At 40.3% G+C, this 144179-nt stretch overlaps 2 protein-coding genes across 5 annotated transcripts in view; one reads left to right on the top strand and one right to left on the bottom strand.

The window, feature by feature from the left end:
* Positions 1-43129: 43129 nt before the first annotated feature.
* Positions 43130-106025, top strand: znf217 (zinc finger protein 217). 3 transcript variants are annotated; one of them, XM_078418987.1, is made up of 6 exons: positions 43130-43238; positions 79480-81320; positions 88734-88859; positions 93535-95256; positions 100926-101048; positions 102047-106025. In XM_078418987.1, the coding sequence occupies exons 2-5, from the start codon at positions 79577-79579 to the stop codon at positions 101030-101032; spliced, it is 3699 nt and encodes a 1232-aa protein (XP_078275113.1). In that variant the 5' UTR covers positions 43130-43238; positions 79480-79576; the 3' UTR covers positions 101033-101048; positions 102047-106025. The 3 variants fall into 3 exon arrangements, with proteins under 3 accessions (XP_078275113.1, XP_078275112.1, XP_078275114.1); XM_078418986.1 differs by lacking the exon at positions 43130-43238 and adding an exon at positions 43243-43330; XM_078418988.1 differs by lacking the exon at positions 43130-43238 and adding an exon at positions 44332-44439.
* A 34527-nt stretch (positions 106026-140552) lies between these two features.
* tshz2 (teashirt zinc finger homeobox 2) overlaps positions 140553-144179 on the bottom strand; it is a 404252-nt gene continuing 400625 nt past the window's right edge. For both annotated transcript variants that reach the window (XM_078418984.1, XM_078418985.1), the window contains exon 3: positions 140553-144179. This exon is cut by the window's right edge and continues 6752 nt beyond it. The gene's annotated coding sequence lies outside the window, so the exon portion shown is untranslated.

Here is a 144179-nt window from a genome sequence, read left to right as displayed (position 1 = left end):
TTCGCAGGGTAATTGGCCTCCGTAATGTGTACGGAATGGATAAGAAAGTGGGATAACATAACGCCAGTGTAAACGGGTGTGATTGATGGTTGACGTGAACTCAGTGGGCCAAAGGACCTGTTTCCATGCAGTATCTCTAAACTAAACTAAACATGTTTTTGGTTCCATCAACAGCTGAATAGATTCACAGGAATGTGGTTCTCCAAGACTATTTCTACATCTTTTGTTTTCTGTGTACAATGCACTTTAGGAGTTGATTGGACTGGCTTGATGTAAACACTTTGAAAAACCAAGATCAACTTGGAAAATAATTAGTCATGAAACCTAGCAACTTTGTTCCTGAACCTTTTGTTCCCTTCTCTGTTCCATTATAATTGACTTCAATTTTTATCTGGTAATTATTTCGCCATGATATTGTTTAAAAAGCAGTAGAACCATGATTTGCATTTGCAAAACATCTATACCACAATAAATCTTCCCACACTTGTCATTATGCAGGAAATAGTACAGAGAAGATTCATCAGGTTCTTGCAAGGACTCAAGGGCCTGAACTATAAGGAGAGGTTGGGAAGGCTAGAGGTCCAAGATAGACACAAAGTGCTGGAGTAACTCAGTGGGTCAGGCAGCATCTCTGGAGAAAAAGGATGGGTTAAGTTTCGCGTCAGAAATTGAATCCAGACAAGTGCGAGGTAATGTGTTTTGTGTGTCAAATATAAATGGGACCTAAAGGAAGTACCAGGAGCCACACAAACGTTAATGTACTGAGGAGCTTTGGATGTAAGTTCATAGCTTCTTTAAAATGGAGACACCGTTGAATAAAGTAGCGAACAAGGCATTCGGCATGCTTGCCTTCATAGGCTGAGGCATTGAGTATAGGAATTGAGGTGACATCTTGCAGCTGTACAAAACATTGGTTAGCATGCACATGGAGTATTGTGTACAGTTCTGGTCATCACACTATAGGAAGGACGTGATAGTATTAGAACGACTGCAAAAACAATTTTCCTGGAGGTTACCTGGAATGGAGGGCATTATTTATAAGGAGAGATCTAACACATTGGGTTCATTCTCACTGGAATGTAGAAGGCTATAGGGTGACCTTACAGATTTCATAAGATTCTGAGCGGTGTAGATAGGATGAATGGTCAGTCTTTTTCTTGGGGTGGGGGAGTTTAAAAGTAGAGGACATAGGTTTAAGGTGACGGGGTAGAAATTTTGAGGAAATCTGAGGGTCAAGTGTTTTGACAGAGGATCGTTTGTATGGAATGAGCTACCACAGGAAGAGATAGTGGCAGATGCAATTATAACATCTAAAAGGCCGTTTGGCAACTATTTTTACAGGAAAGGAGGAATGTAGGAGTAGGGTTGGCACGGACTCAGTGGGCCAAAGGGCCTGTTTCCATACTACCTCTAAACTGAATTAATAAATTCTCCTCCTCAAGTTTAAACCCCTCCTTCGTCTTGCCTCCTCTGAACGTCTCTGTAACTTCCTCCAGCCCCTTAATAATCCAGGAACATTGTATGCTTCAATTACACCCAATTGTAAACTCTCCACTTCCCTGTATGTATGGAGCTCAGCACTATTGGTACCTTTACCTTCAAGAGGATAGGCAGGCTCTAAGTTAAAAGGTTCCCTCCCGAATGTCTTGCCTCACCTTTTTAATATACTTTTTAAAAATCTATCTCTGTGACTGAGAGTAACTGAGAAAAAACAGAATTTCTCCCACTTTGGCTTCAGGTTAGTTTAAGTCTGGTCATACTCCAGAGAAATGCTTTCAGATGTTGTACTCCTTAAAACACACTATATAAATACAAGCTGTGACTGTTGCTTTTGTTCTGCTGTTCCTGATTGGTCTTGAAATGCATGGTGGAAATTGCATGTGGATAGATTTAGGATGAGAGCAGGTTTTCTCTGAACTGTCATGCTCTTAGATTACATAGTCTGTTGCCAATTGCTACTTAAGAGTTTAAAAAAAGGCATCGCATGCTTGTTTCCCAATAAAGAGTCAGCATCTCCATCAAAGAGGGGAGGATGTGGGGGGAGGGAGAGAGCAAGACAGACTCCAGAGATGAATAAACTGATGAGTCAAACATAAAAAATATTACATTCTAAGCATCTGCTTAAAGGCTTTAACTTTTAAAGACTGCTTCTAGATATATATTAAATTAAGAAATGTTTGCATATAACCCAATTTGTTAGATGTACTGATGAACCATTTTTAAAAATTATTTATTTTTGAACTTATACTTATCTAACGAGGTGGCCAAGTAGTTAAGGTGAGGGACTGATAATCCATTGTGCTCTGCACATGTGGGTTGGAACCCATCTTCGTCGATAGTTTTAAGGGCAGCATGGTGGCAAAGCACTAGTGTTGCATCAGAGACTCGGGTTCGGGTTTGATCTTGACTACGGGCGCTGTCTGTTCAGAGTTTGTATGTTCCCCATGACCTGCGTGGGTTTTCCCCGGGAGCTCCGGTTACCTCCCACACCCCAAAGACGTACAGGTTTGCAGGTTAATTGGCTTGGTAATATTGTAAATTGTCCCTAGTGTGCGTAGATAGTGCTTATGTTTGTCAATGTGCAGGGATTACTAGTCAGCATGTCAACTTATTTACATCGGCGAAACCAAGCGCAGGCTCGGCGATCGCATCGCTGAACACCTGCGCTCAGTCCGCATTGACCAAACTGATCTCCCGGTGGCCGAGCACTTCAACTCCCCCTCCCATTCCCAGTCTGACCTTTCTGTCATGGGCCTCCTCCAGTGCCATAGTGAGGCCCACCGGAAATTGGAGGAACAGCACCTCATATTTCGCCTGGGCAGTTTGCAGCCCAGTGGTATTAACATCGACTTCTCCAACTTCAGATAGTTCCTCTGTCCCTCTCTTCCCCTCCTCCTTCCCAGATCTCCCTCTATCTTCCTGTCTCCACCTATATCCTTCCTTTGTCCCGCCCCCCTGACATCAGTCTGAAGAAGGGTCTCGACTCGAAAAGTCACCCATTCCTTCTCTCCCGAGATGCTGCCTGACCTGCTGAGTTACTCCAGCATTTTGTGAATAAATACCTTTGATTTGTACCAGCATCTGCAGTTATTTTCTTATACGTCAGCATGGACTCAGTGGGCCGAAGGGCCTGTTTCTGCACCAGATACCTAAACTAAGCTAAACAAAAAGAGTCTGAGGAAGGGTCTCGACCTGAAACATCACCCATTCCTTCTCTCCAGAGATGCAGCCTGCCCCGCTGAGTTCCTCCAGCATTTTGTGTCGATCTTAAACTAAACTCTCAGCAGACAAAATGTATAAGAAGGAACTGCAGATGCTGGTTTAAACTGAAGATAGACACAAAAAGCTGGAATAACTCAGCGTGACAGGCAGCATCTCTGGAGAGAAGCTCTGGAGAGGTGATGTTTCAGGTCGAGACCCTTCTTCAGACACTCTCTGCAGAAGTTGCTTCTCACAGAAGAAGAGGATTTTTTTTCTTTGCCATGGAGAAAACCTTTACAACAGGAGTTATTTAAATGCTGATGATGTGGGTGGAGCTTCCAGCATAATTTCAGTGAATTTATTGAATTGAATTGAATTGAATAAATTTTATTAGCCAAATATGTGTACATACAAGGAATTTGCCTTGGTGCTTTGCTCGCAAGTAACAACACGATATACAGTAGACAATTAAAAATAAAACATTATAATTTAAACATGTGAACAATGAAATAAAATACCACGACCTTGCCACGAGAAAGTGAGTAAAATAAAAATCACATGTGCACAAGTCACCAGTTAAATAACTATATCCATTGTACTACTTCCAATACGGTTAAACATATCACACAATTAAAACTTACATCAGTAGACGATTGTTCAGTGATGTTTGTCTCACAAAGTACTTGTGTTGCACAAGTTGAAAACTGAATAATATTTACAAATGGATGCTGGAAGAATTCTATGATTTGAATAATGACATTTTTATTATTGGGTGCAAGTGCACAGATGCTGTTCTCCCACAGACCAAAAATGGAACACAGAACAACACAATAATATCCTTAGAAAAGTGTAGCTTCTATAACTGTGATTTTGCCATTCAACAATAAAGCATTCAAAAATGTTTTTTTTTTTAAAGGATTCCTCAAGATTTCATCTTTTCAACTGGAAGATAACAATGTGAGACTTCAGTCTGAAGAAGGGTCTCGACCCGAAACGTCACCCATAGAGCTCAGAGGACCATCGGAACACAACTACCAGACTTGGAGGGCATCTACAACACACGATGCCTCAGAAAAGCCACCAGCATCCACAAAAACTCTTCACACCCCTGCAACAGTCTGTTCGAACTCCTTCCATCGGGCAGACGATACAAGGCCTTCTACGCCCGCACCTCCAGACTCAGGAACAGCTTCATCCCCAGGGCCATAGCTGCTATGAACCGGTCCTGCTGAGCCGGATGGTCACATCGCACAGTGATCCGGCACAGATCTACTTGCACTTTATACTGTCTTAAAACTGTTACAATTTGTTTCGTTGGGTTGCTGTTGTTTAAACTAACTAAATTATTGCATCGTATGGGAGGCGCATTCCCAATCTCATTGTACCCCTGTACAATGACAATAAAGATATATTGTATTGTATTCCTTCTCTCCTGAGATGCTGCCTGACCCGTTGAGTTACTCCAGCATTTTGTGTCTACCTTTGATTTGAACCTGCATCTGCGGTTATTTCATGCACATTAAGCACAGCATCACACGTTAAGGATCTACTGCCTCTCTATCCTGAATACATTCACCTCTTCTCTTGGTCGTAAGTCGGGTGGCCCTTCAGTGTTTGGGCCATAGGTAGTCTTGACTAGGTTGATGGATCTGCACATAATTTGTTAATGGGATTTCCTGTTCTCTTTCCACACCATCTGTTTTTCAGGTCATAGGTTTTCTTTTGGACCTTGATCTTCAGGCAGCCATGGTGCTATTTCCTTCTTTTCTTGTTTCCAATCCAGCAACATTTTTCCTTTTAGTTGGTCTTCCGCCTCTGAAAACACCCGTCCCCATCTTCATGCCCTCGGGGTGTGCAATTGGTCTTGCCATAACTTCTGATAACAAAAACTTCGAGTATAATCTTGTCGCGAGAGAGACAAGTGGGAGATAAGTAGAAGATCTCATGGCAATATTTCCTATCCTCACACTGGCACCCATTACGTTATGCTATCAGCTGAGTGAGGGAGTAATTAGGAGCACTACAAGGGAGAATCAAAAACCAACAGGCAGAAGGTGCCAATGACCAACACCTCTTACGTCTTCTTGGACACTTATCTCCATCAGCCGAAACAAACAACAACAGAAATATTGTCGGAATAAATTATTTGAAGTCCTCAAGAATCCCAGAGGGGGAATAGGAGGAGGTCATGATATAAGTAGCTCACAGAGGGAGAGAGACATGAATGTAATGAAGGGAAGGTTGGGTAGGAAGCATGGCGAACAAAAACAGCTCAAATATGAAAACAATAGGCTTGTATTCACTGGAGTTTAGAAGGATGAGAGACATATAAAATTATAAAAAGACTGGACAAGCTAGATGTAGGAAAAATGTTCCCAATGTTGGGGGAGTCTAGAACCAGGGGCCACAGTCATAGAATAAAGGGGAGGCCATTTAAAACTGAGGTGAGAAGGAACTTTTTCACCCAGTTGTGAATTTGTGGAATTCTCTGCCACAGAGGGCAGTGGAGGCCAAATCACTGGATGGATTTAAGAGAGTTAGATAGAGCTCTGGGGGCTAGTGGAATCAAGGGATATGGGGAGAAGTTGGGCACAGGTTACTGATTGTGGATGATCAGCCATGATCACAATGAATGGTGGTGCTGGCTCGAAGGACCGAATAGCCTCCTCCTGCATCTATTTTCTATGTTTCTATGTTTCTATGAAGAAAACAGATAGGTGATGTTTCGGGTTGGGAACCTTCTTCGTACTTCTATGACCTAGCACCTTCCCTTTTTCTCCAGAGATGCTGCCTGACCTGCTGAGGTACTCTGCCATTTTGTGTTTATCTTTGGTATAATTCAGCATCTGAAGTGCTTGTTTCTAGCTAAACAATTATTGTTTGCTTGGCTGTGGCTGGAATTTATAGAGAATGTATTGGTTATCTTACTGAACTCTTCTGAGAATAAAATACAATTCAGTTGTTCTCAATTATTTCAAAGACGATTAATGCAAACTCTCATCGAATTATTCCTTTGCATTTACTTCAAAAATCCAGTTACATTTGAAAAGTAATGAAACATTGATTGTTCAATATGAGCAAAAAAACATGTTTAGTTTAGTTTAGTTTAGAGATACAGCGCGGAAACAGGTCCTTCCGCACTGACCAGCGATCCCCACACATTAACACTATCCTACACCCACTAGGGACAATTTTTACATTTACCAAGCCAATTAACCTACAAACCTGTACGTCTTTGGAGTGTGGGAGGAAACCAAAGATCTCGGAGAAAACCCACGCATGTCACGGGGAGAACGTACAAACTCCGTACAGACAGCGCCCGTAGTCGGGATCGAACCTAGGTCTCCGGCACTGCATTCGCTGTAAGGCAGCAACTCTACCGCTGTGCCTCCGTGCCGCCCTATAGGTATGCTCTGCTATATACATAGCTAAATGACAGAGAAAGATATCACTATCTTATTGATGCTTTAAATTTGTGCAGAAATTCATGTCATTGTTTTTTCTGCCCTCTTTGCAGGGTCCCTGTGTGCTCCCTTTACATGGAGTCTAAGTTCTCTGTACCATTCCTAATGCTCCTTCTCCATTTTTGTGCAGTCAAGAGAGGCCAAAGTGGGGATGTTAATTTTCTTTGTTTATTTGGCAAACACTCCATTTTTTTCACGGCCTATCTTTCAATGTCTTCCCAGGAAAGAGCTCAGAATAGAATGGCTGCTTCAAGAATTTGGTGTTTTTGGCTTGTGAGAAACATGGGCTGCCCTCCAACACAGTTCACAACATCACCCCGAGCGAATTAAATGTAATTAGGTTCTCAATGCCGTGATCCTTAGTGTTTAACCCAGGAAGAGGAGGACACTGACATTCATTCAGTGAGGTACAGGTTTAATGAAAATCTTGCTTATTGCAGCATCACAAGCACATAGAATATAAATTATACATAAACTATACAAGACCGTGAAAGAAAAAAGACTATGCAAAAACCAGATAATAGTGCAAAACACAATTAGTAGAACATCCATGATAGTTCAAGAAGTGGTCCAAAGAAAAACATTGGAATAAATGAGTCTTGATAACAAAAGATGGATAATAATATTTTACCTGAAATGTTAACTGTTTGTTTATATACATGTATATAAAAATATATATAAGTATATATAAATATATATAAATATATACACATATATATATATATATGTGTGTGTGTGTGTGTGTGTGTGTGTGTGTGTGTGTGTGTGTGTGTGTGTGTGTGTGTATACATATATACACACCCACTGATTTTTTTGTTGTTGTGTTTATTATGAATTACTATGTTTACATACCTGTTGTGCTGCTGCAAGTAAGAAATTCATTGTTCTGTTTCGGGACATATGACAATAAAACACTTTTAACTCTTGACTCCTGAAAGAGTGGAGGTGGTTTAACAAATCAACAGTTGCACTTTATTGTGGCAAGTAGGTCAAAAATTAATGCGTTAATAGATATCTTTTGTTGGGAAATACACAGAAGGTAGCAAGACGGAAAGTGGACGGAGTGCAATCTGATTAGCTTAGCTTAATTTAGAGATACAGTGCAGAAACAGGCCCTTCAGCCCATCGAGTCCACACCGACCAGCGATCCCCGCACATTAACACTGTCCTACACACACTGGGGACAATTTTACATTTATATATTTATACCAAGCCAATTAACCTACAAAGCCGTCTTTGTAGGTTACGTCTTTGGAATGTAGGAGTAAACACTTTGGAATGTGGAAGATCTCAGAGAAAACCCACGCAGGTCATGGGGAGAACGTACAAACTCCGTACAGATAGCACCCGTAGTCAGGATAGAACCTGGGTCTCTGGCACTGTAAGACAGTAGCTCTACCGCTATACCATCATGCCGGCAATGAGGAGTAAATTAACAGAGATGATCATGCCTAAGATTGATACTATCAGCCATGCATTTGCAGGAACCTGTAAGAGATTATCGCTGAGGATAAAGATTCTACGTTTTTGAGCAAATCGTACAGCTACTTGGAGTTTCAGGTGCTGTGACATGATTTGGATCCACCACAAAGTGATTAAAGTTCGCAAAATGGCTGCAATTCAGCATCAATTGACACTTTTGTTCCGATTATTATAAGGTAGTTAGTCTGAAAAGTGAAACAATTCACACCTATAAAATACCAGTCCTCTTCTGTGGTTAGAACCAAGGTATGTTGCTTGAAACTGAGTCATATTTGCTTTCTGTTTTCTTTCATACCTAAAAATGTTCACCGCTGGTGCGAAGAGACAAACAGTGGAATATCAACTCACAAGCACACGGCTAAATAGAAAACGCATCCAAACAAAATCTTAGAAAAACAGACTCCTGGGGAGCTTGTCACCTGAGGTGTTGACTATAAAATGACCTTGATTATTATAATCATATGAGGCAAACAATGTTTCAAAATGTTGGCTAACATCAGTAATCTTTGTCAGCTTTATCCTGTTCAGCGAAAACTGAAATAATATTTTGTTAGTGATTTAGAAATTCATTTTTAAATTTTGGATATTTGCCCTCAATGCATCACACTTCAGCAAGAGTGTAAACTGGAATGGGAATAGTTTGTTTGCCTTCCAATCTCTCAGGGGATCTCAAACGACGAGTGCAGCACCTGCAAAATTGTGATTGTGCCTGTTTGGCACAGTGCATTTTCTCCATTAATCCAGGTTATTTTGATAACAATTTATATACAACATTGTCGGCATGCTGTCAGACTGATGGCATGATTGCCTCCATCTTACAAAAAGGTGAAATCATTAATAAATATAACTCTTAGGTTTGATTTCTGACTTTTGCTGAGTGAGCATAATAATAAACCACAAACTGTATTCCACTGCACTGAAATGTCCAAAATTCATCAACTGGAACATCATCAAATACTGTAAAAATATTATAATCCAACACCCATGGGACTTTGGTGGCGCTGGACTCGCTGATCTTCCAGCACTAAAGTTATTCATGTTATCCCCCTCGTCATGTAAGACAATAGACAATAGACAATAGACAATAGGTGCAGGAGGAGACCATTCGGCCCTACAAGCCAGCACCGCCATTCAATGTGATCATGGCTGGTCATTCTCAATCAGTACCCCGTTCCTGCCTTCTCCCCATACCCCCTGACTCCGCTATCCTTAAGAGCTCTATCTAGCTCTCTCTTGAATGCATTCAGAGAATTGGCCTCCACTGCCTTCTGAGGCAGAGAATTCCACAGATTCACAACTCTCTGACTGAAAACGTTTTTCCTCATCTCAGTTCTAAATGGCCTACCCCTTATTCTTAAACTGTGGCCCCTTGTTCTGGACTCCCCCAACATTGGGAACATGTTTCTTGCCTCTAACGTGTCCAACTCCTTAATAATCTTATACGTTTCGATATGTATCTGTACACTGTGACGGCTCGATTGTAATCATGTATTGTCTTCCCATTGACTGGTCAGCACGCAACAAAAGTTTTTCACTGTACCTCGATACAAGTGACAATACACTAAAATCAAAAACTCAAAACGATGCAGGTGGAAGTAGGGACAAAAGTGGCATTTCAGAGGCTTTTAGATAGGCACATGAAAATGCAAGGAATGGAGGGATACGGATTACATGCAGGGATTAGTTTAATTTGGCATTACGTTCGGCACAGGAATTGTTGACCAAACTGCCTGTTCCTTTCCTGTACTGTTCTATGTTCTATATACTACCTAAGCACACTTTTAGTTCACTATTTCTGCCTGTAACACAGTAGTCATAATAGATTTTCCCGTTAACCTGGTGAGCTTAAAGGGTGTGGGGAATAGAAACCAGTAAGTTACAACATTGTAAGTTTCAACTTGACTTGACCCAATCCCAACTATACCCTTGACCCCTAACCATTTACCCCAGTCACAGTCTAGATCTGCAGCTTACACTCTGGGCTAATGAGTGAGCCAGATGCCAAATCATTCGGATTTTCAAAACAACTGGATGCCAGAACAGAGTACTGTGTTTACATATCTCTTATGCTGCTGCAAGTAAGAAAGCCAGAAACACTGGTATTTGACTTGTGAAAGTTTCACTTTGAATCACAGAAAGAAATATCAAGACTTGGGACCAAGATCTTAATCAAGGAGATCTGTGGAATTATCTGTGGAATTCTCTGCCTCAGAAGGCAGTGGAGGCCAATTCTCTGAATGCATTCAAGAGAGAGCTAGATAGAGCTCTTAAGGATAGCGGAGTCAGGGGGTATGGAGAGAAGGCAGGAATGGGGTACTGATTGAGAATGATCAGCCATGATCACATTGAATGGCGGTGCTGGCTCGAAGGGCCGAATGGCCTACTCCTGCACCTATTGTCTATTGTCTATTGTCTATTGATAGTGTTAATGGAAGATTTTGAAGAAGATCACAGATTTAAGAAGGGAATTAGGTTCAGAGAGTCATACAGCAGGGAAACAGGCCCTTTGGCCCACCCTGTCATGCTGCCCAACTATACTGGTCTCATTTGCCCATGTTTGACCCCATATCCCTCTAAACCTATCCTACCCATGTACCTGTTCAAATATCTTTTAAATGTTGTTATAGTACCTGCCTCAACCACTTCCTCTGGCAGCTCGTTCCATTTACATATCAGCCTCTGAGTGAAAAAGTTGCAATCCAGGTTACTTTCAATTTTTTTTCCTTCTCGCCTTCCTTATACATGCTAGTTCTTGGTTCCCTAATGCTGAGTGTTTATTTACCCTATCTACCCCATAGCATTATAGATTTTTAGATAAGCCCCCACCCCATCTCCTGCATTCCAAGGAATAAAGTCGCAACCCACCCAGCCGCTCCCGACAACACAGTCCCATGACTACATGACTCTAATTCTGAAGGTTAAGACAAAAGCCATCAATGGCGGATCCATTGAAATCTAGCATAACCAATAGGCCAGGAGTGCATGACCTGGAAGAGATTGTCGAGACAGGGTGGTCAAGACTATAAAACGGAGGATTTGTTGACGTTGAAGGTAATGAAGGCCTAGGCACAAGAATAAGCATGGTGGTGATTAGTGTCTGGAGAAAAGATAATAGCAGCAGACCTTTTGAATGGGCTTAGGTGTAGAAGATGGGAGCCCAATGAGAAGAGTGAATAAATAGTAACATCTAGAGATAACGAAAGCAAGGATGAAGGATTCAACAGAGGATAAGCTGCGAAGAGTGGAAATAGGCATTTTTTGTGAGGGAGAAATGGGCTTCAAAAATCAGCCTTGAATCTAATAGATCTCTAAGTTTAGTGATGGGAATAGTAGCTGCATATATGACAGAAAATGATCTGCAGACCTTCCTCCATTATTTCTCTGCTGCATCCCCCACTTGAAAGTGAGGCCCAAAACATAATTGCCAACTCTCTGATTTCACCCATCGACTGGTAACCCTCTCAAAATTCCAAAAAACCTGATCTTCTGATGTTCTATCCACCTCGCTCACCTGATCTTCTGATGTTTCAGTTTCCACAACCTTGAGGTCCCCTGACATTCTTGGTTCCTCTCTCATATAACATATAACACATAACATATAACAACTACAGCATGGAAACAGGCCTGTCCGGCCCTACCAGTCCACGCTGACCATTCTCCTTGACCTAGTCTCATCTACCTGCACTCAGACCATAACCCTCTAATCCGCTCCTATCCATATACCTATCCAATTTACTCTTAAATAATAAAATCGAGCCAGCCTCCACCACTTCCACCGGAAGCCCATTCCATACAGCCACCACCCTCTGAGTAAAGAAGTTCCCCCTCATGTTACCCCTAAACCTTTGTCCCTCAATTCTGAAGCTATGTCCCCTTGTTGGAATCTTCCCCACTCTCAAAGGGAAAAGCCTACCCACGTCAACTCTGTCCGTCCCTCTCAAAATTTTAAAAACCTCTATCAAGTCCCCCCTCAACCTTCTACGCTCCAAAGAATAAAGACCCAACCTGTTCAACCTCTCTCTGTAGCCTAAGTGCTGAAACCCAGGCAACATTCTAGTAAATCTCCTCTGTACCCTCTCCATTTTGTCGACATCCTTCCTATAATTTGGCGACCAGAACTGCACACCATACTCCAGATTCGGCCTCACCAATGCCCTGTACAATTTTAACATTACATCCCAACTTCTATACTCGATGCTCTGATTTATAAAGGCAAGCTCACCAAACGCCTTCTTCACCACCCTATCCACATGAGATTCCACCTTCAGGGAACAATGCACAGTTACTCCCAGATCCCTCTGTTCCACTGCATTCCTCAATTCCCTACCATTTACCCTGTACGTCCTATTTTGATTTGTCCTACCAAAATGCAGCACCTCACACTTATCAGCATTAAACTCCATCTGCCATCTTTCAGCCCACCCTTCCAAAAGGCCCAAGTCTCTCTGTAGACTTTGAAAATCTACCTCACTATCAACTACTCCACCTATCTTAGTATCATCTGCATATTTACTAATCCAATTTGCCACACCATCATCCAGATCATTAATGTAAATGACAAACAACAGTGGACCCAACACAGATCCTTGGGGTACTCCACTAGACACTGGTCTCCAACCTGACATACAATTGTCAACCGTTACCCTCTGGTATCTCCCATTCAGCCATTGTTGAATCCATCTTGCAACCTCACTATTAATACCCAACGATTTAACCTTCTTAATCAACCTTCCATGTGGAACCTTGTCAAATGCCTTACTGAAGTCCATATAGACAACATCCACAGCCTTGCCCTTATCAATTTCCCTGGTAACCTCTTCAAAAAATTCAAGAAGATTAGTCAAACATGACCTTCCAGGCACAAATCCATGTTGACTGTTTCTAATCAGGCCTTGATTATCCAAATAATTATATATATTGTCCCTAAGTATCTTTTCCATTAATTTTCCCACCACAGACGTCAAACTCTCTTCAACTTCCATGGTGCTGATTTCTGACCCCGGTCTTCAATTAGACACAAAATGCTGGAGTAACTCAGCGGGACAGGCAGCATCTCTGGAAAGAATGAATGGGTGACGTTTCGGGTCTTGACCCAAAACCTCACTCATTCTTTCTATACAGAGATGCTGCCTGTCCCGCTGAGTTACTCCAACATTTTGTGTCTATCTTCAGTGTAAACCACCATCTGCCGTTCCTTCCTATCCGGTCTTCAATTCTTAGCCATTAACCTCCAACCATATCCCAGCCACCCAGCTAACTGTAAGCCTTCCGTTGACCTCCATCCTAATGCCAAATTGTTTGCCTCGTCCTTTTCTCAGGTAATAAGGTCATTAGTAATAGGAGCAGAATTAAGCCACTTGGTCTATCAAGTCTACTCCCCCATTCAATCACGGCTGATCTATCTCTCCCTCCTAACCCCATTCTTCTGTCTTCTCCCCATAACCCCTGACACCCGTACTAATCAAGAATATGTCTATCTCTGCCTTGAAAATAGCCATTGACTTGACCTCTACAGCCTTCTGTGGCAAAGAATTCCATAGATTCACCACCCTCCGACTAAAGGTCATTTCAGCTTCCCAATCTATCTGTCAGTCCCTGCCCGTGTCTCCCATTGTCAAAAAACCAATACCCCCACACTCCCAGCTAGGCACACTGTCTGTTAATCTATTTCAGGTCCTGAATCTTAACTCACGATACCATCACACTTCCTCCCTTGCCCCTTCCTCTGGATTCAACATATTTTCCACCATTAAAGTTGTTATGTGCTCACATTCACACCCAAATCCTGGGCCTCTGGGTCTAATGAAATTAGCAACAAAACACCATTGTTTGAGGTAAAATTTCCAGAACAATATACCTCCACTTAGAGCAGCAAGATACTGTGACCTTTAAGAGATAAGTTAGTTTCTGAACAACTCCAGTGGAGTGACAGAATAATGTTTGTTACACAGTATAATCATTCAGTCACCAAATGGCACACTCTCAAACTTAGCATAAGCGATCCAGCAGAAAGTGGGGTGATACACATTGCTATGCCTTTGTGACAAGTTTAATTACACATCATTAAGATTCTCACTTCAACACAATTTCTGAACTAGCAGGATCTGAAAGGAATTCCTGTTAGCTGACTGCTAAGGTTTTACGATTACTCATTACCGCAAGCAGTAGCAGAGAATGCTGACGTCCTACACCACTGCTGGAAGACGTAAAATCTTTTTGTTCCCTCCAAGAAATTATAAATCAATTGGTTTTAAAATACGATTACTGAAGTAGCAAAACATCTCTTTTTAACAGTACACTTTCTCTCCATGTTCAATGTGTGTGTATGTAGGTGTATATTTATTTGTGATATATAGGCGTGTATTGTGTGGGCGCTTCGATATTGAACCAGCATACAGAGGAAGTGCTGTTATCAAAAGTTCCTTTTATTTTTTTTCCATTTTCTCCTTTCCTGAATTTACTGGCATGAACTCTGACCGTGGGAGTTGTCACAGCTGAGAATAATTTGATTCTCACTCTGCTTTCTTGAACGGTATACTTCTGTAGCATAGATCTGTTCCTGTGTGTTATCTTTCTATTCTGACAAAAGATATCAACCTGAAATGTTAACCCTATGTTGTCCTCTTCACACATGGTGCCTGGCCTTTTGTGTTTTTTCCAGCATCAGCAGTACTTAAGCACTTCAGTGCAGTTTAGTTTAGTTTAGTTTAGTTTAGTTTAGTTTAGTTTAGTTTAGTTTAGTTTAGTTTAGTTTAGTTTAGTTTAGTTTAGTTTAGTTTAGTTTAGTTTAGAGATACAGCAGAGAAACAGGCCCTTCGGCCCACCAAGTCCTCACTGACCAGCGATCCCCATACACTAACACGCTAGAGCCAACTTACAATTCACAATTTTTACCAAAGCTAATTAACCTACAGACCTGTTGGTCCTTGAAGTGTTGTAGGAAACCAGAGTAACCAGAGAAAACCCAGAGAGAATAAACAAACTCCATGCACCCATAATCAGGATTGAACCGGGTCTCTGATGTTGTAAGGCAGTAACTCTACCACTGTGCCACCATACACTGAACTTTTTTTTGCTCTTACATAGGCTATTAAGTAGGCTGGGAATGGAGGTTTATGGATCACATGCAGGCAGAGGAGATTAATGTTAGTTGGCATCATGGTCAATGTGGACAATGTGGCCCTTTTCCTGTATTGTACTGTTCTATGGTCTATACATTAAATTTAATTGATTTTTTTGAAGCATAACTGTGGATAAAGGGAATGCAGTTTATTTGGCTTTTCTGAAGACAAAAATGTGGCATCAGCTCAGCATGGACCAAGGAATGGATTCGGAGCCAACTGGACTCAAAATTTCATTTCCACAGTGGGTTGAGAAATATGAACTGAATCTTTGAGGAATTGAAATTAGTGAGGCCAGTGTAATTGCTGTTGACAATAAATTCCCCAAATTCTGCAAGTGCAAAAAGGAAAATGCTTTATTCGGTTTTGTTTTGAACATTTCGGTGCAAAGGTTAATAGTTCTCTGACACTTCCTAATCGCACAAATTGCCATGGAATAGTCACATATGTTACTGTTAGCTGAAGGCAGTTCAAACACAAGCATGTAGTTCCAACTTTAGCAGAAGGGTTTAAAGCATGGGAGAGTGATCTGCCTAGTTAGGAAATCTCAAACATGAACACATTAATATAGAGAACGATTTTGGGGATTATTAGCAACACGAGCCAAAATCACGAGGTCTATTTGCAAATTAAACTATGTGGATAAAGCTTGATGTAATACCAAAATGGTGACCGACCCAAAATTTCCTGGGCTCACGTCACAGTGCAGAATTGGCAAAAGAAAATTATCTGTATTTATACCTGTTTTTATTCCATTGTCATTTAGCCTGCAAAATAGCAAATCTCCTCACATGGACATGATTTACAGTTCTCATCTGATTCTCATTCTGGCTGAATTACAATGACAAAGCTATTCAGTCTTTTGGTGTGGAAATGATTTTATGTATTTTAATTCCCACTGTTGTTACAGGATTGCCATATTGTTTTATAGACTCCATTGAGCTTCTGAAGGCAGAAACAAGGATACTGCAAATACTGGTTTACACAAAAAATAAACAAATTGCTGGAGTAACATAGTGGGTCAGGCAGCATCTCTGAAAAACAGGGATAGGTGACGTTTCGGGTCAGTGCCCATCTTCAGTCTGAAGAAGGATCCCAGAACAGAATGTCACCTATCCATGTTCTCCAGAGATGCTGTCTGACCTACTGATTTACTCCAGCTTCCTGTAAGCTTCTTCATAAGTTCACAAGTTCATAAGTGATAGGAGCAGAATTAGGCCATTCGGCCCATCACATCTACACCGCCATTCAATCATGGCTGATCTATCTTGCCCTCCTGACCCCATTCTCCTGCCTTCCCATAACCCCTGACACCCTTACTAATCAAAAATCTATCTATCTCCGCCTTAAATATATTCATTGTCTTGGCCTCAACAGCCTTCTGTGGCAATGAATTCCACAGATTCACCACCCTCTAATTAAAGAAATTCCCCCTCATCTACTTCCTAAAGGAACGTCCTATAATTCTGAGGCAATGACCTCTGGTCCTAAACTCTTCCACTAGTGGAAACATTCCCTCTACATCCACTCTATCCAGGCCTTTCACTATTCAGTAGGTTTCAATGAGGTCCCCCCCTCATCCTTCTAAACTCCAGCACATAGAGGTACAGTGCCATCAAACGCTCATCATGTGTTTACCTTTTCATTCATGGGATCATTCTTGTAAACCTCCTCTGGACCCTCTCCAGAGCCAGCACATCCTTCCTCAGATATGGGGCCCAAAATTGCTCACAATACTCCAAATGTGGCCTGACCAGCCAGCGCCTTATAGAGCCTCAGCATTACATCCCTGTTTTTGTATTCCAGTCGTCTCGGAATAAATGCTAGCATTTTGTTTGCCTTCCTTACTACTGATTTGAATGGCAAATGGACTTGCTGGGAATCCTGCACCAGCACTCCCAAGTGCCTTTGCACCTCTGATTCTCTCCCCATTTAGAAAATAGTCTTCTGAAGGCAATAGCTTTACTAAACACAATAAAAGTGAAGTGGCTTATTGATTGAATGCTCTTTTGATAGACAAAAAGTGCTGGAGTAACTCAGCGAGTCAGGCAAATTCTCGGGAGAAAAAGGATGGATGATGTTTTGGGTCAGGACCCTTCCTCAGGCCCTCTTTTGATCTTGATTTCCGTGTCTGATCCAGAGGAGAATTGGAAAATGGAGGAATCTTAAAGAATAAAGAGTGAAGAAGATTAGACTTTATTGCCTTCCATCACAGTGAGGAATGTGGGGAATCCGTTGTGGTACATGTTTATGTTAACTTTGATGTAGTTGTGTGTCTTGTTGCTTTTTCTGGTATGATAAATCGAGTTTCACTGTACCTTAAATAGGTATTATGACAATAAAATACCATCGAACCCTTGAATCTTAGACAATATGGTTGGACAATGGACCAAATGCATTGTTATCCAACCCACTAAGAGTGTTCAGTGGAAGAATATCATTTGAGGCATTGCAGGAAATGCAGGCCCTGACCACACATCAGCAAGGAAGCCATTGGTCACCAGTGCAATTTCAGCTTAGTTTAGAGATACATTTTGTAAACAGGCCCTCCAGCCCACCGAGTCTGCGCCGACCTGTGATCCCTACACACCAACACTATCCTACACACATTGGGGACAATTTACACTATACCAAGCCAATTAACCAACAAACCTCTTTGAAATGTGGGAGGAAACCAAAGATCTCGGCGAAAACCCACACGGTCACGGGGAGAACGTACAAACTCCGTACAGACAGTACCCATAGTCAGGTTCGAACCTGGGTCTCTGGTGCTGTAAGCACTGTAAGGCAGCAACTCTACCACTGCACCACTGTGCCGCCCCGCAGCACCACCACAATGGCAGGGAGAAGCCTGAAGCTACAATTAATTGCCTGCAAATTTTGTAGGAGGAAAAGATGCTGAAACCTGTAATTCGCGTTCCTCCAGTTACATTCAATTTGGAACTGGAGATCTCTGCAGGATTAGCCAAGAGAAGTGTGAACCTTTGTCATTGTGACAGGTGTCTCTTTCTACAACCGATGCCATTTTAATAAATCAGTAGCTTTATTTATAGTGTTCCTGCCTTTGAGTAAGCTGTGGTAAAATCCCCATCCAGATACTTAAGGTCATAGGGTCATAAGTGGTAGGAGAATTAGGCCATTCGGCCTATCAAGTCTACTCCGCCATTCAATCGTGGCTAATCTATCTCTCCCTACTAACCCCATTCTCCTGCCTTCTCCCAATAACCCCTGACACCTGTCACTTGAGTTAAGCTTCTGAGTCTTTAATCATGCATTGAGGGAGAGCTGCGCTGTTGAAAGGTCAAGTGTCAAAAGTCAAAGAGTCAAGAGTGTTGTATTGTCACATGTCCCGAAAGGGAACAATGAAATTCTTACTTGCAGCAGCACAATAGATATGTAAATATAGTACTCAGTGGACACCAGGATATTCTACAAAAAGAAGTTCAATATATAAAACAAAAAATATATATAATGCAAAGAGAAAATCAAAGCCCCGAGTCTCTAATGCAAACACGGCTGTCATAGTTCATGGTTTATAGTTCAGGGTTAAGTTTGAGTTTGTAGTGTTCAATAGCCTGATGATTTAGTTTAGTTTAGTTTAGTTTAGTTTAGAGATACAGAATGGAACCAGGCCCATCGGCCCACCGAGTCCGCACTGCCCAGCGTCCCCGCACATTAACACTATCCTATACACTACGGACAATTTACACCTATACCAAGCCAACTTTACCTACATACCTGTACGTCTTTGGAGTGTGGGAGGAAACCAAAGATCTCAGAGAAATCCCACGCGGTCACGGGGAGAACGTGCAAACTCCGTACAGACCGCACCCGTAGTTGGGTTCAAACCCGGGTCTCGGGCACTGCAAGCGCTGCGGGGGAACAACTCTACCGTTGCGTCACCGTGCTCTGTGTTGTTGGGAAAAGGGTGCTCATGAACCTGGACGTCACAGTTTTCAGGCTCCAATGCCTTCTTCCCAATGGCAGGTGTGAAATGAGAACATGGCCAGGGTGGAACAAAGGTCTGAATTAGGACCTGGCCAACATTTATCATTTGTACAGCACCATTAAACACATTACCTAGACTTACCACATTGTTGTCTGTGAGATTTTGACATCATTCTTTGTCTTACATACAACAGTGACCACACTTCGACAAGAACTTTATTGTTTCCATTGCATATGAGGCATTGTGAAGTTGTGAAAGGCATTATACAAAAACAAGTAGTGCTTTTCTTTCTTTTAAAACTCATTAATGTTGTTCCCTAATCTATCATACCAAGGCAGATCCTAATGTTCCAGTCCCCACATCTTGAAGATCTTTTTCTGCATTTTATTCTGACATGTCACATGTGAAGAAGAGGAAATATACAGGCATCAAAAAAAAGATTTTTACTTTATTTGGAAACAACTTGTTGAACGAACTTTGAAATCTTGATTAAAGCTGATTTTACAATTGACGTGCTAATGTAGGAAAGAATGCATCTGTCAAAAAGGTGGGGGCGTGGCTGTGTTCTGCAGCTGCGGCTCACCGGCAGTCTCTCCGTTTTTTTTTGTTGTGTTTTTTTGTCATTGTCGTTCTTAAATGTACGTTTTGTTTTATTATTAATTCTGTGTATGTGGGGGGGTGGTGGGGGGGTTGGGGGAAACCTTTTTTTCAATCTCCTCCTCAACGGAGATGCGACCTTTACCGTGTCGTATCTCCGTTCGCGCTACGGCCTAACATCGTGGAGTCGGCGGCCTCCAGCTGGGATCGACCTCGAAGACTCCGGTCGCAGGGCCTGGACTTACCATCTCGGAGGCTTCGGCCGTGGGCCCTGCAGACCGCAACATCGGGAGTTCGCAGGTCCCTGGCTGGCGACCGGCTTTTGGGAGCTCCAGCCGTAGCAGCTTCGACCGCCCCGAAGCACGAGGTACAATCAACCCGCCCGCAGGCCCTTCATCACCCTGCGTGGCTCGGCCGCAGCACTTTACATCGCCCGGTGGGGGCTCAGGACTCTCATCGCCCTGCGTGGCTCGGCCCTGGGACTTTACATCGCCCGGTGGGGGCTTCAAGGGGTTGGGAGCCTCGACTGCCTCGTGGCGCCACGGGAGAAGAATGAGGAGGAGATAAGACTTTGCCTTCCATCACAGTGAGGGTATGCCTAGAGCAATCACTGTGATGGCTGTTTTGTGTAAAAAATTGTATCTGTGTGTCTTGTGCTTTTTGATGTCTGCTGCCGGACCCTGACGTGAAAGGACGCTGGCGTTGAGTATTCGCCGCTTTTCCGTCAGGATAGTTTGTCTGTTTGTCTTTATGTTAAATGTATTTGTAAAGCGCTTTGAGCATGTGATAAGGCGCTATATAAAATAAATATATTATTATTATTATTATTATTATCATTATTTTCACAAGGACATAGTGTGACAAGTTTGCAAAATAAACTTATTAATCTGACATCAACTGTTGTCCTCTCTGTGGGCTTCTTGCTTAAGTATAGCTTAATTCTCATTTTTCCACGTGTGAATCTAGACCATAGGTCTCCATGGATGATTCACACTCATTGAACAAGTTGCTAAATCCGTGATCCACACAATATCCATGATGCACATTTCCTATTATGGTAAGTAGTAATCTCAGTCTTCGAGACCCCTGTCAATTTATTCCTACTCAGTGTGAGTACAGAGGGCAGTAAGTTTTGGGATCATACTCTTTCTGCTTCAGCGACATGCTGGCTTGGTCAACTAAATCTTTGGGGAGATGGACACAAGTAACACAGTGACCGAGATTGGCATTGGAGTAACTCAACGGGTCAGGTTGCATCTATGGAGAGAAGGAATGGCTGACGTTTCGAATCGAGACCCTTCAGACTGATGGAGAGAGTGAATGGGTGATGTTTCGGGTCGAGACCATTCTTCAAAGTAGGGGGTGGGGGAGAGGTGAACAACTTACCTCAGGTAGGGCACTGCCTGGTAGGTCCAATGTTGCCTGGGGAAGGTGTGATCTCAAGAGAAACAATGTGGAGAACAGTGGAACTGGTAAAAATGACTTGGGTGGAGGAAGGGGCCAAGGAGGGAGGGGGAGGGGAGAGGAGTATGCGACGAAGTTACTTAAAATTAGAAAATTCAATGTTCATGCCACTGGTTGTACACTATACAGGTGAATTGTGAGGTGCTGCTCCTCCAATTTACGTGTGGCCTCACTTCAGTGCAATAGGTCAGGACAAATAGGTCAGTTTGGGAATGAGAAGAGGAGATGAAATGGTTGGCAACCAGAAGACCCCCCCCCCCCCATAGCCCGGGCGGACCAAACATGAGTGTTCAGCGATACTGACTATTTGGTCTCGTTGATGTACAGGAGCCCACATCGGTAAACACCAGATGCAGTAGAGGCGAATAGAGGCAATACATGCAAACCTCTGTCGAACCTGGAAGGACTTTTGGGGTCCCTGGATGGAGTCGAGGGAGGAGGCAAAAGAACAGGTGTTGCATTTCCTGCAGTTGCAGGGGAATGTATCTGGGGATATGGTGGTATGGATGGGAAGGGATGAGTGAATCTTTGGCGAGCTGATAAAAGGCATTTGTCATTGAATTACTTTTTGTTTTCCAGACTTCTCTTTTGAAGGTGATGACTGATGCTCAAACTTTGTTCTCCCTATTCACGACGTTAACCACAATCTTCAGTGCAATTATATTCTTGTAACCTCTCATGTTCAGTCAATATTTTCCGTGTTTGACATGATGGTTATCAGATATAAGCTAACTTTGTGTTTCAGTACTTCATGCACTGCAGATGCAAGAGGAGGAAATGAGTTATCCTCAGTTTGCTGTCATTCCAGAAATCATGTCCTAAAACACTAGTCCAATTCATTATTTTCTTTCAACAACATTGTCAGTTATGGTTATGTGTTGTAGTACAAAGTGCCCAAGTTTAGATCAATGGCCTTCCAGAATTCAAAAATCATGATTATCAGCTACTCACGCAAGTACTTGGAGAATGAATGAATGAATGAATGAATGAATGAATGAATGAATGAATGAATGAATGAATGAATAAGTTTATTGGCCAAGTATGTGCATATACAAGGAATGTGCCTTGGTGCTCCGCTCATAAATGACAACACAGTTAACAATGAAGAATAAAGCATAACCACATCAAAACAATAAGGATACAACATTACGGTCTAAACATGTGGGTGAAAATAAACCAGAGCAAAAAAGAGACTACAGACTTTGAGTAGAACTACTACTCGTGGAAAAAAAGTTGTTTTTATGTCTGGCTGTGGCTGCTTTGACAGTCCAGAGTCGCCTTCCCGAGGGAAGTGCTTCAAAGATTTTGTGGCCTGGGTGAGAGAGGTCAGAGATGATCTTGCCCGCTCGCTTCCTGGCCCTTGCAGTGTACAGTTCGTCAATGGGGGGAAGGTTGCAGCCAACAACCTTCTCAGCTGATCGAACGATCCGTTGCAACCTCCGGATGTCGTGCTTGGTGGCCGAGCCAAACCAAACCATGATGGAGAAGGTGAGGACGGACTCAATGATAGCAGTATAGAATTGGACTTCTTTCAACAATAATGTGGAAACTTAAAACATAGAACACAAAACAGTACAGCACAGGAGCAGGACCTTCGGCCCACAATATCTGGACTGAACATGGTGCCAAGTTGAACTAGTCTCCACTGCCAGCTTTTGTTCCATATCCCTCCGTTCCCTGCACATACATGGTTCTCTTTAAAAGCCTCTTAAATGCCACTGGTCGTGCCTGCCTCCATGACCACCCTTTCGAAAGGAGATGAGGAGGAGTTTCTTTAGCAGAGGGTGGTGAATCTGTGGTGTTCATTGCCACATACTGCCAACCCTTTGCGTATTTTTAAAGTGGTGATTGGTATGTTCTTGATTAGTAAGGGTGCGAAAGGTTATGGGGAGAAGGCAGGAGAATGGTGTTGAGAGGGAAAGATAAATCAGCCATGATTGAATGGCAGAAAAGACTCGATGAGCTGAATGGCCTAATTCTGCTCCGATGACTTACAAACTTACAAACCACTGCTGATTGTGTGTTTCAGGCACATACCACCATCCATGTAAAAAATATTGCCCCATGTATCTCCTTTAATTTTTGCCCCTCTCACCTTAAAGCTATGCCTGTAGTGAGTCCAAAACGAGCGTTATTATCCAAAGGTCTTTATTCATAGCAAAAACCGTAACAAGCTGCGCACTTACTTTGGACACCACTACTTAACTGCTTACATAATCTAATCTAATCTTTTGAGTTTGGCGCCAGACACAACTATACCTCGCGCTCCCGCATCCCGTGACTCGTTAGCCCAACCGAGGGTTCGAGACCACCCCGCTAATCCGTATGTCCCTACATGCCCTCTATTTTCTGAAATCTCCCTGGGAAAAAAAGGTTCTGACTGTCTACCCTAATTATGCCAGTATTGTCAGCTCCTGATGAATATTTAGCATTTCAACTCAAGGATAATACCTAATCTCACAACTGTGCTGAAATATCTTCATAGTTTGGAGCCAACCCTTTTGACATGGTGCTAAAAACATGATGTTTGAACTAGAAGCAGACGTGCTATCATTAGATTGAGGCTGACATTTAGAATCACCAAAGCATTTTATGCATGCCTTTCAGATAATTACAATTAAACATACTTCTGTACATATGATAATTTTTCTGCATTTTGTTAACTATTTTTTTACGAAAATAGTTTTTGCTTTCCCATTATGTGAGGTCAAATGACGTGTCAGAAATATATACATGACTATTGTATTACATCAAAACCGTTTCAAATTCTCAATAATATAGACACAAAATGCTGGAATAACTCAGGCAGCATCTCTGGAGAGAAAGAATGGGATCTATCATGACATCGGATTCTTGGCATAGGGTAGAGGTAAACGGGCGGCACGGTGGCGCAGCGGTAGAGTTGCTGCCTTACAGCAAATGTAGCGCCGGAGACTCAGGTTCGATCCTGACTACGGGCGCCATCTGTATGGAGTTTGTACGTTCTCCCCATGACCTGCGTGGGTTTTCTCCGAGATCTTCGCTTTCCTCCCACACGCCAAAGACGTACAGGTATGTAGGTTAATTGGCTGGGCAAATGTAAAATACAATTGTCCCTGGTGGGTGTAGGATAGTGTTAGTGTGCGGGGATCGCTGGGCAGTGCGGACTCGGTGGGCCGAAGGGCCTGTTTATGCGCTGTATCTCTAAAAAAAACTCAGGCACTGTTGGTGTGTGACTTGGGTGGGGGAGAGATTGAGAGAGATGGAATTCCTCATTTCCCAATACAGATGCTGCCTGACCCACTGACTTTCTTCAGATGTTTGTTTTTTGCTCATTGATTATGAAAACGTGTGGATTAAATAGAAATAAATGGAATATAATAAAGTGGCAGTAGTTTACGACATGACACGATACGACATATGATAGAACTTTACTCATCCCCAGAGGGAAATTGGTCTACAGTGGGAACATGCATTTCTCTTATCTGTTCTATCTTTGTAGTGTTACTTAGTACTATAGAGCCAACTAAAGTTTAAGGAATTAATTTTGAGATGACTTCAATGCTACAAAAAGTGCTTCCGATATGGTATTTCATCAGTAACGTATGGTTATAAGTGCATTCCAAATTCTTATGTTGCTCAAGACCACAGCAGGATCAGATGGTGGCCTTTATTGTAGTCTGGCGAAAAATAATTCACTGGGTAGATTTTCTTCTGTTGCATTTGCAAGTAACCAGGTGGAAAGTATTATATGCCCGTTGAAACCTGGATTGATTTTCCGTTCCAGCAGAAACTCTTCACTTAATATGGCTTATATTTGTCAAATAGCAACAGTTATCGGTCCAAAAGCAAACGATCTGGCAACATTATTCACACATCAAGCGCAGAAGCCATAATGCCATTAAGTAAGATGACACAAAGTTAAAAACCTTAAGGTCCACCTTAAGGGCTGTGTCATATGATCACGGTGACCATTTCAGGTGATAGTGAAATGCTTGCATACCCTCAGCAGATTCTATTATTTTCAATATTAACCTTCCTCAATTTATTTTGCTGGTTAGGCAGGAATTGCAAGTGTTATCTCAGATGTTTATGTCTACCTTTTCTATAAGACTGTTTGAATTTGTACAATTAGGTGTCTATGCTTGCGTCATCAATCCGAATCAAAGCTAAACATCGTGACCAAGACCAGAGTGCATCATCCCCCCCATTCCATCTGCAGCCTTTGATGTATTTGTGTACATGCTAGTCTATCAGATCATTGCCAAGGCCAAGGCATCCTGTCTCATAGCCTTCCATTTTAAGCCTGCATTGTTACCTTTCATGGATCCAAGGATCTGATATGGATGTCAGGGGTTATGGGGAGAAGGCTGAAGAATAGGGTTAGGAGGGAGAGATAGATCTGCCACGATTGCATGGTAGAACAGACTTGATGGGCCAAATGGCCTAAATGTACTCCTATCACTTAGGAACCTATGAACTAAGGATCTATTCTTGGTCCAATACGCCTCCTCAATAATTAATTTTGGAGTCATCATCTGCAGATGTGGGGTCAGCTATTTATGTTGAAAATACTATTGTGGCACATCTTTCACTCCTAATACCTCAGATGTCTTTTTTTAAAAACGATAATTCTCTTTTGTTAAACATTGGGAAGAGTTTTAAGGACTGTTGTTGACCTCCACCACAAAATCTCTACTGCTGCCATTGAATTAGTTACTCTGTTTGGTCACCATCTCAGAATGAATAAGATCTATTTACATAAAGGTGAATTCTGTCACAATATTTTAAACCTGACAAAGACCATCCACTGCCAAAATCTGTAACTCATTCCAGACATCTGTGCCTTTCTCTCCTACAATACTGTTCGAGTTTGTACAGTTCAGTGTCTATACTTTTGCCAACAATCCGAATCAAAGTCACACTTCATGACCAAGTCCATGGGGCATGATCCCACCATTTCTTCCACGGTCATTCTGCACCCTTTGATGTGGTTAAGCTAATCATTTTCTTTGCATCCACACCAATCTATCAAATCAGGCAATTAACTTTGAAGGGCAACGGATAAAATTAAAATATTGTGTTGAGATCTTTTACATGGCTTTTTCCAACTCAAACATTTTACACCTCTTTCCCTCCAAGCTGCCCATCACAGGAGCTTTTATCTACCTGGGCCTTTAGGTCCTGGTTCTCCACCGTTGCCAGAGTGAAGCCACATCCAAACTGGAGGGACGGCACCTTAAATTGCCCTTGGGTAGCTCACAACCTAAAGGTATGAACATTGAATTCTCTGTCTATTGAATTCTCCAATTTTAGATAACCTCTACAAAACCTCCCCTTCCCTGAGTCCTGGCTGACCTTGCACCTATCTCTCCCTCTTCTGCCTCCCCACCTACATTCCTAAACAGTTCACACCTCCTCAATCCTCTAGCTACACAATTTGCAAGTCTCTAATCCTATCGTTTTTTACACCTCTTTTGTTGTGTGTGTGTGTGTGTGTGTGTGTGTGTGTGTGTGTGTGTGTGTGTGTGTGTGTGTGTGTGTGTGTGTGTGTGTGTGTGTGTGTGTGTGTGTGTGTGTGTGTGTGTGTGTGTGTGTGTGTGTGTGTGTGTGTGTGTGTGTGTGAGTGTGTGTGTGTGTGTTTGTGTTCATCTCTGGTCTCTGTCTAACAATTTGCCTAATTCTTAATTAGTACAGGTGTCAGATGTTATAGGGAGAAGGCAGGAGAACGGGGTTAGGAGGGAGAGATAGATCAGCCATGATTGAATGGCGGAGAAGACTTGATGGGCTGAATGGCCTAACCTATCCCTTATGACTTTTATGACCCTTGTGATCCTACCAGTTCCGTTTAGTTTAACCCCCTCATCTGTGTTCACCTACATGACCTGCTGTGCTTTGTCCTGCCCCTCCATTTTTTTAAACTTTCTCTCCGCCCTCCCCTGCAAACAACCTGAAGAAGTGTCTCGACCCGAAACATCACCTATACATGTTCTCCAGGGATGCTGCCTGACCCATTGAGTTACTCCAGCATTTTGTGTCTTTACATTGAAATCTAAGCTGAAAATTCTCCAGCTCCATTAAAACCCCCGGCCAAAAATGATCACGACCCCCAATGCCCCCCATCAGCTGCTGTTTTTTTTTAGTTTTGCGTCTTTAATTTCAGATTGTGCCTCTGAGAGGCACCCAGGGAAGCTGTTCTATATTAATTGCAAGCCATTGTTATCAAGAGCACAGATGCTCAGCAACAATGTTACATTTGATTGTTTCTATTTCCTGGTTTGCAACGAAGAAAATAAATGCCCGCAGAGACTGAAAACACATGTGCCAACTGAGCACTTTCAGAGTCCCTTTGTGCTACATGATCGTTAACCAGAGAAATGAACAAGCAGTGAATTGATTCTATCATTTCATTAGCAACAATTGAGAATATTACATTCACTTACCCTTGCTAGTATTATTAGTAGCCTGCATTATTAGTGGCATTGCTAGTTCACTAATACAACACATTGCTGAATGTACAAATGATTTACTCTTTCTATTTAGATTTGATATTTTTGGTCAAACTATTGTGGTGTTCTGTTAATGTTAACTATTGGCTAAATTATTTGAGAACTTTTAACACCTTACTTTAGAGGTGTAGCACCAAGTGAAATTGGAATTGTGCACAAATAATACAATAATACAAATCAAACTATTGAGATGAAAATAAAAACTTTTTTTTTGTTTTCAAGAGGTACGTTCTGATGTTAATTGGCTAATTCCATCTGTGAGTTTTTAACCAAATGCTTTTTTTTAACCACATTTGCACATGTACAATCTGATTGTTTTTGCTACTGAAATTTAAAATTGTGCATCAGATCTCAAGGGAAATTAATCAACTGTTTAAACCAACTGGACTTCTTTCTCTGAGATTAGGAATGTCGGAATTTCCATTATCAATCTATCATTATTAAACTTTAAAATACCTGGTTGATGTAAAAAAAAAAAAAGGACGAGAACCATAAAACTGAGGCAAAGTCCATTATAAAAATTGTGGAATATTTTTTGGACTACTACAATGAAACACAAAATACACCACCATGTACCATTGTGTAATAAAGCTTTCTAAAGAAAGCCTAGATGAACTAGGTTCATGGAAATTTGCTATTCTCCTGATACTAAATATTTATTATCCACAACAGATCTCTGCATAACATAATAATAACAGGCCAAGGGCATTATATGTGCCATTTAGACGCCCCTTGTGACTTTGTATGCATTGCGACAGGGGCCTAACTAAAAAGTAATGTTCAATCCCCGTTCCGTTTAGTTGATCACAGCCTTGATGGTGATACAAATGCGACAATTGATCTCAATTCTTTTCGTAATTAAGAAGAAAAATATTGTGCATTATCATTAGGTATGCATGCGCTAATGTGACTTGTGTTGATTGTGATATCCCATGCAATTGTCAGCCTACCAAATGAAATAGTTGACTTCAAGCTCACACCTAAACAAAAGCTACTTTAGCTAACTGGGAACTAAAGTCCTTGTATCTCAATAAGGATTTAAAGCTTTCCAGAAAAGAATAAGGCCGGGTTAAAATTGAGAGAGATTTTTTTAAAACTACTCAATAAATGTCAGCTTAAAAAGAATGGGGAAGCTACTCGTGTTCTGTTAGTTCCTTCAATTTAATATGCCTCACTGCTTGAAGAAAGGAAAGTCTGGACTTCAACAAATGGCTTTCTAGGTAAGTTTACAAGTTCAGCATCTGGAATAACGATTGATCTGTATAATTCATTGCAAAGCACAATGAGTTTTCAAAGCAATCCGTCCATTTGCCATCTTACCAACTTAATTTACCGTTTTCAAACTGAAAATAGTCTTTTTCCTTTTTACATCTGTTCTTTTTTCTTTACCTTCTTGCAGAATGTTACATGTAATTTAAGTACAATTTATGCTTTTGTTTGTTTGAATCCATGAGCTTGTCATGCTGCTGTGAGCAAAAAGTCCATTGTACCTGAACTTTTCACTGCATTTGTGCTTCTGAAAATAAATTCAACTGGACTTCACATTGGCCCTTAGATTCTGGGACGAGGAAAGATTTTATTTTCATATCATCAATGGAAGGGATTATACCAAGAATACACAGAATTTTACTTCTCTCCAACGTTATTAGGTGGTTGACCAGGGAAGTATTTAGTTTAGATAGACACAAAAACCTGCAGTAACTCAACGGGACAGGCAGTATCACTGGAGAGAAGGAATGGGTGACGTTTTGGGTCGAGACCCTTCTTCCGACTGAAAAGTTTGATAGTCTAGTTTAGTTTAGCTTAATTTAATTTAGTTTAGTTTATTTTATTTTAAAGATACAGTGCGGAAGCAGGCCCTTTGGCCACCAAGTCCGCACCGACCAGCAATCCCTGCACACCAACACTATCCTACACACACCAGGGACAATTTTTACATTTATACCAAGCCAATTAACCTACAAACCTGTACATCTTAGGAGTGTGGGAGGAAACCTAAGATCTCGGAGAAAATCCACGTAGGTCACGGGGAAAATGTGCAAACTCCATACAGACAGGCACCCGTTGTCAAGATCGAACCCAGGTCTCTGGTACAGAATGGCAGCAGCTCTACCGCAATGCCACTGTCCCACCCTGTTTAGTCACGTGAACATGTAATTAAATATATCATAATCTAGGGATATTTCTGGGTTTGCTTTGTACACCATTGCTAGGGTTTGCTTTTTAGTACTTAATTATTCATTTTCAAGATGATACGGTCATTGTTGAGACTGGCATTTATTGTCCACCAATAATTACCTCTGAGAAGCTATTTGTGAAGCGGCTTCTTAAATCACAGCAGACCTTCTGGTGAAGATTAGAAACATAGAAACATAAAAAACATAGAAAATAGGTGCAGGAGGAGGCCATTCGGCCCTTCAAGCCAGCACCGCCATTCATTGTGATCATGGCTGATCGTCCCCAATCTATACCCCGTGCCTGCCTTCTCCCCATATCCCTTGATTCCACTAGCCACTAGAGCTCTATCTAACTCTCTCTTAAATCCATCCAGTGATTTGGCTTCCACTGCCCTCTGAGGCAGAGAATTCCACAAATTCACAACTCTCTGGGTGAAAAAGTTTTTTTCTCACCTCAGTTTTAAATGGCCTCCCCTTTATTCTAAGACTGTGGCCCCCTGGTTCTGGACTCGCCCCAACATTGGGAACATTTTTCCTGCATCTAGCTTGTCCAGTCCTTTTATAATTTTATATGTTTCTATAAGATCCCCTCTCATCCTTCTAAACTCCAGTGAATACAAGCCTAGTCTTTTCAATCTTTCCTCATATGTCAGTCCCGCCATCCCAGGGATCAATTGATGGGCAGGATGTCTCAGGATCTGAGCAATGATGAATGAATTTCTAATAAAGTTCCAAATCTGAGGGAACCTTGTATTCCCATGTTTTTGCTGCCCTTCTCTTTCTTAGTGGTAGAATCAGTTGACTTGCAACATGGTATCTTCTTAGGTGAATTACCGTAGAAACAAGGAACAGCAGATGCTTGGTTACCAAAAAAGGGACACAAAGTGTTGGAATAACTCAGCGGGTCAGGTAGCATCTCTAGAGAACATGAATAGGTGATGTTTTGGGTTGGGACTCTTGTTCAGACTGGTTGCAATGAGGAAAAGAAAACTTTAAGAAAGGAGGAGAAGGGTAAAGCCTGGCAGGTAAAAGGTGGATGCAGGTGAGGAGGGTTTTTTTGATAGGCAGTTGGTTGGACAAAGGCGGGAGATGGAAAGACAGAAGGTGCGAGACAAAAAGATTGAAGAGTTACAAATTGTGAAGCCAGAGGTGAGAATGTAGGTGGAAGAGGAGGGGGAGGCGAGAAATAGGTGTGAGTCCAGGTGGGGCATTTTGAAATTGACATTCAAACTAAGGTGAAACAGTAGAAATGAATGACTACGTTGGATGTAAAAAATCTGCAATTTCTGAATAACAAAGTAATGGATTGCATCGTTTACATCGACAGAACGATTTATTTGTCTCATCTTTATTCATGAATCTTCAGTTCTATTAACACTGTGACATGATACCATGGCAATTCTTATGGATGTCGCAATTATGCTTGCAATGGAAACTAGTCTTATGGTCCCTTGGTCATGAAGGGAGAATCATACAAGGTTATGTGTAGTCTGGCCTTGTGCAATCTAACATAGGTCAGGGCCCTCCACAGTGGGCAGAAAATTACTCTCCACAGGCTAACTCATGGCCCACTGACCCCTCATCACCAAAGGGCTTCACATGGAGTTCAGTGACACAAAGTCAAAAACTTACATAGGGGTTAAATTTCATACCACAGCAAAACAAGCCTAATTTAGCTCTAAATTATATTTATTTAAACAAGCTTAAAATGACTCATTGGATTTTTTCACTATTTTGTATGACACTTCCTATCAACAGACTCTGGGTCACTTCTCAGACTAAAACTGTCAGAGTGGTAATCACAAAAGGAATAACATAGAGAGATGTTTTAATATGATACCAAATAAACCTAAAATAAAACCAAGAAATGTAGTGAATGTAGTTTACAAGCAGTGACATTGATTAATTCATTCAGTCAATCCTGATTGCATCTCTAATGGTACCAAAGTTCATGAAGTCCTTGTGATTTTGGAAGAATATTGATTGTGTGAGGTGCTACTATAGTGTAAATATCAAAGAATATTTACACACCTTTTCTGCGTTACCCTCATGCTAGTCGGTGCGGAATCAGTGGGCCGCAGGGTACTGTACCTCTGAACTAAACTCGACTAAATTACACAAAGATCCAGAAAATGTAATGGATGCATAGATATAAAAAGAAAAGTAAAGCAGCCAGTAGTTGACACTCCTCTCGGTCCAATCTACCATGGTTTACTTCTTTTTGAAAAGCAATCCATTCCCGAAGTGTTGACTCACCCATTGTCTCAATAGGTGGGGCAGGGGAAGACAATGGGGACCCAGCGTGGGGGGACACTGTCGTGAAGGACAATAGGGACCCGGCATGGGGGGACACCATCGTGAAGGACAATGGGGGACCTGGCATGGGCGGACCGTTGTGAGAGACGGTCGGAGAACAAAGGGGGATCCGGTGTGGGGACACACACACACACACACACACACACACACACACACACTCTGGTTTCGAATCCTCTGCTAGGGGATAAGTCCAGGGGATGGATTGTTTGTTTGTTTGTTTGTTTGTTTGTTTGTTCATTTGTTCCGGTAAAAGCGCTGTACACACAGCAGCCAGCCAACAGTCGCTTGTCTTTTTCTTTTTGTATTCACGTTTAATTTCAGTTTTTTGTGTACCTTGTGTGGTGTGACTGTCAGCAGACCAATTTCCCTCCGTGGATGAATAATGTTTTATCATATCGTATCGTTATCGTATCGTATCGTATCGTATCGTATCGTATCGTAGGTGTTGATTAGTATACTTCATGCTTTCCAGGGTACAAGTTACATATTTACAACATGTACAGCTATCAGAGAACTTATGAAATAGGTCAAAGGTAAAGCAGCTGACCTTCTTCAGTTTGATTGTGAAACAAATTTATTTTCCTTGTTCTTATGGGTGTTTGCCAAATCCCGTTAAATATTCAGGATTATTGATATGATGCTTTCTTTGCAATAGATGGTGTTGATTGCTTTTCTATGTAAGCTTAATGCATTCCAAATCTGAGTTACGTGAGACCTTCATAAATCCAAGTTCTGATGAAATTCAATGTGATTGTCAGAGTTAATCATTAAGACATAGTAGCAAAGAGACAGAGGAAATGTGTACTATATTAGAAAATGTGTGCTGTGTTAGATAATGAATAGAAATGTTTGGGGCGGTAGAGTTTTGTAAACAAAATGATTCCTATCTGGATTTCAGCCTAAACTATATCTGTAGGTAATGGCGATTTTAGGCAGTGGTGATATTTTATGTTCAGTTGAATTACTCGACTAATTTGCCAGTGGTGCAGCTTACTTTGTCATGATGCATTACCAAGATCGGGTGAAAGTTTTCCCCAATCCAATAAATATTGCAAACCTGTGTTGTCACAAAGACTTCATTCCTAAATGTAATTGTAACACTGATTGAAAACTACACTATGAAACAGTTATTGTAGCAGAACTGGCCGATAAATCAAAGTAAAATAAATTGCATCAAACCTTGTAAGTCATGAATACAATTTTAATTCTTTATGAGCTGTCTAAATGCAAAAAAATGCATGACCATGAGAATATGTATTATATTCTTATATTTTTAACAAGTGCACCTTAACAATAATAAATTCAGGAGAACAAGTGAATATATAACAAGTCGTCTCTGTATCACATACCACCAGTGATAGAAATTGTTATTTAAGCATAAATAAAATATCACTTAAAACTACTATTCGAAATCCTGTGGAGGTTCATCCAAGATTACTTTTGCTAGATTTGCGATCCTTTCCTTCAGCTCTTGCAACAGTTGAGTCTTTGGTTATATTTTCCCAAAGGTGCAAAGTCCTGGACATGAAACATTGTCTATCCGCTGACTGGTTAGCACGCAACAAAAGCTTTTCACTGTACCAAGGTACACGCGACAATAAACTAAACTAAAATATCCAAGTTCTGCACAGATGCTGCCTGAGTTACTCCAGCACTTTGGGTCTTTTTTATTTGTGAACCAGGAGCTGCAGTTTCTCGTGTCTACAAGCAATCTTTGATTTTATGTGAGCCCTTCTAGCAAATGTCGATAAGCAATTTTATTATGGGAAACGTCACTGCCTAATCTGCTTTTGCGTTTTGTTATTCACGCATGTATCCTTCCTGCAGGAATCCTCAAGGGCAAACGGAACGACTCTGACATCATGCTGCAATTGGCTAACTGAACACTGGACAGTGAGCCTTCCCTGTTCAAAGTCCAAGTAGCTCAGCTCCTCAGTGCAATAAAGCCATTGTATTGCACCAGGACCTAAGCTAATTCTGTCAGCTTATCGTGTTTGTTTAATCATACGGCCAAATAAGGATGGCAGTAGGAGGAGTAGGTTTCCCCAAATTAAATGTAATTTTTATGCAGTGCATTCAACAGCACAGTCACAGTTAGAAAATGTTGATATATATATTAGAACAAAGAACATAGAATAGTACAGCACAGGAAAGGGCCCTTCAGCCTACAATGTTTGTGCCAAACATGAATCCCAGTTAAACTGATCTCATCTGCCTGAACATGATCCATAACCTCTATAGTCACTGAACATCCATGTTTCACCTGAACACCATAATGGTTCCTTGAAGAACAATCTACTCCGTCACATTCCCCTCCTCTTTTCCATTAGATTTGCAAATGGCTTTCCTTCTGGATGACCTGATTGTCTCTGCATCCTTTATCCTTACAGGCAAGCTAATTCCAGATCATAATCACTCTTACAAGTATTCCTTCACATCCCCAATGCACTTTAACCCCTCACCTTGAATATGCTTTTCCTGAGCATTAATCCATCTATTAATGGAAATTGCTTCTTTTTGTTTACTCCGTCTAAGGCCTCTCACACTTGCACACCTCCAACAAATGTCTTCTTAGTTTAGTTTAGTTTAGTTTATTATTGTCAAGTGTACCAAGATAGAGTGAAAAGCTTTTGTTTGCATGCTATCCAGTAAAAAAAAACTACTTTCATTAATACAATCAAGCCATCCACAGTGCAAAGATAATAATAATATATTCCTTTATTTCTCCCACAACGGGGAAATCAGAATTAGAATAACCTTTATTGTCATCCAAAAAAACAAGTTTTTTGGACAAAATTCCATTACCCACAGTCCAACAATAAGAGCAATAAAAATATGCAATAACACACATAATCATAAACCAACACAAAACAAACAAAAAAAAGAAACATCCATCACAGTGAGTCTCCTCCAGTGATGAGACTGTGATGGAAGGCCAGAATGTCTTTTCTCTTCCCCTGCCGTCATCTCCCGTGGTCAGGCTGTTGAAGTTGCCACATTGGGACGGTCGGGGCTCCCGACATTGAAGCCCCCGCCGGGCGGAGAAAATCCCGTGGCCTGTTTCAGGCCGCACCGGACGGTGAAAGGTCCGCAGCGGGCCAGACCCATTTACAAAAGATAAAGAATACCACGTTTAGTGCAAAGATTTGGTGCACCATTGCCCAAAGGTGAACAACCTGAACCTTGGAACTGAAAGCCTTCATTTCTGGAATAATTTTCGTAAATTTATTTTCCATTGTTTTCAGGAACCTTGTATTCATCCTAAAGTATGGTGATCAAAATTGAACACAATACTCGACAACTCTGCTTAATAAGTGTCCAGAAAGATTCAGTATCACCTCCCTGCTTCTGTTCTCTCTGCTTCTGTTTATGAAACGTATGATCTTGTGTGCTTTATTAATGATATTTTCTCGTCCCTTCTTCTTAATTCTTCTTAAGCCCTTGGCTCCTCTAGGGAGCATAGGCCATTGACAAATGTTCTCCACCTCACTCGGTTGTTGGTGGTTCTTTAACAAGTCCTTCCACTTCCAATGATTTATCCAATTATGCACCCATGTCTCGCTGTTCCTCCACATCTTTTATTGCCAAATGCCTTTTTGCCTGCTTTAGATGGTCCTCAGACATCCTGAAAGAAATGTATGCTAATCTAAAAGGCTATCTGTATCCTCTTGAGGTTTATTCAGCTGGAAATAGTTAAAAAAGGATTCAGGTGAGGGTTATTTCAGAAGGAAAAGAGAAAGGAAAAGGAAATGGTGTATGGCCGTGTCAGGGATTGCAAAAACCCATATGTATCAGGAAGAGGTAAAGTGGACAATTTAAGATTGGAGAAGCAAATAGAGTCAGAGTAAAATAGTAACAGAAAATTGATGGCTCCTTTTTGTAACAAGATAGATAAGTCAAAAGCATAACTAGAAATAAACAAGCATGACCTGATAGCCGTCATGGAGACAGTCTGAAGAAGGGTCTCGACCCGAAACGTCACCCATTCCTTCCCCCTAGAGATGCTGCCTGTCCCGCTGAGTTATTCCAGCATTTTGTGTCTATCTTCGGTTTAAACCAGCATCTGCAGTTCCTTCCTACACAGCCATCATGGAGACATGGCTCCAAGGTGACCAAGGTTACCAAGCCAGGGAAATCAATATTCAGAGGTATACTATGGAAGGAAAAGAGAATTGAGGGCTACGGGGAGATGACACAGGAGATGCGGCCTCTCAAAGATCAGTCATTTTGAATGGTGGCAGACACAAGAGGCCGAGTGGTCTACCCGCTCCTATTTTCTAACGTTCATGTGCTAGGCAGAAGGAAGGAAGCACTTAAAGCAAACTTTGTCCATTAATGGATGAGACTAGTAATTAATAATGGGTAGTAGAGAAATGACAGAGATTTCAAATCATTATTTTGCCTTGGACTTCATGGTATTTGTAACAAGATAGATGAGTTGAAGACAATGGAAAAAAATGAGTGTGACCCATTCGACATTGGACAAAGCAAATAAAAAAGTTCTGGATGAAATCAATGGGTCAGGCAGCATCTGTGAAGTTGAATGGACAGACGATATTTCAGATTGGGACCCTTCTTCATATGGATAGGATTTATAGATCAATGGTAGGAAGGGTTTAGAGGCCTGTGGACCAAATGAAGGCAAATGGGACTAGCCTGATATTCCAACTTGGTCAGAATGGACAAGGTGGGTTGAAGGGCCTGCTTCCATGCTGTACAGCTCGATGACTCTATGACGAACAGTCTGAAGAAGGGTCCTGTCTTATCCTGCATCTGTCCTTATTCCAGTTTTTAACCATTCTGACCCCAACTCCTCTACTGCATATGTCGTGGTTTTAATAATCACCCACCATTAAAATTTGTTCAATACCCTCCATAAATCCATTTAGGTGTTACATACTACATTCCTTTGTCAGTCTTCCATTTTTCCTCATGAATAAAAGCCTCCAGTTTCAAAATCTATTGTTTACATCTTTATGTTTAGTAGTTTGGGGATACATTTGGTTGTAAATTCTCCTAAAATAAAAGCTGAAACTCTCCAGTAATTTTTCTAATGTTACACCATTCAGAACATTATTTTGCAGTTGTTTTTTTCTGGGTTTTGTTCAGTTCCTGTTATTGGATTGGAACCTATTTATAAAGTGATCATGATAAGAAGTGCAGTGGCTTTTACCAGTGACAGACTATTCCCATAAATGCTTGTCACAAAAGAATTTGTTTTTTTTTTGTGCAAGAAGGGACATAAAAGACAGCTGAAATAGCCAACTCTTTTTTGCTTACGTACGAATGTCTGCACATACATTTGTGGAAGTTTGTCTTCAGCCCCTGGTTTTCAGATAAATATATAGTCATGAAAGAACAAGAGAAACTGCATTTGCTTCTGTTATTTTCCCTTTGTAATGGAAAATGAGCTGAAAAACATTATGTAGTCTGTTGACATACATGAATAGATTGTTGGTAGTGATCATCGAAACCAGTTTACAAGGGGCTGCTTTAAATTGGTGAACAGAAACAGCTTTTCCAAATCCATAAACATACACATGTGTGCACTATAGACACAGCATCTGTAGTGCATCAACGTGTTTACATCTGCTACAGATGCGGCAGGAAAATAATTTCACACTAACATTGCAATAAAATGTAAGAAACTGTAGATGCTGGAATCTAGAACGAAAAATGAAAATACGGATGAAACTCAGAGGGTCAGGCAGCATCTGTGGAGGGAATGGACAGATGGCTTTTCGGGTCAGAATGAAGAAAGGTCCCAAACCAAAACATCAGCAGTCCGTTCTCTCCATAAATATTGCAGTAAATCCTTGCCAGGGGAAGCTGATGTGGTTGATGATAAAATTATATGTTTTGCCTAAACTATTTTAGGCTATTCCCAGCTACATTGACAGTATGGTTAGCCTAAAAGTACAGTAATACCAGACTTCACGTAATCCGCTAAAAAGTGCAAATCAGAATGAATGTTCCATATGCATGTTGGATGATTGTAAGTCTGAGTTGGTGGAATGCAGCATATTTATAAAGAATTTGCTACAATTTTGTTACATGAGGTGCAGAGAAGAAATAATGGATAGAAATTAGACTATGTAACATTGCTCTGCAATTGAAAATATACTTTACTGAAGTGAAGGGTAAAAATGGCCATGTCAAGGTCATTTGCAAATATAGTCTCAGGGAAAAATTTCCTCTGATTATTTTAGTCTAGTTTAGTTTACTGTCACGCGTACCGAGGTACAATGAAAAGCTTTTGTTGTATGAATAACAAAATACAACGGAAAGACTATACAGAGGAAAGAAGAAAAATTATTTGCCCAAGAAAATTCGAATCAATTTTTTATATCTAGAATTCCCCATATATTTTAAAGACAGCGATCACTAATTCAGAAAATTAAAGCTCAGAAATGTATATTGGATTTACACAGGCAATTGAAAAAGACACCAAACATACTTTACAGTGTACTGCAGTTTACTCTCCAGATTCTTAATTTGTTTTCATAATAACAGTTATTCTAGGAAAGTTCATGGCTATAATGGAAGATACATGCTCTAATAACATAATTCAAATTAGAATACGCAGTAGAGGGCAGAATTAGATGGTTATTTTGAATGATAAAGTCTGGCTGATAACTTGGCGGATACAACATACTTTTGGTGTTCAGATGACTGCATGAGCATTCTTTGTATTCTCAGAGAATCTGATACAATGCAAAAGCATGAATACGGTATAGTATGTCCTTTAATATTCTGTACTCTTAATATACTCACAAAGTATACACATATATTTCTTTCATTAGCAATTACATTGGCAAATGGTGCAAAGCAAATGCTGATAAACCATTGGACTCTCAAGATGTACCTTAATCTATCTCTATCACAGAATTGGCTGCCAATTTCTACAAACATACCTTCCTTCTTTTAAGCTTTAACTGCTCAATGGAGTTTATGTCAGATGAGAGGTTAAAATCCATTTTGTTTTCCAAGTGAATGTTGAACACTTGGCTAGTGCTGCCATACAACCCCTAATACTATTTAAAGTCACTTTTTAATACGTTTCTTAGTGGAATGCTAGTAGGTGAAAATCAACTTTAGGATCATCATTGCTAGGTGCAATAACGCAATTGTATCCTACCAGCAATAGTTGTAGAATTGTTATGAAAATTTCCCCTCTGTTGGTGCAGGTGCTGAAATTATAGTTAATTTCATTAATTTAACATCACTGCCTTTATCGCCTCTCAATCTGGGATTGTCTAATTTATTACAGTCAAGGTGCAGAGCTTGCAAGAGCCCTTGCCAGTATGACTCAGTTGCTGAGTCAATAAAGTAATTGAGTTGCAGTGCAAGCACAGTACCCTCAACCTTTGTATAAATGCTCCGAACACAATTGTAAACTCTAAGCAGTAACATCAGCACAGTCAAAGGAATGCTAGATAAATATGTAAGATAGAAAGGAATGCAAGGTGATTCTGATGAGGCTAGGTGCAAGATCATAAATGCCCGCATGGGTAAATTGGGTCAACAGTTCTATTTATTCCATGAAAATATCAATTAATTAATAAGCTCCTGGAAAGAAGCCTTTTACTACACTGTTTCTCTCCCTCACCCATGCACCTACTCTATCTGCCCATCACACAACACTCCTCCCACTGGTTTCCTTTCCACCCCAAAACTGCTCATCTCTCCCCTCCCTCTGTTGTTCCCACCTGCCACCAATCTTCCTTATTTAGTTTCAGTCTTCAACTTCCTTTCCAATCAGATTCCTGAATCTTGGTATTGGAATTTGTTTATTCTGGTCATGAATATGGCAATACAGTGAAAAACTTTGTTTGCCTTGCTATCCATTGCCTTGCTTATCTATCTATCCATCTATCTATCTATCTATCTATCTATCTATCTATCTATCTATCTATCTATCTATCTATCTATCTATCTATCTATCTATCTATCTATCTATCTATCTATCTATCTATCTATCTATCTATCTATCTATCTATCTATCTATCTATCTATCTATCTATCTATCTATCTATCTATCTATCTATCTATCTATCTATCTATCTATCTATCTATCTATCTATCTATCTATCTATCTATCTATCTATCTATCTATCTGTCTATCTGTCTATCTGTCTATCTGTCTATCTGTCTATCTGTCTATCTGTCTATCTGTCTATCTGTCTATCTGTCTATCTATCTGTCTGTCTATCTATCAACCAAACCATATCATAGATGGTTACTATCAAATCAATTTCCTCCGCTTATTTATAATGACTACTTCCCTCTCCATACTTAGTCCAGATGAAGGATCTTGACCCAAAATGTCTACTGTTCATTTCCCTCCACAGATGCTGCCAGTGTTTTAGCGGTTCATTGTTTTGAAACAATGAATGCTGGAGATGTAAACCTTGGATTGTTGATAATCTAAACTGGTTGAATTGCTGAATTCAGTATATTAATTCCAAATGTGCCGAAATAGAAGATTAAGTACTATTCCTCAGATTCCAGTGACTACCGACCGGTGGCACTAACGTCCAGGGTGATGAAGTCTTTGAGAGGTTGGTTATGGCTCATATCAACTCCCACCTCAACAAAACTCTGGACCCACTGCAATTTGCCTACCACCACAACAGGTCAATGAAGGATGCAATCTCACTGGCTCTCCCTTTTGTACTGGACCACTTGACAAGAATAACACATAGACTGCATAGACTACAGCTTGGCATTAAATACAATCATCCGTTTCAAACTGGCTATCAAGCTCACGGAACTGGGTCTCTGTGCATCCCTCTGCAACTGGATCCTCGACTTCATCAACAGACCACAACTGGTATGAATTGGCACTTCTTCCTCGATAACCATCAGCACTGGAGCACCTCAAGGCTGCGTGCTCAGCCCCCTGCTCTACTCACTCTCTACTCATGCCAGACACAATTCCAACTCCATCTTCAAATTCACCAACGACATCACCATTGTTGGATGAATTACAGATGACGATGAGTCAGAGTATAGGGGGAGATCAATCAAAAGACCAAATGGTGCCAGAACAACAACCTTGCTCTCAACATCAGTAGAACCAAGGAACTGATTGTTGACATCGGGAGAAGAAGGTCGAGGATCCACAAACCTGTTTTCATTGACGAGATGGTGGTGGAGAGAGTCAAAATCTCAACTTCCTGGGTATGCATATCTCTGAAGATCTGTCCTGAACCCAGCACATTGATGCAATCTGAAACCCATCAACACCTCTACTTCCTTAGAAGCTTGCAGAGATTCAGTATGTCAACGAATACTCACTTGAACATCTACAGGTGTACAGTAGAGAACATATTAAAACTGATTGCATCATGACCTGCTTCAGCAACTTGAACGCCCAGGAATGAAGCAGATTGCAAAAAGTGCTGAACACTTCCAAGTCCATCATGGGTACTGATCACCCCACCATCCAAAAGAGATCTACAGGAGTCTCTCCTGCAAAAAGCATCATCAGAAACCTACAGCGCCTGGTCACTCTCATTTCACCCCTTCCATTGGAAGAAGGTAATATATATATAAGAAAATAACTGCAGATGCTGGTACAAATCGATTTATTCACAAAATGCTGGAGTAACTCAGCAGGTCAGGCAGCATCTCGGGAGAGAAGGAATGGGTGACGTTTCGGGTCGAGACCCTTCTTCAGACTGATGTCGGGGGTGGGACAAAGGAAGGATATAGGTGGAGACAGGAAGATAGAGGGAGATCTGGGAAGGAGGAGGGGAAGGGAGGGACAGAGGAGCTATCTGAAGTTGGAGAAGTCGACGTTCATACCACCGGGCTGCAAACTGCCCAGGCGAAATATGAGGTGCTGCACCTCCAATTTCCGGCAATATATATATATATATATAAATGTATGTGCTGACTGAAATTTTTATTGTTTATTATGGTGTTTTACAGAGTACAATGTTTACATACCTGTTGTGCTGCAGCAAGTAAGAATTTCATTGTTCCATTTTGGGACATATGATATTCTTGGCTCTTTACTACATTGATGGAGCTCAAGACAGGGGGGGGGTCAGTTTGATTGGAATGGAGAAATAAAATAAAAAGCAATTGGCAGCTGGGGTGGAGGGGTCACACCTCTGAAGATATAACTGAAGATGTTCTGACAATATCATCAGTCTGCAATAGGTTTCCCAAGCATCAGCAAACCCATTTTAGTATGTCTTTCAGTTCCTTTAGAAATAACTTCCAAATTTCTGCTAGAAATCACCTGTACAGGAATGGCTGATAGATTTTCATAGTAACCCCTTTGCAGCTGTGAGGGAATTTTTTGAGAAACCAAATGTAAAAAAAAAACCTCACATCCCTAAAAGCCTCACAGATTTGTGAATAGACGTATGTAGAAGTATCCCCCAAATCTGTGTGGAAGAGCCAGTAAAATTGTGTTAAAAAGTTTGAACATAAAAGTCAAGATTCCAAAATAATCTACGGTGACACAGGGCTTTGTCATTTCGTTGTTCACGTGACTGTGGAGTCCAAAGTCTCAAACAAATCCCAGTGAAGAGGAAGGCAATATTTTTTATTTTTTTTTAAAGATTAAATCTCTGATCCAACTCATTTCCTGCATCATCAAGTTATTATTTTATTTCTTCTTGCTCACCCTTTTCTCCAAATCTTCATAAAACTGGGACAGTGCAGAGTAAAAGGACTGCGAGACACATATGTACACACACACATTTACAGACACAGAATAGATGGAAGGACGCGCGTGCACGCGGGATGGGTCGTCGGCGGCGCGCTGGATGGGTGAGGGAGCGCGCTCCCGGGGCCGGCGTGAACGCGCGCCAGGAGGGTGGGGGGGGGGGGGGGGGAGACACGTGAACCCAGGCGTTGAGTGAGTGAGTGAGAGAGGGCGGTGCGAGCAGCGCTGGAGTGGTAGAGGCAGAATATTACACGGCGCAGGGAGCAGCTAGTAACTGCAGCACTGGCAGCGCAAGGTAGGAGGGGAGGGGAGCGGAGTAAATAAATAATGAGATAGCTTGGAATAAAGGGCTTCAGGGAATGAGTCCAAACATCACAGGAGAACCAGGTCAGTCAATGCAGGGAGCGGTGTGTGTATTATTATTTGTTTTGTTCCTTTATCATATATATATATATATATATATATATATATATATATATATACATATATAGATGTATTTGTATTTGCCTTTACATGCTACAAAGTGGGGGTTAGTCCTCTTGTAAGTAGCTTTAATTCGAAAGATCCTCTTATAATAAAAATGACTTCATTCAGCCACTGTATCAACAAGATACATCAATAAGAACTCCAAACAGCCAAAAGTCAAGGGAGCCTCTCAACTTGCTCACGCAAAAAGAAAAATCTAGGGATTTTTTTTCTCTTTTCTTCTCTTATTTTAATATACAGATAACTTTTTTTTTGATAATAGGAATTGCGGGCTCCCTCCCTCCCTCCCAGTCGTATTGCTCGACCAAGCTGCGTTAATGCAAGTTTTAAAACGAGGAGAGTTTTATTAATGAACTGCGACTTGAAGGTCTGAGGGAGCCTTGTTAGTCATGATGAAAGTTCATTGATCGCTGTCAGTTTCTTTTTGTTTCGTTTGGATTCCGTTTGTGCCCTCAGTGGCGATGTTTTCTGAACGATACAGATTGTACAGCGATCAATAGAACAGATGGAACTGGGCAACTTTTAATAAAAAAAATTTGTATGGAGGGGGGAGGGGGTGAAAACCTCAACGTTTGTCCCATTATTAATTGGTTTCATAATCATATGGTGACCATTACTGTTAGCTGATCTGTTTTATGCATTGGGTAATTGGATTTTTTTTTTTTAAATTTTCGTTTTTTTTTTCAAAAGTCGATCAGAATTACGCCTCGTCTTATTTTATGAAACAGTTGATGTGAGAAGTGCAAGTCTTAACACTCTCGTGTTTTATTCTAATCAGCAAGTATCGGATCACATGGTCCAGGATTATATTGACTGTTGGTCGCCTACCTCTGGTGAAGATCTTTAAAGCAACTTTTAAGTGGCGCTTTAAAAAAAAAAGTATCTGTTGAATAGTATCTAAGAAATCGGTTGAAAATGGAAGGTTTTTCAGACTTTATCTGCTGGGAGCAGGCAGTGACTTGCTGACTAATACCATGACGGTATGGTTGGGGGTTGTGTTAGGAGAAAAGGTAGCAAACACAATGACATGACAATAGCCTGAATGCCTTCACGCCATGTTTAGACATGTGTGCTGAAAGTCGCTTTTGAACTGTACTGTAATCTTTTAACGTAATGACTAAAATGTATAGAAGTATTTGTAGTACTTTTATCCAGAGTAGAACTAATTAATGTAACTATTGCAAAATAGTTGCATAGCGTATTGCAGAAAAAAGCATCTCCATATTGCTTTTGTTGCACTCTTGGTTCCGTTTTAAAAGAACAAACCCTGCCTTTGAATCTTGGGCCTCTGGGAATAACTTTGGGGAGCGTTTTATTTTCACTTTAAAAAAAACTAACTTTTTATGATATGTATGATATGTTAAATAACACAACACTTTTGTACAGTGAATTGTAATGGCCATGTTTTCTTTCCACTAACTAATGGTACAAAGTAGCAGAAATTGTAGAGAATGGACATTTTATTTTCCCCCCCTTCCCCCAGAGACATTTCACATTCAAAACCAAGGGACAGTATTGTAGATTGGAGAAATAATTAATTACTTATTGATCAGAATCAGGTTTGCTGAGCAATTAATTGTTCACAGATCTGGGATAAAGGACACCTGAACTGAGGAAATGGAAAATTCCATAGAAGTTGCAAATTTTTTTTTTTTTGCCTTAGTCTTCATAACCTTGATTGGAACTTTCAGTCTTTTTAACAAATGTCATTGGGCACTAGATGGGTCTCTTTCAGGGTCTGAATGTTTTTTTAGAAAAAAAAGTCTCAAGGTTGATTTTTGTGTACTTTAAGAAATTGGCTTACCCTATGTGTATAATTGAAGTGTTTGTTTTAGGAACAGTGGTTTTAAATTTCAGTACTGTATTTGTTTGCTGGCAACACACATCCAGTATAGATAAAAGAATAATTGAAAAGCCTTTCAGAGCTATTTAATGAAACTTCAAATTTGGCAAATTAAAATAATATTTATTGTATATTTGTTCTGATTTAAAACTAGAATGTTCTAATGGGTCAGTTTGCATTCATTTTTAAAGTTAGAAAACAAATGAGAGGCTATTCCAGTGAAGCAATGCACTTATTTTTTGGTTCTCTTGAGATAAGCTTGGCTGCTTAATGCTTGCACACAAGTTTTGCATTGCTTGAACTTCAGCTTTTAATTTGCATCCTTTGGCATTGAGTTCTTTAAGAGAACCATGTCAATTTAAAATCTAATTGGAAACTAATCAAAGGAATCCACAAACTAATATTGGAACATATCAGATTGAAATAAATGTATTTGGATGCAACCAGCTGCATAGTTTTTTTTTAAAGTATCAGAATTATAGTCAGAAAAAGCACCAGGAAGTGAAAAGATCAGTCTTTATCTTGTGGGTTTAGTTAAATGTAACATAAAATTAGTAAACCTTTTGTCCCTAAAATGGTGCAGTTTTTTCCATTTCCCTTTTAAAATAACATTAGTTTCTGAATATCCCCATTCAGCATACATGAAGGAAGTTCTTGACCCCTTATTTTTTCAGTCTAATTTTAAAGCAGTGCTGCCACATACAGAATCAATAGGATTTTGTTAGGTGCAAATGGTTGTTACATCTCACCCTCCCTCAATCCCTGATAATGACTTACTTTTTCCAGTATGATTCATTGATCAAGGAAGTGCTATATTTGTTTATCCTGATGTAATGAATATCTTCATGGGAGGAATAATGATGGCAGCAACACTATTGTTGCAGAAGCCCTGTTTAAAAAAGGTTAACCTGGACCTCATATGATGGTGGAGAGTTGAAATGTCAGCTGCTTTTGGCAGTTCAGAATAAAATTCAGTTGCCACTTGTTTTTGTTTTGCCTTGTTCAAAGCTGTGCATGATGTGACAAGTCCTCATTTTGTTTGGATGCAGTATAGAATGGTCTAATCTCCATGTAAGCTATTGAAAACAAATATAGCAAATATCCATCTGCTTTGTTTTTATATCAGTTTCCTTTATGTTCAGTGTAAATATTTAAAAAACTCCAGCTTCTCAGACTTCCTGCTGAGAAGTAGTATTTTACAATCCAAAAGTCAAGGTTTCTAAAATAGTCTGAGTCATAAAGTAAAATGCCCCTTGAGTCCATCCAGTAAGCAAAGGGTATTTTGTGCTATATCTTTGCACAGATTTAATCTAGATTTTGTTAATAAATTAGTGGTGTTGTTTGCAATGTCTTCTAACAAATTCTTTGATATAAAAGGCCTTAAAAAAAATCATAGGTGAGGCTTGAAATAGAGTGTGGAATGTATGGAATTAGTATACTGTGCCTGTTAAAAGTACAACCCTTCATTGTAAGGGGATAGATAGTTCACTTTCTTTATATAAAAAGGGAAAGTATGGTGCAGAACGCAGTAATTGAAAATTGATACTTTTTGGGCATCCTTGCTCTTCAAAAATCCAAGATGTCACATTTTTATTTATTAAACAACAAAGAAATTGAAATATTTAGTCCAGTAGGCTTTTTTTTAGTGGGTTGCTTTGTAAGTTGAAGTGGTTACTAGTCTAGTGGCTCTTTCCCACCCTTCCTTTCAGAGCTGTTTTTGATATACAAGCAGCCTCCTGTGTTGTGCCGTTAAATTAAAAGCCACATCTGTCCTTCACATTAGGCATGTCAGCCTGCCTGTTGGGCTTGTGGATTATGACCTTGGTGACTTCATACACTTATTGAAAATGTGGATGTGTCTTTGCTGGTTTTAGACAGCATTGATGTTTGCATTACACATACATCCTGTACTGTGTAAAGTTTTGGGTTTAAATAATTCCCTAAATTAGAGCCTATCATTGTCTTTTCAACAGCCTTGGTTTGTCATGTTTTGTAGCAGCATATCTTTTTTTTTGTGAAAACTTAGGAGGTTGATTGCTATACATGTTATTGCTTTGTCCTAGTTCACCTTGCACTGTTCCAGTCAATCTTATTTTTAATTTTTAATTGTCCCATTTGGTGTTTTGGCTGCCAACAGATTGAAACTAGCTGATAAATGTTCAGTGGTCTGTGCTGTAAAACATGGAAGGATTGGTGGCTTATATTTATTTCTGGGTAACTGCTGTGACTTTAACCTGTAAATGTGTAAATAATACAATAAGACTTTTATATCTTGTACATGAAGTAACCCCACCCATGTACTTTATTTGATGAAATGACTGTTATGCAAATTGCATACAGGTTGGACAAGAAAGGGCCCATTAAGCAAATGGCTTAAAATATCATTTTGAAATTTCTAATGTGGAAGTGGATCATAAATGCTCAATGTTGTGACTTAAAATAATGTTTTAAGATAGTTTTTGCAGCCAACATCCAACAATTCAAAAAGTATTCCTCTTTTCTAAATGTGTAGCACAACATGTCTTGTGGATTATCTATGTAAATGCAAATATGAGTGAATCACTGTGAGACAAAATGGTAAGTTAGTTTTTTCCCAATTCAGCTTTAACATTTTAAGAATTGTAACATTCAAAATTGTATGCCAAAAAGCAGAAGTAGTTGTAGACAATGTTTCCAATAGATAATTTTCTAAAATTATTATATAGTTGAGCAATACAAAACCAGGAAAAAAAATCCAACCCCATTTGGGTTTTTCAGAGTATTCCACTGCCTTTCAACTAAATTTTGAGTCTTTTCTGAATTAAATTATCTCAGCCAAGGTGTCATTAAGCATACTTAAATTGGCATCCACATCAACAGTCTCAGACTTAAAGCTATTTACAAATATGTTTAATTACAGTTTTAATAGCAATAAGAAATGTAGTTCAGCATTCTCATTTATCCACCCAGTTTTAATTTCCTCTGGGTTTGAACTGATTTGAAAAACATTTTTGTATTAAATATTCAAAAGTTGAAGTTTGCATCAGTTTTGGTGAACCTTTTTATAAATGACATTCATCTAATTGGGACTGTTTTATCATGCAGTCAGAATGAGAATTGGCATTATTATTTAACTAAACTACTCAGAAAAACCCTTTATGAATTCCATTGTAGTGTGTAGATGTGCTTACAATGCAATCCTCTTGATCACTTATCAGCTCAAGGAAGCTTCATTTGAGGCTTTCAAGAGCTGGCATTTAGATGCTAACAGAATGTGGCCTGCTAATAAACCATTTGTGATTGCATTTATAGTTCCCATTAGTTGTCTTTTTCGATATGGCAGTTATTGAGGAAGGACTTTGCACACGATACTACAAATACTTTTGTGTGTTTTTTGCTGAGTGCCAGCACTTTTTTTTCAGTTGTTGAGATATAAGCAGTGAAATGCAGATGTAACCACAGTAGCAGTGGTGTCAGGAAACATTCTTAAAACAAATCAGCATTAATTGCCACTGAGCTAGCAATCGCTACAGTATTTAAATACCTATTTTGCAGCATCTCAGATCTGTTTGCGTCATAAATAAACAAGACTGATACTTCCCCTGATTCCTTGATACCTACTTCCTCTTCTGTTGTCTGTCCTTTTGATCTTTTCATCAGATATTGTCGACTATAATGCTTTTTGCACTTCCAGTGCAGCATTTAGTTATCCTGGGTTGCATTGTCTTATAGCCTTTAATTTGAATCTGAGACAACTTAAAAAGAATGCAACATCCATTATTCTTTTTCTTGTAGGTTATAAGCTTCAGTTAAAGTGATACTTTGGAGGCAGTGATGGCTTTGGTAATACTGTTTTACTTGGGCATGTTTCCCTGAAAATGAAAGTGTTATTTGGATTCGCTATTAGCTTTATGAAAATACTTCCAAATATTCCTGAGGGATTTTGCAAGTCTTCAAACTTTTATGTTCTTATTTTTACAGTTCTAAGTAAGTTGCAACAAATTATTATTTTTTGTTTATCCAATTCTCTTGGACTTCTTTCTCTCTCCCCATCCTGAAAATATTTAGTCTATACTCAATTTGGGCAAGATTCTGTAAACATCATTCACAGTAAAATCTCTTAAATAATCATTCTTTTCTTTGTCATACTATTTGCTCATTCAGTCAGTCCTGACCATTTCCTGTCCACCAACCATATAAAGTGCCAAAACAAATAGCTAGATTGTAACCTGTAGTTGTAATTTTGACTGATTCCTTCTATATTCATCCAAGGATACTGCTGGCATAGCAACTGAGAAATTAGTTAAGGATGACACATTGTGAATTGAATGCAAGATTTCCATATTTTTAAATTGCTCATGAATGTTTGACGAGGGGTCTGTGGTTGGGAGATTTGGTGATGTGAAAGGGAAGGAAATTCAGTGACATCGAATCTGTGGTATTTTTAAAAGTAACAATTAAAAAAAAAAAAGCAGACATTTTCATTCAAATGTTAATTTTGTTGAATTTTAATTATTATACTAAATAGAATTTGCAAAGTTCATTTTCATTTACTGTATTTTGTTCATTGCAATCCACACCAGCGTTGAAATGTCTTCATTGTACACACAAAACTGAAAGTCAGCAGAATCACAGATGGAGATTTAATCTAGTAAATGAGAAGGTGAAATTGTTTGAAATTATAACCTAAATATTAAAAGCAGTTTTTTTTTTCTACCTTGAGTAGCTACTTCCACTTTTGCAAATCTGAAACATGGCATGGTTGAATTAAAGTTTTTTTTCTCTTTGCCTCTTAAAGGTGTAATTGCACTTTAAGCGTGGCACTTGGGAAGCAAAAATGCTTAGAAGCCCCTTCCATCCTTTCAAAAAGCTGACGGGAAGAAAATAAATTAGTGAAGAGTTTGTCATTAAGGGGATAGCTGGTTTGTCGTATCTCATCAGATCAGACAGTATCCAAACTAGCTACTAAGTTCTTGGTGAGTTCTGCTAGCTTCCATCTCAGAGGATTGTGTGAATGCTGTATTAGCATTGAAATGCTGTAGTATATTGGTTACATAGAAGACATTATTCAAATGTAAAGTTCACTGATTCATGGGAAAAAATTGAAACCTGCTGTGTTACTTCTGATCAGGCTCTTATCAAATTGGAAGGCTTTTATAATGTGTTGGTTGGAATATAGCAGCTGGATCTGATGTAATGCAAATAGACTGTGGTTAAACTATTAACTAGACAGTGTGATTTCTTTCCATCCCACCCGTCTAGGAGCCATTTTAGGTGCTTACTGCTTGGGCATGAAGTATATTTGCTGTTCAGTTGTCCTTGTGAGTATGTGGAATATGATCCAGTATAATGTATTGTGTTCATGAGTATAATGTATTGTGTTCCATTTAATATCTTGATCACCTTGATACCGAGTTGGGAGTAAACAGACTCCAGTTAGTATTCCTGGGGATTCATTACTTAGAATAACAAGAGTGCTACTGATTATTGATGCAGATGTGGTCATAATAGTATTTATTACACTTTTTGATAAAGTGATTAATATCTCATGTTTTTGTTTTTTTCCAACAAAGAACATAAGACACAAGTATTTGTTTTTATGTGGTATCGGTGTAAAGAAGACATTAAATTCTGTGTAGAACTCAATTACACTTTATAGTTTTAATCTTGCCTTATTCTGTGTAAAGTCATTTTGATATGACCATTTATTTACAGGAATGTTGAATTTCTATTATTTTGGGGCATGGGGAAGAGGTACAGCATGGCATGAAGCTTGAATCTGCATGGATCATTGCTTTTCTATTTGAACCAGTATAAAGGTATCTTGGATAGGCTTGGTGCATGTACACACTAAGACAATGTCTATCAGCGAATTGAAGGTGAAGCTGAGCAATGTTAATTTAAAACTCCAGTGAGTACATGGTTCTAATAATGGATAGGGAGAAAACTATGTGGGTGTATGTGATGCAGCTTGTGGTATGGTCAGTTCGCACCCAGAGAATCGCTAGGTTTGATTTCAGTTTTGTGAGCAATTTAATTGACTTCTGCAGCAAAAACACACTAATTTGGACTTGGCAAACCTAAACTATTGGATAAGAACAATAGGGGAAGGAAGTTGGGCAGGTTTTACTTCTGATCTGAAAGTGGTGTCTGGAATTTAGGTTTGAATTCAGCTGACACTCCTTATAATTGGATAGCCGTCTGACACTTCTAACCATCAAATGCAGGTGACCATTGAGTTTTAAAGTCTTCTGGGTTCTGGAAATTTGCTCTTACAGAATTCAGAAATCACTGCCCAAAAATATATGGTGTGGAACATAATTAATTCTGTCAAAAATTGTGATTTGGAGAAAGTAAACAAATCAACACAATTTATTTTGCATTCGACTCCGACTTCTTCCTGCATGCATAGATGATCTGGCCTCGCGTTACAGTTCATCGCGATATGGACGGTTTTCTAAAATGTGGCCTCCTCCCATCCCCTGCAACACAGGGGTTTTGCCTGTGCTATGCCAAGCTGCCAGAGGGCAATTAGCCTTATTGACAATTTCCCATTGCCCTTTGTGAAGGCTCTGTGAGAGCTGAGAAAATTGGGCAAGTTGGTGGAAAGGAAGGCTGGGTTTGTAGCTTGAATTTAATGTGCAAACTTAAATGGTGGGTGACTGCTTATCCATTTGGGATGGTTGAGGTGTATGGGGACTAAGTTTAACTATGTAGAATATGAAAGATACAGTGCAAAGTTTAGAATATTTTGCGATCATTTGAAGCACAAACACCATGTCTACTCCTGACCGCCACAGGTGAAGTATTTCACTCTTTGTTTTTCGTTGGTGTTACATTTACTTATTTTAAAAAAATTGCACATACCTGGAATAACAGAGCCAAATTGTATTTTTATTTTTCCTTCACTCTAGCATCCTTTTTCATATTGCCTGCAGCTCTTTCTGATATTTTTAATTTATTTTTAAAGTGGCTATCTTCCATTTTATTGAGATTTTTATTAGCATCTGCATGCCGTGAGATTTTTGAACTATCTCTGTTGCATCTTTCTTAACCTTTCTCAAAACTAGGGGAGATTTGAAATCAGTAGAGGTGTTCCATTACCATCTATTTGCATGTATTCATAACTGAACTTGTATCACACCTGGCTTATATCCTTGAGCACCATATTAGATTGATGTACATGTTATCTACTCCAGGTGGTGGCAGATTCAGCTTTTGGTGCACAAAACATCCTAAGTTACCTCCGGGGTTGTTTTCAAATCAAACTCGATACTGAGCCACATGGTGCAGTTCATGACAAAATGGCTGGAGAAGTAAGTTTTAAGAAGTGCAAATTGAAGTTCATAGTTTTGGCAGCTCAAGGCATGGCTGATAAAATATTGGAGCTGTTTAGTTTGGGCATTATCAAGAGGCTGGAATTATAGGAATGTGGAGATTAAGGCAGAGGGAAGTGTAATATCGTGGAAGGGTTAGGAATTGATTCTGAAAGTTTGAATCAGGACTTGGTACAGATCACTGCTCAGGATGAACTCGATTGGGTATGGGTTAGGATACAGGAAGCAGATTATTTTTATTTGACCTTCAGTTCCATGAGGTGGAATGAAGGGGGGTGGTTAGGAGAGCTGCAGAGGTAACAAGGGCAAAGGTGAGCCTATCATGACCAGAACAGAGGCAGAAAGTGGCTGAGCAGTTTTAAAGAGATGGATGATGATCTTGGCATGGACGTGAGATTTAAAGCTTATCTTGGGTTAAAAGTGACATCAAGTTTGCAGAATTCAATAGGGGCAGTGCATAGTGGCAGGCAAGGGGAATGGATTAGTGTCCTAAAAGAGTTTGCTGTGGGCATTGGTTTTTCAATATTTTACTTGATCATTGCAGTGTCAGAGAAACAATTCAACTGTTTAGAGAATAGCTAAAAGGGCCAGGAGAGATGGTTTCCCCAGCGCTTATGGAAGCTCTTATTTGCTGAAAAGCTTTATGGATGAAAATAGCAGACAAGAAAAGATATGCTGTGACACCTGAGTGGGAAGGGACGATAAAAATCAAAAACGTTGCTAAGTTCTGTTTCTTTATTTGACTTTAGATTTTTGGAATAGTGTTGATGTATATCAAGGTTGCAAATATTGATTGCAAACATGTATCGTAGGAAGGTATGGCAAATCACATGCAAATAGTCCTGTTTTTGAAAATTAAAAGGTGTTTATTTAGAGAATGGCATTGATGCATATCCTTAAATCTATCTGAGTATAGGTGGCAATTAAAAGTATTAATAGTCTGTTATCAAAAATCAAGTATTCAAAATAATCTGTTATCGAAAGTCAAAAGCTATTCACATGTACTTTGTGTTCAGTGAATCTAGTCAGCTGTTTGTAGCCTACCCCAAGTACTGTACCTGTATTGGGACCACCCTTTTAACTTGCAAGGAAGTGCACTTGAGATGTATGAAGTGATACATTTATTTCTTTGTCATCTCACCTGCAGTCCAAGTAATTGAAGTGTTGTGCAAACCTGGTAAATGACAAGCAGATGCTTAATCAGCAGTTGTCTGACTTTTGACTTTTTAAAACTTGGTTCTGGATGATAGTCTCGTTTGCAAGTCTACACATCAGGAAAGAAAAAACAAATTGGATTTGTATAGTACATGTTGCAACCTAGCAGTCCCAAAGTGACTTGAGGCAATCAGGATACACTTATATTGATGTAGGGGTACCTCCAGAACCTTGCACATAGCTGTATGTCAAAGGCCAGGTAATCCATGTTAGTACCATTGATCAAGTATTGGCTGGGTTGTGCCTCTTAAAAATGGTGGCAAGGGATCTTTTGCATTCACCTAAGAGTGCAAATATGGCCTTAGTTTCATGTTTTATCCGAAGGAAGGTACCAACAATCATATTTCCACTGTTTAAAAACTAATTAATGAACTTAGATGTTTGTACTCTTATTTAATGTGAAGATGAGCAAAGCCAGTTAGATAAGTGATGTGTCATGCGTTCTATAACAATGTACTAATTTTTACTAGCATTTCTATATCTATAAATGTACATTAAACTTTGAGGTTCTGATGCTGTTTTTGGGTTTAATCCACAGCCTGCCATTTTTTGAACGTTGTTTAAGCCAGTGATTTGTCATTGTGAAGCTTTGGGGGGGGGGGGGGGGATTTGTGACCTCAAAAGTGTTAGCACAGTCAGCAGGAAGAATATGCTGTGTTTATGCATTTCCAGCATATTAAAGCATTTCCAGTTTATTGTTACAAACATTACAGCAGAAGTGATTTGAGAATGCATCGCCCTTTGCTTGGAATGTGGAATACGAGGAAGCTGGAGATGCATGCTGCACATCTGCTAAAGCACAGCTGTTGTTAAAAGTCAGTTCTGCTTTGTTTGGGTTTTGGTCAGTTAGTCCGTATGGCTTCTAGTTTCAAGACCAAACAAAACATGTGGTATTATTGAAATATTGGCATTTGTGTGCTTAAACTAGTCGATCCTCCATCTCAAGATATTTGTGCTTAACAGTTTATCACATAGTATTTAAACTCAGCTGAGGAATGTTACTAACCACTCCCTTGAGTTTCTTGTTTGGTTGTTGCACTTGCCATAGGAGTGTCGACTCTAATAGAGATTGGGCAATTTTAATTTTAATTGCTCTAAAGTGAAAAAAAGATTGCCTGGTGCTCATGATATCAATGAGCAAAGTTTCATGAGTTGAGACAAGATGAAGGCTTGTAAAAACCTTAATTGGTCAAATTGAGATTTTATTTTTTGAATTTTTCATTCATAAAATACAGATAATAGGAAGAATGACAATTCCCACAGTTACTTTGAGAAGGATTTTTTAATGAATAAGTGGTTTTAGGAAGGTCTCTATCATTTTATTTCCTTTTATTTCCAAACTTTCAAATCAAAAATGAAATTAAAATTCTCATCCCTGGGTTTGAAAGCTAGTTCAGACTCTCTCAATTTGGCATTCAGAGCCTAAGTGTAGAGATAAATGTGAATTCTTATTCATTTGGCACAAAAGTTAATATTATAAATCCTGATGGATAATATACTAATAATTTAATTTCTCTCACTTTTTCAATGTGTTTTAAAAAAAACTTCATTCTCACTTCACGGTTCCCTGTTGGTGCCTTCCGGTTATATTTATCTCCATTGAAATGCTCAAGCATAAATTTAATCCCTTGTGTCTCTTGTTGAATGCACTGCACGTACTGAATTATACAAACTCGTGATTAGTTGATTATAACTGGGACTCTTAAGTCAAACTTCCCAATTTATTTTTACTCTTTCCGCCCACATTAAAGCAGGAGTTTTTTGTTTTTTTCCTGCCCACTACGCATTGGCTGAAAGTTATTTACTTCTATAATTGTATCCATGATTTCCACCCCCCCACCCCCACTTAAATATGAAAGCCTGGACATGATGGAACAGGGTAATTATTTGTCTGCTCTAAGAAGGGTGAGCATGAGAGTCACATTTGAATGTGACTTTTCAGCACATGTGGTGATTCCAGGTTTGAATTGGGGAGAGAGGTTCCAGAAGCTTAAATAACATAATGCAGCCTTGGGTATTTTTTTTCATTTCATCCTTCATCCCCTTGCTGTGTAACACTTGCCCAGTTGTAATGCTGTTATCACAGTGTGTGGAGATGATAAACCAATTTAACCCCTAGTTCAGTAATCAAACACTTCAGAAATAAGTAATATATATGAGTTGTAAGAAAAGGATGCAAGACGAAGAGTCAGGGAAAGCAAATTGAAGACAGTTTCCTGCTTTTGAAACATCAAAATTGATTCAGTGTTTTGCAGTTTTTGTGCAATCTATGTTTGGAAGGTCCAGAAAATTAAGATGGGGAAATATGAATTTGTTGAAATTTGATCGGTAATTTCAAGTGTTCTTATTTCAGGTGGGACTCAGTATCTCCATTTGTGAAATAATTACCTTGAATTCTTCACAATATTGGCCAGTCACCTTGGATATTGCTACTTAAGTAGTTTAAAAAAATGTGAACAGAGTTGGGGGCAATGGTATTAAATGTTAATATGATTCACAATTCAATTTTTATGCTTAAAAGCTCAGTTTTAAAGTAGCATAATTTTAGAAAGATAATAATAGCTTTTAGTAAGAGAAATTGAGGGTGATACTTTAGGTTTTACTTTAAATAGTAGATAGGTGATAGCCTTCAGAAAGGGAAGGTTCTATGTACTGATTGTCAAATTAAGTATTAACTGTTGCATAACTGCTTCTTCCTCAATACCTTTGAAAATTGATCTGGATTTATTCAAATTGTACCCTTTGGTCAGATTTTATTTTAGCATTTTCAGTTGGCTACCTAATCTATATACTAAAACTCGTTTGTTCCTGAACTACAGCCAAAACGGTACACGATAGCGCGACAATTTTAGGCCCACCTCACTAACTGTCATCCCTTTGGTGCTAATGGAAGAAGTTTAATTGAAATTGGTGTTATATTTCTAAAGTTATTCACATTTTAAAGTTTAAATCTGTCTCCGAGGGAGGGGGGAGAAGGGGGGATAAAGGGAGGGGGGGAGGGGAGGGTAGAGGGAAGGGGGGGAGAGGGTTCTGCACCAATGCAGGAGAGGTTTGGGCCCAACGGGTCCACTTGGCCTAGTAAATACTATTTTCCATATCTCTTGAGCAACCCCTGATTGTGCAAGTCCCAAATACTGACAACAACTGTAATGTTTAATCAGCCATTACAGTGTGTGTAGGGACTTCCTTCAATGATGTAGGAGCACAGGAAGCATGGCTGGCTTTGAGTTGTAAGCTGCTCCTATTTTTGTAAATTATGTGTATTGTTTGCATGCTGTCCATTCCAGCATTCATTTGGAAAAAGATGTTCAAACTTGTGCCTAGTGCGTGAAATAGAGCTCACAAAATGGATTAAAGGGTTTGAGATGAATAAGCACTGATGCAACTTTTAATTTACATAAAATAGTTTTGGGTCCATTGATGTAATTTGTGTCTATTATATATTGCATATTATATTTGCATATATTATAATATCGCAAATTATATAATTTGGGTTGTACATTTCTTTCTAGACCATGTTTTAAAAGGTCTTGTGGAGAAAATAATCTTGGCATATTTGCATCCCACATTATTTGGTCATATATTTTTCACATTTTAATAGTGCCAACATTGGTACATCAGAAAAACATTTTAAAAAAAATTCCTTTACTAGCTTTTGTGTACTAGATAGGTTCCATCTTTGTAGTCTTTTTTTCTCCTAAAAAGCAATAGGATTATGTTCTGTTCAATATAAAACAAACTGAACTGTCTCAGGGAGCTAAATTTTGCATAGTATCGTGTTCTGAGCTGTATAAAAACTGAACTGCCTTGTGGTTAATATGTACATTTATAGATTGCAATAATCTTGGGTGGGGTGGAAGGGATTTGTACCAGGCATTGGTGAAATAAAACTCTTCCAGCTGTTCATTCTGTTTTGCTTATTTCATTACCTGAAGTTACTGTCTGTTCAACACTTGACCAATTTGCAGATAGCCGTGAATTGTTTTTGAGCTGGTAGCCACGTCTCCCAATAATTACACTGGTCTGTTTTAGTTGATTTTGTATTGAGACTGTCGTAATTCAGATTCCCGAGGTGATGTCATCAATATGGCACCTTGATGTTTATGCACATTTCATTTGGTAGACCTGAGAGAATGGGCAACTGGATTAACGGCATAACTTGAGAGCTAGGCCGCAGGTATTTGGTCTGTCATAATATGCATTAATGTTGAGCCAATAGAAAAGCAGTTTTTTTTCCCCAATTTGAACTTGTAAGTTAATTGCATTCTTCAGATGAAATAGGATGCTCACTAAACCCTTGGGATTGGATTTTTTGGCAATATTACAAATCTGTATGGTAACATGAAAAATAAACATGCATCAATGCCCTGCAAGAGATACTACTGCATCTCCCTATGTTACTATCAGCCACAAAGAACTAACATATGTTACATGTCAATAGAGCAAAGTAATGTTTTGATTCTATGTACCGCGTATTTGGAAATGACTTTCAATTACCCCCTACTAAACACTTGGCACTTTAATTAATGTAAGGATCCAACACAAATCCTCTCTCTTTGTTTACTTTTAGTTTAGTTTAGAGATACAGCATAGAAACAGGCTCACCAAGTCTGCCAATGATCACCCGTACACGTTATCCCAGCTTCGCATCCTACACACAAGGGATGGTTTACAGAAGCAAATTAATTTACAAAACTGCATGTCTTTGTAATGTGGGAGGAAACTGGTGCACTCAGCGAAAGCCCATGTGGTCACAGGGAGAACATACAAACTCCAAACAAACAGCACCCCCCCCCCCCCTCCCCGTAGTCGGGATCGAACCCGGGTCTCGGGAGCTGTCAGACAGGAACTCTGCCACTGTGCTAGCCCAGCTCAAGCACACTTTTCCATACTGACACTTTGACATGGGGCAGTAAAGAAATACCTGCCACCTGAAAAGGCCATTTGGCCCATTAAGTCTGTGCTGACACCCTAATTACTTAGTCTTTTCAGTGCCGTTGCTCTTGATCTAGTCAACTTATTATTTCTCCAATTCCTCGAGTCAAGACACAAAGTGCTTGAGTAACTCGGCGGATCAGGCCGCACCTCTGGAGGACACGGATAGGTGATGTTTTGGGTCGGGACCCTTCCTCAGTCTGAAGAGGAGCCGCGAACTGAAATGTCACCTATCCATATTACCATATATGCTACCTGATCTACTGAGTTACTCCAGCACTTGGTGTCTTTTTATTTGTAAACCAGTGTCTGCAGTCTCTCCCGGAATGCAGAGTTGTGCACAGAAGCGGGCTGCCTTCCCCACTAATGTCCATGCTGACTGTTTGGTCCATCCATCTACACTCATTCCATTTGCTTGCACTTGATCTGTATCTTTCTATGCTTTGCTTAAAGTTCCTCTTGAAATGTTTTCAAAACCTATCTGATTCCACCACCACCTCTGGCAGCATGTCCCAGTTATCAATAACTTTTTTATAAAGTACATTTCCCCACAAATCCACTTAACTTCCTTTCCCTCACCTTCAACCTGTGCCCATTTGTTTTTGATATCCCCACCATTGGAAGGGGGTTGGGGAGAATTTCTGACTTATCTACCCAATTCTGACTTGTCTACTCAATGTGTATACCTCTCGGATCACTCCTTTGTACCAGAGAAAATAAATCCAGTCTATCCCATCACTCCCCATAACTAAAGACGTCTAATTCGCACAACATTCCGGTGAATCTCCTCTGCACATTGTCAATGCAACATGTCCTTTCTATTGTGGTGACTGGAACTACAATAATACTCCTAAATGCATCTCTTCTAAACCTGCAACATGTTTTCCAAACTTACGCCATATGCCACCTTCACCATCTACCTGTGCTAAAACTTTCTGGGAAATGTGGACGAACCCTAGTTCTGTTCATCAACAATCCTAAGCATCCTGCCATTTACAGTATATCTACTATTCTTATTTGACTTCCTGATTCTATTTCCACCGCCCCTAGTATCTGAGTTCCAGATCCTTTCTCACTGCACTGCAGCAAAGCTTTTTGTTTTATTTGCATTCCTTCTTGCAATGTGACTTTTGCTCCAATTTTTATCCCCTTCCAAATTCACAATTACCTCTGCTGACACTTCTCTCTCAATGCCTCAGTTTTGGATCGAGTAAGTCTCTCAAGAATTCCCAGCTTGGGTAGTGTTGTGGATCTAAGAGAGAGGACGATGAACCCGTCTCTTCTGTGTTCTCAGTTGTTTTGTCTGCCTGTGGAGCCATTTTACTATCAGATCATAAGAAAAAGCTCCTCTCAAAAAAAGTTTACCTTCCCTATCGCTTTTGTTTCAATCCACAAATGACGGGTCTGAGTCCAGTCTCGAATGTGCTCCCATTGTAAACATAACGATGTGATGTGACTTTTTTAAAACTCCACTCCAGCTGTGAAGTCTGACACCGGAGCTGCTTTTGGGCAAAAGCCTAGCTTTTGTTCAACACTCTTGAGGCTTTTAATGTTTCAAACTACAGAAACTTGTGTATGGCTCATCTGGCAGTATTTTTCCTGTGTTTGTCGGATCAATGGCATAAGCACCATATAGTACACGTTTGTCCATACAGAACTCGGGAGATGTAAAGGATGCTTGGAAATAAGACAACTATTCTTTTATATTGATCACTCATATAAAGAAATGTACAAAACAATGCAGGTATTTTCTTCTGCAGAACAAAAAATCTTTCTTTCATGGTTAATAAACAATTCTGTCGAGCAGGGAATCCAAAATGCATTGAGGAAATAAACAAATTAAATGTTGACTTGCATCATGAGGGATTCACACCAGAATTTTGTTGTTATTTCCTGATCTGGCATTTAAAAAAAAAAAAACTGATTTACAGCAGATGTGGTAGGAGTTAACATTTTTGTTTATTTCATCAGAATTCCAAACATGCTTTGGCTTTATAAAATTTATGTTTTTACCTGGGATCCATCCATGTAGAAATGGGATTACTGAGGAAACTTGAACTGTTTCCAGACTAATGGAGTTCTTCTCTACATTGCCAGTGCTAAATATGTTGAAAAGGTGATGCAAAGAAGACTTTGTACTGTATAAATCTAATAATATGCAAATATATTTCGGTTATTCTGTGACGTGTATTGTCTTGAAGCGGTTGGCAGTGGTGCTGATTTGCTTTTTAAAAATTGATTTTTGCCATATCGTTTGAAAGATGTGCTTTTTTTGTTAAATAAACATTTAGTGAGCGAGTTGAAATGCTAGCTTCGCTTAGAAAATAAGGGTTCATTGAAATTGTGACAAAAGCAGCATATCCAAACCCGTTTCATCACCTTTTATTCAACGTGATTTTGTTTTTTGTTTTAAAAATAAACAATCCGTTCATTCAAGGAAGGATAGATTCACAAGATAATTTTCACTTATCATGCAAATGAATTGGATTCGATTAGACTTGAACACATGTGGTGGTAGAAATTTGGAATGCCCTTTCATAAAATGCAGCTGATGCTGGATCGGTTAATTTTGCATTAACTCCATCGGTTAGCAAAATAAATTAGGTAATGTGGGGCAAAGGCAAATATAAAGTTAGATACAGATTGGCCATTTTATAATATAGTGGCAGGATAGGCTCATGGGGTTAAATGACCTATTCTTGGTCTTGTGTTTCAAATTTCAGAATATATTTTCAGCTGTGGCTGTTTCCATTTTGTAAGATGGTTATTTAAATTGTACTGGTAATGGTGTTTTTAAAATTCCCCGGGCTGCCACTGCTGGTTGTATTGTAAATGGGTAAAGCTGATATTTATTTTCTCTCTGCTTGGGGTGCTAATGCCCCCGAACTCAGGTCTGCAGTGCGTGAGAATTATACAGCTTATGACAATGATAAACCAATACCTGTACAAAGGTGCAGTGGAAAACGTTTGTTTTGCGTGCTATCAAGGTTAATCATATCATACGTGAGTATAACAAGTAGTGCAAAATGGAAAGGGAAGAGATTGCAGAAGATAGTGTTACAGCTATGGAGTAAGAAAGTTTTTTTTTAAGTGCTAACAAGTTGGATTGAGAGATCACGAATATATCCTTTGTGTAAGAGAGCTCCATTCAGGAGTCTGGTAACCGTGGGGAAGAAGCTGTTCTTGTTTTCATTCATTTGTTCTACATCTCTCTATTTCACCGTCTATATCTCTCGTTTCCCTTTCCCCTGTCTCTCAGTCTGAAGAAGTGTCTCAACCTGAAATGTCACCCATTCCTTTTCCAGAGATGCTGCCTGTCCCTCCAGCTGTGTTACTCCAACATTTTGCATTTAACTTCCATTTGGTATTACGGTTTTCCAAGCCTTTGTGTCTATTGCTTGGTGGGGGGGGGGGGGGGGGGAGTCTGTTGGGAGAGAGAGAAGAGGGGTGACTGAGGTGTGAACAGTTCTTGATTATGTTGGCTACTAGAGGCACTGGTGTGCTTTCTTGACCCAATCTCAGTGTAAATGATTGGGTTATTTTTGTATAAGGTCACTTGTAGTAACTTTGTACAAAACCATCAAGTTTATTTTCATGTTGTTTATTGCCTAACGCTACAGGCCATTAATGGTAACATCTCAATAAAGGAGCAAATGACCCTGAATAGAGTCTGAAAGATGAATTTGCATTTTGAGGCGGGGACTATTGAATCTCTTCCAGGAAATTTGGCACTTTTCTAAGCAAAAGAAAAGTTAGAGCAAAATTATGAAGTAAATGTTGAGTTACTTAAGCAAAAAAAAAAAAGACACAAGTGATGGGCCTACTAGTGCTCTGTGCAACATGTGGCTTAATAATTTATACTAAATCAATGGTTATGTTTGTAAAGGGGTGCTGCTTTGCCAGCAAATCATAAACCTGCCAGTTTTAATTGGAAAGTCTAATTAGATTCTATGCATTCTTTCATTGCACCCTTTGGATCATTTAATTTAAAAGGTGGCTTAGATCGTTGAGTTATGTTTGCAATTTTTTTTGGTGGGAGGGGCAGCCTGTGGTTCTGGTGCCTCTTGTAGAATGTGTCACTAACACATCTCAGTCCTGAAGCACTTTCGGTTGTATTAGTCACTTGCTATTCGGATACGCTCAGGGTACAGTGGCCAATGTATAGTACTTGTGTTTTCCTAAAGCAAAATTGATTCATGATCATTATGCTACAATTTTGAAAAGTTTTATTTTCCCAGCAAAGAGGTGTGGGAACTCAGTGAAAGTAAAGTATGAGTTCAACATTATCCTTGTTGAGTCCCTCCCTCTCCTGCAGTCTTTGGGTTCATCTCCTGATTCCAATAACTTTTCACCTTTTCTCAGGCGCATGTCAGAAATATGGTGAAATGCTCTCCGTTTGTGTGGATGAATGCAGCTGCAATAACACTTGAAGCTTCCTTGTCTCCTCATCCGTTACTCGAAACATTCACTCCCTCCACCACTGTGGTAATGTGCACCAGTTAACAGACCATCTATAAAATGCATTGCCCTTGCTTGCCTCGGCTACTCTGACAGCAGTTTAGTTCAGAGATACAGCTGTGAAGCAGTGTAGGAAAAAAAACTGCAGATGTTGGTTAAATCGAAGGTAGACACAAAAAGCTGGAGTAACTCAGGGGGCCAGACAGCATCCCGGGAGAGAAGGAATCCAAAATGTCACCCTTTCTTTCTCTCCCGAGATGCTGTCTGGCCCGCTGAGTTACCCTCCAGCTTTTTGTGTCTACCAGCTAGGAAACCGGTTCTTCAACCCACTGAATCCGTGCCGACCAGCGATTCCTGTACATTAGGACTATCGTACACACCGAGGATAATTTGCAATCTTTATCAAAGTGTGGGAGGAAACCGGAGCACCCAGGGAAATCCCCTGCCTTCACAGGGAGAACGTACAAACTCCGTACAAACAGCGCCCATAGTCAGGATCGAACTCGGGTCTCTGGCGCTCTAAGGCAGCAACTCTACTACTGCGCCACTGTACCACCTAGACTTGGCCCTCTTGCATTTGGAAGTGTTACCAACTGTAATTCCCTGCCCTCTAAATAATCCACAGCATTGTTACTTTAAAATATCCAGTCATTTGCATCACTTTGTTTAAATTCTGGAACTCCACAGCGAATGGTAAAAGGTGACAAACACAATGGGTTATCAGTACCAGGAGGATTGTAGTGATTCAAGGTGGGTCAGCCTCAACTTTGAATGTATTTGGCAATGAGAAATGAAGGTTAGCTTTGCCCAACATGCCTATATTCCATAGCTGGATAATTATAACAGGTGTTTAAATATTTCTTGGAGTTCCAGGCATTCTGAGTAAAATCCTTGTAATGAAAGAAATGCTCAATAACCTGTACAGTTACAGTATTCTGCTTCACAAAATATCCCCATACCTTTTGCATTATAGTTGTACACTCGCTTGAAATAATGGGACCCTTGAGAGATGTATAAAAATGTGAGGATAGTCATGCCATTTTACCCTCTATGCAGACTTATCATTGGACAAATAAGAGTTTGGAAGAAATCTGTTGGAAAGAAAGGGGCTATTCCATGCAAATTGTTGTTAATATTACACAAGGGATCTTCATGACATGCTTGCCTTGGTCCATTGGCTATAGGTTGACAGTAATGTATAATTAATTGAACACTTGAACAATTGAACATAAGATAACTAAAAAGGTAATACGGGGAGAAAAGATGAGGTACGAGGGTAAGCTAGCCAATAACATAAAGGAGGTTAGTAAAAGCTTTTTTTAAGTATGTGAAGAGGAACAAAATAGTCAAGGCAAATGTGGGTCCCTTGAAGACAGAAACAGGGGAATTTATTATGGGGAACAAGAAAATGGCAGACGAGTTGAACCGGTACTTTGGATCTGTCTTCACTAAGACAGATACAAACAATTTCCCAGATGTTCTAGTGGCCAGAGATCCTAGGGTGTCGGAGGAACTGAAGGAAATTCACATTAGGCAGGAAATGGTGTTGGGTAGACTGATGGGACTGAAGGCTGATAAATTCCCAGGACCTGAATGGTCTGCATCCCAGGGTACTTAAGGAGGTGGCTCTAGAAATTGTGGACGCATTGGTGATCATTTTCTAATGTTCTATAGATTCAGGATCAGTTCCTGTGGATTGTAGGGTAGCTAATGTTATCCCACTTTTTAAGAAAGGAAGGAGAGAGAAAAGGGGAAATTATAGACCAGTCAGTCTGACATCAGTGGTGGGGAAGATGCTGGAGTCAATTATAAAAGACGAAATTGCGGAACATTTGGCTAGCAGTAACAGGATCATTCCGGGTCAGCATGGATTTACGAAGGGGAAATCATGCTTGAATAATCTTCTGGAATTTTTTGAGGATGTAACTAGGAAAATTGACAGGGAAGAGCCGGTGGATGTGGTGTACCTCGACTTTCAGAAAGTCTTCGACAAGGTCCCACATAGGAGATTAATGGGCAAAATTAGAGCACATGGTATTGGGGGTAGGGTACTGATATGGATAGAAAATTGGTTGGCAGACAGAAAGCAAAGAGTAGGGATAAATGGGTCCCTTTCAGAATGGCAGGCAGTGACAAGTGGGGTACCGCAAGGCTCGGTGCTGGGACCGCAGCTATTTACAATATACATTAATGACTTGGATGAAGGGATTAAAAGTACCATCAGCACATTTGCAGATGATACAAAGCTGGTGGTAGTGTGAACTGTGATGAAAATGCTATGAGGTTGCAGGGTGACTTGGACAGGTTATGTGAGTGGGCGGATGCATGGCAGATGCAGTTTAATGTGGATAAGTGTGAGGTTATCTATTTTGGTGGTAAGAATAGGAAGGCAGATTATTATCTGAATGGTGTCAAGTTAGGAAAAGGGGACGTACAACGAGATCTGGGTGTCCTAGTGCATCAGTCACTGAAAGGAAGCATGCAGGTACAGCAGGCAGTGAAGAAAGCCAATGGAATGTTGGCCTTCATAACAAGAGGAGTTGAGTATAGGAGCAAAGAGGTCCTACTGCAGTTGTACAGGGCCCTAGTGAGACCGCACCTGGAGTACTGTGCAGTTTTGGTATCCAAATTTGAGGAAGGATATTCTTGCTATTGAGGGCATGCAGCGTAGGTTTACTAGGTTAATTCCTGGAATGGCAGGACTGTCATATGTTGAAAGACTGGAGCGACTAGGCTTGTATACACTGGAATTTAGAAGGATGAGAGGGGATCTTATCAAAACATATAAGATTATTAAGGGGTTGGACACGTTAGAGGCAGGAAACATGTTCCCAATGTTGGGGGAGTCCAGAACCAGGGGCCACAGTTTAAGAATAAGGGGTGGCCATTTAGAATGGAGATGAGGAAAAACGTTTTCAGTCAGAGTTGTAAATCTGTGGAATTCTCTGCCTCAGAAGTCAGTGGAGGCCAATTCTCTGAATGCATTCAAGAGAGAGCTAGATAGAGCTCTTAAGGATAGCGGAGTCAGGGAGTATGGGGAGAAGGCAGGAACGGGGTACTGATTGAGAATGATCAGCCATGATCACATTGAATGGTGGTGCTGGCTCAAAGGGCCGAATGGCCTACTCCTGCACCTATTGTCTATTTTCAGCATATGAGCAATTTACTAAATGCTGGTGTGCCTTTATTTTACCATTGCAATTTTTGTTTTCCATCACTAGAGGGACTTCATTTAGCTGCTTACAATTCCAAATGTTTTGCGACAAGCTGGTGGTTCAAATAAAGTTCTCTGGGAAAACCTGTGCCATTTTAAAGTTCATTATGTTGACAGTTTCTTAGTTTGGTAAATAAAGTTGACATAACCCGAGTCTGGAAGCTTGCGATATACTCAATTGCAATACAGGTGACCACTACTGTTGGGATGGTGGTTAAGTTCCTCAAATGATCCGCTTTGCTATTTTTCATAACACAAAGCCATGTATGCAAGAAGAAAAAATGTATTTACTTTTAACAAACTCCACGGGTGAATTTTATTCCTTATCTCAGAATTTTGGGTAGTGATTTGTGAATTCTATAAGGCCGAATGTCTATTACCCTAATGTTGGTAACGTAGAGGTCGTCTATGTCATTCTTATCTGATTTAGTTATGTTTTAAAACTCGGGTAACATTTCTGACTGCAATTTGAATTGTCAGTGGACTTTGATGCAAGTACTTGACGACAACGCTGAATGTTGGTCATTATCGTCAAAAGCACTTGACAAATTGACATCCAACTATGTTTTGCAGGTAATACTTTTTTTCTCTTTTAGGTTCAAAATTTTGATCGCAGACTGCCTCATGGCATCACTCAGAGCCATGAGGAGTGAGTGGGGTGGGGATTATAAGTAAATAAGCGTTTCCATTTTGGTTTCATTTAATTCCGGTTGTTGCACAACTCTTATTTAGGCATTATCTGCCTGCTGATCCATTAATGATAAATAAAAATTCCCTTTGTTCTGGACCAGCTTCAGCTGATTGAAACTTGAGTGTACCACTGTTGTTCAGAAAAGGAGGAATAGAGAAAGGAAATCTATTGGTTAGTTAATTAGTATGCAAAAATACAGGAATCCATTATTTAATATCTGCTAATAGAGTACTTAAATAGAATGCTTTGGGTGGATTTAACTTTGTATTATGAAAGGGAAAATTGTGCTTGGCAAAGTGTAAAGCTTTATTAGTTGATAAGAGGGAGCCAGTGAATAGTAGTTTGTCTGAATTTTCAGAAGGCAGTTGATAAGATACCGTATAAAAGGCTGATGAAATAGCAGTTCATGGTGTTGGGAGGTAATACTGAAGGACAGAAAACTGGAAATTAAGCGTATTTTTTCAGTCAGTGGAATGTCACAAGCACTCTTGTAGAGTACATTAATCTTATTTATAATTAAAGGACAATGTTATGTATCTAGTTTAGATGATATGAAGTCTGATGGAAGAACAAATTGTGAAATTTGCTGTTGAATTAAATGGTGGCAGACAAAACATAATGGGGGCAGATGCAAGGTTAATCATTGCAGGAGGAAGAAGAGAAAAGTAGCAAGATGTTAATGTTGGTGGAAGAATCTTGGTGTGCTGATTCATGGAATGTTGAATGTCACATATGAAGCAATTATGTGAATAATGTGTTGGTAATGATTGCAACAGAGACAGAGTACGAAAGCTCAGAAGTCTGATTTTATTGGGCCATGTTGATAACACACCAGGAATACTGTAGTTTTGGTGATCTAGACGAACACAGGATTTTTTTTCCCTCTTAATTCCCAGGCTGGATTGTTTTCAGCCTTGAGCGGGTTGCTCTAAGAGTAGTGCAAATTTGGTCAACATTGAAGAGAGATTTGAAGAATATTGGCTGATCTCAATGAAATGTTAAGGTTGTGAGGAGGATTGATGAGGCTGTTTTGCCAGACTAGAGATTGTATAATGAGCAGCTTTGGGGACTATTTGAGATGCGCACCATGTGTCCACATAAGTCTTCAGAATTCTCTTAGCTAAAAGGTTGCAAATGCTCCCTTGGAGCTGCGATAGGCAGAAATTTGAAGTTTGAGTCTAGTTTATTGTCACGTGTACAATGAAAAACTTTTTTTACTTGCTAACTGGTCAGTGGAAAGACAATGCACGATTACTATCGAGCCATCCAAATGTACAGATCCATGATAAAGGGAATAACGTGAATGATAAAGTGAATAATGTGAAGTGGGAATCGGGTGGAAAAGAAGATTTGAGGTGCTTAGTCAAAATCGTACGAAATGTTAGAGCAAGTACCTTACCATCGAGCACAAGTCAGTGTAAGCTTAAGCAACTATTCTCGTTTCTAGAACAAACTCTGTAATAATATGCATACTGTTATTTGTTTTTTAAATCCTATCCTTGTGTGCAATGTTCTCCATTTCCAGCAGGCACCGTTCCATGCAGTTTGTTTTCTTCACCCTGTTTCTGCATTTGTGGTGAATCACAGAAAGGACTCTATTGAATGCTATAATGTACAAGCCATGTCTTGGAAAAAGAACTGCAGAGGCTGATGACCTATTTAAAATGCTGTAGGGCTGCCCACAGTATTTTATTACAGTATCAATGGCGTTTGTCATCCATGCTTAAACAAAAGTATTAGAATTTTAATTCAGATACTTCATTGGAATTGCTTTAAAGCTATCAGAAATCCTTTGACAATAGACGAAAGTGAACATGCCAAATATTTCAGTCAAGAGTGTTTAATTGTCATACACCGGGAGTAGAACAATGAAATTCTTACTTGCTGCAGCTTTATAGGCTGGTTCAGAGTGGGGAGTAGCGGAGAGAATTTTTGTTACGATCTTGGAGTCCTTTAGCCAAAGAGGAGGCACATTTACAACTGAATTTATTTTCTAATCTGAAGATGGCTGAAATTTTAAATGAACTATTCATCGGAAGCAACCAATAGGTAGCTGTTAGTAATGGATGGATTGGACCAGAGTAATTAATTTTTCTTATTGTAATTCTATTACTTCAGTTTTCATTTCAGTTGCATCATTTAAAAACAACTCATTGTGTATAGTCTGGTGTCCTAGATGATGTGGAACAAGTTTAATGAAACAGCATGCGTACATTCTAAAGACATCAGTAATTTGATACTATTATATCTCTTGTGACCTGGTCAGTTAATTTTGCCATACTGTCCATGAAAATGCCAGGTTTAAACATTTTGCCTCTTCTCAGTTCTTGCTATCTTGCACCCCCTTATGGTGAATGTGTGAGAACGTTGGACGAGGGAGGATAAGATCCTGATTTGCCTGATACACTCATGCCAGGCCATTTTAATAGATGAGGAATAGCTATTGGGGCTAATGCAGCACCCTATTAAACTACACCAGATGGAAATGGTGGGAGATGATTTGAGGCCACCAATTTTGGGAAGAAATACTTGTTCTGAATGATTCAAGTATTGCCATTGTGTATAGGACATGTGGGGGGGGGGGGGGGGGCTGGTCTATTTTTAAATGACGACAGGCTGTAAAAAGGAAAATAAACAAGTGCAGAATCTGGTGATACAGCTACAGAGAGAATCTGATTTTAAAAGGGTTGAAGACCGAAATGAGGTAGATTGGGGATTCATCCTTGCTCAAAGGTCTTATAACAGCAGAAAAGAAGCTGTTCTTGCGCCTGTTTCTACATGCTTTCACGTTTTTGTACATTTTGCCTAATAGAGGGAAGAAAAGAATGACCAAGGTGTGAATGTATTGGCTGCTTTCCTGAGATAGCATGAAGTGTAGATGAGTAGGAAAATAACTGCAGATGCTGGTACAAATCGAAGGTATCACAAAATGCTGGAGTAACTCAGCAGGTCAGGCAGCATTTAGGAGAGAGGGAAATGGGTGACATTTCGGGTCGAGACTGAAAAAGTGTCTAGACCCGAAACGTCGCCCATTCCCTCTCTCCTAGATGCTGCCTGACCTAATGAAGTGTAGATGATGTTTTGCATAGGGGGTGCGTGAAAGCTGGTTTGCATGTTGTGCTGGGCTATGTTCACAACTCTACAATTTCTCTACAGTTTTGGGCAGAGTAAATGCTATAGTGAGCTATGATGCATCCAGATAGAATGCTTTCTATTGTACTTCTTTAGAAATTGGTAAGAGTCATTGGCTCCTTGCCAAATTTCCTTAGTTTTCTGAGGAAGTGCTGGTGTGCTTTCTTAGCTGTAATGTCAATTTGGTTGGACCAGAACAAATTGTTGGTGATATTTATGCCTAGAAACTTAAAGTAATTGACTATCTTCACGAGCTCCATTGATGCAGGCTGAGACATGTACTCTTCTCCACTTTTTGAGGTCATTGACCACCTCCTTTGTTTTGTAAGAAAATAACTGCAGATGCTGGTACAAATCGAAAGTATTTATTCACAAAATGCTGGAGTAACTCAGCAGGTCGGGCAGCATCTCAGGAGAGAAGGAATGGGCGACGTTTCGGGTCGAGACCCTTCTTCAGACTGAAGAAACGTCGCCCATTCCTTCTCTCCTGAGGTGCTGCCTGACCTGCTGAGTTACTCCAGCATTTTGTGAATAAGCTCCTTTGTTTTGATGACGTTGAGGGGAGAAGTTGTGGTTTTGACACCATAGCATTAAGCACTATCTTATTCCTGTTCTTCATCTCCTCTTTATTTGCGATCTGCTCCATCCATGGTAGTGCCATCTGCAAATTTATTGACTGTATGCTTTTACTGGATTGTATGCAAAGACAAAGAATTTCACTGTACCTAGATATCAGTGAATCATTGAGTTAGAGCAGAATTTGAGCAGTAAAGTAGGATGAAAAATGTTCAACTCCCCAGAGATTATTATAAATCACCTTAACCGCAGCCAGATTCCTGAGTATTATAAATGGCCGCTAAGTTGTCTTGCAGTGGAAAGAGGAACAAAAATCCAAGTTTTGTTCATCTTACGAGAGAGCATACAAAACAAAAAATGTAAAAATGTGCATTTTTGATGCCTCAAGGTCAGTATGCTACTGTATTGCAGTCTTGTACTGATATGAAGAGGAAATGAAGGTTAACTGTCGGGTTTCTCCCTGCCATATTGACAATGTATTGTATGTTTTGACAATTCAAAATTTGTGCTCCGATCATTATGTATTTGCAGCTTTTCTGTTGACACGTTTAACTGTTATATCATTGCTGTCACATATGCTGTTCTTGAATGCTAATCTTCTCAATCATGGAATCTGTTTAAAGTAACTAGATTTAGATAAAATGATTAGCACTTTAAGCTAATCTGTCTAGCTAGTATTAGCCATAAACTGGAATTGAAAACATCTATTGTGGACATTGTCAATTAACATCCTTGAGTTAGAATAGTCTGTACTAGTTGCACATCTGATATCAGTAGCAAAGCTGTTTTTTCTTCCTTGACATTCCACCACGGTCAAATAATGAATAATATCGTCAGCAGATTAAACAAAAGAATGGTAGGTCAGTCACTGTTGCAATGTGTGGAAATGTTATGTTGAATGAATGGGTTTTTAGGTTTCAGTGATTTAATTCCGACAGTTTTCGCTTGCTTATTTTTCCAGTTTCCTGAAATTTTGATTTGAACAATTGACATTGTCAATTATTCTATTTCTGTGGATTTTGTTGGGATATCCTCCCTACCAAATGTAAAATTTCTCAAGCAAACAATTTTGATGTTGAATATTGATGTCATTTGAGTAAGTGTGTGGAGTTTATGATGCTCGTCTGCCTTGTCAGATATCAGAACTGGCAAATTGTATGTGACGTCTGCCAGATTAGAAAGCCCTGCATGTAATGGAAATGAGTTTATTTTCAGAATTAATATCACATTTCTAATTATGTCTAGTAGATATTACTAACTAATCACAGGCAATGGTGGCAACCATTTAGGCAACAATTTTTTGGGGGCAAGAAATAAAACTAGCATTCAAATGGGTGACATAATGCATTATATAGTGCTACGGCAACCTTGGGTTGCTGATCTCTTGTTGTCTTTTTGGAGTTTGCAAGTTAAGTTTAGAGATACAGCATGGAAACGTGTCTTTCATCCCACCAAGTCCTCACTGATGATATATTCACATTACTTCTATAATATCCCACTTATCTATTCTTACACACTCGGGGTGATTTAGAGGCCAATCAACCGACAAACCGGCATGCCTTTGCAATGTGGGACGAAACTGGGTTGGGGGGGAGAACGTGCAAACTCCACTCCGATAGTACCCGAGGCCAGGGTCGAACCATAATCTCTGGCAGCACTTCCGACTGCTGTGCCACTGTGCTGCCCCAATTGACACTGACTACATTTTCAATGGGTTCTTGCTGCAACTGTGTAGGTTTTCCCTGGAAGGTCCGATTTCTTGCCATATTCCAATGGTTTGCTAGCTAGTAGGCTAATTAGTTATTTGTAAATTACCTCTCGTTTTGATGGTAAGAAAAGTATCATGGAGTCGGTGGGCTTGCGAATGGTTACAAGCTGCGGAATGGAATTCTGGGAATGCCCAGAGAGCAGGCAAAGACTTGTTGGGCCAACTGACAACCTCCTATAACATAAGAGAGTATGATGTGACGAAAGGTAGTGTTTTGGTGACATAAGAGTCTGCAGATGCTGGAATATAGAGCAGCCACAAAATACTGGAGGAACTCTGCAAGTCAGGCAGCATCTGGGGATTGAATGGACAGGCACGCTTTGAGCCTGAACCTATCTTTGGGCCCAAAACATTGTTTATCCATTCCCTCCCCTTTTGCTGTCTGTCCCACTGAGTTCTTCTAGCACTTTGTACTCTCTGCTATCATTTATTCTTAATCTTTATCGTCTTTCACTTTTGACTGAATTTTGGATTGCAGGCACAATAGATTATGATGAACAAAGGCTCAAATGTGGAGAATAATCCAGGAATGGAATTAGTATTGTCAAATTAATTGTGACCAGTTAATTGGACAATACTGCACTATAGGCTTTCAATCTGAGCAATTAAGTAGATTTACTATTCTACTTTTTTAATGTGAGGCAGAATATTGAGCTTAGTTTAACACTTCTGGTAGTGATATAGTAACAGTTAATACAACATAATGCTTCCTATCAATAATCACTGTGCACATTGATTCTGAGGTTGCCGCAGGAAGTGCGGTCAATGTTACTTCCTCTAACAATGTAAATGTGTGAAAGCAATATCAGGAACAGGAGGAAACTGTTAACGCTCGAGCCAGTTCTGTCACTCAATGAGATCATGGTTGATGTGTGATCCTAGCTTTAAATATCCATATGATTTTATACCTTCAAGTCTTTGGGAATAAAACTGGTTTTGCCATTACAATGATAACAGTTCATTCTGGAGGTATTTAACAAGAATTTTTTTCTTGAAGATTTTCCTTCTAAACGTATGGTCTGTGGAACCTATATATATTCAGGCTTTTGTTTGCTTCCACTTGGGATTGATTAAAAAAAAATAGTTGACCTACTGATGCTAAAAGTGTGCAATTTTACAGCAAGCGTCACAGTTAAAGGTTACTTTTAAATTCCTTGCAGTTCTGCACAATTTTTTTTCGGTTGTTCAGCCACACAAATTTACTTTAAAGATTTTACTGCTGCCATTTTGTCCAATGTGTGGAATTTTTTACAGTGGCTGATCACCTGTGTGTAGGCTTGCTAGTTTTGTTTATCCAGGTTGGCACAGAAACCACTTTGCTGGGTCTTTCAATAGTCTGATGTATGTTGTCAGTGTGCCAGGGAGTTGCTACTAACATGAAAGTATTGCACATTAAGATTTGATGTACTGATTTGCTTACCTCAGAAGTAGTATTTTGAAAGATCCTAATATCAATGGATTTACCTCGACATCTGGCCTGGTTATGTGGAATATTAAAGCATCAATACTACATGTATCCAGGTAATAAAAGATTTGGGAAAACTCTATCCATTGCCTTAGCAATATGCCTGGTAATGCTCAAATACTGCAGCTGATCATGGTTTTTAGAGGACTGCTTTTAACTATTGCAAAAGCTGTTTCTCAAAAGGTGAGTTATATTTTTAATTTTAATTATATCTTTGATCTGCTTATTTACATGAATCAAACACCAAAAATCCAAATATCTATCAATATGCCAATGGAAAAAAATAAAATGAGCTGCTGATTCAATGAAATGCCAGAAGAGTAGTTATTTTTAACACACACTTTTTGTGTTGTAGCATTTTTGGGAAGCGCTATTATTCCATCTAAAATGGCACTATTTTTTTGTTTTTGGAAAATCTTGCTCATTTCTGAAGTGTTTCTTAATTGAATACTTTTGTATTCAATTGTGCGGGTCTACTTCATGTATGGACATCATTCCTGTGTTTACTGTTGATGGAAATGCGTGGATGTGCTTTACCAGATACAAGATATACTCTCTCCAGGACAAGAACAGTGACTTATTTTGAAACTTCTAAGTACAGGACCAGTATGTTGCAACAAAATAATAATGGGCTGTGTTGTAAACTTGGCAAATCTGTAAGGACCACCTGCTGTACAAAGCACTTTGTGTGCAGTTGGGTTCCAACAGTACCAGCACCAATGAATCGAGAAATACTGCTGCAATTTCTCTTTTTTTTTTCCTCTCCTCTCAACAGTTGTGTTAGATTTTTACAGTACAACAGTACACTGATTTAAAAATGTGTCCAATTTACTTGGTTGTTTCACCACCACAGTCGTGTTGTTCTGTTGTGTTCAATCAAAGGTTCAGATTGCAATACATAAAGTAACTCTTAGCTGAGGCTTATTGAACCCTGAAAATTGTTGCCTGACTGATGGCAAGAACATTTACAGGAATTTCTCTGTTTTCAGAATCAAATAATAGCTTTTTTTCAATTTAAAAAAGGACTATTGTACATGTGGATGTTATTGTAGCAACATGCCTGCAAAGGTTCTTTGGCTGAATGGCATTATTTGAGGAGAAAAACTTCGCGAACCTAGTATTTCACTAACTAATTAGGGTTAAAGATTTGTTAGGAAAAGCTTTAAGTGGCCAAGTGTGAAAACTTGACATATAGAAAGAATAACTTTAAAATATTTTATCTTAAAATTATCGTTGTGGCATTAGCACAACTTGAAGTTTTTTAACTGGCACTTTTTTTTATTGTAAAAAAATTTGTGTTTGTAAATGTTTCAAACTTTTATTTGAGTAGTCTCACTTTGTTCTTGTCCTTTTTGGTTTAAACTCCATTTTGAATTTTATACTAGCTGACCATTTGGTGTTTATTTATGGCTTCCTGTAATAATCAGAAGTGATTATAGTTTGGTTACAAAATTCCTGACCCACACATGCTGAGCAATACAAAGTGCATTCAAACTACCACATTGTTCTTGCTGATGTAGGTCCTTTTATATAAGGGATTTACAGATACCCAAGGTCTGCTACTATTCATGCTGACAAATATTTGTCGACTTGTTGGACTTTGAATATGAATTGGCAGAGGAATCTGAGGATAGATAATCCCTCTGCAGGAATGATTGTACAATTGATCGTGGTTTTTGTAGAAAACATGCCTAGTAAGATATTGAATGTAGCCAAACAGATTCTACTAAACTACTTGGTAGTTAAGTACACAGATACTCTTTAATCTTGAGTGACAGTGGTGGAGATGGAAGCTGCATACTGTGAGGAGAGTGGGTGGAAGATTTGTTTTATTGAAGGCAATGTCATCAAAGTTGGAAGTTGAGAGTTCAGAGTTGCAAAAACAATTTTGGTGATTGGAGAGCCTAAAACCTTTAAGATTTATACTGTTGTCATAGGCCGCGTAAGGGTTTAATTTTCTGTGGTGGATGCAAGTGGCAGGTTGTACAAGCTTTGTTTCACACACAATCACTGAGCACATACAATAAATAACAAGCACATAGTTATGTCCAACACTGTCTGCATGAGTAAACTGAAATGCTTTTTGACTGTGAATAAATTTGTTTTTAGTACATTAATTGTCTTTCCATTACAAATTTAGAAAATAATGCAATGTGGTCCATATACATTAAACGGTTGTATCATTTTTTTTTAAAAGAGACTACTTTCCTGTATCACATGCGTTAGCACTTCTGCTTTCCACACTCAGTGGGCTGAATCAAAGTGACTGATGACAGCCGTTCTCTAAGACACGGCAGCTGTGAATTGTTTAGACCTCTTGGACTTGTGTACATGCTTAGCCCAATGGAGAAGCCTGAACTGACCCAGAGGTTAGATCCCAGTGCCCCTGACCTCTTGTTTTGCTGCTGGACTCTCCTTTTGATGGCCATAGTGGAGCACTAACTGTGTGTGTGTGTGTGCGTGTGTGTGTTCTCCATACTTTCCTATTCCCCGTTTCAATTTTTAGTGTTTAATTATGCACCGGTATTTTAAATCATTTATTTTATTGGTCTAAATGTCTTGTGATCAGTGAAATTTTGAAAGCCTTTGACAATGGCTATCTGGGTGTACTGGGGTCTATGCAATTGGTTAGCTGAAGCCTATCCACTGCATAGAACTCATTCCAACCACACAATGGCCTTGCCCCATTCCTAAATAATCGTCCCTAGGATATTTGTACTGATAGTTTCTTTTTACATTTGTGCTTTCTTGTTGGGGCAGTGACTTTGACTATTTAACTTTTTTTTTTTTAAAAGCCACATTATTATCCATTTCACTGTACTGGTTTGGAACTAAGATTATGGGAGAAATAAACATTGAAGATTGGAAGAGAGCTTACTTTTTTTCTTGGAGCACTTAATTATAGTGTCACCAAGTGGCAGTATTTGGAAACTGCAGACGTGGGGTTTTGTTATATTTTCTAGTTTTAATTTTTGAACACGAGTTAGCCATTTTATTTTGAGACCATAACCACCACCGTTCTACACAAGGTCCTTTATCTCTTCCAAATCTAGTACTCTAGACTCCATAACTGAAACTTTTCACTGCAAACTCTGGATGTGGCAATGGTCTTGATTTTCATTTCCTACTTCCTACTGCAGCACTGTGACCTTGAATTTGCCCTTGTCAGCAGGTGTAACAACAAAATCAGGGATGATGTCCTTGTTGGTAATTTAACAGTTGCCTTGTGGAGGTTGAATGGTTATTATAGTCCCTCTGGGGCACAAAGCTCTGCTTTCTCATATTATTGCTGGACTCTTCCCTTCCTGATAACATGTTTTAAAGATTTTTGGGCAATACAGGAGCCTCACATTTTACACATGTTTGATTTTGTGCATTTTTGAAATAACACTCTTGTTCAACTAGTACAAAAACCTAATTTACGTGCTGATTTTTAAAAAAAAATAACACGCTCATATTTATGCCTGTTTAAATATGTTTCATTTGCATGGTTTCGAATTACATACTGCCTTTTAGGAGCGTTAGCCCTGCATAAAACACGAGGTGTTTATACTTGTATCGCAAGGGTGTGGAGGGATCTAGGCCTAATGTACATGTGTGATTAGCGTAGATGGGTATCATGGTCAGCATTGATGAGGTGAGATGAATGGGTACGTTTCCATGTTTCACAAATCGTCCATTGGTTCTGAAGAAGGGACTCTGTTGGAAGTGTTTGCCTCACTTCTGCTAGCACTGATCCCCCTGTTTCCCAAGTCTGCAATTCCATCACCCTCCAAATTCAATGAATTGCTTCCTATGTACTTTCGTCATACCACCAGAAAACACATTGTCCCTTTTTCCTTTTACTTGTTTGGAACATTCTTGGTTACCCCACAAACCATTGCACTGTCCTTGCAAGTGCTGGAGATGCTGTGCCATTTCCTCTTCCTCTTTGTTCAGGGCACCAAACCCGCCCCCTCAAGTGAAGCAATAGTTAACTTGGGTGGAACTTAGCACAAGATCTCTTGCACTGTCGACTTGAGGAACAGCAACCACCTTATCTTTTCATTTATACCACATTTGTTCTGAATTCAAATTCAGTTGGCAATTGTAGAATACGCCTACTACTTCCATTAACTACTCGGAACCTTTTTCCTATTATTATTGCTGGGTTTGGTTTAGAGATACAATGTGGAAACAGGCCCTTCGGCCCACCGAGTCTGCACCGACCAGCGATCCCCGCACATTAACACTATCCTATGCACACTAGGGACAATTTATGCTTATGCCAAGCCAATTAACCTACAAATGCAGTCACGGGGAGAATGTACAAACTCCATACAGACAGCACCCGTAGTCGGGATCGAACCCAGGTCTCCGGTGCTGCAAGCACTGTAAGGCAGCAACTGTGCCACCGTGCTGCCCTCTAGCATGGGCTTTGGTTTTAATACTCCTGCCATTTTACTCAATCGTGTCCTTTCTTTACTTCATTCTCCATGCCCCCACAGTGCAGACTGCCCTCTCCCAATTGACTTATTTCTTTCTTTGCATTGACTAATAAATTGTTGCCTATCAAGATTCTTCCAGTTCTAAAGGAGAGAATTTGACATGAAAACATTTTTCTCTGCACAGTTGCTGCTTAGTCAACAAAGTTGAAACATTTGTTTTATTGAATAATTAAAAGCTGAAGGAATGACAAAATAAACATGCACAACTTTTAGTGCCAGTCAGTCTGAAGAAGGGACCCAATCCGAAATGTTGCACATCCATGTTCTCCAGAGATGCTGCCTGACCAGCTGAGTTACTCCAGCATTTTGTGTCCTTAAGTGCCAGTCAGCTTGTTTAGAAGTTAGTAAAAACCTATTGTGATGTGTTTAATAATATTTCTACTGAAATTGAGATAAGGGCTTTTTATGAAAAAAAAAGTTTGTGATTATTTATCACCAGTTTCATGTCTACTGAGATTTTTGATGCAATGATTAGTGCAATGAAGCTTCTGGGGGTGCAAAACAACTTGGACAATAACTTAAGTGTTTTTTTGTATTGCAAACTATTAAGATGCTGTTAAAGAGAAGTTGGGTTTAACTTGCATTTGGACAGTTGGTGCTTCATCGTTTCGATTGCAAAATCCAGTGAGCTCAAAAGGGAATAAAGGAGTCAAATAATCAGGTCCCCATTTCCGCAGAAGCCACTGCAGAAATGAATGTTTACTGAGTTCTGTGATGAGCTGTCCTCTTGCCTATAAAGAGCAACTTGATTCAGATTTTCTAATCTTTGTTCCTGACATTTATATCGCAGTGGAAAGCAATTCTGTGTATGTGGAAAGTATTACTGGTTATGGTTAGAAAAGTAGTTCCAACATTTTTTTTAAAGTGCTAAAGCATAATTTTAAACCAGATGTTTGTGGACGAGTGACAATTTTGATTCCGTTTTTGAATGCTCTGTGTTCTGCTTTCAGCATTTGGAACATCTACATCACCAAGTGCAAGGAAACGGCCAAGCCAAGTGCTTAAGCTTGAAATCGAAGCTCTAAGGCTTTGTATTGTCTCAATGTGATGAGAATACAATATCAAGACGACCAGGAAAGAACATCTGAAGAAGAGCTTATGCCTTGGTTTACTGACCAGCAGCATGAATTTGTGGTGAAGCCCACAGAGAGTGTGATTATGAAAGACGACGATGTAAACTCCACGCTTGATTTTTCGGATGCAAAAAATTCGTTCGAACACCGCTGTTCAATTTGTGATCAATACTTTCCTTTTAGCAGTCTTTTGGCACAACACATGACCATGCACACGAATAAAAAGCCATTTAACTGTCCCTTCTGTGACCATAAAACGTCTCAAAAAGCCCATTTGAAAATTCACCTCCGAAAGCACAAACTAGACCATTTACAAGGAGAAAAAATGGGAAGGAATAAGGCCAATTTGTCACCCATAAACCTTGATATCGCAAATACGGTGTCTGATGGTATCGCGCCTAATGAGACAGATGTGACTGAGATTGATGTTAAACCAGTAAATGGTGTTACTTTGACCCTTGACAGCTTGGAAGGAAAGGTAGTCCAAGCTGAAGCGTGCCCACCTCTCTCATGTATGTTCTGCAATAAAAGCTTTCAACACTCAGATGATCTCCATCACCATGTGGTCATTCAGCACAAGCCGACATTCTGTGAGCCAGCAGTTCTTCGAGTAGAGGAAGGTTTGAGCCCCGTTGAAGAGGAGCATGTTGCTGTAAGTTCTCCAGAACAGGAGGCAATTGATGAAAATGATGATGGTGAGCTCAGCTGCAAAGTTTGTGGAGTGTCCTGTGAGAGTGCTTTGAGTCTGGAAACTCACATGAGGAAACACAAGGATTCCTTTACCTATGGCTGCAATGTATGTGGCCGGCGTTTTAAGGAGCCTTGGTTTCTAAAAAACCACATGAGGACACATTTGAGTAAAGTCAAGGGAAAATCTCAGCAGGATCCAGAAGGTCCTGCAACGATCAATAATGTTGCTATACAGGAGCCAATTTTGGGAAACGTTGCTTCTCCCTACAAAATGTGTATGGTGTGTGGATTCCTTTTCCCTAACAAAGACAGCTTAAAGGAACACAGCAAAGTTCACAACAAAGATTTGACAGATAAAATGGATGATCACTCCTTAAATCCAGAACTCGCACTGTCGCAGGGCGGATTCCTACAGATGCTGAATTTAAATCCTTTCCTGTCGCAAAATTGTACAAAATCTGCGAAGCTGGGGAAATGGATAACTGAGCTTGATCCCTTCAACACCTACCAAGCTTGGCAGCTGGCCACCAAAGGGAAAGTGGCAGTAGGCCGAGAGAATGTGAAAGATCCAGGGCAAATAGCAAACTCGGAGAATGAGGAGGAACCATCGGACAAAGAGGATTCCAGTGAACAATGGGCCATGGATAAAGCCAATCAGGGTACGACCTTGGAGAATCTTGACAAGGCTAAAATCAAGCACAACAGCGTAGGGCAGAATGGGTCGCCTCCATTGGGAGAAGTGGATGTTGAACCAAAATTATCTCAGAACAAACTTAAACCAACCAACTGCACAGTTTGTGGTAAGATATTCAGAACCTACCATCAGTTAGTGCTGCACTCCAGAGTACACAGGAAAGGTAGGAAAAGTGTGGAGAATCATCCAAGTTCAGTCAACGGCAGTGATCCTGGCACTCAGTCGATAGACTCTATCACAGGGGTGGAAGACCGCAGCCCAGGGACTGACAAGCCTGAGGAAGGCTCTGAAGAGGGCTCAGAAGATGGAGTACTAGGCGAAGGACCTTCATCAGGTAGGTGGCTATAAGTCCATTGAACATCTGTTTCATGCCATTGGTCATTGTGACAAGCACTCTGTTTCATTTGAGAGAAAAAAAAGACAGTGTTGGAGTAACTCAAGAGGACAGGCATCATAGGTGATGTTTCAGAAAGGGCCCCAACCCAAAATATAGCCTATCTATTTTCTCCAGAGATATGATACGATACAACTATATTTATCCCAGAGGGAAATTGGTCTGCCATCGGTCAAAAGATAGTTACAAGCCATTGCAACTGCCTGACCTGTTGAGTTACTCCAGCACTTTGTCTTTTAATTTTGTAAACGGGGCATCTGTAGTTCCTTGTGACTCGTTTTTAAACTTGGATTTATCAGCCATTTTGTCTTTAGAATAGAATCTATGTAGACATTTGCCACATTTCCACGAGAGAACTTTTCTTTTTGATATTCCTATATAATTCATTGACTTTGTCAAATAATTAATCTATATATACATTACTAAAACTCTCATCTTGTATATTTGTATCTTTGTTTGTTCGTAAATATATTTATACCCGCAATACAGCCAAAACGGTACACGATAGCGCAACAATTTTAGGCCCACCTTACTCACCATTGGCCTGTGGTTCAAATGGTTGTTATATTTTAAAAGTTATTCACTTTTTAAACTTTAAAAATCACTTTTTAAACTGTAATAAGCCCCTTTTCCACTTTCCCTGCCTGTCAGCCGCGCCTGCGCAATAATACCTCCGTGTTCGATGACACAATATGAAACCAATGGGTCCGCTGATGTGCAGTCGGGGCCCGCTGATCTAATACTTACGCAAGATGGCCGCCGGATCCGTACGTGCGCAGTTGGAGGGTTGCCGCTCAAGGGGGCGGGACCTGTCCAAGTGACGGGAGTGGTGGCCAATGAGGGGGGGGGGTGTGAGGAGACCTCTCCTGCTGCTGGCCACTATGATGGCCACCCAGGGCTGGGGTGAGTGGCTCCCTCTCCCTTTCCTCTCTCCACTCACCTGCCCCTAGCCCCGGGGGAGACCCCCGGCCGGCACCGGGTCCACGGGTCGTCAGTTGGGGGGGTTGCCGGGCCCGCAGGAGAGGTTTGGACCCAACGGGGGTTGCTGGGCCCGCAGGAGAGGTTTGGACCCAAAGGGTGCATGCCCGTCCAATAGACTTTAAAATTGCCTAACTCTAATGTATAATTATTGAGAGTAGTAGGGCACTCCTTATACATAAGTGGTGGATCTTTCTCTGGAACATTTGGTGCTGTTTCAGACCCACCGAGGTGGTTTGGGTGCAGATCATTAAAAAAAGTAAAAGGGACAAGGCCGTGGGCTCACAGGTTAGAGACGCTTGCGGATGAGTGTTGTGGATGGATAGGAAGGTTGAAAATAAGTTCCAGAGGATGAACGGCACTGAATTCTTTTGTCTGAAGGGATTGGTGTTGGTTTATTTTTGTGTGTACTGAGCTACGGTGAAAAACTTTTTGTTTTGCATGCTATCCAGGTAAATGCCAATAATGAGTGCATTCAAGCCACACCCAAACATGTGCAAAGAGGAAAATACCAAAGTGCAGAATATAGAGTTATAGCAATATAGTGTTACAGTAAAGGTCCAAGGTCGACAATGAGGCAGGTTGGAAGATAGGAACTACACCTTAGCTTGGGGGAGATCTGTTCAGTAGTCTAATAAGAATGGGGAAGAAGCTGTTTCTGAATTTGGTGATATGTATTTTTCAGCTTTTGTATCTTCTGCTGGTGGGAGAGGGGACAAGAGGGATTGACTGTGGTCTAAGTGGTTCTTGATGATGTTGGCTGCCTTCCTAAGATCACTTATTTTGTGGTGATCTCCATAACTGGGCATTGAATGTCACTTGAGGGGCTGCTGCAGCCTAGTTGGGGAGCGCTGGGCCTACCGTGGCAAAGGTTTGATGAAGGCTGATGGGGCAGTGCTGTGGTCTCAGTGTGTCAAGGGCGTCTTGTGATCTGAGGTGGGTATCAATGAGTCCGTTGAGCCTGCGATCAATAGGTGTGCAATTCAGCAGGAAAGATTGGATTGGGTGATCAAACCACAGATGACTGTTCTTTGGGATGGTGTTTGTGGGTGGGAAGTGGATGGAGGTGAATAGAGGGGAATGGACAAGTAGTTGTGCAAAAATATTCTAATTTTGTGCACCTCAGCGGCACAGAATATTAGATCTGGAGAGAAACAGTTTGTGATGGGAAGCGAAAATCAAATTTTTTTTGCGCCTATTTTTTTGCCTTTGAGGGTTTCTAACCAGCTAATCGTCATCATAATGATTAAATCAGCCTTACCTAGAGATCGTAGTCCATTGCAGATTTTAATTCATTTTAAAGGTATTTTTTAAGCTCCTGTGCTTAAATCAACAAATTTGGCAAAGATGCTAAGGAAAGGTGGTGGGGGATTGGCAAAATTGTTTATTACAGACCAGTTTTGCACATCAGTTGCAAACATTCTAACTACGTACGGAAGTATCTTAATTACAGCTGCTATTAATGGCACATCCCTTTTTAAAATTCATCAAAATAACACTAAACTATTGATGCCTATGAAATATGAGAATTACATGAAAGCACAGATAAAAGCTCTCAAGTGCTTTGAGCTTGTTCCAGATTTACCAGTTCTCCAAGTCAGTAAAGTGTGTATTTTTCTTTGTTATCTCTGTAGATTTTTAGATGTTTGTACACCTTTTACAATTTCTTGAAAGAAAGGCACTGAATAAACACATTGAATAGCTAAGTCTGCAAGCAATGCAAAATGCCTTTGCCTCATGTTTTTATCCCTTGCCAGTTAGTGAGTCATTTTGTTTGGGAATTGAAATCGTGGTGAAAATGAAATACCTGTTTGATGAGGGACCAATGTGTAAGTTGTTGTGCGTTGTGTGAAATTGTTCCTAGTTGTAAAACTTAAGAAAAACGTAATTGCTTTCATGCAGTGGTATCGGTTGAATGTAATGTGATCACCTCTAATATCTATACCTCTTTAAAATAGCCTCTGACAGAATGCCAAACAATACCACAGCATTTAATAAGACAATGATACCTTGTGCTGTTGGGTCATTACGTATGTTTTAAATGTTGAGGTCAAAAATATCTTGTTGATGTTACTCCAGGTGCAGTGAATGGATTGAAATAAACATTGATCTAGAATTAGCTTGAACCTTCTTGATGGATAATATTGACCAACTCGTCCCTCAGCCATTTTACATCAGAGCCAAGATGCTGAAGGTAGAGTTGTTGATTATTCTAGCTGTTGCTAATGGTATGACTGCAGGATCTTGATAATGACTTTCCGTCATATAGTATCTTTAATGTAGCCGCAAAATTGCCAGAGGTAGTTCAGTTTATCAGCAAACAGTTTGCCAGCTGCATCGTAGCACATGAGGCGATATCAGCAGATAATGAAACCTATTTGAAAAGGGGGGCATGCTTTGCAAGAAAGTGTCGCAGGCTTTAGGAAAGAACTCCAGACTTGGCAACCATAACTGCCAATGGTGGAACATTTATATTGGGGGTTAAGCAAGGGACCAGATACTGAGAAGCTCGGATCTGAATTGTTTAGAGAGCTGGAGGCAATTACAGGGAATGTCCATGGTCGAAATTGAAAAAACTAAGATGGGAATATTATGGTCAATGCTTACTTGACCTGAAGCAATGTGGATCAAAAATACTAATACTGACTGGTGAATGTCACCATGCAAGTTGCAACATGGCTAGCAGTTTTGGTTTGGGGTGGTCATGACCTCTAGGTACAAGGAAGACTGGCAAAGTCTGTATAAAAATGGCAACTTCACCCCAATTGCGTGAAGGAGAGATATAGGAGGTCCTTCCTTCCTGCTGCTGTGAGACTGCACAACCAGCACTGCTCCCAGCAGACGTCAACAATAACAGCTAAGAACACACAGAAAACTGATGACAATTTATGTATCTTTTATTTATAATGAATGATCTCTTGCTCTCTTGCTATCCACTTTGCTGTTGTAACACTGTAAATTTCCCTGGTGTGGGACGAATAAAGGAATATATTATTATTATTATTATTGTTAATGGAAGCTAAGCATGAGGGTTTCTGTGGACATTAAGCAGGCCAGGGCCAGTATCAGAGGAGAGAATAGCTGCCCCTGATGATAGTATGAGAATGGATTTCTGAAACCTGATTCTAGATCAGATGCGACTTGAGATTTGTGAGCATTGCCTTTTCGGTTTCACATGGTTTTGATTGAGACAGATGGTCGATAAGGAACTGACTTTGTGAAAAGGATTGGAACGTTGGTTTGAACGGATTGGTTTGAATCATACCAATATTTGGAAGGAATGTGTGCTCTTCCCCTGGTGGACGGGGCAAGTTCTCTGGAGAATTTGGTGATTATGGCAGTGCTGAGAGGAGATGCGAAGGTACAACCGGGTGTTCTCCTGCATCCCGGTTTTGATCCTTTTAGTTTAATCTTTTCAATCTACCAGTGAACATGAGTGGTCAGAAAGCAAGTTTGGGTAAAGCCTTTGCAGGTGGCTTAATGGCATTGGCAAGAGAGATGAGCACCAGCTGAATACAATCCAAACTAGCTAGATAACACCAAAGGCAAAGGCTGCAGAAAGCCATGAAAAACAAATGAGACAGAGTAAATTGCCTTGGGCTGTGACTCAAAACCCTGATTGGATCAAACGCGAAGCTCTTTATTCACAAAAAGCTGGAGTAACCCAGCAAGTCAGGCAGCATTTCAGGAGAGAAGGAATGGGTGACGTTTCGGGTCGAAACCTCGACCCGAAATGTCACCCATTCCTTCTCTCCTCAGATGCTGCCTGACCTGCTGAGTTACTCCAGCTTTTTGTGAATAAATACCTTTGATTTGTACCAGCATCTGCAGTTATTTTCTTACACAACATGAAGCTCTAGTAAGTTGAACAAGAAGATGCAGTGGTGTGGACCTTGCTCTGTTTATTCCTTCCATTATAATCATATATTATACTAATTATATATTTCTATAATTTCAAACTTATTTTTACTTTGTCCTGTCATTGCAGACGTGGATTCCATTTAAACTTGCAATTTTTATGAAAACACTGTAGGAACACTAACAAATAAGATGTACTAAAATCAGATTTATAAACTTTAAATGATTCTGGTATATATAATTTCTTAAATTGGTGCCTAAGGTCAAGGCAATTTGCCATGATAAATGTAAAATTTAGACCGACTCTTATTCTAATATTCAATTCAATAACTCAATTTTCTTTCCAAATATTTTTTAGATTATGGTGCAATTGCACCATCTAGTGCTCAGCCACTTGTATTACTGTAAAATAATTTCTAATTTGCCAAACTCCTAATTCAACCAGAATGCATGAATCATTTAAATACTTATGTTGATAAAATGACCTTCAACTGATTAAGTGTCTCAGTAAGGCTTGTTACTGGGGAAAATTGGAATGCACTGTTGCTGGGCAATCCTGATACTTTCTTCCATGCAGCAGATTATTTATTTTAATGGAAACTTCAAATTTGTCATTTGCATAATTGAACGTGCTGCCAGTGGTGGAGGTGGTGGTGGAACCAAGTGCAAGTGTGGCATTAATAAGCTTTGGGATGAACGCAAGGATATGCAGAGAATGGAGGGATATGGGTTACGTGCAGCAAAGGAGATTAGTTTAAATTGGCTTTATGTTCAGCATGTACAATGTGACCGAAAGGTTTGTTCCTGTGTTGTACTGTTCCATGTTATCTGGATCTTCAATATCAAAATGATGTTGGACACAAATCAAAACTTTCAACAAGTTGCAATTTATTAAAAGGCTCTCCTATAAATATAACTGGCTTCAATCTTTTCTATACCATCGATCTGTGTTATCATGCATTTAAACATTGGCTTTAGGTAGTAGTTTTGGCCATTATAATAGTTAAAGCCCGTAGGGGTTGATGGATAACATTTAGCTGCAAAATTCCTGCCTTTACAAAGAACATCTTGCAAAGAACATTAACCCTGTGGATGCTCAGAGTTTCAAATCTGGGATAAGCCTGTTTAGTTCAATGCTGCATTGCACTTTTTTTCCCTTCAGTTTCATTGAAACTCTTCAAATTTAATCACAATTTAAGTGATATTGCCAAACAGGGATATTTACAATTGGCACTAGCTAAGCACAGAAGTCGCTCAATGCATGAATTGGTTTTACTGCCATGTTGGCCAGATGTAAAGGATCTAATTAATCAATTGGATTAAAAAAAAAAAAATTCTTGTGCTCTTACCAACTTAAATCAATGTGAATTATGGACCACAGTTGGACAATGGTAAATACATTTCTCGAGATGGAAATGCATGTGTGTGCAGCACACCGGATTAGGGAAATTTAATAATCGGATGAATATTTCAGTTGGTGATTCAGGCATTGATTTATGATTGCACAGTGTCGTGCACCTCATGCATGGTATGGATGTGCTTGCGTGCACCAAGGTTGCTAGTCATTTGCTTTCATTGTCAGGTAAGGTACAAAGAAATAAAAGAGAGCCAGGCTTGATCTGGCTGCAGATTTGTAAGTGGAGATGGTTAAATCAAAGGCAACCTTAGTGTCTAACCTAAAACTCCATTTTATACTCTTGCATCCATTCACTTTTATATAGTTGCAAATGCATTGTATAGAGCGGCTATCACTTATTCCAAGACTAAGAACAGCACAGTTTTACAACTGATAACGTTGTTGCCTCGATTCTCTAGTGACCAAGTTTGATCCTGACATCCAGTGGTGGCTATGTGGAAGTTTTTACCTTCACCATGTGACATTGTGGGTTTCCTCAAAGTGGTTGGTTTTCTCCCACATCTTAAAGTAGTACATGTTGGTAGGTTAGTTGAATGTTGTAAAGTATCCCCAGTGTGGCTGGGTGGTAGGAGAATTGGGAGGTGGATGGGAGTATAAGCATGTGAAAGAATATAAGATTCAGGAAAACCAGCAGAGCATTCCAGTTGTGTAGATTCTTATGTAGATAGAATTTAAAATATTTTACAGTCCATCTTCAAAGTTGTGAATCTGTGGAATTCTCTGCCTCAGAAGGCAGTGGAGGCCAATTCTCTGAATGCATTCAAGAGAGAGCTGGATAGAGCTCTTAAGGATAGCGAGTCAGGGGGTATGGGGAGAAGGCAGGAACGGGGTACCGATTGAGAATGATCAGTCATGATCACATTGAATGGCGGTGCTGGCTCAAAGGACCGAATGGCCTCCTCCTGCACCTATTGTCTATTGTCAATATTTTCATGATCCATTTAATCTTGTCACTCTTAAATGTACTTTGTAAACTTTTTTTGTTGGAGATAAAATACGTATTGATTTACTCTCTTGGATTAAGATAAAGTTGCCAGATCTACGGATGGGGTGATGTGGGAGGAGAGATGGATGACTAAATAGCTTTTTTTGCTTCCCAGATCGGAGCGAGGATGGCTCGGAACGAGGAAGAAGCAGAGAGTCTGGCTCGTCTGGTGAATGCAGTTACTGTGGAAAGTCTTTCCGCTCAAACTATTACCTTAATATTCATCTCAGGATTCACACAGGTATGTCTGCAGTTTCTTTGTGAAATAGTTGCATTGGTTGCAAAGCTACAAGGGAACGTTGGGTTGAACACGGTGGGTAGAGACCTACAAACATTAATCATTTCTCAAGTGCATTAAAGGGGAGGCCTTTACAGTAAGATCCATTTTGTTATTCTACCACTAACGGTTGCCCAGTTTTTGCTGAAGATAGACACAAAAAGCTGGAGTAACTCAGCGGGTCAGACAGCATCTCTGGAGAAAAGGAATAGGTGATGTTTTGAGTCGAGACCCTTTCCTTCCTGTTCTTTATTTTTTCACTCCCGCCTGCAACTGGTCCAAAACGCCGCAGCGAGACTCCTGACGGGTACCCGTAAAAGGGACCACATCACGCCGATTCTGGCCTCTCTCCACTGGCTCCCTGTACGGTACAGAATCAACTTCAAGCTCCTCCTATTCACATATAAAGCCCTAAATGGACATTCCCCCCCTACATCAAAAATCTTCTAACCCACCTCTCTAACTCCAGGTCCCTCAGGTCGGCCGACTTGGGGCTACTCACTATCCCGCGGTCTAGGCTTAAGCTCAGGGGTGACCGCGCTTTTGCGGTTGCAGCTCCTAGACTGTGGAACAGCATCCCTCTCCCCATCAGAACTGCCCCCTCCGTCGACTCCTTTAAGTCCAGGCTCAAAACCTATTTCTACTCCCTAGCGTTTGAAGCTCATTGAGGAGGCGCTGTGAACTGTTTTGTATGTGCTGTTATGTTTGCATGTTACTGTATGTTTCATTTTTTTCCTAATCAGATGTACAGCACTTTGGTCAACGTGGGTTGTTTTTAAATGTGCTATACAAATAAAATTGACTTGACTTGACTTGACTAAAGAGAAGTATTGAAACATGTTGAATAATATCTTTAACCACAAGCACTGTGTTTACTGCTATGTTGAGCTGAAGGCCTAATAAGTAAAATCGGGTTTAGTTTACATTATTATTTTAAAGCAGTGCAGTCATTCTTAATGTAGATGGTGATCCATTTTAGTCTCATACTATCGGTTAACCCATCTTTCTGCAGTCCTGTTTCACATGTCCTGCTTTCCTATTGACAAGTGAATAATAAACCTTTCTCAAAGCTGTTTAATTTTGAATTAATGCTCTCTAGCCTTGTACAGGACCTCCATCCTGCCTTTCTTTTGTATTCATTTTAAAGTAATTGTTCATATATTATATTTTTTAATAAAAGAGTGCGGAAACAGGCCCACCAATTCCGCACCGACCAGCGATCCCTGCACATTATCACTATCCGACACACATTAGGGACAATTTACATTTATACCAAGCCAATTAACCTACAAACCCTGTGTGTCTTTGGAGTATTTTTTGGAAACTGAAGTTCTCTGAGAAAACCCACGCAGGTCACGAGGAGAACGTACAAACTCCGTACAGGCAAGCAGCTGTCCAAGACAAGTCAGGATCGAACCCGGGTCTCTGGAGCTGTAGGGCAGCAACTCTACCGCTGCGCCACCGTGCTGCCCCATAACTCAAGTATTTCTTATTGACCATTGAAGGTCTTGGGTATGGTCACTCATGGACCTCTTTCCAAAAAATCCATATTCTTAATCTGGTGTTTTAACCCAGAATTACCTGCCATGCTCCTTAATTGGGTATTCAATTTGAAGAGAACTTACTTTGAGTTGCCTTGTACATCCAGTACACTTTGCCTTATTACCGACCCTATGCTTTCAGTGTGTTATCCATCAAGCAATCGTCTGTTCTAACCTTTGCACTTGACCAGTACAATGACCAAAAAAAACCTTTGTGCTGTGCATATTTATTGCAACATACCAGTAGTTGATTACTCTCCCATTCGTTAAATTAAAATTCATCAGACTACTCCAAACCTTTCCACGTAAATGGTTCATACCTCTATGACAATAAGCAAGGGTTTTTTAACTTTTGGTTAGTAGCTGATTAGTAGCGTGTTATACTCCAAGCCTATTTAGTTAACAACCCACCTCTTCCACCTATTGGCAACTTTCCCTGTTGGCTTTATGTCATACATTAATTCAAACAATGTTTCCTTAGATAGAATTTTCCCCATCATTCATCCTCTGAAGGATTTCATGATCATAGTCATACAGCGTGAAAACAGGCCCTTCTGCCCAATTTCCCCACACTGGCCAATGTGCCCCATCTACACTAGTCCTACCTACCAGTCTGTGTTTGGCCATATTCCTTTTTAAATGTGATAGTACCTGCCTCAACTATCTCCTGGCAGCTCATTCCATATATCTGCCACCCTATTTTAAAACTAAAAGCCATGGGTTCTTATTGAATATTTCCCCCTCACCATAAACCTATGTCCTCTGGGAAACTTCATAAATTATGTAGACATTTGGAACTCCTCAGTATGAATAACAATTGATGCAAGTTCCATTACTAAATTTTATATGTGATCTACTTTAGTTTAGAGATACAGCGCAGAAACAGGCCCTTTGGCCCACTGAGTCCGTGCCGACCAGCGATTTACCCCACACTAGCATTATCCTGCACACAAGGGACAATTTACAATTTTATCGAAGCCAATTAACGTACAAACTTGTACGTCTTTGGAATATGGGAGGAAACCGGAGCATCCGGAGAAAACCCATGCAGTCACGGGGAGAACGTACAAATAACACCCGTGGTCAGGATCGAACCCAGATCCTTGGCGCTGTAAGGCATCAACTCTACCACTATGCCACCGTGCCACCCCAAATCCTATCAAAATGGATATCATATCATATCATATCATATCATATATATACAGCCGGAAACAGGCCTTTTCGGCCCTCCAAGTCCGTGCCGCCCAGCGATCCCCGTACATTAACACTATCCTACACCCACTAGGGACAATTTTTATGTGGAGTTGGGGTTACAAATCACATTGAGTGATGGAAGATGCTTGCAAGGCTAAATATCCTGTGCCATATGAGATACTTGCATCTGGAGACCTGCAGTGGTTCAACAATATGACTTACCCCATTTGCTGAAGGTGACTGGTTCTGACCTTGCTAATGATTCCTGCATCCTAAAAAATAATGGTTAAAGGGATTGGTTAGGTTATCCATGATCAGATAATTAGTGATACGTTATGGTTGTCCTTCCAGTGCTTAATCTGTTTGCACCAAAAACCCTTAACTTCTGTGAATGTATCCTTGGGATTTTGAAACCTGTGTAAATATAATATGTTTTAAGATACACCATTTGAGATATTTAGGAAGCTTTAGTCTTATGTATAGAGAATACAAATTAAATATTCTGACACATGATGAGAAACCAACCACTTACAATCTGGTTAAACTCTCACAAATTGCAAAAACCAATAAAGATGCACGTTCCTTTTAACATCACTGGGTGCATGAGGACATTTGGTATACTAATATATAATATGTTATTCATATATAATTGTTGTTTGGGTATTAATATGGACATCCAATAATCTGGAAAATCTGCTTCAGGCACTGTCATTGTCCCAAATGTTTTACTGAATGTGCATGTTGGGCCCAGTTTTGGATTGAAATCCAAATTTCCCTCTCCCCGGACTCTCAGTCTCGATCCAAAATGTCACCCATTCCTTTTCTCCACAGATGCTGTCTGACCCGCTGAGTTACTCCAGATTTTTGTGCCTTTCTTTGGTGTAAAACAAACCAGGGGCCACAGTTTAAGAATAAGGGGTAGGCCATTTAGAACAGAGATGAGGAAAAACTTTTTTAGTCAGAGAGTTGTGAATCTGTGGAATTCTCTGCCTCAGAGGGCAGTGGAGGCCAATTCTCTGAATACATTCAAGAGAGAGCTAGATAGAGCTCTTAAGGATAGCGGAGTCAGGGGGTATGGGGAGAAAGCAGGAACGGGGTACTGATTGAGAATGATCAGCCATGATCACATTGAATGGCTCGAAGGGCCGAATGGCCTACTCCTGCACCTATTGTCTATTGTCTATTGTCTATCTGTAGTTCTTTCCCACCCAATGTCATTGTGCTTGAATAACAAGGATGTCATGCATCCTGTGGAGATGCCAAGGCAGTCATTTTTCTCTCTTACCTTATTAATGAATAGTTTTAATTAAAAAATATATACTTTTGTAATCCTATTAATTTCTAACCTTTCTTCCAAAACACATTGCAAGCAGGGAATCTTCCACTTTCTCCACAAGATATCTATCTTTGCTTCATCATTTATTATTAGGTGCTCATTTTATTTATTTTCTCTTCTAATGGATGGCACAATTCTGAATTCTCAAGGCTGAAAAGGTATTAAAATCAGTTATGCAGGTGACCACTTGATTTACTTTGAGAATCTGGCTATTGGAAAAATCATTCATTATACAAGGGTTAATAATTGTAGTGCAAGTAATTGGTATATTCTTAATGTTGTAGCATGTTTGAGTTTACTTTGTCATGTGTACTGAGGTACAGCAAAGCTTTTGTAGCGTGCTAGCCAGTCAGCAGAAAGACAATAAATGATTACATTCAAACCATCCAGAGTAGTCAAATACATGATAAAGGGAATAACGTTTAGTGCAGGATAAAGTCCGATTAAAGATAGTTCAAGGGTTTCAAATGAAGTAGATAGTAGCTCAGGACTGCTCTCTAGTTGTTGGTAGGATGGTTTAAAATGGTTAAAATATTTAAAATTAGTTAAATATATATTTTTGTTTCAGGTGAAAAACCCCATCGATGTCCTCTCTGTGACTATGCTGCAGCTCAGAAAACCTCACTTAAGTATCACTTGGAACGGCATCATAAGGGTGAGCAGAAAAGGACTGAAGAAAAGAATGATTCTCTGAAGAATTCATTGACATCTCCAAAATTGGAAGTAGCACCAAAAGAAAGTGATGAACCTGTTCAGGAATCTCTTCAAGAGTCCAAGAGGTTTTTTACAGATTCTTTGGGCAGTGCCAAAGATTTAGATGCAAACTTTCCTCGGGGGAAACAGAAAAGGATTCTTTCGTCTACTAGTCCAATTTTTCAAAATGCCGAGTTTTCAAATATGAGTAGAGAATTCCCGGACCTGAAGATCCATCACGGTCGACGAATCTTCTGCAGTGCACTGTTGCCAATGTCACAAGCTGAGAAATCGAAGGATGACAAGTTGATAGTTGAGTTACAGAGACGTAACTCTGATGCAAAGGCTATTATCGAACTTGATGATTCCAAGGTTTTGGAGGAAAGCTCAATGGAGGAGCTTGCAGACAACTATACGCAACAGAATAATGCTAGAAGTATGAAGGTGGAGCCCATTCCTATAAATGACCAATGCTATATTAGTACTAGACGTAACAGGGAGGACTACTGTGATAAATATGAATTCAGTTTATTGGAAAAGCCTTTGAATCTTTGTACCACAATATATCGGCAAACCCTGTGCAGCGGTGGTAGTCCTCAGGGAAATGTATCTACCTCATTTTCCAAGAGTGCCTTACTGAGCAATGTGTGCCCGTTTTGTACCTACAGAACTTTGTACCCAGAGGTCTTAGTGATGCACCAAAGGTTGGTACACAAATATATTCCTGAACCAAGTTCGATAAATGGATTTCGAAATGCTTTTCATAGTGGGTCACTTAAAAGCAGACGCACTGGATGTCCTCCTGCACTATTAGGTCAAGATGTTTCCTCTTTGCTTGCCACCAAAGAAATGAGCAAAAGGTTTTCTCGTCGGACCAAGTCGCCATTACCAGCAGCTCCAACTGATGCTTCTGACCTGCCACCTGGAAAGGCAAAATTATCATCTTCCTCACACCCGTCTCTGTGCAATAATCTCCTTTCCTCTGCAGCAGAAGCTAGATCTTCCAGTGACTTTAATGCCTTCAAGATGACCCAGAGTCCTAACATGCAACTTGAAAGCTATGGATCTATACATTCTGAAACAAGGCAGATGCCGGAGATGGTGCATAAAACAGAAAGGAATGGTTTTTCAGAAGCTGGTACCAGTATGAGAAATGTGTCTGAAAAGTCTGGTACTAAATTGGACTATGAATCTGAAGGACCCAGGGAACATTTGTTTAGATATGATGGTCATTGGGCTCCCAATGTTAGCAAAATGTGTCTTACTAATGTATCTGAGAATCAGGGAGGTTTGGACTCGCATGAGCCTACAGCTAAAAGAATGAAAATAAATAGTCCTTTAAGAAATGATCAGCTTTCGTTTGGAATAAGGAGGAGCGTTCAAGGAAGAAATATAAAATTATCTCAGGAGATGTCCCCTCTTCAGGCAAGAAGCACAGGGATGTCGACTAAGCCAGGATCAGCCTTGGATTCAAATGGAATTGATTCTCGTTGGAATGTATTGAAAATTTTGAATTCCTACAACCCACAAGATCTCGCTTCGCTGTACAGCACTTGTGGACCCAGTAACAGTAGAGATACTAATATTGCTCAAGAAGGTAAGAATGATTTGTTAAATTTTACTTCAGACACTTTAAATCAATATTGTATGAAGGTATTTAAAATGGTTTCTGAAGGCTGAGTGTTGAGATTTTTAAATAGGAATCTAATAGAGATTTAAATCCAGGGAACCAAAAGTACAATTAAAATGTTGCTTAAAATGGCCATTCTGTTAATTTAACACCGTCCCAGAGGTCTGATTTTATTTTCGTCCTGGGTGCCACCGACTAAACCAGTGTTATTTCTAGTTTTGCAATCTTCTTTTTCACTGCAATCCCACTTGCCCTTTCCCTTCACACACAGTGTCCATAAATTCCAGAAGCCAAGTACAAGTTCATCAAACTAGTTTGGCTTTCAAATGCCTCTAGTGTTTCAGTCATCAGCTACACACTGACCACTTTTTATTTGTTTATTCTGACCGAGGGATTTGTAAAATATCACTACCATTATTCATATGGACAAACACTTAAGTAAGAGACAAGTGTTTTATTGTCCCAGATAGAACAGTGAAATTCTTGCAGCAGCACAACAGAATATGTAAACATAGTAGACTGTAAACAATATAGTAAACGAGGAAAAAAAATGTTCATTGTGTATATTTGCACATACACACACACACACACACACACACACACACACACACACAAACACACACACGTGCACACACATACATGCACACAAAAAACAAACAATAATGATAATAATATATCTATGTAGATCAGAGATTATTGGAGGTTGTAATGTTTAATAGCCTGATGGCTGTAGGGAAAAGCTGTTCTTGAACCTGAACGTTAGTTTTCAGGCTCCTGTACCACCTTCCTGATGGCAGGGGTGAAATGAGTGTGTGACCAGGGTGGTGAATACCCAGGGAGCAGAACGTATACGTAAAGCAAATCAGTGTTTACACGGCCTGAGCGGCTGACAACTCCATCTGCTTTGCGCCAGCGATTTCATCATGATCTTCAGTTGTGTTGAAGTCAATTATTGACTTGCAAATGTGATGGATTAAATGAAGATTCATATTAAATCTGCAACATCAATCTTCCAATTAAATGTGTGGCATCTCTGTATTGGAGGGCTGGAAACTGGTACGATGCAAGTCTGAGGAGTAATCACTGCTAAATCTTTTAACAGCATTCCCACTAGAAATAATATTGAATGAGAGTTCTCACGGATCCAACTTTCAGTTTGCACTTGCAGTAGGAAATGCCACACGTCTTCAAGCCCAAAGTATCCTAAAGCACTTTGAATTACAAGCAGGCCTTGTTGGTCTGTGACAGAATTCTCCTGGCTGAGTATTGTGTTGGATGAAAGATCAGAAGTGACATGGGAAATGCATTACACTCAGCAAACTTGATTAGCCCATGATGTTTCCAATCACTGCTTGTTCATCAGGCTGATTTTTTTTGTTGCCCAGAGGAGACAGGGAAGTTCTGGTGCCACTCATTTCCTGTTATTTTTGCATCAGTTGCCCCGATCAAGGTGGTGACATTCCATCTTGCCTGACTTGCTGGTTGATGTCTGAAAAATACAGCCAGCTGCTCGGAAAGGATCACGTCTGACAAGACTATGATGCTACTGTAGAGATTTATCAAGCTTGTGGCTTTTAATTTAATGCAATTTATTCATACTTGCTGCCTTGCACTTTGCAGCGATTGTCAGCAGTGGTGACAATGAAGGCTGTCAAATAGTCATGGTAGCCAGAGAAGGGCCCTGGCAGATCAGAAATGCTAATGACATCTTCCTGTCCTGAATTTTAACATGATCATTTTCCCCTGCTGTTTTCTGGTCATAATGCAACTTGGGACACATATAGGGCATTGAGATTTGTCAGCAGAGGGTATGGAAAAACTGATTATTTTTGCAAAGCAACTGTTCACATCTTCCAGCCAATTAATTGGTAAACTTTAAGGATGCAATTGGTTGGATGTGGCTCTGTGTTTATTATGTACAGAGTATCAGCTTTAGAATATAGGATTGGTATGCCATTTGTAGAAATGTAGTGGTAATGCTTTTGTATCCAACAGCTAAGCATTCATTAATCCTCCGGGTCTTCATTCTGAGAACGTTGTTTGTATTTGAAAGCCTGTGGGAAGTAAGTGGGAGCTTTTGGACAGCCACTATTCCCTGAAAAAAAAAAATGATTTCAGCTGTTGTGCTGGGAAAAGGTGGGGCTAGTTGTTGAAATAAATGTTCCTTTTCATACAATTAGGTAATGGCTGGTTTAACTGCTTATGTTCAATAATTTGATATTTTGCAAGATTCATGCACATTTCCAATTGTTCACGGCTTTTCAAAAGACCATCAGTGTTCCAGAAGAAGGTATTTTAATCTGTCCTCTGTTCCCCAAAAGAACATTAATTTTGCGTTGAACAGCATTGCAATGATCAATGCTGCCACTAACTATCGTGGCTTTGTTGAAGCCAGACACTCCTCCATTATACTGTTCTAAGGCTCTTGAAGCTTTATGATATATCAAAAATGGCCATTTGGGATAAGTATCGTCCTACACAGTAAATGGCAATGGGATGCTTGAAGGAAGCACTAACTAATTCCACTTTTGCCACTCTCTTGAGAGGGACCACTCTAATGTGAATTAGATGAGCCCATTTTCTTGGTGAAAAAGGTAAAATTTTATGATTTACAACTTTAATATGTTCCCATATATCTAAAAGATTAAATATAATTTTGGCAAGAGCTATATCCCTTGGAATGGAGGTGACATCATGGTGACAGCTATCCGCAAAGGTTTTAAATGCCAGCAAAGTTATTTTCAAAAACTGTATGTTCAAAATCATATCAGTTAATTGGGTAGCTTCAGTTAAAATAAATGTCGCCCTAGATTCAGTTGGTATCTGACCTTAGTCTTAGTTTTACTTGCACATTCATACAAAGAACCATCTCCATGTGCCTGCTGTACAAAAGCAAATGTAATTTGCATTCCAATTTGAGTTTTATGGAAAAGGCAGCGTCGGAGAAGATTGGCTAGGTGCCCTAATGAAGGAAGGGTTGGTAGGTTGTTTTCTAATAACTCTGCGGGAAGTGCATGTGGGTGCTGCTTGAGTTGAGGGCCTATATGGCCAAGTATCCATATGCTCCTGTTGTCTGAAAGCTGGTCGGAGTTAATATGATTAAAAGCCCCATGAAAATTTCACTGCTCTTCCATATCCATGCATGCAAATGGCTTGGCCATCAAACCTGAGTTAAATTCATTAAGGTCTTAGCATTATTTTCATTCATTTGAATATTGTAATGGTGCATTGTACCACACATTGTTTGCTTTTGGCTTAAATCTAGCTATAGAGTGCTTACTAATTCACAAAGATGCAAGGGTTTCCTGACAAAGATTGATCTTAAATTATTGCTATTTTCCCCTCTGGAGATCCCACGAAAGTCATTTATTTTAACCTCTTAGGTGGTTGATATTGTTCTCATTGAGGATAGACATAAAAAGCTGGAGTAACTCAGCAGTCAGACAACATCACTGGAGAAAACGAATGGGTGACGTTTTGGGTCGAGGCCCTTCTTCAGACCCTTTCTGTCTCGACCCAAAATGCTGAGTTACTCCAACTTTTTGTGTCTATCTTCAGTTTGAGTCAGCATCTGCAGTTCCTTCCTACACACAATTCTCATTGAGGTCAGTCACCTACTTCCATCCTTGCCTTGCATTGAATCTGGAGCCATCGTGTGATTTATAGGTTGGGTGCAGATAATGCGGTGTATGACCGAATAGTGAAAGGCTTGGATAGAGTGGATGTGGAGAGGATGTTTCCACTAGTGGGGGAGTCTAGGACCAGAGGTCATAGCCTCAGAATAAAAGGACGTTCCTTTAGGGAGGAGATGAGGAGGAATTTCTTAGTTGGAGGGTGGTGAATCTGTGGAATTTATTACAACAGAAGACTGGAGGCCAAGTCATTGGATATTTTTAAGGCAGATCTAGATAGATTCTTGAATAGTACGGGTATCAGGGGTCTTTGAGAGAAGGCAGGAGAATGGGGTTAGGAGGAGAGATAGATCAGTCTGAAGAAGGGTCTCGACCCAAAACGTCACCCATTCCTTCTCTCCCGAGATGCTGCCTGACCTGCTGAGTTACTCCAGCATTTTGTGAATAGATAGATCAGCCATGATTGAATGGCATAGACTGGATGGGCCAAGTGGCCTAATTCAGCTCCTATCACTTATGAACCAGTTGTTAACTTGCTCTTTTTTTTGTTTAAACTGTCAATAGACTAGTAAGTACATTAAAAATGATGAAAAAATTATTTTAATGCTGATATATCAAGAATAGTGTTTTGTGAACACTCCTCTTTTGAAAAGGTAACCTAGATTGTTACTGAATTAAATTCAAAATATCTTAAAGTCTTCTTTTGTTTTATTTTTGGAGAATTGGATTTGTATAAAATCCTTGTCTTTTAATAAGTGTAACATTTAGGCATATATTGAAATGTAGGGTCTTGTATTCTAAGTAATCTTGTCATTTTCCACTTTTTTAGTTAGAAGGGGAAAGGAAAAGAACCAGATTCAAATAGCAGGTTAAACTTTGGTCAGTTGTATCAGTAACTTGACATTTATCAATGGTGTCAAGTTAGGAAGAGGGGATGTTCAACGAGATCTGGGTGTCCTAGTGCATCAGTCACTGAAAGGAAGCATGCAGGTACAGCAGGCAGTGAAGAAAGCCAATGGAATGTTGGCCTTCGTAACAAGTGGAGTTGAGTATAGGAGCAAAGAGGTACTTCTACAGTTGTACCGGGCCCTGGTGAGACCGCACCTGGAGTACTGTGTGCAGTTTTGGTCTCCAAATTTGAGGAAGGATATTCTTGCTATTGAGGGCGTGCAGCGTAGGTTCACTAGGTTAATTCCCGGAATGGCGGGACTGTCGTATGTTGAAAGGCTGGAGCAATTAGGCTTGTATACACTGGAATTTAGAAGGATGAGGGGGGATCTTATTGAAACATATAAGATAATTAGGGGATTGGACACATTAGAGGCAGGAAACATGTTCCCAATGTTGGGGGAGTCCAGAACAAGGGGCCACAGTTTAAGAATAAGGGGTAGGCCATTTAGAACGGAGATGAGGAAGAACTTTTTCAGTCAGAGAGTGGTGAAGGTGTGGAATTCTCTGCCTCAGAAGGCAGTGGAGGCCAGTTCGTTGGATGCTTTCAAGAGAGAGCTGGATAGAGCTCTTAAGGATAGCGGAGTGAGGGAGTATGGGGAGAAGGCAGGAACGGGGTACTGATTGAGAGTGATCAGCCATGATCGCATTGAATGGCGGTGCTGGCTCGAAGGGCTGAATGGCCTACTCCTGCACCTATTGTCTATTGTCTATTATCGTCTCAAAGAGGACACAAAATGCTGGAGTAACTTAGCGGGACAGGCAGCATCTCCGGAGAGAAGGAATGAGTGACGTTTCGGGTCAAGACCCTTCTTCAGACTCGACCTGAAACGTCACCCATTCCTTCTCTCCAGAAATGCTGTCTGTTCTGCTGAGTTACTCCAGCATTTTGTGTCTATCTTCAATTTAAACTAACATGTGTAGTTCTTTCCTACACATTTATCGTCTCAGTGTGTATGATGGCCAATGAATAATTTTTTAAGTTGAAAACTTGGCAAAGGATGGCGATTTCATCAGGTTTTAACTAATTTGTGTTTTGCTTTACATTTTCTAAAGGGAAGAGGCCGCTCCAATATCTACAACATTCTAACAGTACGTCACAAAAGCGGAGCATTAACCATACTGTTGGTGGATCTTTAGACAAAGAGTACATGACACATTGAAGCCTGTTAATGGAAGGTAATTGCAAGGAATACAATAGTCACTTGATATTGTAATGACTTCAATCCATTCAGTTTAATATCTTGATTGAGCCGTAATATTGCATTTTTCTCAATTGGTATCACTCCTACCATTCTAGACATGTAATCCTCTCGCCACTAACAGACTTGTTGCTGTGTGTACCATCTACAAAATGCACTCCAAATAGGTCTTTGGCACCTACCAAACCAATTACCTTTTTGCATTAGGATAGATAAGGGCAGCAAGAGTATTGGAATACCACTACCACTGGGTCTCCTCCAGTTTCATTCCATTATAACTTGGAAACGTATTCTGCACCTTTTTCATTGTTATTGGAACATTACACCAAATTATCTTGAGTCACAGAGCATAGAAATAAGCTCTTCGGCTCAACCTTTAGTGATTACCTTCACTAGAAAGAGTTTGGTGGTTTACTGCCACTTTCCCCAAGGGTAATTAGAGATGGACAATAAATGTTGACCTTTTCAGTGACTCCCACAAGATACACTGTCTTTATCATATATATGAATGAATTAATCAATAGCATTACCAGCTTTCATTGTATATCCCAAATTGCCCCTAAATTGAGGAGGTAATTTGGAGCCAAGTCAGGTCACTTTATGACTTCTTCAAATTTCAATCTATCAGGTGTTTCACGATTTAAATGCAACTTTTAAAAAAACTGGAGATGATTTTTCTGGCAGTTCATTCTCATTCCATGTTTTTTGCTTGATTCATTAAGTTGTGCATTTTCATCGGAAGGTATAAAAGGGAAACAAAGAAAACAATTATGGATCGTTTCTTTACTTCCAGCAAGTTAATTTTTTTTTAAATGTCCTTTTTCTAAATTTCAATGTATTTAATATAGTATGTTGCTGAAGTAACCCTTTCTGTGCTAATAGTATAACTCCATGAAATTTTAGATTTGTTTGGTTATATTTAGAAATAGTGATTGACCACTTTTTTCTAACAGTTTTGTGTGCTCTTAACCTTAGATCTGTTGAACGCTGTGAATTGAATACTCCTGCATCAAAACTGAAGGTTCAAACGGGGTGTCAGCTGGTCCACTGGTGAAATCTAATCACATTCGAAGTACAGAATGCACATCCAATAAGCTGTGATTTGTACATGTATAGAACACTACTATTCCATTTGTTCTGGATTGCATTTTTTGTTCATGCCTAAAAATGTAATCAGAGACTATATAAATATATATAAAATTGCTTTGTATTCCATTTTGATTCTGAACTTGAAATTGTACCATTTCTAATTAAAATTGTCAAGTGTTTTCTGTTTTTGCAATAACTATATTGATTACTTGGCACTAAAGTATGGGCCATCAATTCTGGAATGTTGGGCTCTTTTGTGTTGAAAGATTTTTCAAGCAGAGAACAGATTTTTGGTACCTGAAGTTTAATATTTCTGAGAAATTGTGTAACTCTTACTGAGGCTTTTCTTCTACATTGGAAAATTGAGCAATAAATTGTATAACCGGTGGTAATGCTTCAAGCTTTGGTCTTCCAACTCTTTTTGGAAACTATCTAGTCTTGGGTGGAACAGCTGTGGCAAGCAATACTTAACATTGTTTGGTTCCCTTTACATTTGGGTGTGACATTAAGTCTTAGTTTGGTTAAATTACACCAACAGTGTATAAGAGGTCCAGGCAATCACAAATTTTGGTTGCATTGTCCTCTGCAAAAGTGCAGCATCTGATCGTCAATAGTGAAAATGTGTGTGAACCTGGTAGACAAACCAGAATGCTTTGTATTGACCTGAAACATGGAAGCTTCTCAAAAACCACACTTGAGAGTGCAACAAAAATCCCCGATCTTATTGGGTCTAATGTTCAAAGTTATTTTGCACGCAACTTGACAGAATATCAGTAAAGAAATTTAGTGTAAAATGAAGTTTGATTTTGTAAGATTTGAATTACTTTGTGTTTTGATTATATAAATGGTTTCTTTAGCCCTACTCAATTTCAGAGCATGTTTCCACATATCCATGTATCTAAGATCATAAGCAGTGCATTGTGGTGGCACAGAATGATGAACCCTTGACTTCCCTCATGGCTCAGTTAAAATTATGTGTAATTATCAACAAAACTGCACTGGAATACCTTGTCATGACTTTTTCTCACAAGGTTAATTATTCCAGCATCTAGACTCTTAGATAAAACCAGCTAATTGTATCCAAATTGTGTGCTCATTGGGCCTTCCCTTTACCCAGGTGACACATTGGATTATTACAATGTAATGGGTCAGGGATTGAACCAATATGTCACAGGGGTTATGAGATTCAAAGATTGCAACAAAAAAAACAACTCTTGACTGGAAATGTAAAACTGAGTATGATTAAATACTTTTACAATGAACAAAATTGGTGTCCGGAAGAGGAATTGAAAGATTTTAATTGAAAATGCCTGGATTGGATGAACATCTTTTTGTTGAGGGAGCCTACTAATTATACTGCTGATTCTACCTGATTTTTTTTTTTGGTGCTTCTTTAAAGAAACATCTTAATTTACTGAACACTGTTTAAAATTCTGCTAATGCTGAGTGTTCATCTCATTTTCCCAAAATTAAGTCTCGCTCAGTAGACATTGGGGATAATGGGACTCATCATTTGAATATTTCCCATTATTGTATTGGGTGAATTTAGTTTTACTTTGAAATAACTGAAGGTATTGCTGTATAACGGTGCTCTGCTTTGAATAAAGATTTATTGACCAGTCCCATCTTGTGCAAGCTCATTTATGGCACAATGTTTTTGAGGCAGAAGCAAAAATTGTTGCTGTGATTTTGTGAGTAATTAAATGAGTGGAACAGGCAACTTCAGTCAGTGCATCTGTCATTTAGTCGACGCACCTATCAACAACTGTACCAACATCTGTTCAAGTAGATCAAGTATTGCATTGTATCCACATTTGCTAATCTTGCATTAACAGTTCCAAGCTTTACCATCTTAAGTCGTGCTCATCACAGCTGTACTTGGATTTGTTGTCCTAATCAAAATTCAGTAAATTGAACTTTTAAGACCATGGCCCTCGTACATGTAAAACAACGAGTAATGTTCTTTGTGGTGGAAAAGTTAAATATGTAATTCTACTGAAGACGGTTAGTTTATTGAATTTGCCACATTTATGCCCAATATCCCACTTTTGATGTTTAATGCACATTATAAACCTGTTTATAAATTGTATTTTGATTTATTGAAGATGATAATTGTATATTTTGGTTACTGAAAAGGACAGATAGAGTAATCCAGTTTTTGTCTAGTTTGGAGTTAAAACTCTGAATTAGATAGTTTGACTGAGAGCAAGGGTCAAAAGTTTTTTGGAATCCACATTTTCAAAGCGGTTCATTGTTCCGGAGTAAAACGCACTATATTGCTCTTGTGTGGGCAAGGTAGAAGCAATCAATTGTGATTATTGAAGCGTTCAATTGGATTTCAAGATTTTAGTAATTGATTTGGCGGTCTTGCCTATATTTGCCTATATTATATATCTTACCTGAAGTTCATGAGGGATTTGTGACCAAGAATATTCTGTTTAAAAAAAAAAAGGTTTGAGGCCATTTGTACATACTATACTAGTGAAAGGATCCCTGTCAATGTATGTGTCCTTTACCCAGAATCAGAAGTTATATTAAAAAGATTGAAACGATTTTATTTTGACTCGGGTAATTGACCATTGTCAATCTTTTGAAATAGAAACATAGAAAACATAGAAAATAGGTGCAGGAGTAGGCCATTTGGCCCTTCGAGTCAGCACCGCCATTTAATATGATCATGGCTGATCATCCAAAATCAGTACCCCGTTCCGGCTTTTTCCCCATATCGCTTGATTCCTTTACCGCTGAACTAAATCTAACTCTTGAAAACGTGGAACAATGTGGATGATAGCCTTGATTTTTGATATTTTTTATATAAATGTAAATCTGATAATCTAACATTTACATGTCAGTACAATTAGGCTGCTAAATTGGCTATTCACAAGTATGGTCAACTGGGTGAAGGGGACTGATCTTTAGGATTACAGGCAGTTTTTAATGAAGGGAATGAGGCTTTTGGCTAGTATTTAGTTTTCTTTAGAATTGAACTAATGGTGTTTTATTTTAATAGACTAGTTCAAAGCAACCTTTGTTTTTGAGTGAAAGGATCTTGAATGTGCAGCATCCATAGAATGTTGCAATGCCCGCCAGCTCTTAACTGCTGCTGACATAATGAAGCCATTGGACAAATGTACACTTCTCAAACTGTTCAATAGCTGTTCATCTGATGGGTGGCTAAGGTTTATAAAAGTAAATTTATTAAAACTCCTTTCAACATTCCAGTGGTAATATGAATAAAGTACTAGCTATGCAGTGGGAGAATATGTATTAATGTGTGTATGTGTTTGGTTTAAATATTTGCCCAAACACTTCATTTAAAGTATCTGGATGGTGACACATTTTACCAAGATTCCACACTCTTAATATTCGGGGGGGGGGGGGGAATAACTGCCCAATCTACTGAGCATTTTTTTGAGTTGCTTGAGGCTTGTCATGTTGACACTACTGACCTCCTATGACCATTGGTTCTTATGTTTTCCTTTTTACCAACCTCAACCTCTGGAGAAGACTGAGCCATATATAATCGTGCGAGAAAATGTTTTGTAGTTGTACTATTATAGTGCATTTTTGACATTGTTGTGCAGAAAATACTTGATTACAGGCAAAAAGTTGCTTGATTATTCCAGATTATAAAATTATTGCTTGAGGGTGCATGCTCAATTTCATTAATTTCTATTATATTGAATTTTGGACATAATCATTTGCAATGCAATTTTTAGGGAATTCACATACATGATTTTTGTTTTAATCGCTCAGTGTTACTATTTTATTAGAAGTTTGCAGTTGGCCACACTCTGATATGCATATTAAGGTGTCTTTTATTTAATTCAGTTTTCTTTTTGTATTTATTACATGTTTGGACCTTTCTGATTTCCTTAAACCCATGTTTAATCATACAAGTGTTTCATGCTGTCTTTAATTTATAATGTACCATTGTTTGATGTACATTCATCCAATTTTGGAATACATTTGCTGTTTTACATCTCTGGTTCTGTGGAAGTATTTTTTATTCTCTCCAGAAATTATTCTTGCAGTTGGGTCTGTGTGCAAAATTTTATTTTCCAATGATTTCACTCCTGCAGCCTAGCGTTCCAATTTTCAGTGCCAAGATTGTGTAGCTTTCTGAAATTTGTCACCGTGTAGATTTTCACAGAAGTGTGCAGGCACACTTTGAGTTGAAGACATGTTGAGTTGCACGCATCCATTCGTTTCTTCGTTCGGCAAAAATATTGAATCATAGGATTGGAATAAAAATAGTACATAATCACAGACAGTATTTGCAGATAATATATTGGATGGAATGTTTTTCTGATTCAATAACCTGATCAGAGGCTCTGCAATACACCAGCAAATGCAAATAAGTCGGCGTAATATTTAATTGAGCATATGCCAAGCTTTAAACAATGTACCAATTCATCTGCATATGTCTTAAGATGGTGGGAGCTTGTGCACTAGGATTTATCCACCATCGATGGAATAGCATTGAAATGGGAGTAATAAAACTCATGAAATTTAAATCCGTTTGCTTTATCAACTAATTCCATAAAACAAATATTGCTTATAATTGCTGCTGGGATGTAAAATGTTACTGGTCCACTCTTTCAATCTTAAAAATAAATAGACGTGATTCGGGGCTTTAGTTTTTTTAAGATCTAATTCATCTTTTTAATTTTGAACTTATTTCGTTTGAAAGCAATAGCAATATAAACTTCACAGTGGGTGTACATTCAGAGATTGGTTAGGTAAGCATTGAGAATATGCAACTATAATGTAAAAAAAATAGTCTGTGTAGGAAGGAACTGCAGATGCTGGTTTAAATCGAAGTTAGACTCAAAAAGCTGGAGTAACTCAGCCGGTCAGGCAGCATTTATGGGGAAAAGGAATAGGTGACGTTTCGGGTTAAAACCCTTCTTCAGACTAAGAGTCTCTTTCCCCTGACTCAGTCTGAAGAATGGTCCCGACCCAAAATGTCACCTATTCCTTTTCTCCAGAGATGCTGCCTGACCCGCTGAGTTTCTCCAGCTTTTTGGGTCTATCTTTAACAAAAATGACCTAGCTGAAAGTGATACTACTTAAAAGTTGAGTTTATTAAAGATTCTAATTGTTATTATCATCGTACCTACTTGGAATAGCAATTTATTTTCATATTTTTCATATTTCAGATACAGCGCGGAAACAAGCCTTTTCGGCCCACCAAGTCCGCGCCGCCCAGCGATCCCCGCACATTAACACTATCCTACACACACTAGGGACAATTTTTACATTTACCCAGTCAAATTAACCTACATACCTTTGATGCTGACTGTCAAAGTATCTTTGAAGAGTTATTTTTAAAACTTTGTATATGGCATCATTGGCTTTAATTCGGAGGTATTCATTTTGCATGGAGCAGACTTGGATTTGGACACTACCTGCTAATTAAAGTGGGGTTAGTCTGTACAATAGTTAGACTGCCCTGACCCGTGCTAAATGTGGCAATGGATCTTGTGTTTATCCAATAAGGCAGAAAAGCGTAAAGATATCTCACAAATCTTTTGCACTGCACGGCATTGAAGATTATGTGTTGAGTGCATTTTACTAAAGTCTAGTCTGTTTAATCACCACAAAAGACTGAAATTGTATAAACTACTTTTCCGAATGGGTCCAAATCACTACATGAGTCGGCAGCAACCATGCTCCTAAATGGAAACTTGTGTATTTAAGTCTTCATGGGCCTCTAGCCTGTGGCAAGAAAGCCCCCGCTGAATTAAGGCTGAGTGCTGAAAGTACTAAAGCAATGGGGGTGGGAGGAGAGGGTGTCATGTATGTATGCTGCGTGGATTTGGCTGAATTCTGTTCTAAGATGTAATGATATCTGAACCATGAATTGCAAGTCAGACACCTAACTGGTGGCGATGTAGTAATTCAGCTGCTATGTACATACTCTAGTTGTTCGAAAGCTACAACACTGGCCTGGGGCTTTATATGTCCTAATTATTTTCCATCAAAGGGTATGCTCTTCACAGTTGAAATATTTTGCCAGATCTGCAACATTTTTTGTTTTTACTTAAGATGATTCTAATGTGGCTCTATGTAGGGGCTTTTAGACAACGGTCGTTAATTTGCACGTTAAAAACTCAAGTTGTGTCTACACTCCAGACGTAGTGTGTATTTTATTTTAAACGTTAGATTTCTCTGTTCCCTTGCTTTCTATTCTGCATAGCCACGATCAGCAAGATAATTTGAGTTGAACTGATTGCATACTATTACACCAGAAAACACTCCCAAAATTGTCCTTGTGTTTTCGAAATGCAACATTTAAAATGCTGTCAAACAAAGAAATGGACTTTTAAACCTGTTATTTTACTGAAGGACCTTGAGCTGGCCAAACCCTAACTCAATAGGGTAATGACTGTAATAGGATTTACAGGACTATTGCAGGAAAGTTAACTCTTGTTCATCTATATTCCCTTCATTCCACATACAATTTGGATTGCTTTTTTTAATCTAATCTTCAACAGTTTGAGACCACATCAAGAGCACCATTTTGGATGCAGCATTTAATGAAAGTAGAATTTCCCCACAGAGCTGGGTTTAGGTCCTCCGGTGTATCTAATTGAAATGTAGGGGGGAGAGGCCGTTGACAATTTTCCACACGTTCTGCCTGTGAAAATTTAATTAAAATCTGCGATTGCTATGCCTTATTGCAAAATAAATGACTTGTTTTTGAGTTTTCGGACGAGTACCATTGTCATACTCATTTAAATCCTCAGCAGAGCACCTCTTCCGAAAACCCCCCAGTAATCCACACAAACAAGTAACCTGCTGACTCCTGCCCCCCTGATGTGTGTCTTACTATTTAAACTTGTTTCTGGAAGTGTGCTCTGGTATGATACACATTTAAAAAGGTTTCTGTGCAAGGTGTCCATCTTGTGTACATTTTGCCAATTGTTCTGGTGTAGTGTAGCTAATAGGTCTTTTTTGTGGAGGCAATTACATTGGGGTTATCCACTATTGCGAGGCTCAGGAACTGTTTAGGATGTAAAAAAATATATTATGAATAAAAATAAATTATTTTCCTACATAAAATTGTACTGTTCCCCATCAAATCCCAGAATGTTTCACATTGTGATTTCTATTAAAGGAATTGGGTTAATGTCTCTTTTAAAAAATTAGATCTATTCATTAATTTTAATTTTCTTTCTCAGTATGAGTGTAATATTCGCTTCCAATTTAAAACAATGCAGTCGAATCTTATTTGAAGGGAAAATGTTTGTGATATGGCCACAAAATATATGTGTGTACCAGCTATATTTTGACCCTGGCACATCTGGAGCTTTTATCACCTTTGTAGAAGTCTTAAACATTTTGTGGTGGTCGCTGATTTTACTTTTAAAATCCAACATCCAAGTGTATGTTTTTCCATGACTGGATTCATATGAATCATCTATGTACTTGCTTCATATTGGAACTGAGGTAAGCATTAGAGCCTTTTGTTTAAAAAATGGCAATAGATACTAATTACTAAAGTGCCAAATTAATTTATTTTGAAAATTCGATGCAAAGTAATCATTTTCATCATTAATATCAATGATTATTTTACTGCACTTTAAAATTTAAACAATATTTAAATTATGTCTAGGCCATTCGTAAGAACAAAAATGAATTGCAGTATGTCATGCAATCTGTCAAATCTGCTCTGCCTTAATGCAAGATGACTGATCTAGCTCGGCATAATTTTATTTCTTTAGATTCCAAAGATCCTTCCAAATCTACCTTGAATTGATTATCTACAATTCTTTTGGGGTTGAGAATTCCAAAACTGAATTGCTTAGTGAGGAAAGAAATGTCTTCACTCATAAACACTTAAGCTCATACTCTCTTGCTAAAAGGTTGAGTTTCGAAGAGGGGAATAGTGATGCAGAACCTGGCAACATCACATTCTCACTGTAAATAGGTAGGATCCCCAAACCTGAGGATATGCAAAAACCAAAAATGCTAGAAGCACTTAGCAGGCAAGGTAATGCCTGTGGAAAGAGAACAGTTAATGTTGCGTAGGAAGGAACTGCAGATGCTGGTTTACTGTATGGGTTTCCTCCAGATGATTAGGTATCCTGCATCCCCAACGTGCAGGTCTGAAGATGGGCACAAAATGCTGGAGTAATTCAGCGGGCCAGGCAGCAACACTGGAGAGAAGGAATGGGTGACATTTTGGGTCGATACCCTTCTTCAGATAGAGTTGATATTGCGGATTGAAGACTTGTCAATGTCTTCTCTTTTGACCACATAGTTCAAGATTGCATTAATTAATGGTCTGCTGTGAACAAAAAAACAACTTTTAGATTGATTTGGAACTTATACAGTTACATTTGCTCAGACAATACAAGTATCTGAGGCTGCTTACATAATTTGCAATTGATTGATGAGATTATTTAATTTGTTTTCGAGGTGCATTTTAGTAAGGTATACCCATATTGGTCTGGCAATATATATATTAATAATTGTTCAGTAATTGGTAACTTTGTTCCCATTTATTTGCTAGTTTTCAATGAAGGATAGTTTGGATGTGGGTGTTTAATAGATGGGTTAAGTGGGAACTACCATCTTCTTGTGGGGATTTGCAAACCAAGACGACTTCTCTCATGTTAACAAGACTTTGACTGAATGGCTGATGGTCTTTCTCATGCAGCAGTGCCCTTCTTTGGATCTGAAGATAATTGCAAATGTTTAATTTAGTTTAGTCTGGAGATACAGCATGGAAAAGGGCCCTTAGGGCCACAGAGTCCATGCCAACCAACGATCATCTATTTACACCCCACTTTCACATCCACTTACGCACACACTAGAGGCAATTTAGAGGCCAGGTAACCTACAGACCTGCACATTTGGGGGAGCTGGATCATCTGGAGGAAACCCATACAGTCGCAGGGAGAACTGTGCAAACTCCAAGTTGGGATCGAACCTGGGTTCTCTGGCGTTGTAAGGTAGCAGCTTTACTAGCCATGCAATTGTGCCACCCTGCAAAATGGAATGCAATTAGTCAAATCTGGACTCCAGAGACATGAAACCCCTGCCAAGTACTCACCACCTTGCCTTACTTAAATTGAGGAAGACTCTGACTCACAGGCAATCAGCCACCAGAATTTGAGAATGAAGGCTGCAGGTCCCGTCTCATGTCACCAACCTGCAGTCAGGTCGCCTGGCATTGCCCTGCCACTGGACATGAACATCTGTCGACCACTGCAGAGCTCCCTGTCACGGGAGAACCATCACCCTACACCCATGCATGCGAAAACCACCATCCAAGCTAAAAGTTACCTGATTTTCCTAAACATCCCCATGGCTATGGCAATGGCAATGGCCTCAAAACCTGACTGCACACTTAGCATTATCATAAGACTGAAATGGTGGGTAATTAAAATGCACAGTCAAATTTCGGTAGATTTTATTGGTATCTGTCCTATGGGTTTGAACGCATAAAGTAATTGTGGTTAAAAATGAGCATAAGCAGCATAATAGCAATTGATTTTCTCAACTAATTGAAGTGTGGGAAGATTGCTACAGCTGAATTGGGTGATCCTATGTGCATGGAAGAATTGCTGCCAACAGCATTGGTTCTGATTGTTTTACTTATTCTCTAAACCAGTACAAACCCTAGCAACTCTCGGTGAAGTGTAGAAAATAAACTTAAATTCTTTGGTGTGTTGGGGGTGAAGAAGGTGTAGAGAAATAAAGTTGATTTATAAATGAGCTATTCCATAATTATCAGCGTTTTTAAATGTTACTGATGATCTAATGTTTTCCATAAGTGTGCATATATTAAATGGAACTTTTCCACTTACTAATTGGCTATTAGAGACCTGAGAACAGTTACTTTACAGTTGTGGATAAAATGAAATCGTTAATAATTTATTTTTTCTGGAAAAAACTGTGTTGATTTTGTTTTTCTTCTTTCAGTTCCTTAAAGGAAAACTTGGGTATAATTGAGTTCATCTGAATGGTTAAGATTTTATGAACTACTTTGTAATGCAATAGTCTTTTGTGCGTGAGTATGATGAGTCCATGTATTAATCTGTGTAGGAAAGAACTGCAGATGTTGGTTTACACCGAAGATAGACACAAAATGCTGGAGTAACTCATCGGGACAGGAGGAATGGGAGACGTTTTGGGCCGAGACCCTCCTTCAGTCACCCATTCCTTCTCTCCAGAGATGCTGCCTGTCCCGCTGAGTTACTCCAGCATTTTGTGTCCATATATTGAACTGGTGTATTGTCAAAGTATAAACTCTAAAGTTTATTTTACGGTGGGGAGGTGGGACGTTATCATTTAGTCATTTGTCCAATTGCTGAGTTCTCAACCTTGCAGCTGTTAGAATCGTTAGCGTTGTCTGTGGAAAGAGTGAAACTGAGTAACATTCCTTAAATTGGGGTCATGGGTCTTGTTTTGAAAAGCATTCATAGAGGTCTGTGAGCAGATTGGCAATCCTCTCTTGATCAATGTATCACACGTCCTCAATAAAAGGACGTACCTTTAGAAAGGAGATAAGGAGGGATTTCTTCAGTCAGAGGGTGGTGAATCTGGAATTCTTTGCCACAGATGGCTGTGGAGGCTGTCAATAGATATTTTTAAGTCTGCGATTGCCAGATTCTTAATTAGTACGCGTGTCGGGGGTTATGGGGAGAAGGCAGGACAATGGGGTTGAGCGAGAAAGAAAGATCAGCTATGATTGAATGGCAGAGTAGACTTGATGGGCCAAAGGGCCTAATTCTGCTCCTATAACTTATGACATTTTGAACATCCAATATTAAAGGGTAGAATTTAAATACTCATGTTATTTGTGTGCATGTAACAATGCAAGTTTCTTGTACACCTAAAAAGACATAAATTAAATTCACTGGTAACTGAAGTTCAAATTAATGTTCCCTAATGGTTATTTTTATGGCACTTAGCATCTTGTAGCTAGCAAAATAGTAACATGCATTAATGTAATATCTTCCTCGGGGCTCCACAGAATTTCTAAATTGCATTCAATGCTTTAATCAACAGAATGCAGCAGTCAAGATGCACACAGTCAGATCCCGTGTACAGGAATATAATATTGCCGCAGTTATTTTTAGTGATGCAGATTGTGGAATAAATACTCCTTGAAATGTTTAAAGTGCCCAGATTGAGCACTACTATCCCACACAAGTCAAGGCCTCTGTTCTGTGACTGTCCTGTGGATGCATCAGGCGACTGGGCCTCTGCACGATGCACACTGAGCAGCTGCACCAGCCCTGACAGGGTTCGACAGCTTGTTTCACTTTTTAAATGTCTCGTAATCGAGCACTTGCAAAAATGTTTGGAAGTGATTTCGCAATTTTTTTAAAAAAGATTAAAAAAAAAAAAAAAACATAATTATCCAGGGAAAAATAAAGACAAATCATCTCAAGACTCGGTTAAACTTACTTTTATAACTTATGGTCTCCATTTAACTGGACAGACTTACAGTAAGTGCCAACTGCAGCTGACTTAAAACTGAGAGGCCAGGTACAAAGTGCATCCAATGCCTTGGCTTAAGAGTATTACGCAGCGCCCATTTGACCACAACTCTGGTGCAGCAGCTAGGCAGACGTCCTCTGTGGAATTGCTGATTAGCCGACCATATGTTCCACTGCATGGTAAACTTCATATGTCCATGTGAGAACAAATGGATGTGTTCTTGTTCATTGTCCCATCCCACAGGTAGGGCCTTCAACAGTCCAGCACTTCAGCATTTCTGTGCTTGTGTCAAGTCTCTGAATGTGACACCTATTATTTGATTTTTGTTCAGTAGGGTAGTTGCCGATTCAAGTCCCTCGGGCACAAGTGCATCTAATCTGCAGTCTATTTTGTAATGTTGGACAATTTCTGGTTTATTCATTAAAAGTTAATTCATTATAAATGGCAATTAATTAATAGTAGACATTATTACGGGTCGTATTTGATGGGCATGTAAAGACATTTGAGTGAGTTACCACTGTTTAACCGGAAATAATAATGAAAATCCTACTCGTATCCTCGATGTATAAAAGCTTTCATGGTTTAGAACCTTAACATTCATTTATAGTTTAGAAAGACTTGCAGCGCCGCAGACCCGGGTTCGATTTTGACCTCGACTGCTGGTCAGTACAGAGTTTGTACGTTCTCCCTGTGACCTCGTGGGTTTTCTCCGGGTGCTCCGGTTTCCTCCCACATTCTAAAGACGTGTGGGTTTATAAGCTAATTGGCTTCTGTAAATTGCCCACAGTGTGTTGGATAGAACTAATGTACAGGTGATCGCTGGTGTCGTGGGCCGAAGGGCCTGTTTCCACGCTGTATCTCTAATCTAAATTAGAAAGAAAAGAATCCCCTTATCGGATGCTGCTTTATTAAATTCAATTGTTTACATAATAAGGCAGATTTAATAGTTCTAGTGTAATACATCCTGCTATAATGATTAGTTCAAACTTAATTTGCCTTCACCATGTATTAGTCATAGAGCACAAGCAAATCAACTTTACATATTCCTTAATGGTATTAAATGATGCACATGCATTCACAGGGCTCTGCCCTTGCACAAATTATAATTACCTCTAATGCTCAGATTATAAAAGGCAGAGGAAAGTGAATTAAAACCCAACTATTTTGCATATGATAAATTATTCTGTTATCAACGAGATACTTATCAACCAGACATTAAAGATAATATGGTTCAAAACATATATCATCCCATTTTCTAGTCGGTGCAACTATCAGAAGAACAAAACTACTACTTTATATAGTTTTTCTTTTCTGAATTATGTGTTGTATATGTTTACTTCCACCATTTTCATTGGAAAACAGCCTATAATTGATTAATACACCTTACAATGTATTTAGAAACTGAAGGTATTTATTCACAAAATGCTGGAGTAACTCAGCAGGTCAGGCAGCATCTCGGGAGAGAAGGAATGGGTGACGTTTCGGGTTGAGACCCTTCTTCAGACTGATTAGAAACGATTGAAATGGAAGCTTTATTATCTAAAGCGACAAAATTAATTCTTGCCGACTTAATCCAAATATAATAATTGCAAAAATAAAAGGCACTGCACCTGCTTCTCCTGAGACCCAGGAATGTAGCACCTCATTGTTTCATCAACTCTATGTGCAATGTTCCAACTGTCAGGCATAATTTGCACAATTGCTTGGAAATGGCATTTCCATGGTCTATTTAAAACGATTACTCTTCTGTTGCCTGTTACAACGGATTTATATGCCATAAATCTCAGAACCTTGTTTCGTCGATGCTGAGATGGGAGGTGTCCAAATCATTAAATCTACAAGAAGATACAACACTTTTCTTTTCACGTAGTTAACAAGAAAGGATATTGTTGGAGTGGGGTCAATGGTTGTCCAGTAAATGTTATTTCCTTGGCTGAATGAGCTCCCAGCAATTGGGCATTAACTTTATTGCAGGGGAATTTATATTTCCGACAATATATTTCTATTTCACATCTACAAAAGTCCAACGAGCATGTTTCCATTGTCTCTTCCACACCAGGGCGGCATGGTGGCGCATTAGTAGAGTTGCTACCTCACAGCGTCAGAGACCCGGGTTTGATCCTGATTACGGGTGCTGTCTATGCGGTTTTTACATTTTCCCTGTGACCACGTGGGTTTTCTCTGGATACTCTGGTTTCCTCCCACATTCCAAAGATGTCCAGGTTTGTGGTTTAATTGGCTTCTGGAAATTGTAAATTGATCCTAGCGTGTAGGATAGTGCGAGGATATGGGGAGAGCACTGGTTGGCGCGGGCTTGGTGGGCCATGTGAGCCGACTTTAAAGTCACATCAGCTAACTGCTTGTTTCTCAAATCTATTTCATGTGGCCCTCTTGACTTTGGAATTTTCAGGTCCTCTATTTTTTGCCCTCCAGCGAGCCCAATGCTATTTTCAATTATTCACTGGGCCAATCTAATCCTTCTCTTTCCATTTATTATTAATACCACACTGAAATGACAGCCTTCATCTTAAAATATCCTGAAGCATGTGATGCAATGAATCTTCACAGTTTTGGTGTTAGTTATAGTGGCAAATATAACAATTCTTCTGGGTATTCCCAAGCGGCAATAAGACTTGGGCTACTTGTTGTTGAGCAAGATTATGAGGGACCCCTACCACCCCAGCAACAGACTGTTCCAGCTGCTACGGTCAGGCAAACGCCTCCGCTGTCACGCTGTGAAAACAGAGAGGATGAGACGGAGTTTCTTCCCACAGGCCATCAGGACTGTTAACTATTATAACTCCAGGGAATAATTTAATTTACTGTTTTCATTTTAATTTATATGCTGTAATTGTAACTTTTTTTTTGCACAATCCGCAGGCATTGCCACTTTCATTTCACTGCACATCATGGTATGTGTATGTGACAAATAAAACTTGACTTGACTTGTTGATAAATGGGGGATCTAGGTCAGGAATTGAAGCAAATTATCTTAAGACCTGTAATCAAATCACCATCCAGCAGAATATGTTGTAGGACCTTGGTTTGCAATTTTAGCTGAAACATTGTGCATTTAATGTTAGTTTAGTTTAGAGATACAATGAGGAAACAGACCCTTCAGTCGACCAGCAATCACCCCATACATTAGCACTATCCTGCACACTAGGGACAATTTACAATTTTACCGAAGCCAATTAACGTGCAAACTTTGAAGTGTGGGAGGAAACCGGGGCACCCGGAGAAAACCCACGCGGTCACGGGGAGAACGTACAAGCTCTACTGACAGTACCCGTAGTCAGGATCGAACTCTGGTCCCCGCTGTGACACTGTTCTGCCCACCGTGCTTCTTTCAAAATAGTACTGGAGTGCACAGCCAACCTGTTTGTGAAATAGTGTAGAGTTAAATACACAAACTTCTATAAAGGGTAAATTTAATTTAATGCCTCCTCTCAATATTCCGAAGTGTTTTGCTACAGGGAGCTCTGACAAATATACTGTAAATGCAAGTTCAACTCAGCCATACTAATTTATTGGCACAGTTGGCAGGAAGCAAAACCTTGTCATATCCACTAACAATTTGCAGAGAGCCATCCTCAATTTGAGAGAATGGGTGAGCCATGTTTTTGCACCTTGGCTGAAAGAAAGCATAGAGGTAGATACAAGGAACTGCAGATGAGGGTTTACAAAAAATACACAAAGTGCTGGAGTAACTTAGCGGGTCAGGTAGCGGCTCTGGAGAATATGGATAGGTGATGTTTCAGGTCAGAATGCTGATCTGAAACATCACTGTAATGGTCGACTACTGAGTTACTTTTGACCGTGACTATTTGATTTCGACAGCTGAGAAGACACAGACATATCACTCAATCTTTGCAACCTTTCCAACAGTTGAAACATTTGTACTGGACGATGCCTGGTGGACCCCCTTCAAGAACTGATGGCTTAGTCCGCAGTGTGCTTGCAGATTTTCCTGGCACCAGTTCCGACCCCGGTCCAAGGGTGAAGTCTCAATTACAAAAAATCCCCAAGACTTCTTGATACTCCCCTGGATATGTGCAAGTTGGCACAGCACTTTCTGTCATCAGTCTCCTCTGTTCCCCAGCTGATTCGTCATGCTATGCACCTTATCTAACTTCCCCAAGCTCTTTTGATCAGAAGGCTTGGGCTGTCTGCTCCCCTGCACAAATGCACAACCACTCCATCCTCACCCCAGCACACAAGCATCCAAATAAAATAACAAATCAGACACGTTATGGTAATCCAAGGAGTCGCTACTCAAGGTCTGTGATTGAACTCGTTCCCAACACACACCTAACCATGTTCACCAGAGATGCTGCCTGACCCACTGAGTTACTCCAGCACTTTGTATCTAAAGGAAAGCATCTCAGACTGTGCAGCATTTTCTCAGAGCTACGCTGAAGAATCAGATAAATTGTGTCTAAGATTCTGAAATGGCATGAATGACTGATACCAAGTAATGCTGAAAGACACTGCTTTGGAGCCAAGTGGGTGATGTTAGAACCACTACTAATATTATCATTTATATTGTCTGTTAGACTTGATTGGCTCAGCTTTTGTGCTTTGACATTGCCCCAGCGAGGAATTTACCACTCAAATTTTACTTCACATAATTTAACTCATCTTAAATGAATTTGCTGCACTATGACATTCTACGCACTTCTGGCTGGGTGTGTACTTTTATAAAGGTCAAGTTGAATACAACAGCAACCAAAACCTTAAAGTTAAATGAATATTTATCTTGTATGGTATTTGAATGTAATGCTGATTATGGATTGCATATAGTGTTCAAAGCCTACTTTGGAAACAGACAACTGTCAATGCAAATGTTATAACTGGACTTAGAATCACTTTTCTCTTATTAGTTTTAATTATTATTTGTATTGTTAACAGAGCTATCAGATTTTAGATAAAATCTTGCTTATAGGAGTTCAATTTTAATCAAGTTCTTACCTACTGAAACCTTGATTTATTGTTTATAGTATGGTAATTTGCCATCCATAGCGTTGGTCAATGAGTTCTTGCTTTCTGTTCTGAGCTACATTGGAACAGTTCAGATAAACCCATCTCATTTTTATTTAATTTTACATTGGTTTCCACAAGGCAAACCATGAACTAAAGCAAAAAGACTGAGTGGACAATGTCTCCCTGTAGATTAACTGTCCTCGTGTTGAAACAGAGTGTGAATGCTGATTATTTGGAAAGTTGGTTTTAATATAGTATTTTTTCGCCCCATGGCAACTTTCCCTTTTGGTAAATGGTTGGTGTGGAATGTCAAGGTCATGTCCCAGTACAGCTTCTATTGCAGACTGGGATAAAGAAATTAGATACCTTGTAACCCTTGTTATATAACTCAGAAAGGGTAATAAAAGATTCATCTCTTGTCAGCCCTTGCATTTCTTCTCATGGGTATTCCAAACATCATAACTGAAACTGCTTAAAAAAAAAGTCTAAAACATAGTTTACACTTTCATGTAAAATGGCAAATATTTAAAATCAAATTTAAGTACAATGTGACTATAATATTTTAAATACAAATTACGTAAAATGGCACGGACAATCCATGTAGCGATGCGATATCAGTTTAGAAAAGAGTACTTTGCAGATGATGCCCAAATTATTGTAGTGGACGGTGAAGAAGATTACAGCAGGATCTGGATGAAGTGGATCAAGAATGGAAGAAGGAATTTACCTCCGACAGTGCGGAGTGTTGCATTTTGCTCAGTCAAACCAGGGCAGGACTTGCGCAGTAAATGGAATGGCCCTGGAGAGTGGTGCAGAGCAGAGACACTGAGGGCATAGGGACATAGATTCTTGAAAGTGTAACACAGGTATACTGAGAAGTGAAGAAGGCATTGGTCACACTTGCTTCCATTCATCATAGTCTATTTCCCAGAGTAGGAGAGTCTATAAGTAGAGGGCACAGATTTAAGGAGAGAGGTGAATGATTTAAATGGGAGCCAAGGGGTAGTTTTTTCACACTGAAGATGGTAAGTGAAAGGAACAAGCTGCCAGAAGAAACTGTAAAAGCAGATATCATTACAATGTTTTAATTGACATTTAGGTTGTACATGGATAGTAGAGGTTTAGCAGGACAAACATGGCAAATGGGTCTAGCTTGATCTTGGTTGACATTAATAAGGTGGGACAGAATGCCAGTGTCCGTGCTGTATAACGCCAATGCTTATTCGCCACCTTTTCATTGGTTAGTCAGGATAATATTAGTTTCCAATTGCGTGAACTCTTTATTTGGCACATTGTCGATTACCCTTTGGCAATCTGAGTGTGCTATACTACTGATTTATCTTTATTCACTCTGCTCATCACATCTTCAAAAGAACTCGAGTAAATTTGTCAAACTCCATTTCCCTTTCATTTCAAACTCTCCTTGAATGCGATGATATTCTAAATGTCATGCTAAATGTCACTTTCTCAGTTGATAACTAATTTGTGTCCTCACTTTGCAGTCAGGGTTGTGGAATCATACAGGATGGAAATGGGTCAGTCCATTCAACCCAGCATGTCCATGCCAACCAGTGGGCAACCTTCTGTATTGATCACATCTCTCAGCATTTGGTCCAAGGCCTAATATGCCTTGCAATTCAAGTGTGTTGGAAGGAACTGCAGATGTTGGTTTAAACCGAAGATGGACACAAAAAGCTAGAGTAACTCAATGGGTCAGGCAGCATCTTTGGAGAAAACGAATAGGTAACATTTTGGGTCGAGACCCTTCTCGACTCAAAATGTCACTTATTTCTTTTCTCCAGAGATGCTGTCTGACCCGCTGAGTTACTCCAGCTTTTTGTGTCTATCTTTGTGCAATTCAAGCTACAGAGTTTCAACCATTGTTCAGGCCAGGTACTTACTACTATTTGTAGAAGCACTTCTTATTGATTTTCATATTTCCTGTCAGTTTATTTCTCTAATTTATTTTCTCCATGTCCAAGTCATCCTTTCCTGGATATCAAAAGGTCCCAGCTTTTGGGCGTACCACAGATCTTTGCACCATTGATGGTTTTTCTTTTAATTTGATCCTTCCTTTAGTTTCTTTAAACTCGCCATTTAGCCTTAAGTTTAGAAAATTTGAATGGGCTCTCCTTGGATCTGTTTATGCTGAAATATCTGAATGAGTATCTTTAAGTTGTTCTCTAAATACTTGCTCTATATTTCAATGTTGGAATTTTTTGTTCTCAGAACATTGGATGAAGAACATTGAAATATGATTGATCAAGCAGAAATGGTGTTTTATCTTTGCAAATCTCCTTTCACTTTATCACATTTAATCCTAAAATTAAGTTATATTTCTTCAGATTATATCTGGTTGGTACCTTCCACTTGAATGGTGCACAATGTACATCGAAGATGTTCAAAGTTACATACATAGATAGATGTGTTGGGGAATCTAGATGCTGCAGTTCTGTTTATTACCAAAGGATGGCGCCCCTGTGGCTTACGTGAGGCTCGATCCTGCACTTTATTAACAAGTATAAAAAGTAATAAACAGTAAGTCAGGCAGCATCTGCGAAAAAAGAAACAGTTGAGGTTTTGGTTCAAAAATTACTTGACAGAATAGGGAAACAAGTTTGGTTTAAGTTGCAGAGAAGAGATTTATATTTTGGGACGTTCACAGTGTCATCTCTACATATGTTTTAGGAGCAGAATTTGCCCATTTGGCCCATCAAGTCTACTCCTCCATTCAATCATGGCTGATCTATTTTATCCTCTCAACCACATCATCCTGCCTTCTCCCCATAGCCTCTGACACCCTTGCTAATCAAGAATCGGTCAAACCTTGTCTTAAAAATATCCATTGACGGCCCCCACAGCAGTCTATGGCAATGAATTCGGCAGATTCACCGCCCTCTGATGAAAGAAATGCTATAGTTTAATTTGGTTTAGAGATACAGTGCGGGAACAGGCCCTTTGGCCCATCGAGTCCGCACCAACTAGCGATCCCTGCACATTAACACTATCCTACACACACTAGGGACAGTTTACAAATACACCAAGCCAATTAACCTACATACCTGTACGTCTTTGGAATGTGGGAGGAAACTGAAGATCTTGGAGAAAACCCATGTGGTCACAGGGAGAACGTACAAACTCCGTACAGACAGCACCCATAGTCAGGATTGAACCCAGGTCTGGCGCTGCAAGCTCTGTAAGGCAGCAACTTACAGTTCCTTACAACTTTCAGTTCCTTACAACTTTCAGCTCCTTTATGCTCTGGTATTTTATTTTATTCTTCACATGTTTAAATTATAATGCTTTATTTTTAATTGTTTACTGTATATCATATTGTTATCCTTGCAAGCAATGCACCAAGACAAATTCCTTGTACGTACACATACTTGGCTAATAAAATTCAGTTAAATTCATTTCTCTACTGCTGCATCACAATGGCCGCCCAGTTGTGTCACTTAGTTCCTATAGTTGGAGAAACTAAACACTGATTTGGTGACAGTTTTACTGAATGCCAGAATCAATCTACAGAGGCAATTCAGACTCCCTGCTAATCTCCATCCCACTCCCACTCTGACCTAGCCTCCTGTTGCCTTCTATGCTGTTGCAACTGTTGCAAAACACAAAATGCTGGAGTAAATCAGCAGGTCAGGCAGCATCCGTGTAGGGAATAAATAGATGACATTTCAGGTCAGGGCTTTTCTTCTGAAACGTCGCCTATCTATTTCCACACAGATGCTGCCTGACCCACTGAGTTATTACAACATTTTGTGTTTTGCTCAAGGTGCCGTCAGCATCTGCAGTTCTTTGCAGCTCTGTTGCAACTGTTATAATACTGAGGAATACCACTTCCTCCTTTGGCAGCCTTTTTGCCTTGATATTGAATTCTACAAGTTCAAATTAGTCTGATTCAGTCTGAAGAAGTGTCTCGACCCAAAGCGTCACCTATCCATGCTCTCCAGAGATGCTGCCGGATCCACTGTGTTACTCCATCACTTTGTGTCTTTTTGCGTAAACCAGCATCTGCATTTACTTGTTTCTGAATACTATGTCCAATTTTTGTCTATCAGAAATTACCCTTTGTTCACTGAGTCATCTATCTGTAATACAAGCTCAGTTTTTCTCTCGCCGTTAACACATCCTAACTTGGTGGACATGTCCTATAGCCCAGTACTTTGCTCCCTTTTTATGTGCCTTTGTGTTCTCACCTTCTAACAGCCCTCATTCTCATCAATTTTGTTCTATCATAAATACTCCTTTTGTTCAAGCAATCTCTCACCATCTCTACAACTTAAAACTAGTTTTCCCTCTTTTAGTTTAGTTTAGAGATACAGTGCGGAAATAGGCTCTTCGGCCCACCGAGTCCTGGCCGAGCAGCCATCTCTGCACGCTAGCACTATTATCCTACACACCATGGACAATTTACAATTTTTTATCAAAGCTGAATAACCTACAAACCTATACATCTTTGGAGTGTAGGAGGAAACCAGAGCATCCAGGGGAACACCCACGTGGTCACAGGGAGAATGTACAAAGTCCGCACCGACAGGATCGAACCTGGCGCTGTAAGGCAGCCACTCTACCGCTGAGCCAAGGTGTCACCTTTCTTAATTCTGATGAAGTGGTCTTCTCACCAAAAGTTTTAATTCTGTTTCTCTTTCCACTGATGCAGCCTGACCTGCTGAGTTTTTTTTCTAATTTCAGATTTCCAGCGTCTGGTGTTTTTTATTGGGTAAACGTTAAACTAGGAAAATCTTATCCTTGCTTGACAGCATTTCGAACATAAGCTGTGAATTAAATTAATTAAAATACACCACACGTCTTTGCCATGGAAATGCAAAATACCATTAAGAAATACATCAAATGGTATTACGATGTTAAAATACAAGGAGGTGCAAGATTTGAGCTGAGGCTGTAACTGCAGGATGTGTCTTAATTTTCCTTAGTGCCATTAAATCAATGTCAGGGCTTAACAATTTTATAAGCAGGGTGAGACCCACTATGAATGTTGGTGTTGACACGCAATATGTGTATTCAAAGGTCTGCTCACTACACAACGCTATAACTTCTACCTAGTTAAAATGCATCACATCTGAGCAGTTGGAAATAGTCATTAATAACTCTTCCTAAAGGACACAGCCATGTGTCCTTTAAGTACTTACCATCGCAACCACATTCCATATTCTTTCACCCTCTGGGCATGACACAATTTATACTTCTATGCTTTCCAAAAAACTATATTTATTGTACCTTTAGGCTAGATCTCTTAATGTGACTGTCTAAAATGCAGTCACATGTGGTAAAATATTTGCACTGCTGTCCCTGTGCTGGCGTTGAAAGACTGTCTTTAAAATATAGCAGAATGAAATAAGGTAGTTTAAAAAAAAAAAGTAAATTAATGATTTGCAATTTGTTGCCAGCATCTTTGTTTTATTTAACTTGGTGTTTAATTTATCCAGCTTTTATGTTCAAAATCGCATTGTGATGCACAGTGTTATCCTTTGAAAGCTATCATTTTAAACCTGCCTGGCGATTTGAATCAAGTTTGTATGGACCTCCTGACAGCTGTTTAAAGGTACACAGCCTAAGGTGAAAAAAAACCCAATCATGTGTGCCTGTGTGTTAGCTTTATCAATTGTAATGATATTGAGAGCTTCAGCTAGTATCAAGAGTTGGAGATGAAAACAAGCTTACATTGTGTAAATACCCTATTAACACTTTATCTACTCGCACATGAAAAATGGTGGTTAGGGTGAAGAACTGGCGGACAGTTGACACTAATGAAATTTGTTCACCATGAGTCATGCCTTAAACATGGGAAGGAAATGGATTAGCAACCGAAAGTTACAGCAATTCATCTTTGAACTTTTGTCTATGAAGAACAAATTCTCTCTCTCCGTCCATCCCCCACCCTAGTCCTCTTTCAAATTTCATCCTTTGTATTCCTTCGTTATCACCTCATCCCTAGCTAACATTGGACTGTTGTGGGCTCCACCTTTCTCGAGTCATTGATGCAGGCTCCGCTTTGTTCTGTACCTTCCCATACCTCTCATGTCCCCCTCCCTGACGCTCAGTCTGATGAAGGGTCTCGACTTGAAACGTCACCCAGAGATGACCTCCGAAGATGCTGCCTGACCTGCTGAGTTACTTCAGCATTTTGGGTCTATCACAGCTCTTCCCCTGCAGCTTTTAATTTTGGGCATCTGCTGGAGTAAGTCAATACCCAGTCTCAGACTGAGGAAATAAAGAGAATTCACATTGATACCACAACACTTTGAAGTCATTCAAGTATTCCTGCACAAAGTAGAGGAGGCAGAATAGTCAAATTTTGGAGAGTAAATTGCAATGAACCTTTCTCCTTCCATCTATATGAGGAGGTGGATTTGTCTCTTTCAAATTTTGTTGAGGCCCGTTTGAAAAATTGCATTGCCCCAGTCCCTATGCCACCTCCCTCACCTCCATCCAAGGGATCCCAGCAATCTTTCCAGCTGAGACGGAGGTTCAAGTCTACCTCCTCTAACCTCATCTACTGCATCATGTGGCCTCCTGTACGTTGGAAAGATCAAAACATAGCCACAGTGACAGTTTTGATGAACACTTGCACTTAAAGGTATGCATCGTGGAGAGAAGGAATGGGTGACGTTTCGGGTCGAGACCCTTCTTCAGTCCTGTAATTGCATGGCAAGGTGACATAAGAAGGTCAATTGTTCATGGCATAGAAGAGTGGGAGAGTGGTCCATTTGAAATGCTGAAAGGGGAGGGGGAGGGGGCAGAGATGATGATGTGCGCTGTGGAGTCCTGTTGGAGATGGTGGATTGGGGAGATGATCTGTTGGATGTGGAGGCCGGTGGAGTGGAAGACTAAGACGACGGTTCACGTGTTCTGACTGGGAGGAGAGGAGGTGAAAGCACAAGTGCAGGATATGGAGTTGTGATTGAGAGCCCTGTCAGCCATGGTGGGGAATAAGCTACAGTTTAAGGAAAACACTTCATAAAGGCCTAGTGTGAAAAGCCATATTAGAGGAGATATGACAGATTGAGAATGGACAGTATTTGCAATGGATCGAAATGCTGGGAAAATGGAGATGGGTGAAGGAGTCGGAGAGCTAGTGATAGATATTGGTAGACTATGGCGAGTCCGAAACTTGTTAGTTGTAGACGAAGTTTATTGCAGCCGCAATACACGAATACAGAGTTAAACAACAAGGTACAGGACAACCAATACAAACTTACTGTCTTCCTTGAAGACTTCGCCGAACTGACTAAAACGGGCGCCAAACGCGCACCTGACATCGCTGGCCAATCAGCGATGTCGTTCCCTGGACCAATCCCCATGGTCGCGTTCCCACGTGACCTCGCTGGCCAATCCGAGGGTTCGACGACCTGGACCATTCTCTATGGTCGCTACATGACCCCCCCCAGAACCCGAGGTGCGGAACCTAGCTGGGAGCCGGAATTCGCGACCATAACGAGTACGGAGAGGGACAGCCTGAACCACAGGAGCCGGAGGTTCCGGACTTGGAGGAACAGCCGGAACGAGAGGTTCTGGAGGAACTACCGGCACGGGGGGTTCTGGAGGAACTGCCGAAACGGGGGGTCCTGGAGGAACTGTCGGAACGGGGGTTTCTGGACTGGGCGGAACTAACGGAGGTCGGCCTCTCCTAGGGGTTTGACCGACCAGGACTGGTTGATCCGGGTCCAAATGGGCAGGTTTGAGCCGGGACACCGAGACGAGTTCACTCTTGCCGCCCATGTCTAAGGTGAAAGTAGCCGTTCCCTTACGTAAAACCCGGAACGGCCCTTGATAGACCTTCTGCAACGGGGCGCGATGGGCATCTTTACGCAGAAAAACAAACTCACAGTCCTTCAGGGAAGACGGTTCATGTACCATGGGACACCCATGACGTGAAGTCGGCACTGGAGCCAGGGAGCCCACCCGTTCCCGGAGAGATGCTAACGCTGATGGGACTGTAGGGAGCAGGGCTGAAGGGTCCGGAAACAGATCTCCGGGTACTCGAAGTGTCGAGCCATATACTAGCTCTGCGGACGACGCACCGAGATCTGGCTTAGGAGCAGTCCGGATGCCCAAAAGAACCCAAGGGAGTTGGTCTACCCAGTCCGGGCCTTCAAGCCTTGCACTGAGGGACGCCTTAAGTTGGCGGTGGAACCTTTCTACGAGTCCATTTGCCTGGGGGTGATATGCAGTTGTGGGTTGTAACTTGGACCCGTACAGTTCCGCCAGCGCGGCCCAGAGGGACGAAGTGAACTGTGGCCCTCTGTCAGTTGTAATAACTGCCGGGACCCCGAAACGAGCTACCCAATGAAGGGCCAAAGTCCTAGCACAAGACGCTGACGAGATATCAAACAATGGGAAAGCCTCTGGCCACCGGGTGAACCGATCCACCACCGTGAGGAGGTGGGTGTAGCCCCGGGAGGAAGGTAAAGGCCCGACCAAATCCACGTGGATGTGGAAAAAACGAAAAGCCGGGACCTCGAAATTCTGTACGGGGGGCTGGACGTGGCGCTGGACTTTAGCGGTCTGACAGGGCACGCAGGAACGTGCCCACCCCGCTACCTGTTTCCGCAGGCCATGCCAGACAAACCTCGCTGCTACCAAGGCAGAGGTGGAGCGGATGGACGGGTGCGCCAGCCCATGAATGGCATCGAAAACCCGGCGCTGAAGGGAGGGAGGTACTACCGGCCTGGGACGAGGAAGAGAAACATCGCACCAGACTTTCGTGCCCTCCGACCCACAAGCTACCTGGGCCAACTTCAATCCCGAAGTGGTGGACTGGTAAGCCGAAACGGTATCCGCTAGGAGCTGTGCCTCCGCAAGCTCCTGGGGATCCACTTCGCAGTCCACCGCCGAAATAGGGGGAAAAGCAGGTCTAGACAGGGCGTCAGCAACGGCATTAAGCTTACCCGCGATATGACGGACATCTGTGGTAAATTCGGAGATAGCAGTCAGGTGCCGCTGCTGGCGGGCCGACCATGGGTCAGACAATTTCAAAAAAGCAAATGTTAATGGCTTGTGGTCCGTAAATGCCACGAATGGGCGGCCCTCGAGGAAATACCTGAAATGACGGACAGCTAAATAGAGAGCTAGAAGCTCTCGGTCAAATGCGCTATATTTCAGCTCGGCCGAATTTAGTTGCCGGCTGAAAAACGCTAAAGGCTGCCAACGGCCACCGACCTGCTGCTCCAGAACCCCACCCACCGCCACGTCAGAGGCGTCAACCGTCAGGGCCGTGGGGGCGGAGGGGCTCGGATGGACCAACATGGTGGCGTCTGCCAAGGCTGCCTTAGCTGCCGTAAAAGCCGACTCTGCGGTCGGGGACCACAACAACTCTACCGGATTCCCTGCAAGGCATTGGAAAAGCGGGCGCAGGACTCGCGCCGCTGCCGGAACGAATCTATGGTAGAAATTAACCATGCCTACGAACTCCTGCAGCCCTTTTACTGTGGTGGGCCTGGGAAAAGCCCGGATAGCTTCCACCTTCTCGGGCAAAGGGGCGGCGCCGGCAGGAGTAATTCTGTGCCCTAGAAAATCGAGGGCAGGCAGGCCGAATTGACATTTGGAGGGTTGGATAATGAGCCCGTGGTCTTGGAGACCAACTGCCTTCCGTCCTCATGGCCGAAATGATGATGCTAGCCGGTGAGCATACGGATTGCCCGATGTTTGAACAGGCATTCCGCGAGAAACTTCCCGAGGATGTCCGACTGCTGCTTACGGATTGTTCTTTTAAGGACCCCGAAGCATATGCAGCGAAAGCGGACGCGCTCATAGCGGCAAAAAACAAGGCAAGTGGTTCAATCAACAAAGTCTCGACATCGGTGACCACGCCACAGCGACGGCAAGATGGCGCCACGTCTCCCGCCAATTCTCCGAAAGCCCGCCAAAAAGATCCGCACAAGCGCGGCTGGTGCTATTATCACCTACGATGGGGTAACGAATCCCGCAACTGTCGTTTGCCTTGTACCTTCGCGGGAAATGCCTCGGCCGATCGTACATAGGGGCAGTTACGATTGGCCAGAACCGGCGCCTCTATGTCCATGATCGATTCACGGACACAGAATTTTTGGTAGACACGGGAGCCATCGTCAGCATAGTGTCGCCGACCGACCTCGAAACCAGATCGGGTAAGACAGGTCCCACCCTCATCGCGGTTAATGGCAGCCCAATTCGCACTTTCGGTACACGGAAGATGTCCCTTGTGTTAGGCCTCCGCACGTACGAATGGCCATTCATCATAGCCGACGTCAAACAAGCGATCCTGGGCGCAGATTTTCTCTGGGCTTTTTCACTGGTTCCTGATGTCCGCGGTAATGACCTCCGACCCTCCGCCGAAGATGATCACGTCGGGGTCACCAATATGGCGAGTCCGAAACTTGTTAGTTGTAGACGAAGTTTATTGCAGCCGCAATACACGAATACAGAGTTAAACAACAAGGTACAGGACAACCAATACAAACTTACTGTCTTCCTTGAAGACTTCGCCGAACTGACTAAAACGGGCGCCAAACGCGCACCTGACATCGCTGGCCAATCAGCGATGTCGTTCCCATGACCAATCCCCATGGTCGCGTTCCCACGTGACCTCGCTGGCCAATCCGAGGGTTCGACGACCTGGACCATTCTCTATGGTCGCTACAAGACAACATAAACAACTGCGCTGATTATTTTCCAGTATTAATGTCCCGAATATTGTGCGGGATGGAACTGCACATGTTGGTTTAAACCGAAGATAGACACAAAAAGTTGGAGTAAAAAAGCTGGTCAGGCAGCATCTCTAGAGAAAAGTAATAGGTGACCTTTTGGGTCGTGACCCTTCTTCAGACTGTTCTGCACCAATGTTCAGGTAGGAGAATTGGTCCTCAAGGGCCCTCGACCAGAGAGAGGGCCTCCAACTGAGAGACTGTCTATTTATCTGCCGGACCAATGCTTCAGCCAGCACTCTGCCTTAACTTGTGTGACTGCACATAATAATAATAATATTCCTTTATTCGTCCCACACTGGGGAAATTTACAGTGTTACAGCAAAGTGGATAGCAAGAGAGCAAGAGATCATTCATTATAAATAAAAGATACATAAATTGTCATCAGTTTTCTGTGTGTTCTTAGCTGTTATTGTTGACTTGTCTGCTGGGAGCAGTGCTGGTTGTGCAGTCTCACAGCAGCGGGAAGGAAAGAGCTCTTATATCTCTCCTTCACACACTTGGGGTGAAGGAGTCTGTCACTGAAGGAGCTACTCAGTGCAGTGACAGTGTCCTGCATGGGGTGGGAGTCGTTGTCCAGCAGCGATGTTAGCTTTGCCATCATCCTCCTCTCTCCCACCACCTGCACTGAGTCGAGGGGGCAACCCAGGACAGAGCTGACCTTCCTGACCAGCTTGTCGAGTCTCTTCCCTTCCGCCGCTGAGATGCTGCTGCTCCAGCAGACCACTCCATAGAAAATGGCCGATGTAACCACTGTGTTGTAGAAGATCCTTAGGAGTGCCCCCTGCACTCCAAATGACCTGAGTCTCCTTAGCAGATAAAGTCTGCTCTGGCCCTTTCTGTATAGCTCATCGGTGTTTTCAGTCCAGTCCAGTTTATTGTTGAGGTGGATGCCCAGGTACTTATAAGAATCCACCCTCTCAATGTCCATTCCCTGGATGTTCCATGCATTCAGTTGCAGCACTGACATCCCACCAGGGACTTTCCATTATTGACACATTAGACCCTATTTAATTTTTGTCTGGCTCCAGTTACAATTCCATAGATAGATGTTCAATAAACATTTGGGGCGGCACGGTGGTGCAGCGGTAGAGTTGCTGCCGTACAGAGAATGCAGCGCCGGAGACCCGGGTTCGATCCCGACTATGGGTGCTGCCTGTACGGAGTTTGTACGTTCTCCTCATGACCTGCGTGGGTTTTCTCCGAAATCTTCGGTTTCCTCCCACACTCCAAAGACGTACAGGTATGTAGGTTAATTGGCTTGGTAAATGTAAAAATTGTCCCTAGTGGCTATAATAATAATAATAATAAGCATTTATTTTATATAGCGCCTTATCAGGTGCTCAAAGCGCTTTACATAAACAATCAAACATAAAAACAAACAGACAAACTATCCTAACGGAGAAGTGGCGAATAAACAACGCCAGCGTCCTCTCACGTCAGGGTCCGGCAGTAGAGAACAAAAAGCACAGGACACACAGATACAATTTTTACACAATTTTTACACAAACAGCCATCACAGTGATTGCTCTAGGCACACCCTCACTGTGATGGAAGGCAAAGTCTTATCTCCTCCTGATTTCTTCTCCCATGGTGCCACGAGGTGATCGAGGCTCCCATATAGTGTTAATGTGTGTGGATCGCTGGTTGGGGCAGATCCGGTGGGCCGCGCTGTATCTCTAAACTAAAAAACGAAACTAACCTAATGAACAGGAAATGTGGGAAGCATTGAGCAGGTCGGGTTGCTGAGAAGGAGAGGGGTGAAGAGTACAGTGGAATGTCTGAAGAAGGGTTCCGACCAGAAACATCATCTATCCACGTTCTCCAGAGATACCGCCTGGCTCACTGTAATACTCCAGCACTCTGTGTCTTTTTTTTGTTGTAAACCAGCATCTGCAGTTCCTTGTTTCGACAGAGGACTGTCCATGATGGGATGCAGACCAAAGTTGGAAAAGTAAACCATTAGTTCATCAGAGCTGGAAGAGTGAAAGAGAAAAAAAAAAGTTGAAAATGGGGAAGTGGAGTAGAGAACAGAGTGCATACGAGATCTTCAAGGCAAAAAAACGACTTTAACTGTGCAAGGGGAAACCTCATCGGTGTGGAAAGAAAAGAAAACTGAGTGATTATCCAACTTCAACATAACCAGATGGAAGACGAATACTGGATATTTTCAAGAGAGAGTTAGATTTAGCTCTTCGGGCTAATGGAATCAAGGGATATGGGGGGAAAAAAGCAGGAACGGGGTACTGATTTGAGATGATCAGCCATGATCACATTGAATGGCGGTGCTGGGTTGAAGGGCCGAATGGCCTACTCCTGCACCTATTTTTCTATGTTTCTATGAAGATCTGGTCCTTAGTCTTATGCTGGGCATGAACGAGAAATATCGGGGAGCTACCACCAATAGATTTTGGAGAATAGGTGGTAGCATTCCCCGTAGTGTTTTACAACATACAGCACTAGCAAAAGCATAACGCACAATGTGTTTTTTTTTTTCTGTATTGGTCACTTCAATTGCAGTTGCTTTATTCATTCTGCAAAACACTGCCATTCAATCCGCAGGGTTAAGCCTTCATCCTGCTCCCATTTCTGACCGCAGTCTGACCTGCTGCATTGTTCCAGTAATACCCAAAGTGAGTTTGAGGAACAGCAGCTCATCTTCCATCTGGCTGTGTTGTAGCACGATAACTGTGCTTTTATATCTCCATGTGTGTAGTTATACCGCTATTCCAGTTTAGTTTTTGTTTGCTGTCTCCAACTGCCAGGTTTTAAGTCATTGTTATCTTGACAACCACTTTACTGGTCTGCAGCCTACCTACCACACACATTCCCTCAGATTTGTTCCACTTTGCAACCCACTTGCTTTCTAATTGTGCAATTTTGCACATGTTTTTTTTTAATGCGCAATCTTATTCATTTCACTATCTTGTAGAATTAGTGTCATTTATGTATAATTTGTCTTTATGCATTGTCTGAGTGTCTGTGTCGGAAGGAACTGCAGATGCTGGTTTAAACCGAAGATAGACACAAAATGCTGGAGTAACTCAGCGGGACAGGCAACATCTCTGGAGAGAAGGAATGGGTGAAGTTTCGGGTTGAGACCCTTCTTCAGTCTGAAGATGGGTCTGGACTCAAAACATCACCCATTCCTTCTCTCCAGAGATGCTGCCTGTTGTGTGCTGAGTTACTGCAGCAGTTTGTGTCTGTCTGAGTGTATGTGCCTGTGATGCTGCTACAAGCAAGTTTTCCACTGCAGCTGTGTATCACTGTAATTGCACAAAAGACAATAAACTTAATTTCTCTTTTTTTTTTCAACTCCTGAACACAAAACAACTGTTTCTCTCCCTGCACAAATGCTGCCTGACCTGTTGAATACTTCTAGCATTGTCTGTTTTTGTTTCAGATTTCCAGCACATCGAGGATTTATCCCAAGTAGTTTGCACGAGACATTTTTGATACTGGAGCTGGAGATATTTTCACATCTCGCAGCTTGCCACGCACTTTTGATAATGGGGCCCACTAATCCTGAAAGAGACTCATTGTCAAATGCATTTGAAGCCCAATGGTGGAACAATCTTGCAGGTAGAGAGGCCAGGATTGGAGAGATGCAGAAATCTAACAGACGTGCAAGACTGGCAAAGATTGTAACGACGGTGATGGAATTGTGCGGAAGGTCAAAGAATACAGATTAGTTGAAAATACGGGTGGAGAAATTACAAATGGAGTTCAATCCAGACATGTTTGAGGTGATGTCTTTTGCCAGGTCAAATGCAAGAGGAAAGTATACAATAAGTGACCGAGTCCTTGGGGGCATAGATGTATAGAGGGTGTAAGTCCATAACTCCCTGAAGGTGGCAGCACCGTGGATTGGGGGATGAAGAAGATGGAGGCCCTTCATTCGTTGGGGCAAGTAAGCAAGTTACGTCACCGCTATATAAAAGTTTGGTTCGGCCACATTTGGAGTACTGTGACTGGAAGGATGTGGAGGCTTGGTGGAGGGTACAGAAAAGGTTGTTGCCTTGGTCATAAGGAGAGGCTATCAGGCTAAAAGGAGAGATGTGGATTGTTTCCCCATAGAGCCCTGGAAGCTGAGGGGTGAAGGTTATAGAATTATGAAAGGCATAGATCGGGTAGAGGGGCTGTCTTTTTCTCCAGGACGAAAATGTCAACTGCTGGCAGACATAGGTCTAAAGTAAGGGGGTGAAATATCTTAAGAGGTTTACAAAGCAACTTATAACACAGGGTATCACAAAATGCTGGAGTAACTCAGCTGGTCAGGCAGCATCTCTGGAGAGAAGGAATGTGGTAGTGTCGTCTCCAGAGATGCTGCCTGTCCCGCTGAGTTACTCCAGCATTTTGTGTCTATCTTCGGTTTAAACCAGTGTGGTAGTGTGGTAGAATGTGAATAACACGGGGTGGTAGGTGCCTGGAATGTGCTGCCAGAGAAAGTGATAGAAGCTGATAAAATAGCAACATTTAAGAAGCGTTTTGACAGATGCATGAACAGGCAGGGAATGATGAATATAGACGTTGTACAGGTAAATGGGACTGGCATCGTGATCAGTGCAAACATTGTGGGCCAATGGGCCTGTCCTGTGCTGTACTGTCCTGTACTCAGTGATGGATGTTGGTTAGGGTGTTTCAAAGCATTCTTGATTCTCTGGGGTGCTGGCATCTCCATGTAAGACAACAAAGTCTCACATATGGTAAAATAACGGAGCAATATGCTTTTTGGTGGTTATGGGTGAGTGAAGTATGTCAACACCAGCAGCACTCCCGGTTCTTCTTTGAACAGTGACATGAGATAGTTTATACCCTCCCATGCAAACAGATGGCTTTGGTTTAATTTCTCATCTGAAAGACATCTTAACTACCATTTCATAAAAGTGTACTAATGTATTTTATGCTAGATCAATCCAGTAGAGCAGAATGTTTTTTTCTACAATAATAAAAAACTTTGTTTACAATTAGTGAATACAATTTTTGAATTATTTCCTATTATTTCTATTTCATTTCACAAATACAACAAATTGCTCATCTATCTGTAACCGTCAATTAAAAAAAAATCTACTGTCACAATTTGGTTCCTGAGTGCCTCTGGAGGCTGTATCCAGCATATTTTATTGGGCATCTTTCTTTACAACTCTTGTAAATGTTTCGATGCACCATTATTTGTTTGTTTTTGTTTTATATATATATATATATATATAAGGTTGCAGCATGGAAACAGTCCCTTTGGCCCCAACTTGCTCACACAGGCCAACATGTCCCATCTACACTAGTCCCACCTGCCTGCGTTTGGCCCATATCCCTCTAAATCTGTCTTATCCATGTACCTGTCCAAATGTTTCTTGTGTATATATAGACATTCACACTCGCATTCACACACTCATTTATTATGGTGTATACAGAGTACTATGTTTAGTTATCTGTTGTGCTGCTGCAAGTAAGAATTTCATAGTTCCGTTTCGGAACATATGACAATAAAACACTCTTGACTCTCCTTTGCTCACGAGCACTTAACTTTTTTTCAAATTATCCAAATGAAATAAAGTAAAAACAACAGCTGAATGTTTCTGATTAAATTGAACAAGACTGGAACAGGAAGTCAAAGATCTAGTTCTTAGCATGGGATTTGCATGGTTCATTCTCTGAACTCTGATATGTTTAATCCACTGGGCAAAAGTACTGCAGCTGATGTAATTCAATCCAGGAAGAGTGGAAATGAGACAAAATCACATCTGCTGTAGCACTGTGCAATATTCAATGTTTAATTTAATTTAAATATCCAAGAAACACCTGCTGCACTGTCTTATGATCATTTTAAATCTAAATTTGTGGATGATATAAGTGCAGCGGTGGAGTTGCTGGAGTGCTGGAGACCCGGGTTCCATCCCGGCTACGGGTGCTGCCTTTACGGAGTTTGTACGTTCTCCCCATGACTCCGCGTGAGTTTTCTCTGAGAACTTTGGTTTCCTACCACACTCCATAGGCGTACAGGTTGGTAGGTTAATTGGCTTGGTATAAATGCAAATTGTCCCTAGTGTGTGTGTGTGTAGGATAGTGATAATGCGCAGGGATCGCTGGTCGGTGCGGACACAGTGGGCGACGGGCTGTATCTCTAATCTACACTAAATGTAACATTTTTAAGTGCAAAATGACGATTATTGCTTTTTCCTTCTATTGCATCGTACCTCAATGACAGCATAAAGTCAATAGATTGAGAATGTTTTAATAAATGACCATTTTTCTTCCAGAAAAAAACTCTATTGGCTTATGCATGGATATGTGATCTCTAACACCCACTGCATCCTGGGCCAATAACCAGGCTGAAATGCCACAGTTATACTTGTACATGAATGCTAGCAATAACTGCTCAAGCAAATGGTGTTACGGTGGGGCAGTGGTAGAGTTACTGCCTAAAGGGCCTGTCCCACTTAGGCGATTTTTTTTTAGGCGACTACCGGCGACTGTCAAAGTTGAAGCAGATTGACAAAATTTTCTTTTGCCTGACGACAATGACCACGACAATGCCGAGTCAGGTCGAGATTACACCGTCTTCGGAAACATTGCAAAATTCCTACGCTTATCAATGCTTCTCCGGCGTCCTAATTTTCGCTGAAATCACTGACAAGTCTGTAATTACTTAAGAGTTTTGAAATATAACATCTTGCCCAGGTTATTTGAAAGCCAAGCTTCATGGTAACAAGGCATAAACTGGATTGACTTCCAGTTTACTAGTTGCAGTATTAAGAAATTTAATTTTAATAGTGGTTGAATGGATTTTTGTGCGGAGTGTGGGCATTCTTTGAAAATGTACGGGAAATGCATATCTGGTTTCTGGGTTGCATATCTGGGTTGGGAGCCTACTTTAAATGTAATCGCTGATGGCCATAAACAGCGCGGAAATTCCCACGCTTACCTGATCGTCAAACGGTTGCCTCCAACCTACCTGCCAAATGTCCTGACGGTAAATAAATTGGTTAAACACAAGTATTTTATGGTATCTTCAAATGACTTTACTTAATTTAATATTACGTGCTTCTAAATGCATCTAAGAGAACCTAGCAAACCTGGGGACAGCATGCGACATAAGCAACGATACCTGGCGACAAGCCAGCTGTCGCCGAGAAATTTCATACCGGTTGATTTCTCAGCAACGCGCCGAGATCCACTACAATTCTTTGAAGACTCCTCACGATCATGCCCACGACACCTCGGCGAACTGTCGGTGACAGCCTAGTCGCCGGCAGTCGCCTTCAAATCGCCTAAGTGGGACAGGCCCTTTACAGCGCCAGAGACCCGAGTTCGATCCTGACTATGGGTGCTGCTTGTACGGAGTTTGTACATTCGCACTGTGACATGCGTGGGTTTTCTCTGGGTACTCCAGTTTCCTCCCACCCTCCACAGATGTACAGGTTTGTAGGTTTATTTGCCTTTGGTAAAAAACCAAGGAGGAGCCAGCGCTGCCCTCGCAGCTGCGGCTTGCCTGCAGTTCGTCTGTCTTTTGTGTTTTTTGTTGTTTTTGTATGAATTGTAGTTTTAATATGGTGTAGTGTTTGTATGTTATGTTTGGGGGGGGGGTGGGAGGGAACGGGAACTGTAAAATTCTCTCTCCCGAATGGAGATGCGACCTTTGTTTCTGTGTCGTGTCTCCGTTCCCGCTGCGGCCTACCACCGGCCATGCACCTGGGACCACCTGGGGCTCTGGTTCGCAGGGCTTGCGGCCCGGACTCACCAACTGCGGCGCTGGCCGCCTTCGGATGCTGCGGGAGCGGCTGCGACTTGTCTCCGGAGGCTTCGGCGCGGGCCGCGTGGACGTCGGAAGCCCGCAGGCCCCTGGGTGGGGGCCAACATCGGGAGCTCCGGCAGCGGCAGCGTGTTCGCCCGCCCCGAATCGCGGGGCTTGGGTCGGCCCGCCGCGGACCTTTCACCGTCCGGCGCGGCCTGGAATAGGCCGCGGACCTTTCACCGCCCGGCGAGGGCTTCAATGTCGGGAGCCCCGACCGCCCCGACGGGGCAACTCCAACAGCCTGACCGTGGGAGAAGACGTCAGGGAAGAGAAAATACATTCTGGCCTTCCATCACAGTGAGGAGGAACTGGAGGAGACTCACTGTGATGGATGTTTCTTTTGTTTGGTGTTAGTTTATGATTGTATGTATTATTGCATTTTTATTGATTATTCTTATTGGACTTATTGTTGAACTGCGGGTAATGTTTCATTTCACTACACATTTATGTGTATGTGACAAATAAACGACTATTGACTGTTGACTATTGAAATTGTATATTGTCCCTGGTGTGTGGGATAGTGCTAGTGTACGGGGATCGCTGGTCAGCGCGGAGTCGGTGGGCCGAAGGGCCTGTTTCACACAGTATCTCTAAAGACTAAGCTTCAGTTACATATTCATGTTCATTAAAGCAACATTTAGGAAGTGGAAGATAAACCCAGGACTTCAGAAATGCTGCAGACAAGGCCATCTTCCAGAAAGTGGGTGGCCAACTATGGTCATTACAGAGGTGTCCCCCTGCTGTCTGGCACAGGGAAAGTCATCATCAGGGTCCGTCTTAACCACCTCATCTCAGTGGCCAAAGAACTTCACGTCATCCATGTAGATGAAGAGTCTGTGGTTTCCACATTGGCCTCATCAGCCACCTCAGAACCCACAAAACCAGAATGGAAGCAAGTCATCCTTAATCCCATAGGACTGCCTAAGAAGAAGATTCTCGGAGACAATCAGTTATAGTTGCCATGTACGCCTTTTAACTATATGACATTTGAGGAAATATGCATAAGTGTAGCATTAATAGCATCAAAAATTCCTCATGGGATTTTAGCAGAAGTGCTGTTTATAATGATGCTATATCTTTCCCCATAATAAATCAGAAAGTTTCTCTGCAGGAGTACTATGCACACAGCTGAGATTCTCATTAGAGTGTCAGCACAGTACTTAAAGCGTTAATCCATCTTCCCAGCCCAACATAAATCATCTTAAAGTGTCAGTGAACGGAATGTGAAAAGACCTGAATTTTACAAAATTTCTTAAGGCATAAGTATAAGCTTTATTTCTCCATGTCAGGGCAATTTGGGAGGTGATTCTCGGTAATCTGTGTCTTAACTTTCACGTGATTATATTGAACATTGCCATATTTTGATGATTGGTTTGGATTGAAAATGGACCTGTTATAAAATTAACATTTCCACCTGAAATAACATGAAAACAGAAGACAGACATAAATGCTGGAGTAACTCAGCGGGTCAGGCAGCATCTCTGGAGAAAAGGACTAGGTGACGTTTCGGGTTGAGACCGCTTATTAGAACTGATCTGAAGAAGGGTTTCGAACTGAAACGTCACCTATTCCTTTTCTCCAGAGATGCTGCCTGACCCGTTGAGTTATTCCAGCATTTTGTCTATCTTTGGTGTAAACCAGCATTTGTGTACACATAACACAAAACCACATCCAGAAAACTCTGCTGATAACTTATCTTGTAAAGACACTCCGTATTGACTCAAAGGTCCATTATTTTCTTTTCTCGACTGGGTTAATTGCTAATTTCATTGGAGTTGCCCTCTGTGACCGAGCACTTGGGTTCATTCCAAAGATAGACACAAAATGCTGGATTAACTCAAGAGGAAAGGTAGCATTGCTGGATAGAAGGAATGGGTGACTTTTTGGGTCAAGACCCTGAAACATCACCCATTCCTTCTATCCATAGATGCTGCCTGTCCTGCTGAGTTATTCCAGCATTTTGTGCCTATCTTTGGTGTAAACCAGCTTCTGCGGTCGGTTCCTTCCTATATTTGGGTTTATTCTCTTGGTTATTGTTCAGCCACCCTTTCTGGAATTACTGTGGATGTGGATTAAGAACCAAAGTAATTGATGTGCATTGGCACTCAACTGGTGATCCAATACAATGACGTACGGAGACTACCTTTAAAGCAGTAAATGATATTATCTGAAGAATGGTCTCGACCCGAAACATCAACCATTCCTTCTCTCCAGAGATGTTGCCTGTCCCGCTGAGTTACTCCAGCATTTTGTATCTATCTTTGGTGTAAACCAGCATCTGTAGTTCTTTTCTATAAATTGTATTCATTAGCAGGCTTAAACATGAATAAACACTTGGACACATTATTGGGAACCGGAACCAGAGTCTCAGGAAAGACACATTGTCATCTTCTTTGTATCATTTTTCTTTGGCCATTTCTGAAACTCCAAATGTGCCTTTTAATGTTCGGGTTGATTATTCCAGTCTTTTACTCGTTAAATCTAGCTCAAGCCAAACTCTGCTTGCTTCAGCCTAACAAAGTCCAAGCCTCATTCACCCATGTGCCCTCAGTCTTACATTGGCTTCATATCAACCAATGGTTCATTTAAAAAATTGTCATCCTCAGTTTCTAGATATGGCATTCCCTTTAACTGTGTAAAGCTTCTCTGGCCTCCAAACTACATATTCATTGTCACAGCATGGAAACGTGCCCTTTGGCCCAACTTACCCATACCAACCAATTTGCCCAATCTACACTAGTCCCACTTGCTTGTGTTTGGCCCATATCCCTCTAAACCTGTCCTATCCATGTACCTGTCCAATTGCTTGTTAAACATTGCAATAGTCCCTGCCTTGACTACCTTCTCCGGCAGCACATTCCATACACCCACAACCCTTTTGTGTGAAAAAGTTATCCCTCCTATTCCTATAAAATATTTCCCCTTTCACCTTAAACCTATGCCCTCTGCTTCTCGATTACCCTACTCTCGGCAAGAGACAGTGCGTCCACCCGATCTATTCCCCTCATGATTTTATACACCTCTATAAGATCACCCCTCTTCCACCTGCGCTCCAGGGAATAGAGCCCCTGCCTGGTCAACCCTTCACCTCTGGCCACTTGCGTACAGCCAATTTACTTTGTCTCATCAGTGGTGGCAAATCTTTATGGGCTTAATCCTCACATTATTCCAGCCTCTTTACTCTTTCTGAGGCTCAATACCAATTTTTAAACCCAAAATCTCACACCATCTACCTTGGGCTGAGGTTAACTCATTGAGTGCTGAGTCTGACAAAGAGCAGGTGAGGATAAAACGTGAACCTTGTCATTGAAGTTATAACAATATTGAATATAATGCAATGAAAGCACAAAAAGCAATTTCTTCAAATGTCCTTACAGAGTTTATTTAGCCTGATGTAGAAAGATCAGAAACAGTTCATTTTCATAAAGAATAAAAAGAGCACTTTTTGTTCAGAGTTGTGCTTGGAAAAAATCTAAATATATATTTTTTAATCACATAAATAGTTCTCTTTAATAAGTGCATCAGTTTGTTTTTTATACATATCCACTTTTTTTTCGGTATTATAGGTCATTATCATTATCATTGGAGAGCCCAGTCTGGCACAACAAGCTTTTTCATGGCTTGTGCCTTGGTGGATCAACACTACAAGCAGTTTCAAATTAAGTTCAATACAAACAGTACAGGAACCACTGTACTAAAACAAAAAGGCAGTCTGTTACAAAATTATACATCAGTGAGATTCAGATCATGAATAGATTTCAAACAACAAAAAAATTGCAATTCTTTAATGACAAAGAACTTTCATTCAATATAAGACTATAATCTTGGACAATTCTATTCAATGCCAGGAAATAATTTCACGGACTTTATTTTAAAAATAATAATTGCTTGGTGGAAATGCAAAGGAAACTTCATTTATTTTGGAAGTCAGTGCATAAATATATGGCTGGCATTTTCTTTCCCTCAATGTTCAATGTTGCTTTGCTACTTAATAGCTTATATTTACTCGGTTGTCTTTTTCATATACTGATTAAAAGATTCAATAAATAAGTATCAAATCAAAGCACGAGAAACCTTACTTTGTATGTCTCTGCAGTCTAACCATTTACATGATACTCTGCTGAGGCATATTAGGGGATTTTATCTATCAATAATATTGACGATATATGCAGTTGGAGAAACATGCTGTTAAACAGCACTTCACAGTAAGGTGACTTTATTTTGGCTAGTTTTGTTGTGACTAGTGCCATATTAAAAAACAGCCAAATCTTTCTGTAATATTTAAACTGCTCAAAAGCTGAAAGCCAGAAGGCAAAACAGCATTTAGCAGGTAAATAATCTGTACCAGAAAAAGTGGAACATCTTTTCAAAAGAACAACCAATACAACATGAAAACATAGACCCTAACAGTTACTTTGGGTTGAATATTTTACATGTATATACAGTGCTTCATGTCTTCATAATAAAAATTGAAGTGCAGTTTCTTCTAACTTCTCTAATGTATTCTTAAACAATGCAACTTCCCACACCCCCCCACGCCCATGTTCACCCTCCCCCACCCCACCAAACCCAATCCACCCTAGTCTTTGAGCTTCAAGTAAGTATACAACTGGAAGTTTAAAAAAAAAAGAAGGTAAGAATATTTATATACAACATGCACTTGAGTTATAAAATGTCTGAATAAGTATTAGCAGGCTATATTTAGACTTGAGTAAACTATAAGGGTACATAAAGTAACCAGAGGACTACTGGTGTCAGCCATTTTGAATATCTCTAGTTATTTTTTACATAAACAGCACAGTTATGTAGAGTACTCAGATTTAACCATTTTATTGCCCCGTTGCATCTGTGGAAAAGCAACTAGTATAATACAAGGTTCTTGTTGTCTGGAATCGATACTTACAGTAGCTACGAGCTTTGTTTGTTGTTTGCTGCAGGTCCTTGTTATTTTTAGTGTATTCAGACAAAGGTTTACAGCACTCTAGTTCTCCTTCATTTTCAAAAGATGACACTGGTATGAAATTCATTCATTGTGTAAAGAAAAAAAAGATCAATCCTTGGGTCTCTACAATCCTGCTGATTTCCCCAAATTTATCCGAAATACCACGCTGATTTTATTTTATCACTGCTGTGACAGGCCTATACCAGGTGCAATATGTGGCTGGAAGTTCAGCTTAAGGAATGTTAACACAAGCTGCTAATTATGCAAGGGTTAAAAAAATACATAACACCACTGTGGCAACTTCATGTGAATGACACTCACTGTTGTCTTTGCATTGATAATCAGGTCACTTCATTTTCCATTTATAAAGATATATTTAATCTATACTCTCCATGTTACTGATTTTTAGCAAGAGAAATGTATTAGAAGACTTAACAGCTTGTTTTTTATGGTTAACTCTAATTTTGAGTACCAAGTTTGCAAAGTGTTTGGTCACTTTCCAGATAGCAGCAGAGTCGGTCCTCCTGTGCAACATATTCTAATTGTTCTCTCTCTGTCTGGTTATAGCTATTTTAATTATCCTGAAAATAAACCCTATCCCTTATCTTCATCAAATTAAAACCCAACAATTTGAATGAATATTACAATTTAATAATGAAACACGGGTCACATGTTTTCGTAATCTATCCAATTTTAGGGGATTGGCATCTATTTATTTTCCATGATTTGATTTTCTATTCAATTTTTGTTCTGTTTCAATGAAGGACTTGTGGATGTTTGCTGCTCTGGCAGCTGAGGGATTACTTCTTTTTATTTGGCTGTATGTCCTTGCAAGTGTTGTTAAACATCCGGGACTTTACATAGACAGATCTACTATTACTGGGAATCAGAACTATTCGGCACTAGTTAATATGACGAGCTGTGTATTTTTATTGGCTGCAATTCAGATTCCAGTGCAGAGCTTCACACACTGAAATCAATTGGGATACACTCATTTCCACTGAGATTTACGCCACTGCAATGATCATTCCTTCCCAGGGCATCTTTAGACTGTCCTGATAACATCCATACACCAGTAACGGGTCAAAGTTAATGGGGTGAACATTATCGTTTGCTAATAATGAAATCCAAACATGCCTTACTCCTTTTCATGTAATAATGGATTCATCTTGCAATATTATGACACCGGATGTGACTGGATAAATACGTTGGTCGTGGGAATGTAATGTTACTTACTAATTAAACTTTTTAAAATAACAGTGCTAGACAATTGTAATGCAGTTTTAACACCCACGCAGAATGATGTTGGCCATTTGGCTTTTTATTGTTCTGTAGGAAGCCTTGCCCTATTCAAATTCGTACTTCAGACCCTTTGCACTTTGAGAGAGAAAGGAATTTAAGAGATAAGATCAAACACTACCAAATTAAATTCAATAGACTTTAACTTCAATGCATCGGCCTTCTCAAATTGTGACTGATTAGCACAGTCATTGCAAAGTATGAAGTTGTGATTTTCATCGGTAGTGCCCCTTGCTTTAAATGCTATTTGTTTGAAACAGCAACACAGACGTGAATCTGTGATCTGAATATATTTGCCAAGTGCATCTTATCCTTTCAACAAACGTAGCTTTTTACATCCATATGTGGACATAGAGATACAATCTTTGCTGGCATGCATCAAATTTTATTTGCTGTCTGACCTGCCAGCAATTAGAATGGGCATCAGAGCACAGACATAAGAGTGAAGAACAGGACTAACTGGTTCTCTTAGTGACGTGCCTCTAGCCATGGGCATGACTTTAAACAGAAGCTTGCTGTCAGTATGATTTGATGACTCGCAAGTTGAAGATTTTAATTTAACAATATAGCTTCGCATCTGAATTGAAAGAAAAGTGCATATTTTGGTGACGGCAAATACACGAGGCAATTACATTCAAAACATACGTTTAAAAATTGTAGCTTAGCAAGTTTGGGTGAAATATCATTCTCTGTTTTACAACAAAATGATGGATAACCATAATCAAAAGGATTCCTAAAGTAAAACATTAATAATTTTAATCTACGTTGGAGGTGAGCCAGAACCAAAAAAAAAAAAAATCAAAATACTGCCCTTATGTTGGAGCACAGCAA

Source organism: Rhinoraja longicauda, chromosome 22 (genome assembly GCF_053455715.1).
Source record: "Rhinoraja longicauda isolate Sanriku21f chromosome 22, sRhiLon1.1, whole genome shotgun sequence".
In the NCBI taxonomy this organism is placed as follows: Eukaryota; Metazoa; Chordata; class Chondrichthyes; order Rajiformes; family Arhynchobatidae; genus Rhinoraja; species Rhinoraja longicauda.
This window is presented reverse-complemented; position numbering and strand designations above follow the sequence as displayed.

Coding starts and splice junctions, on each gene's coding strand:
- znf217 (XM_078418987.1), top strand. CDS start 79,577: ATGAGAATACAATATCAAGACGACCAGGAAAGAACATCTGAAGAAGAG. Junction 81,321..88,733: donor AGGCGAAGGACCTTCATCAG/GTAGGTGGCTAT, acceptor TTTGCTTCCCAG/ATCGGAGCGAGGATGGCTCG. Junction 95,257..100,925: donor TACTAATATTGCTCAAGAAG/GTAAGAATGATT, acceptor CATTTTCTAAAG/GGAAGAGGCCGCTCCAATAT.